Source organism: Tachypleus tridentatus, chromosome 12 (genome assembly GCF_004210375.1).
Source record: "Tachypleus tridentatus isolate NWPU-2018 chromosome 12, ASM421037v1, whole genome shotgun sequence".
Taxonomy (NCBI): domain Eukaryota; kingdom Metazoa; phylum Arthropoda; class Merostomata; order Xiphosura; family Limulidae; genus Tachypleus; species Tachypleus tridentatus.
In genome coordinates this window covers 16,993,366-17,105,557 of record NC_134836.1, presented here as the reverse complement: position 1 = coordinate 17,105,557, position 112,192 = coordinate 16,993,366, and the positions used below count along the sequence as shown (strand labels likewise).

General features: G+C 31.6%; 1 protein-coding gene across 6 annotated transcripts; it reads right to left on the bottom strand.

Annotated features, from left to right (window-relative positions):
• Positions 1–4,868: 4,868 nt before the first annotated feature.
• Positions 4,869–91,016, bottom strand: LOC143235003 (CD151 antigen-like). 6 transcript variants are annotated; one of them, XR_013018886.1, is made up of 10 exons: positions 73,475–74,309; positions 65,901–66,058; positions 30,705–30,796; positions 28,570–28,779; positions 25,808–25,882; positions 18,832–18,930; positions 14,665–14,874; positions 11,063–11,146; positions 6,480–7,030; positions 4,869–5,452 (listed from the first exon to the last, which is right to left on the bottom strand). XR_013018886.1 is itself a non-coding variant. In XM_076472708.1 (9 exons), the coding sequence occupies exons 3-9, from the start codon at positions 30,768–30,770 to the stop codon at positions 6,986–6,988; spliced, it is 789 nt and encodes a 262-aa protein (XP_076328823.1). In that variant the 5' UTR covers positions 30,771–30,796; positions 65,901–66,058; positions 90,571–91,016; the 3' UTR covers positions 4,869–6,985. The 6 variants fall into 6 exon arrangements, 5 of the variants coding, with proteins under 5 accessions (XP_076328823.1, XP_076328820.1, XP_076328822.1 ...); XM_076472708.1 differs by lacking the exon at positions 73,475–74,309 and adding an exon at positions 90,571–91,016 and having other exon boundaries at positions 4,869–7,030; XM_076472705.1 differs by having other exon boundaries at positions 4,869–7,030.
• Positions 91,017–112,192: the final 21,176 nt, after the last annotated feature.

Here is a 112,192-nt window from a genome sequence, read left to right as displayed (position 1 = left end):
TCCAACATGTATCAAGGTCACAATAAACAGATGTTTACTAAATGTACTACGTACAGGAAAGAAAAAGATCAAGCAAGCATGTCAAACAGTAAAAACGTTTATTTATTAACTAAACGATTACTGGTATGTTACTAACACTTGTCGTCTTCTTGGTTGATTTGGACGATCTGGTTGTTTGGTCAATGAAAGAGATGCGTATGTTCTACAGACAAGATACTGTTATTTTTTATTTTGTTGAACCTCGTGCAAAACTACCTACTTGACTAGGTGATAGACTCGATTTATGTGGATGAGAGTTAGTTTACAGACTTATTAGCATATAATCCAGAGTTTGATTCACTGCAGTTGAGAGAGAGCATATAGTCTGTCGTATAGCGATGTGCTGGAAGAATAAAAAATAAGAAGACGTAGTGTAAACGTTCTTGTGAAACAGTGTTTTCCAAAGAGTTGTGCCGTGGAATACTGATTAGTATATTTCAGATGAGCTGGTGGTATGACACGAAAATGTCCATTTTTCTATAGCCATTTAAGAAAAACAAATTATACATGCAACTAACTACCTTTGAAAAACAGTTTTAATGTAATCACCAAGTAAAAATACAAACGGAAGTCATTTTACATATCAACATTTGTTTTCAGGTGTTTATTTGTGTCAGTAGGGGTGTGTCACGTGTTTTTAATAATTTAGAATGTGCTTTGGCAGAGGAACGAGGGAATTATAGAAACATTGATGTAGGACACAAAACTACATACTTTGGGTTCTTCTGATGACCTATATTTATTGATGTAGGACACAAAACTACATACTTTGGGTTCTTCTGATGACCTATATCTATTGATGTAAGACACAAAACTACATACTTTGGGTTCTTCCAATGACCTGTATCTATTAATGTAGGACACAAAACTACTTACTTTGGGTTCTTCTGATGATCTGTATCTATTGATGTAGGACACAAAAACAACATACTTTGGGTTCTTCTGATGACCTGTATCTATTGATGTAGGACACAAAACTACATACTTTGGGTTCTTCTGATGACCCATATCTGTTAATGTAGGACACAAAACCACATACTTTGGGTTCTTCAGATGACCTATATCTAAATTATTCAATTCTTTTGGTTTCTAATGAAATTTTATTTTATTGCATCACACATAGTACAGCTTCAGAAACACTAAATTTAAATTATTCCTTCATCAATATTTTGTTAATAATATATTTAAAAATATCCAACTTGGATCACAAATAATGCTTAATATTTTTCAATTTCAATTTTAGTTTTGCATGGTCATAGGTTGTCACTTAACTATGTGTTTGGAACGTTCTACCACTAACAGTCGAAAAACCAAAGTAACAATAGAGCAGTGATAAAGATAATGAAGAGAAATATCTTGGGAAATATCCTAAACTATAGATCTCAATCAAACATGTTGTCGTTAGCATGGATTATCTGTGAAGAATATGAATATGCTGTGTTAGGCATTGATCTTAAAATGTTTTCCACAGTGTTTTTCTATTAAATATTCTCTTTGTGGACTTACATTTGCAAAATGACTATCTGTCAACCAATACTTTTAACACAGGTGTGTCTACAAAATTATTAATAACCTGATTCGGTTGGGAAGATGGAGTGTAAGTTAACTCTATGCTAAATTAACTTTCATAAAAGCAACAATATTTACACGACATTCTCTAAATGTCAATTTTAATGAGGTTTTAATCTTTTAAAAACAGCAAAAAACTTCAAATTATGCTATTCTTGGCACAATAATCATTCGCCTTTTACCAATAAACGTAAGAATACTAATTAGGGACCCCCCAGTGGCTCAGTGGTATGTCTGCAGGCTTACAACGCTAAAAACCGGGTTTCGATACCCGTGGTGGGCAGAGCACAGATAGTCTATTGTGTAGCTTTGTGCTTAATTCAAAACAACAAAACAACTACAAATTAGATTAATAATATTGTGAAATACAGTATGCTCTTAAGGCTCTTTGCTTTACCTGGTCTCGAACAGTGATTTTTCACGTATTTAACATATACGTGACATAACATATTAAAAAAAAATAAGTGAAACTGAAAAAAGTAGCAAGTAATGAAATTTAAGTCATATTTTAAAGGTCAAAGACAACTTTAAAACTCTCCGACTCCCCTCACCTCAAAGCATCATTTACATTACATTGTTAACTTGAACAATCAAACTTTGAAACTCCCCTAAACTTAAATCACATTATTGACTTGCTACAAAATCATACAACTTAAACTCCTTAAAAGTCAAGTTTCATGGTATAATATATAGGTTATAAAAACGTAGAGTTGAAAGTATGACTGTATTCTCAAGACGGCTGGTATGGGTATCAGTACTTTAATTAAAACAAAGTAGAGAACAACGTTTCGACCTTCTTAGGTCATCTTCAGGTTGACAAAGCAGATCAACCTGAAGATGGCCTAAGAAGGTCGAAACGCTGTTCTCTACTTTATTTTGCTTAAAGTCAGTGATGACGAGAAAACCCACTTGTAGAGAAAAAGATATATGTAAAAACGGCTGGTTTGGGTTGAGAAAATTTTTATGTAGAGGAGCGAACAACGTTTCGACCTTCTTCAGTCATCGTTAGGTTCACAAAGAAAGAAAGAAGTAACTGACCGATAGCTGACCACATGTTTGAAGGGGGTTGTGTAACTGAGTGTAGGAATATGGATTTAATCATAAAGCCTTAATGGCCAGTTTCGATGTTATATCCCTCTTTACAGTAGTCCCAACCGCTGAAGCCTGCAAGATAGCCTTAGGACTCTATATCCAAGACCATAACCCATCAATAGACATTCCCAGCAACCAATTAGCAACCCTCATAGAATTCACCACGATGAAGACAAACTTCATATTTAACAACCACAACTATATACAAACAAATGGCCTAAGCATGGGCAACCCAGTATCACCAGTTCCAGCCAATATTTTTATGACACAAGTTGAAACACAAGCAATTAACACAGCATTACATCTACCACTATACAGATATGTAGACGACACAATTGCGGGATTCATGTCTACAGAACAAACACTTAATTTTTTCAATCACATTAACGCTATACATCCCAACATCAACTTCACATGTGAACAAGAAGGAAGCGATCAAATATCATTTCTTAACCTCAAAATTACAAGAACCGAAACACAATTTAAAACAGAAATCCACCGAAAAATCACCTATACTGGACTATACATTCTTTGGGACTCAGCACATGAAACAAAACAAAAAGTCAACATACTAAGAAACCAAATAAACACAGCCATAAAACTATGCTCACCAGATAAAATTAACGATGAATTAGACAAAATAAAACAATACTTCATCAACATCAATAAGTTTCCTCCACAAACCGTAGAAAACATTATACGCACACACTTAGACAAAAAGATAAATCAACTAACAAAAGTAAATATATCCCACAAATTAAAAAATCACGAAAATATATACTGCTGCATATCACATATTCTCGAAATCAGCGGAATAATAACCAACATTTGGCAAAAACTAGCAACAAAATATGACATTCCAGTTAATACCAAGTTTATTCAAACACCAGGCACAAAACTGAGTTCTATACTATGTAAAACTATACTGACAAACATCACACCAATATTATTTCTAAGATACAATGTGATAACTGCCACGACTTCTATATTAGAGAAACGAGTAGAAAAATGGTAACCAGATTCAAAGAACACAAAAAGTCACGTTTTCGAACACTGCAAATCAGATAAACACACATAACCATAGAATACACCCAAATACTAAATAAAGAAAGAAACATAAAAAAACGCAAAATTAAAGAAACGTTACTTAAACAACAACTCAAGTCCAAAATAAACCAATACAAAGGAACACTTTTATACCTATATTAATAAATATAATCAACATTTAAGCACGCCCTCTACATTCCTACACTCAGTTACACAACCCCCTTCAAACATGTGGTCAGCTATCGGTCAGTTACCTCTTTCTTTCTTTGTGAATCTTATGATGACCGAAGAAGTTAGAAACGTTGTTCGCTCCTCTACATAAAATTTTTTCAACCCAAACCAGCTGTTTTTAAATATATATTTGATTAAAGTGTTAATATTTATACCAGCCGTCTTGAGAATACATTTTTACTTCAAGTGGGTTTCTCGTCATCATGAAACTATGACTGCTCTTTTCCTAGATCTCGACGTGTACGACGTTTCGGACTAAACAATTTCCAGCATGAAGGACGAAACTTCATCTACATCAAGAATTAATGTAACAGTAGTTCATGGATCATTTGCCAAAACTGCTGTGTGTATTGTCAGAATTCACGTAAAATAAGGTTATAAAATTATATTAATATTTAAATTAATTAAGGACATTCTGATAAAAATGTTGTTTTCTAACACTAAGAAAAATTATTAATTTTAAAATAGATATATTTTATACATAGATACTTAGTCTTCTTTTACAACTTATAAAAGGTAAATTAATATCAACTTTGGATCGAAATAGGAAATTGTAAACAACTAAACACTGAGCTAAAGTAACAGTCTGTTTCAAACAGAAATCTCAGTGATAGTGTATGACATCTCAGCTTGAGATTGAGCTGGGCAAAAATTTGAAGTTGTAGTTACTGTCATAGTTTCTACTAAAAGTGCATTTATATTACAGCTTAACTTATCAAATCTCAAAATGAAATGCTTTTTGCACTTTTGAGTGGTACGACGCTCACAGTGCTTGTATGAATATTAAACTTAGTTACTTTGTTATGCTCATAATGTGTTCCACGAACAAGTTAGAAATACATTAGATAAAAACAGATTGAAACATTGTAGTAGTGAAGAAAATTTTACAATATAATAAATATATGTTTACTTTACTCATAGCAAACTTCTACAAATTGTCCTGAAAAAAAGATCTATCAAAGTAGATTTTCAATTGCAACAGCTGACAAAGTTTAAAGTAATACAAAACTGCTATCAATAGCTGTACCTAGACTTATCATCTTTTAAAACGCAGATGAAACTAACAAGAAGTTTCAAGAAAACCCATTTATACAAATATATCATAAGTGATTCGATATGACGAAATCACAGGTAGACACATAAAACTAGAGGACTGAAACGAACAATTCCAACAGTTTTATAAACGATGGATGGCTCCGCACGATAGTTATTCTCAGTGATTTAGTGCTAGATTAGAATTTGACGAGGTTGCCACGATCTTCCTTACATCTCCTTCCCCTCCGAAAAAAACAACTAATTTTCAAACTGTTTATTTAATATAGCTACCGTGCTTATTGATTAATTAAAAGTTCAAAAATTATTGCTTGGGTTTATTATCTAAAAAACAACACCAGAAGTAATCGGTATTTGAAGATGGGAGAAGTGACGGGTCGGTGATTCCTCGTGATCCTGCAGAACTACACCTCTGGTTATACTATATAAAAGGTATTTAATAAACATATTAAAAGGCTGATAATAAGAAAATATAACTGTTACACAAAATATTTAAGGGAAGGATTAGCTCAACCACACAGAAAAATAAACAACCAATGGTTATCTAATATTAACATTTCAACGTTTTTATTGAACCGACTTTATTGCGTCAGTCTGAAAAGAGTTGGAGTATCCAATAGAAAGCTTGTTCTGAACAATAAATAATTAACGAGATGCAAAGTTATATCATAATTTGTTTTTTCAACATACGTTAATCTTTAGTGACAAACGTGTTCTTGAATCTTAACTGAACGATGACAGTTAGACGAAGAATTCGAGTACTTATATCTGAAGGAAAGAAATTATGACGTATACATTCTGTTAGCTACTTTGTGTCTATATTTTTATGGTAATGTTCTTCGCAGAAACTTTAAGGGTAATATATACATTTAGTAGTTTTCTTCAGATACTTTATCCGAACTTCTGACGTGACATATAGAAAAAATAAGTACGAGGCATGTAATTATGAAAACATGTTGTGATAGAATGCGGCAGGGTTTATGAAATCACTTTTACATACATATGAGATACTATAACTAACAGAAAAAAAAACCAAAACTACATTTTGTGTCTATAAATTGCTTGGTTAATTACATTGTTTGTATTTTTCATGTTTAGTCTTCTTTTTTGTGTATCATCTTCCAAGTTAATAAAACGACTATTCTCTAAGTTGATATCGAAAACTAAGTTAAGTTTGAAGAGCTAAAACAATTCAAAGTTTTCATTGGATCTATTAAGAGTTTTGCGAATATTCTAATGCTTACTTATTTTGGTTGAAGTTTAATGTTTGATAAAGCGACTTTCCCGTAAATCATTTCAAAAGATGATTTTTAGAGCAAATCCTTAATTACACCTATTTCACTTTGTCTCAGACAAAAGGTCATATGCTTTGTACTGACATTTTTCCTTTTTTAGTTTTCACACAGTTACTATTTAAACCTAAAATAACTATACAAAACAACACTTACGATTCTATATGTCGATAGAACATAATGAAAAACAATTAAGTTTTAAAGGTTTATCCAAAACTGCCAGACGTTCGGTTGACGTCGTCTCTGCATTCTGTATATGATACTATACCCGTGATAATTATAGCACGAATCACTGCACCCATGTTTCTTTTAAAGTACGCATCAGTAACTTGCAAAATCTTTCCGTTTACATTAACTGCGTAAAGTACGTATAGCTTCACGGACAAATGGTGTCAGATGTAGATTCAGACATCAGTAATTCACAATGGTGTCCGTTGCTTATCATAACCATGTAAAATTCTTTGTTATTTCTCACATTTTTTTTTATCTAAAGAAATAATATGAGTCAGCAGGAAGCCACGATGAGGACCATAGCTGTTTGGTCTCGTTAGTTTTATCATAGTTTGTTTAATAATGACTATAAAGGTTTTCAATTCGAACTCATTTGACTGTTCTTTTGCATACAATTTATAAAAGTACGCACTTGTGATGGATGGCATTTTTCAGATTTCTCGGCACAAGCAAATGGCGAAAATCATTCCAAACACCTAGGAAGTAGAAAAAAAACACATGCAAGTTTTTTTTTAGTATTTGGAAATAAAGTAATAAGACATTTTAAGAAAATAGTAATTTAAATCAGTATTTTAATAATATTAAGTAATAATTATTAACACTAATAACTTTCACATTAGTTTTTATCTAGTCAGGATAAAACCCTATACTCTACGTTATTTCTATTTTTTAAAAATAATATTGAAAATAGAAATATTAATTCAGTTCTGGATAAATTTATACCCTCATTCATGGGACGATTGTTTTTCAGAATGCCACCTACAACTGAATGAGAAATGTTTGTAAACTGGTCATCATTGGTTAGTAATTTGTATGATAATTATCGCGTTATTGAAAAACTGCTTCTGGACATAGTTGAAGAAGCATTTTCATGCTTTGCAAATGTTGTGTTGTACAATGTATAGAAACTGGAATGGCCGATAATTTGGTAGTAAAGTAATGTATCTACCTGATAAACAATAACTCGTGTATCACATCCTATTTGACGTCATTTCCAAAGGCAATCACAATATAATTCGCTTCAGAGACATTTATAGAGAAAAATCTTTGGTTCTCTACGGCAAAATGTTTTAAATAACTTTATGAAAAACATGTATATAAATTTAACTATAAATCATATTTATATATATATATATACCATGGTTCTCAAATTCCAGACGGTCTTAATACAGACATATGAAAGTGTCTTTTATCATACTAAGGAACTGATAAAATGTATAGGACACTTGGTCCGCACGTGAAACAGACCATTGAAGTTTGAGACATTTCTGCATTTTACTCTTTTGTTCATTCTTTTGACAAATATGCTTATACTCTAATAATTGAATCTTTTAATTCCTATATTTCAAACCATGAAAAAATTCTATTAGGTTCCATTTTGCAAAACTTACAAATGTCTCATGTAATATTTATTTTAAAGTATGAAGAGTGGAAACTGATAAAATATTTTGGTGTTAATAGACATTTCAGTAAAACAAATATTTTAAAACAATACAAGTGAAGAAAAATTCCTTCATTAAGTGTCTTAAATAAATAAACAATAAAACAACCAGATATTAGATCTTTAAAAGAAAATAAAAAAAATTAGTGACATTTTAAGATAAAAACTTCAGTTTAAAAACTTATGTTAAATCAAGAAACAATATACGCTTTATAAAACAACTAGTAGACAATACTATTTTGATCATTATAAAACATGATAAACAGTTATAAATTTAAGAACTTATAATCTCAAATTTGAAAACGTTAAAATAAATATCTTGTTTTGTCTAACTAATTAAGATAATCAATTTACATATATAGGACTTTCATAGCAACAAAATAAGTAAAATCAAGGTAAATTCAGAAAAAAGCTAACTCTTAATAATGTTTCTTTTAAACGTTAAACTTGTTTTTCGTTTGATTTACTGTGATCAAACCATTGAGCCATCTATTGAGAAAAATTAGTATTTAATAAAAAGAGCGCTATACTACATGATGATATAAAGTACAAGATCGTAAAACAGTAAGACAGTTTAGAAATATAAACAAAAAATTTTAGTCGGTTTTTAATTAATTTTATCTACTTAGGATAAATTTGATATTATAACTTCGTTTGAACTTGTTAAAATAATTTTGAAATTAAAAGTAACAATGAAATGTAGATTATTTTGAAGTTCAACTTTAGAGCCATTTATTAGACAGTATAACTTTTCAGATAAGCGATTAACAACACACCGAAAGACATTTCACTAAATTACAAAATGTTCAGCCTTCGTCTTTATTTATATACATTTTAACATCCACCAGAAACTACTCTGTTATTTTTTTCTCTATCATTTTGACTTAACAAAGTCTAAAGACCAAAATCGAACGCTGATTTTTTATATCTTTCGCGTTTCATAACAAAAAAAATCAATACTTCTGAATTCATTGATGAGGATATATACTTATATATATTCAGTGTTTGCTATTATCTAACTGATTTGTTCAGTAAATTACAGAGGTGTTTTATCTTCGGATCTAATTTAATCAATTAAATATTTAGCATATATTATCGTTACAATTATCATACTTTTTGATCACTGAATGCTATGGACAAATGACACACTGGAACACTTTTAAGGTTGTTCGAATGCAGTTGAGGAGGTATATATATAAGTATATATACGAAAGGATGTGTAATTTAGTAAAATATAGTTTCATATTTTATAATTAATACTTCCTTTGGTGTTTTTTATTGTTTAAACAATATTTTCCATAGAATACCTATAGTAATTGTATTTGTTTTTAAAACTTTATCTTTATGTGCAAACGAACATGTAAAAATGATTGTTCAGTCTGTATTTCAGATAATGCAATATTAAAAAAGCCTCAAAAAATGTTAAAAAATAAAAAATACAAACATGTGCCAGATTGTTAGAATCAGTTTCTATTTTTTTGAATTTGTTACCATGCAATAAACAAGTTTTGGGAGTAACATTTATACAAGATATTGGAAAATAAACTTTCGTACAACTATGTATTTAGATTACACAGTTCACAAAGAGGTTGCTTGAGGGATATTTATAAAAACTCCTTAACGAGTTTTTCATGTTACGTAACTGTTATTTTAAGGACTTATGTAATAGCAGCAGTAAAATAAAATTATTATTATCTATTTATTTAGAATAATGTGAGATCTCAGGGAGCTACTCTTAAATAGATCCACGAATAATTTGGCGCATAAATAGTTTAGAAAAATGTGTTCAAAATACCGATGAGGTCTATGTGGTCCTCCTAGCAATAATAAGGTAAGTACTAAATATGGACAGAGACAAATACCACTGTTATACAAACTGAAATTAAGTTAAATGTAAGAGGCCTTCTACTTTCTAAAGAGATATTTTTGATTTTGATTTTTACATTCATCGACATAAATGTGTTAACTAAAATATAGTAACTACAATAAAATATATTAATTTTTGGAGTAAGGTGACTATATTTGAATAAAATGTCTTTAGACTGTTGTATATATTTTTATGTATTTTGAAATTTTAATAAGAATTTGTTACAAGTGTTGGTTCTTCAAACTACGTTATTTACTTTGTTATTTTTCTGGTGAATAGAAATTTTATAAAAAATGTGTGTAAAGGTTTTTGTAAACTTATTGATAATTATAGACTTAAACACTTAGGCCTTATCCTTCTTATTTATCATTGTTTGTCAGTAGTGTTCTAGAGGTTACTTGGAGAGATATTGTCAGTTAACTTCTTCCAAAACTATACTTTTGTCAGCTGTTTCTTTTGCCCTGTGCAATGTAAGCTTTATTTATTTATTATTAATCATAAATAAATATATATATATATATATATATAAGTACAGAGGGTGAGTAAAAAAAAAAAGATGTTTTAAAGCCCACATAATATGCATAAACAACATGGTAACATATTTATTGTTTCTTTTCTACATTTCTTAGCCCTGGAATTTAGATACATGTTTAACACAATACACACGTTCAATTTTTGAAACTGATTATAGAACAAAGTATTCCGGTCTGGCGGTTGATACATCTCTCATAATGAGGGAGGTGTTTTTATATTCTTGGTAGTTACTATATAAATCAGATAATTCAAGGAAATATTCTACTCCTTGGCAAGATTAAGTCCCTCATTGCTTATCTTTGTTAATGGTAACATTTACTTGGTTAAACGTAAAGATTTAGTAGATTAAATGAATTTGCTTGATCAGCCATAAAATCTGTTCTGTGGTCTTCTGTATTGAATGGAATATAATTCATCTTCTATAAAAAGTTTAAATTTCCTGTTTTAAGTGAACTGTAAACCACAATTTCTTGGGTGGCAAATAGACAGATAGAACCTTTATTTTCAAAGTCTGGATGAGCTAGAGTAAGACTAACACTTACGAACTCAAAAACGTTCATTTGGTCTAAATTAGTTTTACTTTATATGACTTTTAAAAATAAATATTTGGTTGCTATATTGGAGATGGTCCACGAAAAATATATTTCTTAATACGTATCAACGTACCTGTAAGCTTGCTATACCACATCCAATACCCAACAACAACGTGCTCTCCCCACGAATAAACTCTTCCAACTTCACTAAACAGCCCTGAAACCAAACATATAGTTACCAAAACGTATACATTGATTTAAATAAGTACATTGAGGTTGGGTCTTTAAGACCACTTCAACACTTGAAAGATTTGTCTTATACATATTTGTTATATTTAATGTTATGCTATAAAAATAAAATGAAACACAATAGCTTTGGTATCAAAAACAATATTAAAAATGTTTCTGATAACTAAAATCATAATACAATATCTAATTTATTTACTAGTCGTTTTGTGAATAACTTGTTTAATTGAGCTTCATCTTTGCTTTATAAATTTGAAGGCGTTAATATGTAGATTCTTGCAATTGTTTTGGCAATCATGCAATGTATGATTTTTTACACTTGAATGTTTACTTTTAGGTTTGAATGCTAACACACACGTGCTTATAGCCATCTGGTGATTGCTCCAGGTATGTCGAATTGCATCAGAATAAATTCATATACTGCTTTCGATATTTTGTTGTTTTTTAAAGTAGGAGATATATTACCTGTATTTCGAATGTAAAACTTAAAACTACGTGTACGTAAACATTATAAATTTGTTCGTTTGGTTGTTTTTTTTTTATTTATAAAATACGTTTGCACGTATAAAGTGACTTAATGTTATCCATCGTTTGGGAACAATAAGTTTTTGTTTTTTTTTTAGCTTTATTCAAGCACTTCCGGATGATACAATTATGACATTTTGGGAAATCAATATTTACTTAGAATTTTTTTAATGTTTTGCTATCTTTATATAGACATGTGTTAGTTTATGTGAACAATTAGTCAAGATTTCAACCAAATATCTTTGAATGTCTGTTATAAAGATTTCAAAATTAGAAGACAAGATCGTAAGTTGTTTTCATGGTTTATCTTATATTCAAAATCCAAAGAATTCTTTTAATACACTTATGTTAATTCTGATGTTTCATTGTACATTTTATGCTGTTAATGTTATTGTTAAGATATTTTAAAATCGGTCTTCGTGTTGTGATTCAATAAAATTAACAAAAGCATTATCGACGTGCCTACAATAGTAAAAAGGCTAAAAATTTTCACTTTTTTATGAAAATCAACAAAAAAAAGATTGGCAGGTATTGATACCATTATAGACGTACTTACGATAGTAAAAAGGCTTCAATTTCTCGAGGGATTTTCATGAAGACCAGGGAAATGGTTGGCAAGTGTTGATACCAATTTAGATCTCATTGCTACTCTATACATTTAATCATACGTTGTGCGATTGAGCACAATGTGCGACTACTGTTAGCACTGCATAATAATATTTGGAACAAATGCTTCAAAAATGTTATACTTTATTATCTCTTTGGAAGATTGTATTTATTAATATTTGTAATATCTCCTTAAGTGGAATATTTGTTTTAACGTTATTCTAATGAAACTTTGTTGAATGGACAGCAACTGCTTGTTATAGAAGCATAAGTGGAGAGGACGAAGTGTAGAAAGTCTTTCGTCTTCTTTTAAGGAACGTTATTCTACATCAAAATTTGTAAAGAAAACTATTTGACTGGAGATATTTCATTTCAATGGTGAATAAAGAGCGTTCATTAATACTGAATTGTTATAATTATTTTATGCAAAAACCTGGTAATTAAGCATTAAATACTGCTGAAAGGAAGAGCCAGTTTGGTGTGAGGAGAATTCGAACCCGCGATACTCAGATTACGACTGGAGCATTCTAAATATGTGGTTATGAACAATTCATTTCTACATGACCAGTTGGGATCTTCTCTCAACTGTTGTTCCAGTTCCAATGAGCATTCAGAAGGTTAAAGAGTATTCGTATATCTGAATTCTTCAGGAGGTAAAAGAAATTTTAATCTACGTGCCACCATTTTAATTCACAAAATTATACGGATAGTTTTTTTATAACATCGGGTATAATATTTCTCTCAAACAATTCAAACACTGAAAACAAAGTTACATTTATGCGAGAACCTTTTATTTCTATTATATTGCATATTTTGTTAAAGTATTTTAACATTTTCGGTATTTGTATATAAAATTAGTAGTACAACAGTGCCTTTACTTACTTCATTTATATAAAACTTTTTCTCTCTTTTTTTAAAATGAATATTTGCGATTTTCTCAAAATAAGAGATTCGTCTGTTGTGTAAACGATAGCTCGATTTCTTTACGTTAAAAGAGACCAAATTTAGAAGTTTGCTGCTGTTCGACTGTTCTATCTTTTTAAGTAAACATGATTCTGAAATGTACATTTTGAGGAATCAGTGTGTGAAATTAGTATTATATATATATATATAAGTTAATGATGGAAAAACAAAGTTATTTGTGTCAAAACACTTTTTTCAGCAGCAAGCCATTTAAATTGTACACTAACTAACACAGGTATCGAGTAGGCACATGCATTTGGAAGTGTCTGCAAAACTTAAAGTGATAAGCATCTCTATTCAATAACCAGGAGAAAGACATGAGCGTTAAGCGTAGCCAACGTGTTACAACGACAGATTCAGAATAAATTATTGATCCATTTCTGAGAGGAACCCGGTGGCCTAATAACATTTCAAATTTAAATTCAGGAATATCCAGGGTAATTCTGCGAATAGCATTTTGACCTAAATAAAACTACAAGAACCGGTAAAGTTATTTGAAATTACGTCATTCAGAGAACAAAATGTTAAGGTAATTCATTTAGTCAACGTTTTTTTTTCATTTTCTCTTACATGGACAAGATTATGATTGGATAATAAAATCTGAACAAAACGATTTCTTGAAATCAACTCAATTCAGGATAAGCTTGATATCTAATTCTAATGTCTTATCGTCAAGATCCGGCAGGGCCAGGTGGTTAGGGCACTTGACTAGCAATCTTTGGGGTACGGGTTCATATCCCGGTGTCACTAAACATGTTCGTCTTTTTAGCCAAGGGCACATTATAATATTATGGTTAATTCCACTGTTCGTTAGTAAAAGAGTAACCCTTATGTTGATGATGTGTGTGATGATGACTAGCTTCCTTCTCTCTATCTTACACTGCTACATTAGGGACGACTAACGCAGACAGCCTTCCTATAGCTTTGCGCAAACTTTAAAGTCAAACATTATCGTCAAGTGTTGGAAGAGACAAATACCGTATTATAAGATCATGAACAATAAATTATAATTACTTCTATATATTAATTTGAAACTAGTAGTAATTCAACTTTGTTAAAACAACGAGGCATTAAATTTTACACAATTATAAGTTTTGAAATATAAAACATGGAACTGGCAATAAAAACTCACTCTTAAATACTATATATTTCACCTTGCTACAGATAACACTAATTTACAGTTATGTGAGTGTTTTTTTTTCTTATAGCTAAACCATATCGGGCTCTCTCCTATGTTCATCGAGGGGAATTGAACTCTTGATTTTAGCGTTGTAAATCTGTCGACTTATCGTTGTTCGATTAGTACGTATGCATAAAATGTAAATATCAACTTTTGATAATATGGTATGTTGACTAATAAAATTAGTATTTCAATAGAGTAACGAAAATCCATACCTTCTGATGACGAAATTTAACGTTTTGCTTCAAATCTTGCGACTGACACAGCGTTTCGTTTACAGGTTTTGGATTTTTGAAAGCGTCAATGTCGTCGTGGTTTTTTAGGACACAACATGTCTTACTGACGTTGTCTCCCTGGCCAAGGTTATCAAGCTTCCACTTAATTTTATCATAATCTTTTGATTCTTTTACTCCACAGCAGCCAAACTTGTAGTAAATAATAAAATTGAACATAATTTACATGCACAAGTCATAAAATTTGTCCATCAACTTTTGAAAAACAACAACATGATTGTCACACAGAAATCTAGTCAAAATACTAAAATCAAACTAAGTTATTTATTTAAACACAACTTTAAACAAATTTATAATTACAGCAAAAGAAAGTAGCAACAATTTCTTGATTCAGATGAAAACCATATTTTCTAGATTTTTTATTTATATTTGATCCTTAGCTCAACTTAATATTGTGAAATATTTGAAATTTTAGTGACCAAAACTAAGGAACTCGCGTTCGGCACTTTCAATCAAGCTGTTAAACACTAAAACCCAGTATAATCTCTTTTTTCTTAAGCTGTTATAAATGGTTGTTGACATATGTTTCCACTCATACTGATAAGTATTTAATTTTACAAACTTACATATCTCACACAATGTTTGTAATAATTTAATTTCCAGTTGTAATGCAGTATAACAATTTAATTTCCAATAGTAAAATAGTCGACTATGTCTGAGGATCAGTGTTTTGCTTTGGTCTCTCACGTCTTTTTAAAAACGTCAGTTATACCTTAGTCTAGCATCAAATTGAAAACACACCAAACGAGCTATATGAAACGAAACATCGAGATAATAAATTTGTTTAAATGGAACATAATGTTCCTTTTCGTTTATTAATTTGATGAAGTAAAAGGCAAAATAAGTATATTGTATCTATATTGGAAAGATATACATGACATTCGTCATGAAGAGCGAGTAGAATAATAAAAATGGGCAGAAAGTAAAATTTAAATAAATTAAGAATAAGTAAGAATTAAGAATGTTTGTTTGATGAAGTCTTGTTTGATAGACGGTTTGTTAACTCTACCGTAGGTAAAATAATTACAAAAAGAGACGCAATGTTATGTAAGGATTATAAATTGTAATGTTTATCTGATAACTACAGTGAAATAAATAATTATCAAATTGTTAACCAGTTGACCTTTCAAAGGAAAATTTTCTTTGCAACTTTAATAACACTATGCAACAAAATTTTTACTTTTTCTTGTTCTTTGGCAGAAAGTGCTATTTCCCGATTGCTTATGCCTATAGTAAATGAAAAAAACACACCTATTTTTCTCTTCAAACTTTGCTTTTGTGACCTGGGAGTTTATAACGAAAACATAATGGGTGACTATAGTTGGGGGCTGATACGTGAAAGTTATTAACATTACAGTCGCAAATCTCTAAAAACTACTCACTTCTAAACATTTTTGTATAACTTTAGTATAAATACATGTAAATCTTGATTGATATGTTGTTTTATTCAGACCTTATATAAATAAAAATGTGCAAATTTGCCAGTTTTTACATAGAAAATAGGTTAATTTCCAGGTCATTAAAGCAAAGTTTGAAGGGAATAATGACCATTTTCTGTGCTTTTACAACATAAGCAATTAAGAAATAACATATACTATCCAGGAACAAAATTTGTGTTACATAGTGTAATGTGTGCTTTTCGATGAAGAATGTTTTAAAAAAAGTGTTAAAACTACTGTAATATTCATACTTTTAATTTAACATGAAAACTAATTTATTTGCTCGGTACTTTTCTGAAAATTTTATGCACATAACAGGATAGCCTAAACTAAGTATTGAACAGCTGAATGTAGACGCCCAGTGAAATGCGTTGTTTAAAATATTAAGACAGATAGTAAGATATTGCAAGAATGATAATGTATGTATCAATTCCTAAGGAAATAAATATTGCTGAAAAATTAAAAAAACAAACAAATTAATTTTGTAAAAAAGTTAAAGGTTAAGTTGTAATTAGAACAGGAGAATTGTTGATCTTTCATTTTTTCATTTAATGGTTTATTTGGCTTTACGTAATTGTAACAACTGTCCAAAAATGTTTTGCTTGAGACTGTTAAATGATCTGCAACGATTTAAGACTATTTTTTATTTTTAGATATACAGAATAAAATATTTATAGTACAACGTTTCATCAGGTTAACTTGGCATCACCAAGCTTGTAGCTGTTGTAGAACTATAAATAGAATAAAATGCAAATATTTGATTTCTTTTCTTCTATAGTATCAAAGTTATTTGTGCTAGTGTACGGTAACGTGTTGATAGTTTACAGTGTGATTGGCTGTCTATGCTTATGTTGTGTAGTAACTACATTCTTGTTTCATAGGACAAAAACGTTAAATGATGAATGTAAAGTAATCAGGGTTTTAGCTTCTCCATTCAACAGATTCAGGGAAAATTTTATGTTTGAGTAGGAGTTGGATGGAAATTCTGGAAAAGAGTATGTGAATCTAGTAGTGTTGATAACAAGGTAGCATAAGTAAAGAACTCAAACGTTTCAAACATAATACTGGTAACTCAGATTACGCTTTTCACGTGGTACATGACATTCCATTAGAAATCTTGCCAATGACCTAGTTGTAAGTATATGTGTGAATGCTACTTCTAGAACACTGATGTACGAAACAATATTAGGTGACGTCAATGGATGTATATTTACTTAAAAATCGCTACTTTGGAGGAATAAGCAACCCAAAAGACTTTACTGGGATTGAAAATTTAAATAATAGGACTAGAAAATTTATAAAAGCGTGTTCTTTACAGGTGAAACAAGATTCAAGTTGTTTGACAGAAATCAATAATAGGTTGTTTAATGACTCAATCAATGAACAATATTTACAATGAAACATATTAGGGGTTTCATTCAATGGTATTTGGAAACCCATACAAAATTGATGGCATCCTGACTGATGACGAGTACAAGCAGATTTATACATTATGTAGTTCCCTCAGAAATAAGACTTGAATATTAAGGTTGAATGGTCTAACGTGGAAATTAAGAAAGTCAAAAACGAATAAAAAACTTGGAAAACTTGGAGTAATACTTATGGTAGCATCAAACAGTTTAGCTGACTTATATTTATGGTAGCATTAAAAACGTGGCTAAATAACACTTATGGTAACATAAAACAAGGTGTGCTGCTCTTTATTGGAACAGATATAAAATACTAGCGTATCATATTAAGTATTCGCTTTTCTTTAGTATTTACTGTAATAATGTAGTGTACTAATGATAAAGTAACCATTTACTTGAAAATTAACTGTGTTTAACTTCAGTGTGTGTGCGAATTGAGTTTCTTTCACAATTATTTCCTAAACGATGTATCTTAAAATATATATGATGATCAAATTTTCTGAATCATATTTTTAATATTATAGCTGATCTTACAGATGATCTTTAAAATCATAATACAAAATTTTTAGAGTTTATACTGATTTAAAAACCTAAATATATTGTTTTATATTATAATAAAGATTACAGAGGCCTGTGAATTTTAAACTTCATAAAAGTTGTTCTGGTTTTAATAATGGATTTTCCATAATTCAGCTATGCAGATTTCGAAAATAATATTCATGTTTTCTATAATGTAACGACTTTTTACATATCGAGAAGAAAACAATATGATTTCATTTACCACAATAAAGATTATTGTTATTATGTTTGTTATATGTGAGTTTTAGATAAGACTCACGCGTCGCTATTGGTCTAGAGAAGTTTATAGCCAGTGGTTGTCAACATTTTAAGCATAACAAAATGTGACCTGATTTCAGTGAAAATAATTCACTTATGTAAAAGTACGTATGATGTTTCGTGACAAATCTGTACGTAATGAAGATAATTGGATATCGTTTTCGGATTCGGAATAATTATATTACACAACTCTGCAATGTTTATTATTGTCTTTTAAAATTTGTAATTAGGAATATGCTTTCATTATTTCGAATTTTAATGGCTATTGAATGACATTTGAAAAAACAAAGAAACAATGAACTACCTCTCATTACAAGCCAGTCATACATTTTTATGATTTGTTATGTGACATTAATTTTTGTATAACTGAAATGCCACACACACACAGACAGACAAATACATACTTTCGTTTGGGCCAAATCAATGGATTCTGTTATGGTTTCATCTATTCCATACTTGTTCTTCAATTTGGAAGTCACGTTGTCCTTCATCCCTTTGATGACCTATAAAAGTATTTAAAAATTAAAGTTTTAATTGATGAAAACGATCATTTGAAAATATAACACAAACTTTGTTTGGGGAAATAAAATATTTACTCGTTTATTATATAAGAGTTAAACTTCTGATAACAGGTGCTTGTCATAGAATAACTTGAAATAGGATTAAAACAAAATATCCTAATACTGAAAAACTATCTAAAAGTTCATAATTTTACCGATACAGTACTTTTAATTGTTTTACACTTTTGACTAGAATTAACTTGTTGAAATGGTTTACAATACGAATGTGAAAAGTACCGTATTGCTTTTTTGTAAATCTCATTAATCCACCCAAGAAAGACATTCTAAGAAGTAACTGATCAACAGTCTAAATTTACTGTCTCATTTGAGATTCATAAATTCTGTAAATTTTAAATATTTCTTACGAAAAATTACATTTGTTCCAGAGAAACTTATTGTTACAAAACACGTCCATCCATACATGAATTTAAAGATATATAACTTCCAATTATTAAAAAAATATATAATTTTAATGTGCGTTTTAATTTTTATAGCAAAGTCACATCAGGCTATCAGTTTTTTTCATTGAAGGGAATCGAACAACTGATTTAAACATTGTAAAATTTTTGAAGTTTTACCTATGTTACAATGAATGACATAAAAAAGACCTTCCAAAGAGAATAACAAGAAATAAAGAACATTATAAACTATTTATTATATTAACATGCTATTTCTTAGGAATACTGATATAAAAATAAACAATATTTGTAAGTTTTTGTGAGCAACTGTTGAAGCAAGATTGGTTGGACTAATGAATGGAACTTAAAAAGTACATTTTAAGCTTTTACAATATAATGTCTACAAACAACATGCGGATGGCAGAAAATCCAACGAAAGTTCCTTTTGTATTTCACCTACGGTCTCCCCAGCCTTGCAACGTATGAAATGTTTGTGGTATATTTGTACCGTACTTCATTTTGTTTTCTGCTTATACTGCCCCCAGTGGCACAGCGAGGTGTCTGCGGACTTATAATAGTAGAAACCAGGTAGAGCACAGATAACTTTTTGTGTAGCTTTGTGTTTAATTACAGACAAATAAACAAGCAAGCAATTTCGTGATGACGAGAAGTCCACTTGAAGTAGAAATGTATCTCAGGACGGCTGGTGTGGGTATTAACTTTACTAATAAAGCAGAGAAAAACGCTTCGACCTTCTTAGATTATCTTCAGGTTAACAAAGGGAGAGTTTGCAGGGCACATGACTTAGAGACGAGAGTGTAAATGGGTACGGGACTGTAAGGGCGTTGCAGTATATGTTAGGTTATTAATTAGTATAGGTATAAAGGTGTTTCTTTATACTGGTTTAATTTTGGTTTTAGTTGTTTTATAAGTAGGGCTTCTTTGATTTTATGTTTATTTATATATTTTTCCCCACTTAGTATCTGAGTGTTTTCTATGATTCTGTTTTGTTTATTTCATTTACAGTGTTAAAAAACGTGCGAATGTTTTAAGTTTTTCTTTTTTTTTGTTCTTTGAATATGATTGTCCATTACGATCCATAACTTCGACATATGAATAATTTAACTACAACCTCGGTAAACATACAGTGTGACATTTTCTAAATATTTAACATCAGCCGACTCCTTTTTCAAAGTCTCTTTTAACTTTAAATATATTCTTAATCAACTAAATCCTAATGTCTTAATGGCCAGTTTTGATGTAATCTCCCTCTTCGTAGAAGGCCAAAAAACTGAAGTCTGTAAAATAGCTTTACAACTTTATATCTAAAACCCCAACTCATTGATACACATCCCCAGCAACCTATTAGCAACCCTTATAGAATTCATTACCACTGAAACTAACTTTATGTTCAATAAACAAAACTACCTACAAATAAATGGCCTAAGTATGGGGAATCCCGTGTCACTGGTTCTAGCCAACATTTTTATGACACAGATTGAATTTCAAGCAGTCAATTCAGCCTTATACCCACCACTATTCTGGTACAGGTATGTTGATGATACAGTTGCTGGATTTACATCTATAGAACACACACTTAGTTTTTTCAACCACGTTAACTCCATACACTCCAACATTAAGTTCACCTGTGAACAGGAAAAAAAATCAAATATCATTACTGAATCTCAAGATCACAATAATCGACACACAATTCAAGACAGAAATCCGTAGAAAAATCACTCATACTGGACTATACATTTCCTGGGACTCAACTTATGAAACAAAAACTCAACATTAAAAAACCAAATAACTGCAGACACAAAACTATGTTCACCCGATAAAATTAACAATGAAATCAACAAAATAAACAACACTTTATCAACATCAACAAATTTCCTCCAAAAATCGTTGAAAAAATTATACACACACACCTAGACCAACAACAAATAAACGATAATAAATCCCAAGATACAACAAACTACAAAACCTCACACTGCTGGATACCATATATTCTCGATTTCAGCGCAAAAATAACCAACGTTTGGAAAAAACTTATAACAAAACACAACACTCCAGCAAACACCAAATTTATTCATAAACCAGGTACAACTGGCACGACTTCTATTCTGGAGAAACAAGCAGAAAAATGAAAACCAGATAAAAAAAAACAACCAAAAAACACCACACGTTTTTGAACACTGCAAATCAAATAAATAAAACAGAACCATAGAAACTACTCAGATACTAAATAGGGAAACAAATATAAATAAACGTAAAATCAAAGAAGCCCTACATCCTTGTGCAAATTAATTGAAACAAATGGTCATTTTACAATATTTTCAGCATGGTGACCGGTGTAGACTCGCTGGACCCGCTGATTTCCATTAATAGTCATTTTTTTTCACACAGACGGCGTCATTAGCTATGTTTTGCAGTACGGTTGATCTATTTTTTGGATATATGACGAAATTCTGAGGAATATTACGTCATTCGAAATTGCATTAGAAGGGCAAGGAGACCAGTCAAAAAACAATTTCTTACCAACTCAATGACGAAAAAACGGTATCAATGGGGTCTGAAATACAAGAACTAGACGCAAGAACAATGGAGGAAGATGTTATTCAGTGACGAGACTCATTTATTCGTACGGGGTCAAAGAAGTCTGCATGTTCGCAGATCTCCAGGTGAGAAACTTCGAGAATCTCACATCAATCAGTTCGTAAAACATCCCTTGAAGAATATGTTTTGGGGCTTTTTCAGCTACTGTGGTGTCGGAGGCTTACATATCGTAGAAGGTACGATGCAAGGACCCCACAGTACATCGAAGTTTTGCAGAGAAGAGTCGTTCCAGAATTGAAAAAGAGATTTCCAAATGGATCTGGCATTTTTCAGCAAGATCTGGCTCCGTGCCACACATCGAAACTGTGAAGACTGTACTAGAAGACTGTACTACGAAAGATAAGCTAATTGAGGCCATAATTGAGGTGTGGTACCGCGATCCAAAAATTAGTAAAGATTGCAGTCAACTCGTGGACTCGATGCCAAAGCGGATTAATGATCTTCTGAAAAATAAAGGCGGTCGTATCATGTATTAATTTGCGAGTAATTTTTAGATTCTGAGAAATAAAAAGCAAAAAATTGAAAAAATCGTAATTTTCCGTCTTGTTTCAATTAATTTGCACAAGGGTGTACTTTTACAACAACTCAAACCAAAAGTAAATTAATACAAAGGAACACCTTTATAGCTATACTAATTAATAACTTAACATATATTGCAACGCTCATACAATCCCGTACCCATTTATACTCTCGTCCCTAAGACATGTGCCCTGCAACGGTCAGTTACAAACTTTATCTTTGTTAACTTGAAGATGACTTGAAAAGGTCGAAACGTTGCTCTCTGTAAAAGTGTTAGTACTCATAACAGCCGCCTTAAGATACAAACAAACTATTTATACTGAGATTGTAACAAGACCGTACGTGTATGTAGCGCACAAATATTATACTCTGTACATAACAATTACAAAATAATTGTAATTTGCAATATTGTAAGCTGTGACAAGAAACAAGCCAGTGTTATAAAATAATGCTAATTCTCTCCTCAATTTATCTCCATGCAAATCAATCTGAATTGGAAATGATTGGTCACTCAACTTTATTATATATGATAATTACAAAGTCTTCTATTACGTATCACTATGGAATAAATCACAACACTAAAAGTGTTTTAAGATGTTGACGAGCCATGACTGAACCTCACAGGAGACACTTGGATGTTGCACTCTCGTGGAAAGTAATCGGATGTTTGGAAAATGATCAGTTGCAGCAAACTATTGCGAAGTAGCTACAAGTGTTGTCAACATAATAACACAATTGCTTCTGACGCATTAGTGTAGTTGCTCGGACACCTAGACAATACGCACAAGCATATAAACACAAAATGACAACTGATTGTGTTTAGACCTAGCACGGCCAGGTGTTGAAGGCACTTGACTCGCAATCTGAGGATCGCAGGTTCGAATCCATGCCCCAATAAACATTTTCGCCCTTTCAAACGCGGGGGTGTTATAATATGATGGTCAATTCCATTATTCGTTGAAAAAAGGTTAGCCCAAGAGTTGGCGGAGAGTGATGATGACTAGCTGCCTTTCCTCAGTCTTTTTATGTGACTAGCTGTCTTTCCTCAGTCTTTTTATGTTACCTGTTCGAAAAACCGGCATGACTTCTATTAAAAGGAACGACATGTGTATGTGTGATCGATACTATTTTATAACAATAATTTTGCCTTCTCACAATTGATATATTGTAATCTCCATTTACTCGTTGTGCAGTTTATGATGCTTATTTATATTCACTTTTTTAATCTGTAAAAGCGCTTGTAATGTGTCTCATCCAAAACACTTTTTTGTTATGAAGTCGGAAGATAATTTTATACTATTTGTTATTTACAATAATACTAAGACGACACGTTATTCGTGGTCTAATCAAAGGAATTACACTTTTTTATTAGGGTTATTTTAAGTTGATTATTATAACTATAGCTCAGCTGATATTTATAAAATATAAAAAAATTGTGTATTATGGTGGGATGATTTGAACCAAAAAATACATACCATTTTCGGTAATAATAAGTCGAAGACGATGTGTTGTAGTAGCCTTCGTCGTGATATGTGTTGAAAATTAATTTCGTATAAGAGTGTTGAAAGGACATAATATAGCCAATTTGGTATCATATGTAAGCCTGATTAATTTAGATGTAGTATAATATTTTGCATAATTGTTATTTTCACAGAATTATCAGGTGAATTACGTTTTTGAAGAATACGTTCTGATTTTTGTAGGTTTAATTAAATTGCTTAGCTTCTTGTAAGTTAGAGTTACAACAGTGAGTAGGAAACTAAAATGTATGGAAAGTTATTGTCCAACCAACTAATAACATATCAAGGTGAGTGTTTTCAATTTCACGCAAGCTCATCATTGACTTGATTGTCTGTTTATAGTTAAGCGTATAGTTCCATGACAGGCTGCTTGTGCTGCGCCCACCACGAATATTGAACTCTGGTTTTTATCGTTGAATGTCCATAGATTTGCCATTGTGCCACTAGGGGGAGTGGATAGTGCTTGATCATTGCATTGCATTTCAAGAGAAAGAGACTTAATTTCATTTTTTTTCGTTTAAGATTTTTCTTTTCCCATAGATAGACAATTTTGTTGTTGAAATATTTGCTCTTCGATCCATAATGTCTTTAAATATTTATAAACAATTTAAATATTCTGTGAATTTTGAAGTTGGTTCGACGCCTGGAGTGGTAATACAGAATAGTCCAACATCTTTTATTCTGTATCATTTTAAAATATTCTAATTATGTTAAATTAGAGTTACAAGGCACGCAATCATAATTCCTAAAAACAATGTGTAAAGTATTAGTGCAAAGGTCTTCTCTTTGTTATATGCAGGTAGTACACTAAAACAAATATAATTTTTTACGAAATGAAATTGCAACGATAAAACATTAGATTTATAAGGAAAATAATATTATGAATGTATAATACGCATAACAAGCTCAGTTGCAAGTTTGATTTCTTTCTCCATACGTATATGATCTTTCGTTTACTAGCCCAATGAAAGAAGCAAAGCTGTATAGAATTTAGCACGTGGTAACAATGTGCTCATTACTAGTTATTTCTTATTTAACCAGAATATATAAACTTATTTTAATCACACATTATTGAAGCATGGCACTCACTGCATATCAAGCCTCTTATGTGACGCCACATAATTTACGTTTTCGATTAAATAATTATTAAACAATTTATTCCTGATGAAAAACAAAAACATTATAATGAGACAAAAATACAGAATTATTCTCCATTGCCTGTCCTCGTTGCCATCATTAAATCATAACGGATAATATCTGTGGCCATCGTACCTAAATGCGTTGGGGATATTCTATCTACCAGATAATACACAAATTCAGATGTCACTCTGGTCGGAAAATAAGGAGAATCGGTTAAACCTTGGAAGTCGATTGCTTGAGTCTATGACGTCTCAACTCCTACTGCCTTTCGTTGTCTGTAGCGAGTTGTGGAAAGGCAGTTACTCTTAATATTTAGCTATAACCTTAAAGTCGAATTAAACTACCCTAAAATTATACAATGTAAAATTCCCATAAAAATTGCCTATAGACAATTAATTAATTTACTTTTTACACCTATATACATACAATAATATATAATTTTTCGCTCAGAAAAGTCTGAATGCTTAGAAAGTCGTAAACGAAAGTTTTTTCTAAACTTTCCACCTTGTTCTTATGCTAATCTTGTGAAGAATACAACATATTAATCCAAATTTATGTACGTATTTCTTTATTTCCTGTTAGTTTTACAATACATATTTGATTCAGTTTTTGCAAGTATCTTACCTTGTTTTTGAATATAACTGCTAAGATTCCAACAGCAATTTCACAACCAAGGATGAGGAAGAGGAAAACGAAATACTGCAAAATAACATATTTTTCTTAAATTTAATCAGTGAGAGGAATTTTGGAATAAAATACATTAGAAATGCTCGCCATTTAGGCCAAAACGACAGATAGTTCAGAATAACCAATGGTTATATTCAAAGAATAAAGCAGATATTTTCAAATACTGTGAAAGAAGATTAAGTGTTTAGAATGTGCTTCAACAGAAAGAAAGATATAAAGTTTGTTGGTGTCAGTACTGTGATTGTACTTTTTGCAAAACAATAATATGTAATCAAATATGATTAAAATATTTCGCGTAACCTTCCACACGTTATTTTAAAAGAAACTTGATAATAAGCTCCATTGTTGAATTGCATTGTTGTAGAATTAACAACATTCTTTGAGTGATTGAGCTTGAATAAAAACCACTAACTTTTCTACACTACCAGAAAAAAACTAATGTGAATGTCTCTACAGTTAAAAAGTTCAAAAACGTAGTTAAACATTATTTTTAGCGCTATTTTTGTGGGTGAACTACGGTATGATGACTCAATTGTGTTTCTATGGGAATAATATTCATGCTGTTTTTAAAGTAGATGAGAAAGATATTAACTCCTTTCTGTCCTACAACATAAAGAGAAATATGAAAGCTGGTATATGAGAGCGTGTGTACAGAAACAAGGGCCTGACCATCCAATGTGCGGTAGATAGTACAGTGTCTGCAATAGGAAAGTTAATACTGTGAGTGAACAGTAATATCCAGTACTGTTAGATATAAAAATAAATATATGAATATCATACAGTTTTCTAATAAATCAGGGGCAAGAATATCAACAGCGTATGTGAAAGTACTATAAGTACTACAAACAAATAACCTTACGTTCTGTGTATTTATGCAAGAACAAGGAAATGAATGCTTAAGATTTAAACAGAAATGAGTTGTAGAAAAGTATGACATTCAAGTAGAGTATGTGGATAGTATGCTATAACGGTATATGTAAGAAATATCGGGTGCTGTTGAGAGAGGTAAGAAAGCGGATGGATTTTGGTCAGTCATTAATGAACTAGATGACTACAACATTCTAAGTCGTTAGGAAATGATTAGAGGAAGCGGCTGTCTTTCTTGTTCAGTGGTATAAAGAAAACAAGACTTTGTATGTGTGTGTTTGTGTGTTTTCTTATAGCAACGTCACATCAGGCTATCTGTTGAGCCCACTGAGGGGAATCGAACTCCTGATTTTAGCGTTGTAAATCCGTAGACTTATCGCTGTACTAGCAGGGAGCGACTTCGTCTGATTAAGAAACATTATAATCAAAATACATTTACAAACTCATAAAGAAACAGGCTTCTTTTGCCTGGGTTGGAGAAAGGTATATAAAAGGCAGTTGTTTGGCGAAAAAGAAAAAAAAAAAGATCGAGATATGTGAGAGAGGATGAATGTATCAGGAGAGAGGCAAAGAAAGAAGTAATATGCTGCTAGTAAGAAACAAGACCCTGTTCTAAATGTATGTGTTGTTAATTCTTGATGACGAGAAACCCACTTGAAATAAAAATGTATTTCAGAACGGCTGGTATGGGTTTTAACACTGATAAGGAGAAAACAAAGTTTTGACCTTTGCAGGTCATCTTCAGGTTTTTTTCTTAACCTCTCCTTATCAGTAAAATTGTTAATACCCATAGCAGCCGTTGAGATACATTTTTGTGTTGTTGATTATAGTAATAAACAGCAATTGTTGTGTATAATAGTATCAATGAATTCTTAATAGAAATAAATACAATCAAAATAAAGTAGATGAATAGAAGGGAAAGAGAAAGGCAAGTACAACAAGGTTGTAACAGTTGTGTCAAGGCCATCAATAGTAAAATGTATCAGGAAATTAAATCAAATTTAGTATTTTTAGAGACACAGAAGAGTTATAAACGTCTTTACAGTGATGTGTAACATCAGGGTTACGTTTGTGTGTGCGTGTGTGAAAGAAATATATGAATAAAAAAACTTTTACTCAATGTTTTTACAGAAATGGTAACGTTTATACCTGAGAAAAAGAGGATATAAATCTTCAACATGCAGAAATATAGAATGAATTTGTACATGAGCTCTCTGTAGGGTTAACATGAATCTTTGTTATCATATAGGTGTTGTAATGAAATTTACGTAATGGTGTTAAAGTGAACCCTTAATATCGCATAGACATTGTAATAAACTCTCGGTAATGGTGTTAAAATGAACCCATATTATCCTATAAATGTTGTAATGAATTCTCAGTAATGGTGTTAAGATGAATTCTTATTATCCTATAGGTGTTATAATGGCCTTAAAGAAGTATTCAGGTAGGCTTCAAAAATACACTGCTAAAAGCTTTAAGTGCAGATTTTCCAATAACATTTCACAGAGTTTTCATCACCAATACTTGTCAGTCAAACTGCAAGATATTTTAGTAAACTTTTGATAAAAAGAGTTAATAGAATCTACAAGCACAAGTACTGTAAATATATTTCATCACTACATGTCTGGTTAGGAGTAATATTTCAACCATTATAAACTTAGTAGGTGTAATATTTGATATGAACTTTGTGGATTATCTTAAGCTTTTAAACAATAGTGCTTACCTTCAAAATTACACAATTCCATTACCATTTTTACAGTAATTTTACCATGATTTAACTGTATTAATAGAATTAATTATAATAAATTCCACAAGGTGGTTCAGAACCTTACCGTGAGGAGCATACATTTGCTTTCTCTTACAGCTCCGCAGCATCCAAAGAAACCCACGACAAACACTAGCCCTCCAACTCCAATTAAACCGTAAGCCAGGTACTGGATCAAAACATAATCTCCATCCGTATAGTATAAACGGTAGAGAGTTACTTTGTCTGTATCGACAAGAAAGTATATACCAATACCAAGCATGCCAGCACCGGAAAGCTGTTCGAAAGAAATATTATTTAATAAGCTCTCACATAACATAACATAATGTTTAGGGACAACAAGGGATCTGTTGGTCCATATTGGCTGTCCCATCCTCTAAACTAAATTAAAACTATTAAATAAATTAAAGTCAGCTTTTACCATTCATACATATAGATCAAGCTTTCTTTTAAACTCAACAACCCGATTCGATAAAAAAAAAGTTTTAGCTGAAGACGGCTTCTATCTTTCCTACATCGATATTTTATTTCCCATAGTTCTATAATTGTTGCTGTTAAATATGAAAAATGTTGATGCATCAACATTATCAATTCCTTAATCAATCTTAAACTCTTCAATCAAAATCCCTCAAGCTCTTCTGTTTTTAAGAGAAAATAATTTCAAGGATCATAATCTCTCCTCATATGACAACTCCTCCATCCCAGACACTAGTTCAATGTTTTTCCTCAGTACTGAAAACAGCACTTCAAATGCTGCTTCTTTACTTTACAATATCGACTGGTAGGTATTTATCTTGTTAATGTTTTTTTTTGAAAAACAGTCGAGTCTTTGCGTAATAAATGTATTAACATATCGTTATGATGAGATAACTCGGATACACAATCATAAGAGACAAAAACTAGAAACAGCAATATCTCGAATTTTATTAGAAAATAAAAAATCTAAATATACACTCGACATTACACTGAGCTATTTCAATATTATCAATTATGTATAATGTGCCAAAAAAGATGATACCATTTGAATTCTTCTATGCTGACAAAAATAGTTTATTTTTTGCTATCTAAATTTATTTAATTCAGATTAGGATCATTAAAAATGATATACGAATGATTATTGACGTTTCAGAGAAGGAGTTGACGGATAACTTTAGTTTATTAGTACATTTGTGATTAGTTTATTTGCTTGTGACTGTTGAGGCAGGCTTATTATTGAAAAGTTACTTACAATATATAACGTAATATATTTTTCTTCAGCAGTTGTTATCAAATGCAGAACTCTTCCTCTGTAAGATCTATGGTATAACTAAATGTTTTTAAACATTTTTTATGGTGTAATAAAATGAATAAATTATGCGATCAAGCACTTTATGCATCATATCTTTTTCGTTAATTATTAAGAATTGCAACTTCAAAAACAAGCACTAACATCTGATAGGCTGCTGTTTAGGATACGTCTTTCATAATAAAATATAGTTAAAAGTCCGTTTAGGATATTCTTTTGTCGAGAATTTCAAGGGAGGTCTCTATTAAAAAGAGAGAGACTATTTCTCGATGTTCCAAATTTTCCAGATTATCCGAAAATAATAAAATCACAAACAAAGAGCGTTTGTATTCTAACGTGAATACACGTGTAAAGCAGAGAAAGTGGAACAAATGTTTAAGGCGGAAAAGAAACATTGATATAATATACATCAGAGATAACTTTTATCTGACTTAAAATCTTACAGTATTTTTTTACTACCCGTGTTTCTGAAAGTAAGGCATTTTATATTCTATATGGAAGCATCTGTATGCAAGATTATCATTTTTTTCATTCACGCTAATTTGAAAATTTGATCAGTTTCTATTAATGTCTACGAAATGGTTTGAAAGTAAACTTAATTAATTCTATAAAGTGTCTTCAAAACAAAGTTATTTAAAATATAGATTACGTGTTCTATATTAAGCTAGATAATTTCTATTTTTACCAGTAATTGAAAAAATTAATTGTTTAACTTATGTGAAAATTCATAACACATTCACGATCAGGCGATAACTGATAAATTAGAGAGAACACCATTATCCTTTAAAGTCTTAATAACTTAACTGTGTCTAAGCGAGGTTTATTTATAAAAGCAATAATTCATTATATTCTGCAAAATTTCTTAAAGAATATTAAAAACATTTAAACGTACTTATCAGGAATAAAAGACAACTTACCCAAAAAACCACGTTAAATGCAATAAGGGTGCCCTTGGCACATTTAGCTCCACAGCCCAATGCCATCTTGTACAATTTGAACGAGATCGAAACTAATAACATATACAAATAGATAGCTTTAGAATTTCACGAGCACTGAATTTTTCTATTTATCGATAAGTAAATTTTGGTACAATAAAGCATCATAGAACATAAACTTATAAATCAATCAAATATACTATAGTGCTGCGTATTATGCACCGATTTGGACATATTTATTGCGGGATTCTAGTCACCTGCAATTGACATTGTGTGAAAAATGTTTTTAGAATTCCATATTTTATCTTTTCTGTTTTTATATTGCGTTTTGATATTAAACTCTTACTATTTCACCTTTAAAATATGTATTGCGAAAAAATAGTCACTTAATAAAGTTTAAATAGAGATTTTACATGTTTTATACAGTTTTCACCATTCAACAATGGGTTTACCAAGTAAAATATAATCATTAAACTTTTACTGAAAAATTGTACGTGACTTGTATCTGTATTTTTAGACATATTTTACAGGAATTTCAATATATTTATATATCAGAGGGGAACGATGCATGTGACATAAGTCTATGAATAAATAAAGTTATCGTCGGATTAAAATATCACAAAAGTACAAGCAAATACATTTAACAGTTTTACATCTGCTAACAAAGTTGTTTAAAAGAAACAGACTAACAACATACATGTCCAGATGTGGAACTGGAGATGAAGTAATATCAAATTGCCTTGTACAGTATAGACATTAGTAAAATAAGCCGTTATAATTATATTTATGTAAAAAAATATTAGTATTAGGCCTAATACACTTTTAAATCCTACATTCTTAATCTAGTCCCTTACAGATTTTCAATAAGTAGAGGGGTGTAAAATAATAGTTTTCCAACCAGACTGTATCACATCTATTGCCGACGACGCGTTTTGCACAATCCAGAGCTCTTCAGGCTGGCTGGGATACAACAAACACAGCAATGGTCGAAATACTATTTACATAAGCCTTTTGATACAACAACAATTGTTATGAAGTTTACGCCTTTGGAACAGCGCAAACCACAGTTGGATAAATTCCAGAGGCCATTGTAAGGAACTAGAAATTACTCGAAACTAAATTTGAGTCAGATAAGTGACAAGATAGCAGTCATAGGCTGAGGAAATTCTAGCCACAAGATGAAAGAAAAACATAAACAGAGCTTCATCATACAATTAGCCACAGATTCTTATTGCCAACGAGAAAGAATTGTTTGAATAACTAATTTTAATTCAGCAAGAGACCTAGAAATAAAGATTGTTACATATTCAAATACACGGTAGCTGTAGGGCCCGGCATGGCCAAACGCGTTAGGCGTGCGACTCGTAATCTGAGGGTCGCGGGTTCGTATCCCCGTCGCGCCAAACATGCTCGCCCTTTCAGCCGTGGGGGCGTTATAATGTGACGGTCAATCCCACTATTCGTTGGTAAAAGAGTAGCCGAAGAATTGGCGGTGGGTGGTGATGACTAGCTGCCTTTCCTCTAGTCTTACACTGCTAAATTAGGGACGGCTAGCACAGATAGCCCTCGAGTAGCTTTGTGCGAAATTCAAAAACAAACAAACAAACGGTAGCTGCATTTAAAGATCAATGTAACTTCGCAAGTATAAAAGCTACTGTTTTCAAGAATTTTTATGGTTTTATTTGAATGAACTGTTTGGAAAGTGTAAATATATATTATATATATTAAAGTTAATTTCAAAGCTAAAACGTTGTAGGGTTGGAAAGCGTAAATTAATTGTAGATCAGGTTGCATTGTTTTCGTTTTACTGATATACGAGCCTTTCGATTACACATAGGGTTAACTATGATACAGTCAGTGTATAATCAATATCCTAGAACTTTGTACGCTGAAGTAAAATTGAATCTTTATGAACTATCACTAATATATTAACATAACATGATCTAAGTAAAGCTGCATCTTTATGAATTATCACTAATATATTAACACAATACGCTCTAAGTAAAGCTGTATCTTTTAAAGCTATCACTATAGTATCAACACAATATGATCTAATTAAAGCTGTATCTTTTAAAGCTATCACTGTAGTATAAACACGATATAATCTAATTAAAGCTGTATCTTTTAAAGCTATCACCAATATATCAACACAATTAGCTCCAAGTAAGGCTGTATCTTTTAATGCTATCACCAGTATATCAACGTAATACGCTTTAAGTAAGGGTGTATATTCTTAGCGAATAGCTAATCGAACTCAATGGCGACTGGCACAAAGCCAAGTTTCTTGACTGCAGTGACGAATAAAGAGACAGTATGGCAGTGTAAGAAAAGCAAAATGTAGGGAAAAGCATCTTTTTCTTTTTTTATCTTCAAGAAATACAAGACAAGGTGAAATACAGTGTTAGATGTAGAGGTAAAAACACCTGAGAAAGTGTAAACTTATGAACTCAAATCATCACTCTAGTAGATATAATAGATTATAAAAACAGGATAAAAACCATAAACTTCAGTCAAACAGAATAATTGTGCAGACGTGAACTTACAGTGGTTGTACGTATTGCTCCCCGCTAGTACAGCGGTATCTCTCCAGATTTACAACGCTAAAATCAGGGGTTCGATTCCCCTCGGTGGGCTTAGCAGATAGCCCGATGTGACTTTGCTATAAGAAAATACACACTTGTACGCATTATTATTTTAATTCTCAGTTATAACAAAATTAATAATAACAGGTATTCAGATTTGGAAAATGAATATTTATATTTACTGTTGTTTTTGTTTGTGAAAGTAATATCATTTGTTACGCATTTTATTAATTCATCAGAATGCTTTGGCCAGGATTTACGTGAATGATACATGAGTTGATGACCACCTTTGACTACTTTTGATAAAGTTCACAGAGTTCAACAACGTAAAGGAAATTCTAAAACACTTTATTTTTCCTATAATATCTATTAATAATTTTGGATATCACACGTATTGAATATTTATTCATATATATATTTACCACTGGTTATCGTTTTATGGCAGGAGTTTGAAATATAGATTAAAACAATGAGAACAGTCGAGGAATGTATTTAAGAGAAATATTTGTGTTCAGGACTCTTTCAATCACCGGTTAAGTTAAAGGTCGGACTTGACTACCACTCCATTAAACATTTTAAAATATATTGTAAACACAGACTGCGATAGCGGTTTTTTGTCTCAGTCTTTGAATGATGCACGTTTCAGAAAATCTACAAAATTACAATGAATATCCAATATGTCGTATAGGGATCGTTTCATTCAGGAACATTCAGTTAGAAACTGTGACACACATCATTTTCTGTTTCAGCATAAAAAAACATCCACAAAACTTTGAAACTTTATCAACGTTGTTAAACCATTAAGTATTTCCTTGTATGTAGTTAAGCAGTTACTACATGAAACGGAATTTCGAGTAACAAAAACAAATATCAAACACACTACATGTAAATTAAACAAAATATTTCTGCTGTGAAATGTTAACAATTGTGAATACTTTCTGTCATTAATTATTGATATAATTCAACATTAAATGTTTAGAAAATGCTATTTTGCTCTTCACTATAACCAAAACTACTGATGCACTTATTTGTAAAGTGCACTGATTGTATATATATGTGTGTGAGTGTGTGTGTGTGTGTACTAGACGAATTCTGTCATGTGTTTGACATAATAAACCTGAACTTAATTTCCAATTAAAGATGGTATGGTGCAAATGCAACATATTACTAATAATATGTTTTTCTTACAAGCATTTGTTCTTACATGTTTATAATAGACACATTAGTTCCAAATCAATAACATATTTTAGCTCTGGTTCACAACAACAAATTTTTCTCATTTATAAGCTGCTTTTACTCTAAAGCCAAAATCATAAATTATTTTGACCACGTAATGAGAAGAATCCCAATATCACATAACTGCTCAGTTTAATCCAAATATCACTTTATTCAAAGTCAACTTGTTGTATATTAGGTTATTCTGAAGTGGTATTCCAGAATAATGTTAATCCAAATATTGATTAAACTTCAGCTTTATGATCAAAGTACACTGTGAGTGAAGGGGTTGCTTATATTTGTATCTAACTGCTGTTACTTGGTAATATACGACTGATATAAATCGACAATGTAGTGAAAATGTTGATTGTGTATAAAACAATAATAAACTACAGAGAAAAGTGAAATAATTTAAATTGTTTGACTCCTAATAAACAAGTTAGTTTTAATAATATAGATATTTAACAAGAAAAAAAATGTTGAAAACTGAACGTTGAACATTTAAAAACTGCTAGATGTTTAGTTATAATTTTTACCTTTACTAAAATGATGTGCGTTAATTTTGATTTCAAATCAATGTGTGTATATTGGCTAGAATACTACTTTTTCCTGGAACAAGATGTCACCTAAGAACTGAAACCTTACTTTGAATTTACAACATATATATAAATGTTTAGGAATAATTTCTCTAAAAAACAAAGTAGAACTTTTACATAAAGGATGTTGGACAAATCTTGAAGAGTGAGCTCTTATGGGAACCTTTTTGATATCTTATAAAAATTTTCTTCTAAACTAATGCTCTTGTGACAATATTAAGAGACTAAATTCCACGAAACTGAAAACCAAAACACTTCAGAGTTGAAATAACAGAAATAAAATCACTAAAACTTTAATTTAGGCCTAAACAGCCAGAGTTTTGCTTTAATATCAAATTAGTATAAACGCTTAAAAATAGAGTGAATATACGTCCTCAAAACCTTACTCGCACCAATTACATTTGTTGAAAACTCGTTAACAAATAAAACATTTAATTCATGAAAGTAGTTGCCGGTTGAGAAATTTTACAAATCCAGTCAGTTCACTAAAATACAGTTCAGATGTTACAAATCCAGTCAGGTCACTGAAATACAGTTCAGATGTTACAAATCCAGTCAGGTCACTAAAATACAGTTCAGAAGTTACAAATCCACTCAGGTAAAAAAATAAAGTTCAGACGTTACAAATCCAGTCAGGTCACTAAAATACAATTCAGATGTTACAAATCCAGTCAGGTCACTAAAATACAGTTCAGATGTTACAAATCCAGTCACGTCACTGAAATACAGTTCAGATGTTACAAATCCAGTCAGGTTACTAAAATACAGTTCAGATGTTACAAATCCAGTCAGGTCACTAAAATAAAGTTCAGATGTTACAAATCCAGTCAGTTCAACAAAACACAGTTCAGATGTTACAAATCCAGTCAGGTCAGTCACATACAGTTCAGACGTTACAAATCCAGTCAGGTTACTAAAATACAGTTCAGATGTTACAAATTCAGTCAGGTGACTAAAATACAGTTCAGATGTTACAAATCCAGTCAGGTCACTAAAATGCAGTTTAGATGTTACAAATCTCATTAATTCAGTAAAATGAAATTCAGATGTTACAAATCCCGTCAGTTCAGTAAAATACAGTTCATATATTAGAAACCCTGCTAGTTCAGTAAAGTACAGTTCAGATGATAGAAATCTTATTTCGTAAATTCTTTTAAAAGCATCAGACCGCTCTCAAAAAGACCAAACAAGTGGCAATCACAGATGTGAAGTCAGGACTACGGATTGTATATGTGGGATGGGAAAAATACAAACTATTCGAAAATCCTAATAGAGTTAGTTACTATCGAGAAGCAGAAGAACATATTATAGTATCAGTTAGCTATGGACCTATGTTTGTAGTGTTTTACTAAGTTCAGTTTATTGGAAACGTCATTGAAAATCTTAAAGTATTGTTCTTAACATTTGGGAGGCCTGACATAGTCAAGTGGTTAAGGCACTCATAATCTGAGGGACCCGGGTTCAAATCCCCGTTCCACCTAACATGCTAGCCATTTCAACCGTGAGGGTATTATCATGTTTTAGGCAATCCCACTATTCGTTGGTAAAAAAGTAGTCCAAGAGTTGGCGTTGAGTGATGATGACTAGCTGCATTCCTACTAGTTTTGCACTGTTAAATTAGAGACGGCTAGCAGAAATAGTCCTCGTGTAGCTTCGCATGAAATTCAAACCAATGTTAATATTTTGTAACTTTCAGCGAAAGTAATAGACCTTTCTTTAATCCGCTACAATTTGAAAAGGGAACAATATATTATGTTTTGTTTTCGCTAAAAGCGAAGTATATATAAATACATAATAATTCATTAAGAAATTAAAAACAAACTATGAGTATAGGCATTAGTAGTGTTTCTGAAATAGAAATTATGTTCTTTCATTTTGTTGTTACTAAGGGCTTCTTCTTTCTGAATAGAGTACAACATAATAGTCTGTTTTTAATTAATGTACTAACAGTTAGCACTGAAAAATTATTATCATAAACAACTTTTAAATCCATGCTTAATTTGAATAGTTTCTTTCCCAATTTGTTTTCGTTTGTTTGGAGTTAAGCACAAGGCCACACAATGGGCTATCTGTGCTCTGCCCACCACGAATATCAAGACCCGGTTAGTGGCAGTTTATTTCACAGTTAATACCGCTTTGCTACTTGTGGTATTTCTGTGGTATCAACTCATACAAGTTATATTTTCAGTGGATAATGATGATGCGATGCACCCATTTTTTTGAGAGATGATTTATTTTGGAATAAATAAATTCATCGTTTCGAATGACTCGTACAGAGGATTCAGTGTTTATAAGGGTGTTGGAGTCCATAATCAACCTTTTTCTTCGTGAAAACACAAAGTTATTTGTGAAAGACTAACAATCACGTTTTATTTAATAAAATTATAAGCATATACCATTTACATGACAAAACCTTAATGATATACGTTATATATATTTTACTTGTTAATGATACATCTTCGAAAGTAGGCCAATATCTTATAACGTGTTTCTGTTTCTCACTATACTGAACTCATTGTAAACTACAACCTGTAGTGACAAGACTTTTCTGAATAAAATTCGTGCAAAAACGGACAGAAATTATATATAGATCTGCCTGTATTGTAGTCAATCCATTTCATTTTAAATGTCAATATGTTTTATTCATAATTTTCAATTTAAAATCTTATTCCAAAAAAAGGTCGAACACTGGTCGGAATTATTCCGGACTAGGAATTTGAGGTTCACACTTTTAGGGTCATGGTTGCGTAATAAGAGTGACAGTGAAATCCCATTATGTGGTCTTACAGTAGCCTAAGGGTTGGTGGAGAGTTGTGCTGACTAGCTGTTTTCTCTTTAGTCTATCACCAACGACTAGTGGGATTGACCGTCACATTATAACGCCCCCACGGATGAAAAGGCGAGATGTTTGGTGTGATGAGGATGTGAAACCGCGACCCTCAGATTACGAGTCGCACGTTTTAACCCACCTGGCAATGTTGGGCCACATTTCAAAATTAAGGATGGCTAAAGGAAATAGCTCTCAATGTAGCTTTGCGCGAAATTCTACAACCATAGACAGAAAAAATATTATGATTATTTTAAAAGTGAATAAACATAAAAGAGAAGAAGAGAAAGTATATTCTCGAGAACATAAGAAAAAAGAAACATTTCACACATGACTCATTGTTCTTAAGCCTCACTTTTATTACTGCGTCACATGAAAGTATTGATTTCCGATTTAAAAGAAACTGGTTCACTCTTGGAGAAGGTAAACATTTATGTCAGGGTGAAAGTGATTTTTATAGTTTGATATTGGCATGATAACAATGTGGATAAACAGATCGCCTATTAATTTCTGAAAATATGGAATTACATGTTTCTGTTCTCATAGACGGAAAGATGTACACACGTGTGAGTGAAGGTGTAATTGCGTTTCAGTCAAAAGAAAATGTACAGGATGAACTCGATGAAGGAGAAGAACGGAAAAAATGAGTTTTAGTCATTATCGATTGATCATGCGCAGAATATTTTATCATAGGCAACCGAATGAGAGTAAGATAATAAAGTAGAACACGTTTTCGCTTGTGTCAGTACATTTCAAAACGAAACAAAATAACAAAATATTACTTTACCGAGTAATATAATCGTTTATCATGAAAACATTAATTCCATTTTTAAGTCTAATTTCAATCATAGATTATTAAATATAACGTTAACTACCAGGTTTAATTAATTATTATGCTCGTCCTAACTGTTCAATGGTGGTTTGCTGCTATGTACTTCGACATTCGTAATGACGAGAAAACCCGCTTGTAGGGAAAATTATATATTTAAAAACGGCTGGTATGGATAGAGAAAGCACTAATAGAGGAGCGAACAACGTTTCGACCTTCGTTGTTTTCTCCTCTATTAGTACTTTCTCTACCCATATCAGCCGTTTTTAAATGAGTACTTCGACGTTACTTCAGTCCTTTTATGCCTCTGTACCAAATTATTTCTTTAGCCACTCACTTAAAAGAATTTTTGGAACGCAAGTTGTAGTCATATGACTTTGTGCGTAAACAAGAAGATATTATGTCAGTTTTCTTGCTTGTTTATATTATTTATATGTAGGTCTATTGACAATATCGCTGTATTTATGTAAACAGTTAAAATACATTAAACGTTGTTTGAAATGTTTGATAGTTTAGTATTAATTGTTTTTGCTTTCAAGTACAATTTAATGGAATGTTTTCTTTGAAACTGTTACAAAATCTAAAAAAAAATACGTGTGCATTTATTTGTGGTAACATTATTTATTATTATTTTTGTACATTATACAGTTTAGTCAAATTTATGTGCGATATTGGTTTTATCAGGCCATACGTTTACTAAGGGTTCGATGCTTGGAGCGTGAATAAGAAGGTTCACGGTTCGTTGCTCGTTGCCTCCTAAACGTGTTCTGAAATTTAAGGCTTTGAGTTCACTATCAGAATGACTGTCAGATTTCGCTGGCCGGTCAGACAAAACTAGGTCAAGAGTTGGTGAATAGTGCTTTTGACTAGCTGCCAGTCAATCACATCATGTACAATCTTTTGTAGCGCATATATTATGAAATAAACTGGTTGGTTTATTTTACCGTTAACTTACATGGACTATGTACTCCTCGAAAAATCTAAGCCAGTATTTAAGCGTTATGAGTCCTCAAACTTATCGCTGAGTTACCAAGGAAACAACAAACAGTATGTTATATTGTAAACAGTTTTAAAGTGAAGCGTTTCTTTTAGGTAATTAAAACTGCGACGTTTCAGCTCTCAGAAGCTTACAGAGGCATCTTTAGGCTATGTATGATTAACAGGAATTAGAAATTCAATATGTAACGATTATTCTCAGAAGTGTTTGTGTTGAATAGTGAGTATTCAAAGAGACAATAAACGTTTCACAAAAATAAAAACACTTATACAATAAAACATAGCGCAGAATTATACGAATTATAACGAATAAAGATAGAAAGGAGTCACTGTATATTTGTTGAAAGAAGTGACCAAATTTAATTATAAGTAAAGTTTCTTCATTTTTTAAATTTTATTTATATCATTTCCACTACGTATAATGTTAACGTCGTTTTCACTTATGGAGTAAATTGTTTTTTAAATGTCCGAAAACTTAAGGTTCTTTTTCAAGTATTCCTAGATCCTTTTTTAAACATATGTTTTAATTTCACCTAAATAAAATCGTTTACATGTGTCATATTGATTTGATATATTACTTGATTAGTTCTTTTTTGTTTGGAATTATTTATTCTAATGATAGCTTTAACTGCTAGTCCCAGATTTTGTATTGTTAACGAGTCGACGTTAATTTTGTGTTTTTTTTATTAGTCGTTTCAAATTCCGACAAGACTGTTATTGAAATATCCGATGAAAGGGATAGTGCTTGTGATAGTTGCTTGCTGTCTTGTTTCGTATTTTGAGTGATTTATTTGTTTTGATTTTGTATATTGTTTCTTAATGTTTTCCTTCCAGATAACCATTTTTATGAATGAAGATACTCTTTAATTCATTGTTTAAACTGTTGGGGGTTTACATTTTACAGTTCCAAGTTTTTGCTATAAGATTTGTAGAAATTTATATTGTTTGTATTGCTCTGTATACGTTGGTTTTCCCCAAATGTTGTATTTGTTTTATGATAGGAAACTTCAAAACATTTCTGAAGATTTTTTCATCTTTGTTGGTTAAATGGAATAGGAGTAAATGTTAGCAATATTGTTTTCAGTTATGGTTATCTTATTCTCTTTTGTTCTCATATTATAGGTTTTAAAATATCATTAACCACGAGAGTGGTTTATAATAGGAATCAGCCAAGAATTTCACAAAACTTCTAATAGAATATACAGGCAAAAACAATCTTAAAAAAAAGACTTGTTTCTAAAACATTCAAAACCTTGGATCTTAATGGCTGATGCTGCTAAAACATTGTTAACATTAAGAAAGTTGATTTTCCAACTGTTAGACAAAATTCATCTATTTTTTGTTCATATAATTATTTTTTCATAAGCGTATAGAGAAAAACAGCTATAAATATTATATTCAAATCTGGGAAAGCTTGCTAAAAAAAAACTCCTGCAGCTGTCATAGGATTATTTTTATATTGATTCTTGAAATAGGAGGAGAGCTTTTATAGCCAAGTTTCTATTCGAAGTCATTTAAGCACCACAGCTTACAACAAAAACATATAGGTAAACTGCGCCAAACTCTATGCACAACTACAAAACAAACTCCTGTGATGTTCGTAGAGCCATTTTAAAATTGATTCTTAACAGTCGAGATTTATATCCTCTAAATCTTTATGTTCTTCTTCGCTACTAACAGAAGTTCTTGGAAGACATTCAAGCGTCTTAGAAATGTATAAGCTGTTTAAACACTGTTATACTAGTTAGAAATGCTCCATTTTATACTAGTAGGAAATGTTTCGTTCTATTAGAGTAAACAGCGTCTACATTTATAACAGTGTCTGTAGTCTAAACTATAGAAAAATCGGCTGCGAATATTTTGGCTGAAACTTGGACAATACTAATGAATGCAGTATTGAGTATACCTTAGGATAGTTTTAAAATTAATTCATATGTACTCTCCCCAATGTCACAGTGGTACGTCTGCGAACTTGCAACGCTATGAACCAAGTTTCGATATTCGTGATGGGCAGAGAACAAAAGGTCCATTGTGTTGCCTTGTGCTTAACTTTAAACGATCAATAACTCAAGTGCCTTCGTTTATTCACCCTGAATAAATTTTCTGTATTGTTCACTGTCTACAATTATAAAAATCCGGTGTTTTACTAATACGCAATAATTGGAAAATAATATGTGCAACTTGTAGCGCATCAACTGGAAACTGTACGTTGATGATCAATCACTTTTCGAGTTTGCTGTTTGTCTCTACTTGGTTTTCTGGGACTATTTCAGTGAAGTTACTAACAGTAGACGATTACCATGGTAGATTTATCTCCTGTTGTGAGGGATGATTTATTTTATTAATTTTCCTACATCGTTGAATATTTTAATATTATTTTATTATTATATTATTATTATTCATATTTTTGTTTCACATGGCTATAGCAAAATCAGTTGGGTATTTTTCTTTAAATAACAGTAAATTAGAAGAATGATAGCTAATCCTGCCATTCGGTTGAAACCCTGTGGCGGTAGCGCTGCCGATTGACTCACTTTTGGTGAGTATTTAAAAATTATTGATAGCTATACTTGAACTCCAAATACCTTCAAACAGCATCAATAAAGCAATATCAAAACAACAACATACAACCACAAACAATGCATGGAAACCGCATAAACAACTAATAACACTAATGAAGCTTAGACGTCAATTAAGAAGATAATTCATGGAAACAATAGATAGAAAATTAGAAACATAAATAAATAAAATAAGAAATCAAATCAAAGGAGAAGTCAAATTATTAAAACAAGAAAAATGGGACATTTTCTGCTCTCAACTAAATGAAAAACAGATCCGCAAGAATTTTGGATACACTTAAAAAGACTCGCAAATGGAGACGCAGCAATAAGAAAATACCCACCACTAAAACACAATAATACCACAATACATACAAACAAAGAAAAAGCAGAAGTACTCAAACATCGACTTGAAAACACGTTTAAAATACACAACGACCCGTACATGAACGCATACTTTTATAACAAAATAAACAACTTTATAATGAATAACACTGACCTATTTGAACCACTCTTCCCAGTCAGTTTGAATGACTGTCAAATCAACAACACAAACACAATTCCTGTACAAGAACTCATAGAAGCAATAACAAAGACTAAAAAGAAATCTCCTGTAGAAGACGGTATAAAGCCATCCTCCTTAAAAAAAGGCACTCCAAAATTATTTGAACACCTCACAGCAAGTTTTAATTTGTCATTATACTCTGGTTATATCCCAGTTTCTGGGAAGCATGCAAATGTACTAATGTTTTATAAAGAAGGAAAGGCAGCCAATAACCCAAATAACTACCGACCGCTCAGCTTGACCAGCTGTGTAAGCAAAATTCTTGAGAGAATAATCAGTAACAAACTCTCCACATTCCCATTCACATCAAAGTTACCACAAGAACAAACTACAGACCATTTAGTTAGACTAACAGAAGCAGTTGTTGACAGTTTTAATAAACGAAAATGTACTGTCGCTTGCTTTCTCGATATTGAGAAGGCTTTTGACACTGTGTGGCATAACGGTCTCCGGTTCCGAATCCAAGAAATAGGACAACCGCGTGGAATTATTCGCTGGCTGTCAAACTTTCTGGAAAACAGATCATGTAGAGTTAATGTTGAAGGGACCTTCTTAGAATGTTTTACTCCAGATGCTGGCGTCCCTCAAGGAGGGTTGGTTAGCCCTATCCTATTCATCATGTACGTGAAAAATATGCCTCTGAAAGATCTAAATCATGAATATTTCTCACTGTTCGCTGACGATGTGGCAGTCTGGAAAAGTGCACCAACGCCAGCATTAGCTGCCACAAATATACAACCACAATTAAATAGAATAAGTGAATATTGTCAAAAATATAGAATCAAAATAAACACAACTAAAGTATAATTAGCAGTATTCACAAAGTTAATTAAACACAAAAAGCACAACGAAAGATCTATATGAATGGTTTGTTTGTTTGTTTTGGAATTTCGCACAAAGCTACTCGAGGGCTATCTTTGCTAGCCGTCCCTAATTTAGCAGTGTAAGACTGGAGGGAAGGCAGCTAGTCATCACCACCCACCGCCAACTCTTGGACTACTCTTTTATCAACGAAAAGTGGATTGACCGTTACATTATAACTCCCCCACGGCTGGGAGGGCGAGCATGTTTGGCGCGACGCGGGCGCGAACCCTATATGAATGGAGCACTCCTTCAGACTGCTATATCTGCAAAATTTTTAGGACTAACCTTTGACTCCAAATTAAAATGAATAAACCACATAAAAATATAAAACAAAAATCTGGCGAAGAACAAACTATGTTAGGAGTCTAACTGGTAAGAATAGTATAGCAGCGGCAGATAATATTATATATATTATATATATATAAATATATATAACATGCATTAAACCCGTAAATGACAATGCAGCCCCTGCATGGATAAATGCAAGAAAAACTAGAACAAGCCAAACTACAAACAATACAAAATACATTATTTGCAACAGTTTATAAAGCACCTGGAACAACATCATCTGAATTCATTCATAAATATGCACACACAGCAACAATAGCAGATAGACTACTACATAGTACAGTAAATTATTTTAACAAAATTGGAGAAAAAACGAACTAGTAAGCGAATTAGACAGATACTGCGTACATGATGAGGATAGTCCGAAAAGAAAGTTAAGAAATTAACATTTAACGATTACCACAACCATAAAGTTTGTAGGATCTCAAAGAACAACAAAATATATGAAACTTTAAGAATTTTTTCGTCAATTTACTTTCTTTAATTAACAATTTATAAAATTATGCCAGATATAAAAACGGTTGAACTATTAATTTTGAAAATATTTGTTTGTTTAAAGTTAAGTCCAAAGTTACATAGTGGGCTATCTGCACTCTGCTCATTACGGGTATCGAAATACAGTTTCTAGAGTTGTAAGTCCACAGACATACCGCTATACCATTGGAAGGTGGTCTTCTGAACAGGAGTGATAAACTCTCGTGTTCACAATAACGAAACTAGTTTTCCACAAATATGCAAGTACGATATGGTGTTTGTTTGTTTGTTTTGAATTTCGCGCAAAACTACCCGAGGGCTATCTGCGCCAGCCGTCCCTAAATTAGTAGTGTAACTCTAGAGGGAAGGTCATCACCACCCACCGCCAACTCTTGGGCTAGTCTTTTACCAACGAATAGTGGGATTGACCGTCACATTATAACGCCCCCACGGCTGAAAGGGCGAGCATGTTTGGTTCGATCGAAATTCGAACCCGTGACCCTCGGATTACGAGTCAAACGCCTTAACCCACTTGGCCATGCCGGGCCACGATATAGTGAAGTATGCTTTCTGGCGATTACGACTATTTATCATGTTAGCTATCTTAAAAATAAAAATGTTTGATAAAAAGTATTAAATACAATATACACACTTATGTCTTTCGAATATTTCTAATTAGAAACAAAACTAATAAATCATTAGTTTCGAAGTAAAATGAGTCACATATTTATCTCTATAAACGAAAAATCAGGATAAATGTGTTATATTTGACCGATGTTACTGTTAAAACTAAAAGGACAAAGATAAGCCATACCTCTTGTACGATGCTTTAAATAATCCAACATGTACAGTACATTGTGTTATTTAAAGACAACTATTGTAAAGAGTAGTTAAGGATTGAGTTAAATGTACGAAGTTAAATGTAAGAAAATTTATATTTAACAATATTTATGTAAACCTCACTTGGTTACGTTTCCCGAATAAAAATATATAAAAGACTGATTAAGATAACATCTGCGTTATGGATGGTACTACGTGGTTTAGTTTGTTTTGAATATCTCGCAAAGCTACTCAAGGGAAACTTGTGCTTGCCATCTCTAATTTAGCAGTGTAAAGGAAGGCAGTTGGTCAATACCACTTACTCACATCTTTTGGACTACTCTATTACCAACGAATAGTGAGGTTAATTGTCACGTTATAAATGTCCCACGGTTCAAAGGACAGCACGTTTGGTGACGGAGATTCGAACCTGAGACTTAAAAACTGAGTACTCTAACCACATGCAACATGTTTCATACACTCCCTCAATTAATATAATTTTTTAAATGTTCTACATATTGTGTATGTGTTCTTAATAAAGAATGTTAGTCAAGAACTTAAGCTGGTACCATTCACCCTAGTTATCTATCAAACTGGGTCATTCAACCTGAACATCATATATAACTCTTCGTGTGAAGATTTCTGTGTAATGAACATGCTAAGGAGAAATGGACAGTGATCTTTTCAATTGGTAGGTCAGGTATAACTTCCTTACTTTTGCAGTGAGAATAGCCATTAGTCATACAGTTAGTGTCTGCATTCTGAAAAATAATAACATTATTGTTTCATGTTTATAATTTAGTGTTTCTCAATCTGGAACATAGACAACAGATTTAACACCACCTCTTAACGGTTCTTTTTCTAGGAGCTCTTCATAAAATACACTTTTTTGAGTTTTATGATTGGTTTGAGCATTAAATAAATATTTTTATTTTTGTGTTTTACACCACGCTCAATCTTTTTTTTTTTTTTTATTGCACCTAGACGACAGTAGGAAATTTAGATTTACTCCGTAATACACTATCTATTGAAACATCGTTTTATTCAGCTACTATTACATAATTATCCTAAAGGTAAACAAATGAACTTAAGTATACCACATCTCTTGAATATGACATAAAGTAATATTGGTCACTACAATTTAGCCATTAATGTTTATGATTTATAAATAGTGTTATTTGAATAACAATTCCTGATTATTTCTTCTAATTTGTATAATACGTGTTATAGCAATTAAAGCCATCTGACTTTTTATTTAATCCAGTTATAATGATTGGATGAATTTAATACCAGATCGAAAATAATACCACAATATTTAGCAGTAGTTTTTATTTCTGCATATTGATTGAAAACTGTTATCTTGTTACACTTCTTTTCCTGTGGGTAAATTAGAATTTTTCTTTCCGCAAACAGATGTAACCTTTTGGATGCTGGATATGATTAACAGTCAATTAAAAAATAGTTAGCCTATGAGATTTACAAATGCACGACTTATAAGTATATATATTCATATAATTTGACAATTCATATTTCACTTCTCTTTGATGTTATATTTCATATAGCCAGCATTTTATTCATCCTTTCAACTTTCACAATTATCTAAAATTATTTGCTCTTTAAAGAACCGTTTCGAAGCTTTTACTACTTTTCAGTTTTATTTTTTGTCACGGTTCATCTTGTAATCTTGTACATTGATGTATTGTAAAGTAGGGTAAAACAAAAAAATGTACGAAATATATTTACCATATCCACGAATTTAAATTACTAGAAAGCGACAGTTATAAACTGGATATAATACGCTATACCACTTGTTCATTGGACACACATCTGATTTACATTAGTAAATTTAGCTAAGATCGTTTAGAAAAATGTTTACTGTATTTAATGATTAGAATAATATTTATGTATTATACTGGTAACCGACTCACTTTTAGGAAAACGTAACTTAATGATAGAGCAAAAACAATCACCAAAACAAATAAACAATGTTTTTAATTACAACACTAAATTACTGTTGATGAAAGTTTGATTATTCCAAAACGTTTAATAAATGCTTCCTATTATCACACGTTTTTTTTTTCTTTCTCGTTATTAGGCCCGACATGGCTAGGAGGTTAAGACTGAAGATCGCGGGTTCGAATCCCCGTCACACCATATATTCTAGTCCTTTCAGTCATGAGGGCATTGTCATGTTACGGTCAATCACATTAATCGTTGGTAAAAGAATAGCCCAAGAGTAGTCGGTGGATGGTGATAACTAGCTGCCTTCCTTATGGTCTTACATTGCTAAATTCAGGACGACTTGCGCAGATAGCCCTCGTGTAGCTTTGCCCGAAATAAAAAAAAAACAAATGAAATTTTTCATTATACTGGTAACTATTGTGCATATAAACTCCATTTAAACATGCTTTACAATAAGAAAGAACATCCCGTTTGTGTACAGACATCATAAGAGAGAAGGACCATTCAGCTGGACGAATTAGGAAAGGAGACAGAAATTATGTAGAAACTGTTGGGAAAACAAACTTAATCTAATTTTAAAAAGTGCCAAATGATTGAGATTTTGTTGTTACTTTAGAATCTGGGTTAATTAGTTGCAATAAAATTTATTTCGCTTCCGTGCCTACAAATACTAGCCACCTAGATGGCTCAACGGTTAAACTGAGGCTTTTTTATTTACAGTTCGAGGTTCGATATTCAAAATGATCACAATGCAGATAGTCTTTTGTGAACCATTATGCTTGAAATACACAAAACAAATAAGGGAATTTACTTAATAAATTATAATTTATTAAGTGCGGGAGATGTCAAAACTTTACAAGCTCTACCTAAATCATTTTAGGTTTTGATACAGGTGTTAAAGTAGACTTATGTATGTTGAACAAAATTTGGACGTGAAGCTGTTTAATTGCAGCTTTTAAGTAAATATTTAGGTGTATGGAGATATGAAGAGAAACAGCAATACATGGGAGCTTTGTTAATATGTTAATTTTGATTACTATATGCAATGAAAAGGAAATATTGCTAGAAGTCTGTGTATTAATAGAGGTATTATGTTCAGCGTATTCAGAATGGTTTCACTAACAACTACGTCAGTGGTCTACACTTTTAGTTCGAATTCCCATTTGGTTGATAACATCTTTTTATAAACTCCTATGTATTAGTCTTAGTGTTTAAATAACTTGATGCTTTCTAAACTGAATTGAAAATTAATAGATGAGAATTATTCTGAAAACAATAGAGTTATAATAAAGAAAATTACTAATATGACAAGCTGTGGTGGTTTATTGTCACTAGTGGGAATAATAATTGTTTACACACTGTTAAAAGTAGTTTGTAAGATAATTGTATATACAATATTAAAAGTATTATGTATGAGAATTGTTTACTGTGCTAAGAAGTATTCTGTACCATAATTCTGTGAGCAAAAAAAAACAAAAAACTATTTGAGCTCCTCAGATGCATTGCAAGTTAGAAATCGAAGGAATTCCTATTGGTTAAATTGAAATTACTTTTACACACCATACCGGAACCAGATAATAGTAATCCTTGAACTAATAGAAACATGTTTCGCATTGTAAACTATTGTACATGTTTTATGTTTAACACTTGATGTAATTGCAAAGATACTTACTTTTACTTACACGACATTAGAAACGTTTCTATGGAAAGAGAGCATAGAGCTTCCTTACAAAAGCGTACTTTCCAACTCGCACTCTATGAGCACATCAACGCTCAAAAAGAACATTGAATACATTTATTTTTAACTAGATGAATGAGACGAAACGATTTATATTCATAGGATTCTACCTACAGGGAGCAGAAAAGAACATTTTTACAAAATTGAAATCTACCCCTTGTGAATTTTAAGCAACACATGGGTGATATGCTCTAATAAACTTATAACTATGTGTTTAACACGCTTTATCAGTAGCGTATATCACGCGTTATCAATGGAATATATACATATTAAATGAAGGTAAAGTTCAGCATTAACCACGTTCATAAAGAATTGTGTTTGTATTTCCAGAAAAAAACAATTACTTTTCCAGCTAGTAAGTGCATTCCGTACTCAATAGTTTACTCGTGACGTTTGTAAAATTTCTTTTGTTTTGAAAAATAGTTCATCATTAGAAAAATATTCCGAAAACACGTTATAAATAAATTTATTTTGAAGCATAATAAAACTTCTGTTCTGTTATTGATAGTGATTAAAACCATTAGGTTAACAATGAAGAGAAAAGTAAAACTGACTTCGTAAACGTTTAGACAAACCACGAAAAGTGCAAAAACAAAACCAATTTGTAACATTTTACTAAATTAAATTAATGCTTTAATGGAATGTCATGTGCCACATGATATACATTAGTCCCTATACTGCTATGTTCAAACGAGACTATTTCAGGAAGACCTTTATTCATGTATAAATATTATTTTTAACACTTCCTTGTCGTTATTGTTGTTGTTTTTGAATTAAGCACAAAGCTACACAATGGACTATCTGTACTATGCCACCACGGGTATCAAAACCCGGATTTTAGCGTTATAAGTCCGCAGACATACCGCTGAGCCACTGAGGGGCCACTTCCTTGTCACTGAAGAAAACACGATTTTCAGCCAGGAATTTATTTATTGCAATAAATATAAGAGCACAACGTTGCTTAAGATGTTCTTTAAAAACAAACAAAACAATCTGCAATGAGCATAAGGTACTTCATAGTGCTGTTACTTAACACTGGCAGTGACTTTCAACATCAGATTAACACTTTTAATGATAATGAGAGAGAACACGTATCGACCTTCCTAGGTCATCTTAACCTGAAGATGATTTAGAAATGTCGAAACGTTGTTTTCTCCTTTTCAATAAAAGTGTTAATGTCCATACCAGCCGTTCTGAGATACACTTTTATTTCAAGTGGGTTTCTTGTCATCAAGAATAAGCAGTCAGAGTCTTTTTAGCAACAGTACTTCTTTAAATACAGAACTTCCCGAAAACGTGAAAGGAATTATAATCACAGACACCAAAATCTGTAACTCAACTTGTTTTAAGCTTTTATTTATTACAGGTCTATATTCGACGAAAGAGATAAATTACCAATGCAACTTATGTACGTTTTTTTCTCTAATCTGTTTAGGGCCAAACTTTTTCGCACTTAATACTATTAATAAATAAACTTATTCTAATTATTCTAATACCTAACGTTAGAACGTTTTGAAACCTTTAATAGGTTTTTGATATGCTGTTACACAAAAGGTCTACTGTGGTATATTTACATCTACCTCTTTTTTTTATATTCGTTCAAACGAAGTCTACACGCAGGCCCACATTTATATACTAAGGAGCGCACGCATTTCCAGGATAGACAGAAAATGAGTATTATTATAATATATTTGAATTACATAATTAGAGAGGGGTCCTCAACCAGGGTATCGATATCTGGTTTTTAGCGTTGTAAGTCCGCAGATATATCGTTGTGCTATTTGGAAGGCCCCAAACATTTTAAGTTAAGATTTTATAAGAACTTAGACACCCTGATTGAGGACCCCTATCTAATTATGTAATTCAAATATATTATAATAATACTCATTTTCTGTCTGTCCTGGAAATGCGTGCGCTCCTTAGTATATAAATGTGTGCCTGCGTGCACACTTCGTTTCAACGAATATAAAAAAAGAGGTAGATGTATATAACTCATTGTGCATCCCTAATGTATTCGACTACCTAATTTTAAGCTGCAATTTTACTTAATAGTTATGACTTGCAGTTCGTTGGTCAATTTTAACTCAAATGTAATCGGATTTTATATTATAACCCAATTACGAGCTTTCATTATTTATTAAAAGAGTTTTAAATCATTTTTCCATAGCTGTAAAATTGCAAAGGTGTGAGATGGTAATTGCCGGTGTGGCCATACTACTAATACTTGCCCCAGTAAGAAGACAGGAGATTTAATTGAAGCGATAATTACGGTTAGGATTTTAAGCTTATCAGTAAAAATCATAGCTTGATTTTATTAATAGTTCTAGGTTTTGATTATTGTAATACTAAACGGCTCTTCAAGTTAAGCATACGTTTAGAGTTAATGTGTATGTTTACATTCTACGTTTGAGGCATGAGAATAGAAATATACATCAAGGAACTGTTACACAAAACACTGAGGACACATAACAAGCAGATATGTGCAAGGAACTGAAACACAAGATTAAATTAGTTAGTTTACACCAATGGTAACAAATTCTTCAAATAGTGGCATCCATATTACTGTTTTTAAATTCTGTATATAAGACAAGAATACAAAGCTGAAGATGAAACTAAGAAAAAGCATAACGTTTAACTTGCAATGATAAACTGTTTTAATTACGACCCCTTTGTTTTGCTGCATTTTTTAAGCCGAAAAATAATTTGTTTTGGATATTTGCATAAACGCATGCACAAGAGTTACCAAGTTAAAAAGGACATAAAGTTTGTTTTGTTTTAAATTTCGCGCCAAGTTACTCAGTGCTATCTGCGCTAGCTGTCCCTAAGTTAGCAATGTAAGACTAGAGGGAAGGCAGCTAGTCATCGCCACCTACCACCAACTCTTGGGATATTTTTTTCCAACGAATAGTTGGATTGACCGTTACATTATAACGCCCCACGGCTGAAAGGTAGAGCATGTTTGGTGTGACGGAGATTCGAATCCGAGACTTTCAGATTACAAGTCGAGAGCCGTAACAACCTGGCCATGCCGGGCCGGTACACAAAGGCTACCAGGCTAAAAGTGGACAAGGGTTACCCAGATAAAATTCCTTACTTTTTAACTGGTAGATAAGAAAGTAGATAACCAGTGAACAGCACCCACCAAGAGCCCTTAAGACACTTTAACCAAACATTAGGGATTTTTTCCCATTACTTTTTTAACACACCAACGGTTCCGGGACTCGGCATAGTCAGGTGGTTAAGGCGCTTGACTAGTAATCTGAGGGTCGCAGGTTCGAATCTCCGTCACACCAAACCTGTTAGCCCTTTCAGCTGTGGAGACGTTATAATGTTACGGTCAATCCCACTATTCATTGGTAAAAGAGTAGCTCAAGAGTTGGCGGTGAGTGGCGATGACTAGCTTCTTCCCTCTAGTCTTACACTGCTAAATTAGGGACGGCTAACGCAGATAGCTTTCGTGTAGCTTTGCGGGAAAGTCAAAAACAAACAAATAAATCAACGGCTCCAACGTGGCTGGGATAATCCTTGGGAAATTCCATAGATTACGGACCACCCCTAATGGAGAAGATGGTATACAAGCTATTCTTTTAAAACACAGCACTCAGAGATTATATGAGCACCTTACAGCTTTATTTAACCTATCATTATCAGCTGGATATGTCCCTGTTTCTTGGAAGGGAGCAAAATATTAATGTTCCAGAAAGAAGGAAAGCCAGCAAATAAACCAAACAACTACCGTCCAATTAGCCTAACCAGTTGTATCGGCAAAATGTTAGAAAGAATAATTAGTAATCGACTATCTATATACTTAGAAGTAAATTCAAAATCACCCGAAATTCAAAACGGATTTAGAAAATACAGTCAAACTAGTGACCACTTAATTAGACTAAAAGAAACAATTACAGACAGCTTCAACAAAAACGAATGCACTGTAGCTTGCTTTCTCAACATTGAGAGAGAATTTGACCCGGGATGGCATTAAGGATTACGCCATCGGTTAACGGAAATGGCTTTACCCCAGGGAACTTTTCGCTGGCTATTAAACTTCCTGGAAAACAGAATGTGTAAAGTAAATGTGAATGGGGCCCACTCAGAGTCATTTTCACCTGAGGCAGGAGTCCCGCAGGGAGGGGTAGTTATTCCTATATTATTTATCATGTATGTGAGTAATATGCCACTGTCGGACCTAAATTTAGGTTTTGCATCATAATTTGCTGATGATGTAGCGGTATGGAAAAGTACCCTCACTCCTTCAATAGCAGCATCAAACCTCCAACCAGTTCTAAATAATATAGAATAATACTGCCAGAAATACAGAATCAAAATCAATATTCCGAAAACACAACTAATATTATTCAGCAGATTAAATAAACTGAAAAAAGATCCACCCAAGTTATACATAAATGAATCACTTTTACTGACTGCTACTTCTGCAAAATTTCTAGGATTAACTTATGATACCAAATTAACGTGGATACAGCATACAAACAATATCCTTATAAGAATCTAGAAAAGAGCAAATTAACAATTACAGAAACTAAAAAAAAATACAAAATTTAATTCTAACTTCAGCTTATAAAGTACTACGCAGCATTCCATTCACACTCATGCACAAGTATGCAAACATAGAAACAATATCTGAACGACTCTTGCATAATGCACTTAACTATTTTAATAAAAATTGGCATAAAAATGATTTAATGTGTGATCTCGACAGATACTACGTACACGATGAACTTAGTCCTAAGTACCTCTCTCCTATAAATATATATTTAAGAAATATACAACAGGCTGGCCACCACGCACTAGACGCTTAAAACTAGTTTTATTTTATTTTACCTTATTTTATTTTTATTTAGTTATTTATTTTATTATTCTTTTTCTCTTTCCTTCTTTTATTTTATTATTAGTATTTCACTTCTCCGGCAAATATATATGAAAAAAAGATTATATATATATATATACATATAAAAGTGAAGAAAAATAAAAAACAAACAAGAAAACGAATAGAAATATTTTAAAAAACCTTAAACAATGAAAAAAAAAGGACAAATCAAGATTATACATGGACATTGCCCTGAAAATGGCCTGAGTACTGTGGAATACTCTGGCCCAAAGTGTACCCAACACCACATTCCAACGAGTAGACGACATGAAAGTTAGGGATGGAGGAAGAGGTCTCGTGCACCTGACCCTCTTTGGTATTCAAAAATTAACATACTCAAATACCCACACAGAAGCGAAGCGAAAGGCTCCAATTTGCGGACCTCGATTTTCGAACAATGAGACACGCTAACCATGACCCCTGGGATTTAGAGTCGAACAAGTTAATTAATTATTAAACTGAAAAAACTGGTATAATGAATAGTGAATTATGTAAATATGGTGTACATTTTAGGATGATCGTGAGATAGGTGTTGTTGAGGAGAAGTATTAGCAATAATTGCAACGTTTTTATTTTCTGAGGACATATAAATGAAACTTTAAAATTGATTCTAAATATTTCGTTGAAATCTAGGGTAACCGCAAACGCTGATAAACTTTCCAAATAATTTCTGTAGAAGGTTACTAGCTCAGAAATTTCACATTTAGGACAAGAAAAAAAGTCTTAATTGTTTTGATTACAGAGTTGTCTCGTTTGTTTTATTTTTTCCTGAGGGTTTTTGACATATGAGTAATATATAAATACTTTAAAGAATACTTAACATACTAAATCAAACCGAATGAGGATATAAACTGTCACGAGTATGGATGGCTACTTTAACTGAATGTTATTATTATCGATGCATTAAAGCTCTGATGACATTTTATGAGTCTTCAACTTCAAGTAAAACAGACAACTTTTCTTTTTGTTTTGAATTAAGCACAGAACTACACAATAGGCTATTTGTGCTTTGATCACTACGAATATCGAAACCGGTTTCTAGCGTTGTAAATTCGCAGACATTCCGCTGTGCCACTGGGAGCAAATAGACAAACTTTCTTATAAACATTCCATATGTCTAATTAGGTTTGATTTGTTTTGAATTTCACGCAAAGCTACACGAGGGCTATCTGCATTCGTCGTCCCTAATTTAACAATGAAAAACTATAGGGCTACTCTTTTACCAACGAGCCGTCACATTATAACACCCTCACGGCTGAAAGGGCGGGTATGTGTGGTCTAACTAAGGAGAATACCTGATTTCTGAATGCTTTTTAACAATAAGCAAATTCATTTATCGAGGCAACCAACCCTAACATTAATCAAGATTTAAGTTGCAGGGCAAAAATTAATTTATCACCAGATATTACATAACACAGTTAATAAAAATTTCAGTGTTTCACAAACACGATCAAAGCCATTATGGCATTATAATGGAAGCATTTATTTTATTGCTTAACCATGATAGGATACGAGCACTTCATAGGACCGGAAGGAAGCAAGATTAATTTAACATACGGAAAGGTAGGACCTTTCACTAAGTCTCATAGAGTTAAACAGATAAAAAATATATCTAAACATGAAACAGAAAAAACAACCTCGAGTGTAATTACTCAATGGTGACGCAAAATGAGATAAAACTATCTTAAACATTAAAAAACAAACAAAAACGTTGCAGTAGAAAGATTTTTCTTTAGCTAATTTTGTGATGAAGATAAACCAGTTAGCCACGTCATTCAGCATGACTGTGTCAAAACTGTAATGAAGATTACTAAATGTATTACATAAGCTTTCTAAAATATGTTGTGTGACTTCTGAATGTGAATTAAAAAACATAGTAAAATATAAGAAAGTGAAGGAATTTTTATTAATAGTAAAAAATGATAACGTATCAAATACAAAAATGAAACAGTGGTTTGTCTGGGTATATTCTTATGGGTAGTTTAAAAATTTAAATATAATCTTGTATTGTACAAAGAAATCTCTCTCTCTCTCTCGGTGTTCGGGTAGAAATGTTCATATCCTGGAGGGTCAGGTTCTCTATGACCTCTTCCTCCTCCCCGTACTTATGGTCTTGCCGGGTTATTGGAATTTGTAATTATTGAACTGAATATTATTCTGATCCTTTTCAGGGCAATGTCCATGTATTGCGGCACATATATAGTTGTTATTTTGCTCTATCAGCAGAATGTCAAGTTTGTTGGTGGCACTTTTTTTAAATTAATATTCATTATTTTTATTTATGTATGTATTTATTTTTATGTTTAAAATATAAATTGACTGGGGAGAGATATTTAGGACTAACTTCATCATGTATGAGGTACCTATCCAGCTCCCATAGTAATTTGTTTTTCATCCAATTCTTATCGAAGTACATTATTGTACTATGTAGGAGTCTATCTGGTACAGTTGGTATGTTTGAATATTTGTGAATGAATTGAGATGATATAGTTCTTGGAACTATGTATGCTGTTGTGAGGAGTGTGTTTTGGATTGTCTGTAGTTTGGTTTTATTATTTTATTGCTTACAGTTATCCATGCTGGAGCTGGATAATCTATTACTGGTCTAATATATGTTTTATAGATTTTTAGTATGTTGTTTGTAAATGCTCCACTGTTTTTGCCAGTTAGATTCCTAGCATAGTTAGTTCTTCGCCAGACTTTATTTTTAATTTCGTTGACATGGTTAATCGATGTTAGTTTGGAATCATAAGTTAGACCTGAAGATTTTGCTGATGGGGCAGTCTGAAGTAGTGTGCCATTCATATATAATTCTGGCTGTTGTTTTTTGTGTTTTGTCAATTTCGTAAAGACTACGAGTTGTATTTTTGCTGTGTTTATTTTCATTCTATATTTTTTACAGTATTCACTTATTCTATTTAGTTGCGGTTGTTTGTTGGTGGCTGCTATCGTGGGTGTTGTGACACGTACAAAGAAATAGTCTAGTCTAGTCTCTCTGGTGTTTGGTTATATTTATGTGTATACCCGGGAGGGTCAGCCAGATTAATATATATTTCGATTTAAATACAGAATGGCTGGAGTGATATCATAACTTTAGTCTGGTCCTTTTCAGGACAATATCCATTTATATTCTTCTTGATTTTTTTATTATTATTACTATTATTATTATTTAATAAGTCTAGAACGTAGGTGGCCTATTTTATTTTATCTGTATTCTAATACTACTATTATTATTTTAAATGATTTTGTCTTAATGATCTAATGTATAGATATAACGGGGAAAGGTGTTTAGGTCTCTCTTCATCATATATGCAATATCTGTCTAGTTTGCATAACAACTCATTTTTTCACCAATTTTTATCAAAATATTTTATTGTACTCTGTAGGAGTCTATCTGGTATTGTTTGTGTATTTGAGTAATTATGCATGAACTTTGATGAAGTGGTTTTAGGTACTTTGTATGCTGATGTAATAAGTGTATTCTGTCTGTAATGTTTGGAGTTTGGTTTGAATTTTATTTACACTTACATTGATCCATGCAGGAGCTGCATAGTCAATTACAGGTCTAATGTATGACTTGTATATTTTAATGATGTTTTCTGGTGTTGTTCCGTAGTTTATACCAGTTAGACTCCTAGCATAGCTTATTCTTCGCCAAACATTACTTTTAATGTTATATATATGTTTTATCGGTGTAAGTTTCGAATCATTTGTTAATCCTAAAAATTTTGCAGATGTAGCAGTCTGGAGGCGTTCTCCATTCATATAGATTTGGGGTTGAACTTTTTGATATTTCGTAGATTTTGAAAATATTACTAGTTGCGTCTTCGCTGTATTCTATATTTTTCACAATATTCACATAATTTATTTAGTTGTGGTTGTAAGTTGGCGGCTGCTATTTCTGGTGTAGGGGCACTTTTCCAAATTGCTTCATCATCAGCGAACTGAGACGCGTATCCATGGTTTGGATCTTTTAGTGGCATATTACTTACATACATGATAAAGAGAATAGGGCTAACCACCCCTCCTTCAGGGACTCCAGCTTCTGGAGTGAAGAACTCCGAAAAAGTTCCCTCTACGTTTACTCTACATTTTTATTTTCCCAAAAAGTTTGATAACCGGCGAATAATTCCACGCGGTAGTCCAATTTTATACATACGGAACCGAAGACCATTGTGCCATACAGTTTCGAATACTTTCTCGATATCGAGGAAGCAAGCAACAGTGCATTCTTTATTATTAAAGCTGTTTATTATTGTTTCAGTTAACCTAATTAAGTGATCTGTTGTTTGCCTATATTTTCTAAGTCCATTTTATTCTTCTGGTAATTTTGCATTATTCTCCAAAAATGTGGAGAGTCTATTGCTTTTTATTCTTTCAAGAATTTTGCCCACACAGCTGGTCAGGCTGATCGGTCGATAATAGTTTGGTTTATTGGCTGGTTTTCCTTCTTTGTGGAACATTAAGATATTTGCTTGCTTCCAAAAACTGGGATGTATCCAGAGTATAGAGATAAATTAAATATTGCTAATAGGTGGTAAAATAATTTTGGAGTGCCTTTTTTGAGAAGTATTGCTTGTATTCCATCATTTCCTGGTGCTTTGTTTTTTGTATTGTTGATTGCTTGTTCAAGTTCATTTAGTTTGATTGTTTTGGTGAGTAGTTGGGTATTGTAGTCATATGTTTTGTTTGTGTTGCTGTTTTTGATGTTCACTGGAATGTGTGGTTTGTATAATTCTATGTTATTTGTTACGTGATTGTTTATTTTATTGTAGTAGTAGTTCTTCATGTCGGTATCATTGTGTGTTTTAAATGTGTTTTGTAAATGATGTTTGAAGGTTTCTGAGAAATAAAATTGTTTGGTTTTGTTTTTTGAATTTCGCACGGAGTTACACGAGGGTCTGCGCTAGACGTATCTAATTTAGAACTGTAATTCTAGAGGGAAGGCAGGTAGTCGCTACCACCCACCGTCAACTCTTCAGCTACTCTTTTTACCAACGAATAGTTATAGCGCCCCAAGGATGAAAGAGCGAGTATGTTTGTTTGCAAAAATAAGAACTAATGATTATAATTTGGAAACAAAAGCTGAAATACATGTGGACTTAAGCAATGATAATGAACAGAGTGTACTTTTATAGCGGGAAGTGAGTGTCTGTCGTCAGTTTTATTCCTAGTTCAATGGATTTCTGTAACAATGTTATACAAGGATTTTGTCATCCGATATATAGCTGTTGTTGTTTTTGTAATTTCGCACAAAGCTACTCGAAGGCTATCTGTGCTAGCCGTCCCTAATTTAGCAGTGTAAGACTAGAGGGAAGGCAGCTAGTCATCACCACCCACCGCCAACTCTTGGGCTACTCTTTTACCAACGAATAGTGGGATTGACCGTCACATTATAACGCCCCCACGGCTGGGAGGGCGAGCATGTTTGGCACGACTCGGGCGCGAACCGATATATAGTTAAAAAAACAATAACCAATTATTAGAGCAGAATTAATGATCTGATAAAGGTAATGATGGGGACAACGAGAGAGAAACTTAATGAAATGTTTCCTCTCTCGCTATAACATAAAATTACATAAAACACACAAGCTTAAGGCCTATATTATAAGAAACTAAAATCACTCCCAGACCAAACTTCTGGAAATGACGGTATCTGTTGTACTTACTAAACATAAAGTAACTACACCACTTTAACACATAATACTATATATTCTAAACACATGACAAAAACAAACAAAATTCGGATCAGGTAAGTGATTTTGTAGACTGAAGAACTTAATCACTGGAAACGACAATGTGAAACACAAATCCTGAAGATAAAATATGTTTATGGTAGGAATTGTTTGTTCCTTGATTGAAATCGGAAGCTTTAGAAAGCTAGACGACTGCAGTGAGTGAAATGTCTTCTAAACTAACTTTTCATTTGTGTTGTGATACCATTGTGGGCATAACGCAGATAGCCTACTGGATATTTTTGTACTTAACAAGAGAAAGAGAAATTTTAGTCAACAATAATAATATTAAAGAAGTGAAAATATTAAATCCTTTAGTGATCTTTTCCATGTCTGTGAGTACACTAAATCACTTATTAGTTTTAATGTTTTTGTTCTTATGAAACTACTGTTCTGTTTTTGGAAAAAAACAACTGATTAGATTTCATCAAGCTGTGATGAACTCTTTGTGAATTGTGAAAAACTTTAATTCATTTTTGCGTAATAAAATATTTACATATGAAAATATGCAATGGTTCCAACCTATTTAGTAACTTAAGTATATTTTATCAATAATTCATTCTTTCGTATTTCTTTCCAAGAACTAGAAGCAATCAGTTTGGTAAGAAGTAAAAATTAATCTGTTTTTCCTGGTAAATTCTTTGTAAATATTTTGTTTGCAGGATCTGGAGTTCATCTGGAGATCATGGAGTTAACGTAGTAAACGTTTGTTTTAGTATGTCGTACCTGAAAATGTTTAGTACTATCAAAAATTATTTATAGAGAACGAAGAAGATTTTTGATTATTCATATCGCTCATGATAACCTTACAGTTAACACTTCAAATTGTGTTGCTAATACACTGGCGTAACCAGTTATAAAGTTTTTAATCAACGATTTTTATTACAGTGTTTATTGATACTCAGAAAAGTTACAATAAAACTTTAGTGTACACTTTTGTTTTCAGTTGTGAATTTTGTTTGAAAAATATTTGAGAATCCTTCCTACAATTAAATACTTACATAGCCAAGGATACAGATATACGACACTGTGAATATAAATGAGGATTTTTAAATATTTTTTCGAACAAATGAAATGAATTGTGTTTGTCTTTTAATTCTCTGTGGATGAACCAGTAAATTGCAGCTGAACTAGTATTACTAATAAAGGATTAAAAACTTACTGAATTGGAAGGATCAAATACAGAAAAGAAACCACATACAACACAACACTCAAGATGACTGTATGTGTATTACTCCTTTGGGTATAAAGTAATAGAAAAGAGGTAAATCAATATTTTAAAACTGCAGAAAAACCAAAACTTCAACGTCACGTGACCTTATAATATGGATCCTTTGTAAATCGTAGATAGTTTCTTAGCAATCCAGTTCCTTTTTTACAGCATTTCTTCATTTGGATACCGAAATAGTTCAGATAGGAATATGCATCTACTCCTGTCTTGAGCCAAGCTGTGTACAGTATAGAGAAATGGAAACTGTTCTAGTGAAATGAGCTATTGAGGGTTATGAAATAAACAAAAGACTTACATATGACTGACACGATTGAATGTCTAAATGCAGATTCAATTTGTAGGTATTTAAGCATTGAACATTACAATTAGTATGTCATTTCAAGAATTGATTTCTAATTTTCGCAATATATATAACAACAAAGTATGCAAAATACGCTTGATATTGATTATTATTATTTTGTATAGTTTCTTATTCTTGTGAAGATTATATGTTTTATTGTTTAAAACAATTATTGTTGTATTTTAGTGTTTGTTCCTTATGTACTTCAGAAAAGGTATAAATAAGCATGAGTTATTTACCTAATAACAAAGCAAAAACTATTCAACTATATCTTAACTAAATATCAAAATATTTGTCTCAGACCAGCAGTGCGACTAGTCAACATTGTAAATACAGGTCGTACTAAAGATGCAATATTGACCAGACTACAACAAATCACCCTGTCTCCGCAATATGGCTAGGCAATCATTTCAGTAGAAATCTAGGTGTACAGAATTACTGATTCACCCATTGAAACGCAAATATCGGAGAGCAGAAACAGTAACCGAAACGCCATTTACCATTGAGGAACGTTGTATAGGGAGGTTCTTCAACCGCTGCAGTGGAAATAGAACATAACACAACGAGCTTTACACACACAAGAACATCTAAAACTTTAAAAATTGACAATGTTTGATCTCGTTTTTTACCACTTTATTACGATATCGTTATTCTTATCATATGATAGGATAAAACACTTTAGCAGAACATTAGTACTTTGTTTTTCAAGGATTTCTGTATGGATTACTTCTCGATATTTCCCATCAATTGCATAAATAAGTTTATGAAACAAATAGGGAAAAGGGACGAAAATTCATTCTAGAGGTGATTAAGGTACAAGACTGAACAGAAAATAATTTTATTAATTGACATAATCTTTTTAACACTAGTCAAGATAGTATTTTAAGCCACTAGTTTAAAATGAATCCCCAAATACGTGTGAATACATGTGAAAAGTTTGAAATAACAATGTGTATTAATTCAGTGTGTTTCCACTTAACTATCACAGCTACGTTTACATTGTTGTATATTATTATTAATGTAAAAAAAGGAGTTAGAGATTGTTTTGCAATTCATTGAAAAAAATATGTCCATTTTAAGTTACTGATGTTTTTATATCATGACTATTTTCTAGAATCATTAATTAATCTAATCGGATATCTCTGTTTCTTTGACTGAAATTAAAAAGCTACATGTATTTTAAGTAATTCCAAGCAATAGCTACAAAAATTGCAAAAGGACATATAAATAATATTAGTTATATTAAAAAATAAAAAGAGAGAAGGACTTACATCGCTCAGTTTGGGTTCGATATTTGCGGTGGACACAGCTCATTTATCATTTTGTTTAAAAACATTCAAGAGAGAACAGTTATTAATATGTAAAGTGAACTGACGAAAAGAGAAACATTGTTACTACGTGAACTAAACTCACAATGTTGAGGTGCCATGTCTGTTTTATATACATACCTATAGCTGTAGACAATCCTTTCTTTTATGAATAAATTGATTACAATTTCAGTACAGAAAAAAAGGCTTTTACAAGCTGAAAAGGCTTAGAGTAGTAATTTATGCAAAAAATAGTATAGTTAGAAATCTTGCTAGTCTCAATTTACTTGAAATTTAGCTTTCAAACACGTAGAAACGACAATGAAACGTGAGTTAAAATTTTCTTAACTAGTTAAAGAGATACAACAAAGAGTTATTTTGATACAATAACAAAAAAAAAATATTATTGTGTGACAAAACAGTGTAAGTTTACGGACTGAAAGTACTAAAATCAGTTCTAAGTTGTTGGCAAAGCGCAGATAGTCCATTACGTATCTTTGTGCACACAGAGATAAAATAATACACGTTAAGTAACCGTATAGCCGACGAAATGAATATCACTATGAAATCATCGATTGACTCAAAATTGAATCTTAACAAGTAAACAAAAATGATGTGTACTCTCTGTATGTAAGATATTTTTCTTTCTTAAACCTCCTATCAAAAGTATATTAGTACTGCTTAGAAAATCATTCTATACTCTCAGTAGAAAGAACACAGCAATCGATTCCAGATTTTATATCACAGAAAATCTTTTTGAAACGTCGTATGTCAAGTCAAAAGCCTCTTATGAGAAAAATAAATTAGCATAGTAAGGTTATTAAGTGTGTGATTAAAGTTCAAAAACTTAAGCTATCTCTTGAATGTTTTTAAAACTCAGTTTAAGTTTAAACTAATTAAACTGTATTTTGAGTTAAATCAATTTAACTGAAGTCTAGCGTAACTAAACTATATTTTAACCTTTATAGATCACGTTTACACTGTGTTTTGAATTGTATAGATCACAGTGAAGTGTAGCATGGATTAGCTTTGTTTTATAATTGTATCTACAGCTGTATTCAGTTTAAATTGAAAATAACTAAACTATATTTTGCGTCCTGTAGACCAGGGTTATTTCTAGCATAGCTGAATTGTATTTGAGTTATATAAATCAAGTTTTGGTCTAAAATGGATTAGTTTTAAACGTGGCAATATTAATCATCCCTATTCAAGTCTAGCATAATTAAACTGTACCTTAAATGACATTAGCCTAGTTTAAATCTAATATAAATGTATTTTGAAAGTAGCAACTTACTTTATATCAATCCAATTCAAGTATAGCATAGCTAAGCAATATCGTAATTGATATGAAATATAATTTAAGCTAACATAAGTGAGTGTGGAAAGTAGCAACATACGTAATATCAGTCCATTTAAAGTTTTAAATGGGTAAGTCTGACATAGTTAAGCCGTGTTTGATTAATGTTGGCAATCATGTTTACGTCTAGCATGTCTTAATTAATATAAATCAAATTTAAGTCTCTTAAAGCTAAGTTGATTGGGTCTTGAGCTATATCAACTCAGTTGTGATTAAAACAGAACAGATGAAGAATAAAATGTGTATATATATATTTACACTCCAGTTATTTACAAACACGTTTTTACATGATGTGTAAATAAGTCCCAGTGGCACAGCGGCATGTACGCGAACTTACAACGTTAAAAAAAACAACAGGTTTCGTTACTTTTACGATACCTTCGTGTAGCTTTGCGCTTTACTTCAAAAAAATATATATACAAACAATTCTTTGTATGTAAGCAGAAAATGTTTTGAAGATAAGATTAGACGTGTTCTCTTAAGAAAGTAATGAAGCAGAAATGAAAAGTAGAGTTTTATGTTCATCTAATGATTTATCAAATCACGTTCTCTAAGCCTTTATTTTTTATATGTTAAGGTATCTGCTTTCCTCTCTTTTACAATTCAAGTTTATTACACACAATGTACAGTTAACTTCTTAATTACGTCTGTTCTCTTGTAGATCTGCGGTAAGTTCACGGACTTACATTCCTAAAATTCGAGGTTCTATAATCCGCAGTGGATACAGGGCTGATATCCAAATGTATGTTATTTGTTTACGTGCAGTCACACGACACAATGATGGGCCATCTGTACCTTGTTCACCGCGGAGAATCAAACCATAGTTTCTTTTGTTTTCCATTAAGTTAGTGTTGATCCACCTAGTTGTACCAGGTGTAACTTTGTGTCAAAAACAAACTCTCCTCATGATATTGCTATAGTGCCCTCTTCAAATGAATCAGTCATCGTCTGAAAGAAAATGTAGTTCAGACTTTTTGTTTATTAAGTCCAAAATCAGCAAAAAATGAATATATGATAATTTCTTATAACAAGTTAGTTTTGCAATAGTCCTTGATTGTAATTTACAGGCAAAGACTTCGTACCTTTTAACTAGATAGCAGCTGTGCGTTTCCCAATGTCAGTTATGTAGTTGTAAAATTGTTGTTTGATGTTTCGGACAAAATGCGTTATAAAAGGTATTTATTTTATTAATGAAAATGTTTTACTTTTAAGAAATTACAGAAATCATCTATAAACAAATTCCATCTTATCTTAAATACAATAATGGCAGCAAACAGATAAAAACTACGACTCAAAGTTAAAAATCTAAAATTTAAATATAAGTTTAAATAACACTTAGAAAATACGGTAAAAACTTTTATTGACTAAATATTAAATGTTTAATAATTTATTAATAATAAATAAATAAATATAAATAATTTATATGACTAGGTGTTTTTTATTTTTTCATTAATTATAAGTAAGCGAAATGATAGGTATTTTAGGGAACGTGTAGACATAAAGATTTTTGGAATGGAATTAAAACATAAATGGAGTATTTGTAAAATAAATTGAGATTTTAGGGAACGTAAAGAATGCATAATTAGTGTAAGAAGTTTCCCAAACAATTAGCTGATTTCATATTATCTTCGATATCCAGAAATGTCTAAAAAAACAAGTATTGTTTTTCTGTATCCTAGACTCTTACGTTTTAATTTTTCTTTTTATTTCAGATAACCCCCTCTAAAAATATAACATATCGAAAACGAATCTGGTTTTGTAATGATACAAATTTCTACCTCCGTCGACTTTTTAATCCTGTATATGTGTTTGTCATCCAGACTGCTCAAAAACGACTGAATGGATTTAAATCAAAGCTAATGTACATTTGGACAATAACCCAACTTAGAAGTTATTAGTTTTTGGAGTTCATGGTCACAAGAAAGTAAAGAAATTCAAAAAAATCCCTACCTATTAATATGAAGATCGATTTTTCACAATATCTTTTGCTTAGTCAAAAGTGAAAGAATTTTGATGAAACTTGATGGACACATGTAGAATACCATTCAACACTGTCTCGCCAAAATTGGTCTGTTATCGTTGTGGATTGATAGAGTGAACCTGTCATTCTAGAGAAAAATTGATAAAATGAGTCTGTTACTTTAGAGAAAGATTGATAGACTGAAGCAGTCACGCTATAGAAGAACTGATAGACTGAAATAGTCACGCTAAAGATGAACTAATAGACTGAAGTAGTCACGCTATAAAAGAATTGATGGATTGAAGCAGTCACAGTGGAGAAAGATTGGTAGATTGAATATGTTTTGCTACAGAAATATTGACAAACTGAAGCGGTCATGTTACAGAAGAAATGACAGACTGAAACGGTCATGTTACAGAAGAAATTACAAACTGAAGCAGCCATGCTACAGAAGAAATGACAGACTGAAGCAATCATGTTACAGAAGAAATGGCAAACTGAAGCAATCATGTTACAGAAGAACTGATAGACTGAAGAAGTCATGTTACAGAAGAAATGATAAATGAAGAAGTTATGGTATGGAAGGGTTGGTAGACTGAAGGAGTCATGCTATAGAATGACTGGTAGACTGAATTTGTTTTGCTACAGAAATATTGACAGACTGAAAAGTCAAGTTACAGAAGAAATGTTACATTAAATAAGTCATACTACAGAAGGTAACAATAAATTGTGGAGGATAAAAAATTCGTACTTCTAGGACGATATCATTTAACACATTAAAGTGATTAGTAACTCTTCAATTTCAAGTGTTTCGTAGTGATTTTTTAATGTCTGCGATCAATAGTAACACAAGTTGTAGTGTGGGTCTGACGGAGGCCGAGTAAACTGTAACATAAACTGTTTGTATAATCAACATTATACTAAACTTTTTAGCTGAAGCGTTTTGTTTGGCGATTTCCTTTACATTTAAAGAGATTTATATAATTAAACTGAAATAAATCTCCCAATAACTGTGTCATTTTATGTAGAATATGTAGCGGCGTAATGTTTTAAAGTTATTAATTTGAACTGTAAAGATGTATGCAAAATGTATTTTATGGTAAAATAACATTACATTATAACCAGCTTATTTGTAAATATATATATGCTTCTTGAGATCATCGCTCGTTAAAGTCTATGTCATATTATCCTCAATTTCTTTTAACCTAACTCATATTAAAAGCAAAACCTAAAGCCTAAATATTTCAAACTACTACTATAATTAAGAAATCCTGTTGATGATCTTGAAATAAAACAATAACTTTTTCTTAAATAAGACTTAAAACGAACAACATTAGAAATGACTGACTAGAAGCCATCTATCTTCAATGGTTATCCAATTGATAGGGCAAGTGGTAGAAAATTTAATAACAGAACAAAGCTACACAATAGGCGATCTGGATATCGAAACCCTTTTTCTAGCGTTACAAGTCCGAAGACATTCCGCCGTGCCACTGGGAGAGGGTTATAGATTCATCTGATAATAGCAGTCTCTAACTTATTTATGATGTTATATATTTATGCATTGAAGAAAATAAAATTTAAGAACAGTAACATTAGTTTCAGATGATCTTTAAAAAATATATTGTGACGTATTATTGTAAGTAGAGACGAGAATATCTAGGGTATCTAACCGATAAAACCAGGCATTATCGTTTTTATCAGTAAAAACGTACAAACAAAGCAATAAATGAACTATAGTTATCATTATATTTAATTTTGATAAAGATAAATATTAATCACGTTGAGATGACAAGAGAAAACATTTAAGGGCTTAGGTGTGGTTCGAAGCGAGTTGTAATATCAACTTATCAACAAAGATAATCCTCTGAAGAAATTGCTAGGGATAAGCACTCACACCTTTTATTATTCAATGTGCAATTTAATTTACATGTTTCAATAATTTCAATCAAAATTAGCATTAAACCAGACTATGATGACAGGTTTATTTCAGTAGATTTCAGGTCTTGTCACAAAATGAAGCTGTAGGAATATTTCTAAAACTCATTGAAAATCAAAAAATAATTATTTCGTCACAATAATTTAAACTTTCTTGTAGTGAACACATAGACAAAAAATTTTAAATTGGAGTATATATAAGGATCTTATAAGCGAAACTGATCTGGTTACTGTTATTATAAAGAAAACAAGACAAATGTAAAAATGTTGATAAATCACACCTGAGAAACCATGTTAGCCCTTTTGGAAAGAAGTTCTTACTTTCTGTAGAACTGTTTTGGAAGGTAATTATTTCTTGCTTTATTACTTTTGAAAGGTAGACTTTCCTTGTTATACTGATTTGAAACATATGGCTTTCCTTGCCTCTTATATTTGGAAGGTAAACCTTTCTTGCTCTACTGCACTTGGAAAGCAGACAGACCTTCATTTCCCTTGCTTTATTTCATTATTCTGAACATATTTAAAACTACACCTATGCAGCAGAAATATCCTGCTTAACAGCTTTTGTAAGCTACTGATCTAGTACTAATTAACTGTCTGCATTTACTACAAGGCGAAGTTACTCTGAGTTTTTTTCCTGAAGAGGAAGATCGTTCTTTCGATAAGAGAACATGCAACTTTCAAGTATTCAACATTCTTCTCACGAACTATGAGTGGAAGGAATTTAACAGAGAGATTTAATTTTCTAATCGTGACAGGAAATGGTCAATCGTTACCAGTCGGTTTTTGGAAAATTCCTGTTTTTTATGTGAAATAGTCCTAGTCACATGACTTTTGAGGCTCCTCCTCGGTAGAAGGACAAGCAAAGAAACACGAAACGAAGCGAGAAAAATCTTCACCACATAGGAACGTATTCCATAAATAATAGCACTCACGTTAATAATATTTTAAGTGAATTAATACAGTGTAATGTTGATGAGATATTTTTATGAAGCATCTATACAAACATTACTGGTATATTTTACAACTTTTAATTTTATTTATTGTTTACATGAATATTCATGTCATGAAACCATTTACAAGAAATCAAAGAAATGTATTGAAGTGTTATAAAATATTATTGAGCGCGAAAGTAATCACTGAATAATAATGAATAAAAACAGTATTAAATAAAATAGTTTCTGAATTATAGAGATGAACACATACTTACTGAAAATATATTTTAGACAAAGTTTGAAAGTTAACTCCAAAATTTATTCTACAGTAACAGACATGTTAACTACTACTATTACTGCGAGACCCCTACAAAAGTATTTCCATTAACCTTTCTTGAAAAGTGTGGATTTTTATTGCCGTATATAGAAAATAAATTAAAAAAATAGTTTAATGTACATAGAAATTAAGTAAATTTAGTGACACCTAAATACTTTCAACAAACTCTTGGAAACAAACAATGAAACAAGATGTAGTACACAAAGCTAAGATTACTCATTCAGTAAATATGTGACACTCAACAACTTGGATTATTCATTCAGTAAATATGTGATACTCAACAACTTGGATTATTCATTCAGTAAATATGTGACACTCAACAACTTGGATTATTCATTTAGTAAATATGTGACACACAACAACTTGGATTATTCATTCAGTAAATATGTGACACTCAACAACTTGGATTATTCATTCAGTAAATATGTGACACTCAACAACTTGGATTATTCATTCAGTAAATACGTGACACCCAACAACTTGGATTATTCATTCAGTAAATACGTGACACCCAACAACTTGGATTATTCATTCAGTAAATATGTGACACTCAACAACTTGGATTATTCATTTAGTAAATATGTGACACTCAACAACTTGGATTATTCATTCAGTAAATACGAGGGCTCTTCAAAAAATACGCGGACTGTTTGAATTGCGCGGCTCCAGTTGGTTTCAGGGGAATCCGCTTGGTGTCGCTACGTTTGCACAGATCAGCCGATTACGACGCCATTTTCCGATTGCAGATATCTTCATTTGTGTATTAGCTACGCGGTTTTAAGTGAAGTGCGATTTTTTCGTTTGGCGGATTTCAGAATGAATGACCTGAATGAATGCTGTGAAATTTTGTGTTAAACTTGGAAAATCTGCGACTGAAACTTTTGATATGCTTAACACGGCTTACGGTGATGTTGCTATGAAGCGTACGGCATGTTTCAAGTGGCATGAACGTTTTAAGGATGGTCGACAGTCCATTGAAGATGATGAGCGTCCTGGACGTCCTTCCACGCAACTGACGACCAACACGTCGACAAAATCAACACCCTGGTGCGGGCAAATCGACGTCTGACTGTCAGTGAGCTTGCTGAAGAGTGTAGGATATCAGTTGGATCTTGTTACGAACTTTTGACCGAAAAATTGAAGATGCACCGCGTTGCTGCGAAATTCAGCCCTCAGAACTCGTGAGTTTTTGGCCAAACACTCGATCACTGTTCTTCCCCACCCCCCTACTCACCTGACCTTGCTCCTTGCGATTTTTTCTTGTTCCCCAAACTCAAAAGACCCTTGAAAGGAAGAAGTTTTGAGACGATTCCCGAGATTAAGGCAAATGCAACGAAGGAGCTGGATGACATTACAAAAGAAGCGTACCAGGACTGTTTCAACAAGTGGAAACACCGTTGGGATAAGTGTGTGCGTTGGGGAGGAGAGTACTTTGAAGGGGTCCCAGATATGTAACTTCTAAATAAAGTACATTTTGTTTTATGACGTCAGTCCGCGTATTTTCTGAACAGACCTCGTATGTGACACTCAACAACTTGGATTATTCATTTAGTAAATATATGACACTCAACAACTTGGATTATTCATTCAGTAAATATGTGACACTCAACAACTTGGATTATTCATTCAGTAAATATGTGACACTCAACAACTTGGATTATTATAGCCACTCTGGTACAAGAAGCGAGCTGTCCACTTGATAGATAGAGAATGTAAAACAATTTCTATAAATATAAATATTCATAGATACTGGATGCGCTCTTATTATTGTTGTGTTTAGCAGCTTGCACCCAAAATGATAGTTAGATGGTACATTTTATCTCAATTTATTCAGAGTCCCCAGTAAAATAAAAACTAAAAACCTGCCCCTAATGTGTTTTTGTTACGAAATTTGTCTGAGCGCCTATTTCTAGGCATGCTAAAGGGCCATGGGAGAAGTCATTCTGGGATGTTGGTATTCATAGGTGTGCACACAACATTTATATGAATGCTTACCTGAAATATTACTTTCAGTTTTGTAGCTTCATTTGGCAGAGATACAGTTTTGCAAATGACTATCTAGTGGTTATACTAAGCAGATATTTAGACACCCATGCAAGTGGGTTTCGGTACAGAAATGAGCGCCCAATTACTCCGTTGAAGAACGCCGTGATCGCTTCTATGATTTTTGGATTTATTGGACTTCGGTTTACTGTAAATTTTAACTTGTTTGGAATTAAAACAATTTTATATGTTTTATAGATGTTTTCTAAGATGCTTGAAATGTTCAATTTATTATTTCCTAAAAAAAAGGTTTAAGTAATCTTGTTTTTATGGTAAAATTTGTACTACTTCCATTTTCCCTTGATTCTGTTACACAATGTAAATATTCTGTTGTATTTTAATTATTCCTGTTTCCTGGCAATATTTTTTGTAATGTTCTAACTATCCCATATTCTCAATTTCTGCTATAGTATTTTAATTGATCCTCCTTCTTTTTAGTATTTCTGTAATGTTCTAAATACTCCATCTCGTCAGTTTCTGACATAGTGTTTTAACTATTTCTCTTTCTTCTCAGTAGTTTTTGTAATGTTCTAATTAATCCATCTTGCCAGCTTCTGCTGTAGTGTTTTAATTGCTCCTCCTTCTTTCTAGTATTTCTGTAATGTTCTAATTTATCCATCTTGTCAGTTTCTCCCATAGTGTTTTAATCATCCCTCCTTTTTGTTAGTATTTTTGTGTAGTTTTCTATATACTCTTCCCGCTACCACATTTTTGATGCAGTGCTTTAATTACTCCTTTCTTGATAGAAACGAAGATTAGAATTTTATCAAAATAGAATGCAATTTCAGTAAAAGAACCTGATAAGTATATTGGGAAACATGTTTATTAATCACATTCATATTTGAAATTGTCTCAAAGAGGTGTTCCACAAAAAGGCCTTTTAAGTTGTTTTCTTGTAAGTTTATACAGAATAAAATAGTTTTCAATACGTTTTGAATATATGAAATATTTATCTGGATTTGATTCTTATACACAGGCATAATAAATCGTAAATATTTCTAGTACGTTTACTGCACTAGATTGTCTTCATTGATTTGTTCGTTATTCTGAATTACTATTGTTAGGACCTAATCCGTACTATGTGGTAATTTTAAGTTTATAGAGAAGGCTTACTGTTAATAAGAAGTTTCGTTGATAATTACAAGTAAATTATACCTCATGTTAATCCTGGAATTCAAAATAAAAACAAAGATACAAATTTACATTATAGTCTATAAACGTAATTTTGATTTAACACATTGAGACCTGAATCAACAATCATTCACTGTGAAGAACAAATTTGTTACAATCTATCCTATAATTTCACTGTTAAGTACTTTAACATAGAAAACCGTAATGGATATGATATTACTTAAATCAGATTTAGCTGAAAGGTATTCTGGAAAAACTACACTTGAAAATGTTGCATTTCTGTTTAGAGTAAATAGAAGGGTTTAGACATTTTCAGTAAGCAAGTTTTTTAGTATCGCACCTGTTTGATAGACACCCATGGTCAAAGATGCCCAAGAGATATCATGTTCCGTAAACAGAGTGTGTAGATTGTTATTCTGTAATCCTCACCAGCGAATAATGTCTTTCCTTAATAAATTGAAAAGTATATTACGCTTATGCCTGTTAGTTACATGAAGACTAATAAGGGTGTTTATAGATTCAAAATGTAAAAGTTTTAATGTTGTTTGAAGTCCTAAAAAACTAGTTTTTTGCGCTAAAGTCGTAAACAGGACATGAATAGAAATTAATAAATCAATATTTTTTATAAATGCTAAGAAACGTATAATTATTTTGACATCATTCTGACTTAGCGTCAATTTAGAAGCGAGAACAACTACTTTACTAATTAAAGAGTTCCATTGAGCGATTTTCTGAGAAAAAACTTTAAGAATTACTTGGTAAACAATAAAACTTCCATCAAGAACAAGTCCTGAGAAAAAGTCAATCAAAGAGGTCATTCACAATTTTTGCCATTTTAATATCACGCATGTTTTGGTGACTCCCTTTAAAGCGTCCACAAAAAAAAATATTAGACAAATCACCATTACAGATAGATTACAAAGATAAGTTTATGTTCACATAAATTTCAAAGTTGTTGTTTGATATATTTTTATTTTTAATGCATTGATACCGAATGATGTCTCGCTACTTTTTAAAAGTGTACACGAGCGACTAACTTACTTAACGTACGATTTGTACGCTCGTAAAATTTGGAAAATTGTTAACAGTTCACTATGAGCTTAACTATTACACCATTAATTTGACCATACAGTGTTTAGTTAGCCAAAAGAGAACATATATTATCAGGACCAATACTTACTTTTGATACAGAATATATGCTGGAGAAAGATGTCCAAACAAAGTATCAGGTGAACCTGCTGAAAGCTTTACCTAAATGTAGAGTGGGCACTGTACATGAAGTTATAAGTCAGATACTGAGCACAGTTTGCACTAATTAAACACTAACTATTGTATACAAAATCACGCTACAGATACGCAATCTGAGAAGGACAGTTTATGAGCAACCCACGCTGAACCATGAGGAAGTGGAAAGTATTTGTTTTAAAGCTATAATTACTGCAGAAGAGAATACTAGTTTAAATAGTTTTCGAGGTCTAGGAAATACAACTTTTAGAAGCAAAAATTGAAGAACGCTGTTGCTACATTAGGAGAATAAAGAGAAATTAACTGCTTAAAACTTTAACACTACATAAAGAATCAAAATATACAGCAACACTGTTTTAAATAATGTTGTCAGTGCATAATATAACGTAGAGGCAAACGGTGGATGTGTTTAACTTTCTCAGAAAAGGTGGAGTCTCGAAACGCACTCGACTTTAACGAAATTCTTCTGGTTCCTTAGAAATGTAACATGGATAATTGAAAAAAATTAGAGAGGCAAGTACGAGAAGCGGTCTTGTACCCCCGTTTCTATGTGGACACCAACTCCAAACACTCCTATCTCTACACTGTATTACACGCTCAATTACTTGTTCTCAATTCCGTGTTTGCTGTTGCGATTATTTCTACAACTCTATCCACTAAGCCTGCATCCCTTTGAACATTTACACTTGATGACTTTGCGCATGCGTAACTCGTTGTGGCTCTAGTTTCCGTCTCGAACAGCATCCGCAACATCCAACTCATCGATCTAGATGTGCACTTACTGTGTTGCTAAGCGATCCACTTCGCCTCCTTTATCCCATTCGTCGGAACGTTTACGTATCGAGCGAAGAAGGAAGATCTCTCTTTCTATACTTCTCAATCCTCAATCTCATCGGAACGCCTCCTATCCTTAAAGTTATAGACGCCAGTCAAACAAGAAAAGAGTACATTATAAGGAAAAAATTAGGCTGAAATTGAAATACGAAACCATAAATTTCAGCACCCATTAACACGTTTCTTAGAAAGTGCAGTTTGTCTAGAAATTAGAGAATTTGAGTTTATTGATTCAGATACTATTCCGTCATTTTTAGCCTAAACTGGATAAACTAAACTACATGTTTAAATACAACAAAATGAAATTAAAATCTTTATGAATACTATTTAGATTTTTTAAAAAGTGTAAAGAGAAAGAAATATGATAAGTAAAACTATGAAAAATTCAAACCAATAATGTTTTTTCTTTTACTGTGTATGAATAATTATATTATCAAACAGTTATAAGAAACCTGCATGTCTGCTCGATGCTAAAGAAAACAAATAGCCTGCATTATTTAAACTTTATGTCTCGAATAAAACAGGTTGATTTCACTTAGAATGTAAATATTTATGTTTTACATATTTGAATCTAAATAATGGTTATATTTTATATGATTTTTTAAATTTTATTTTAGTTACATAAGTTGTGTTGTTAATCCTTAGATAATAATAATAGAAATTATATGGTAAAAATTGGATCTTTATATTATGTCAATCTGTGGATTTTAATAGCATATGCTAAAATGTCATTATTTGGATCGTAACAATTTATAAATCATTCTGTAAATTTTAATATCGTAATAGAATATGTTATATTGCCAGTCTTTGGACTGTAAAAATGTATTTCACACTTAGAATTTAAATTCCTATAGTGTATCTCACATTGTTTGGGTTTAAATTCTCATAGCGTTTCTTAGACTGAAATAGTGTAGATTCCCAAAGCACATCTTTAGCCTTAAATCTTTATGAGTTACAGTTCACTTTAGACACAAACCTTCAGCTTTCTGTAGTGTACCTGGTGCATCTTACATTTTAAAGTGCTTCGAATGTCTCTGACGATCTGTAGTTTTGGCGACTTGCTTAGAAACAGATATGTTTATATTGAAATTATCAAGAAGTATGAATAGCTGTTATAGCAGAAATGTTGTCTATAAGTGAAATCCCTCACAGTGGCACAGTGGAATGTCTATGGATTTTGAACTCTAGAAATCGGGTTTGATAACAGTCAGGGGAAGGACACATATAGCCCATTGGATAGCTTTATGCTCAACTTAAAATAAACAAATACACTTTACAAAGTTGCTGGGGATATTAAAATCAGTTCTAAGGTATAATAAGAGCTCTTCAACTAAGACGAACTAACATTATCCATTTCAACAATTTATTTTACTTAGCAAACCAAACGGTGTCATTGAAGATATATATATCTTTATATAGCCCACCAGTGGTACGGCGGTACATCTCAATATCCGTGGTGGACAGATAACAGATAGCCTATTGTGTAGCTTTGTGCTTAATTACAAGCAAACAAATAACATATATATGTATTATATTAAAATCTTGTGTTGACCAAATTTTGAATGAAGAAGTAAACCAAATATAGGTATAAAATACGTGTAAGAATTACACTTTACTTAAAATAGCGGTCATACTATGTATAGTTTATTTATTGAAATTATCGAAAATATGCATTGACTGATGACGTCATAAATGAATTATTTTGAATGGTAACTGTGAACCAATAATATATGGATTAAAATTCTTATTTTTTTTTATAGATGAAACGTGCAACCATATTTATTTTGAGAGAAGAGAACGTGAAGCTAGTTACATTCTGATTTTTATAAAGGAATATGAAGTATGCAGTAGTGGTAAGAACATGATGTGGGCAGGAATAAGTAATTGCGAACGCGCTGGCTGCTAAATCCGACAGAATGTTTGTTATTAGGTATAAATCTACACCATGGACTACCTGTGCTGTACCAACCGCGAGAACCGAAACCCAATTTTTAGCAATATGATCTCTCAGACTTTCCGTTGAGCCACTGGGATTGGGACAAAAATTGCATAATTAATTCCACACAAGATAAAAACTGCATTGTACAACTGATTGTGCTGTCATATGGTGGTATAATTTTAGCGATACGTGTAGCATAATGAAAGATAATGCCGCGTGGCTAATTGCACACACAACGCACAATGCTTAATGCACACTCACTAAACTATTTATCAGGTATATATTGCTTTTGAGAGACCAATCGTAAGCAATCAAGTGATTGGATTCCCTACAAGATAGGATTCCACCAAAACTCTTGGGTTGATACCAGGCTGCTATTATTATTCATAGTCATTACATGGACTTTGGCAAAGGGCACCTCACCCCCTCAGAAATGTCACAAAAGAAACGTTTCCCAACTTTACTTTCTTGCTGTTTCTTAGTGGGAAAGTGGTAAGCTTATAGTCTTACAACTCTTGTTTTCCCGTGGTGAAAACAACAGGTAGCCTGCCCATTGTGACTTTGTTCTTAAAACAAAGAAACAAAGCTCTCTTTATTTTTGTCGGATCACAAAGTTTTTCCTAGCTATGGTAATGATAAACTATACTTGGTATTAAAGTGAAATGTTAAGAATTGTAAGAATGTTAAACTATCTTTACCAAATACTACTTTTTTGTTTTCGTATCACATGAATGATTATCAAAATGATAACAGTGAATTGAGAAGAGGAACTGAAATTGATTAATAATAGTAGTTTTACCTTGTCATACCTAAAAACTTAAAAATTCCATATATACATGCAGCGCGAATAATTTTAGTTATATATAAGTTTGAGAATATATTATGTTTTATTCACCTGTTTGCATGAACTTGAGATGTTGAATAATGCTATGACAACTAGTCTGGGCTACATATAGTCAGTTTATAATTTTTCATACTGGTGTGTTTCTTACTAGTCGATCATTAGTTTCATGATGACGAGTAACCCACTTGAAGTAAAAATTCATTCTAAAGACGGTCGGTATGGGTATTAAAACTTTAATTAAAATATAGTACAGAACAGCGTTTCGATTTTCTTAGATCATCTTTAGATCTTTATATCACATAGTTCAACTTTAGTTTAACCAAAGGTCCATCACTTAACAGTTTCTCTCTTCACATCAACAACAAGTTTAGAGTGATAGTATTTCCGAAAAATAAATAAAAAGAAAACATAATCTTTATAAAAAACTTATTATGATGATTTAAGTATTTTCCTTGTAAAAGCAACATAGATATAATGTTGAAAGTAAAATAAAATTCATAAATAATCCAAAAGCAAGAGTGTTTTATGCTTAATTGTCAATAACGTTATTTATTCTATAGCATACATTCTATTATGTGCAATAATTACTACATTTATAATGGTTTAGAAAAAAAACTAGAGTGACAAGTTTCAGCTTTATTCAATATTTTTGACAGTACGTGTGTCAACACTCGTTTGTTTGTCTTATGAATTTTCATTTTTATCTTTATAATATTTTCACGTGCATCATTTAAATTGTCTACACTTATTGCACAAAAGAAATAACATCCTATACATTATCAGATAAAATCTATTCGCTACTACTCAGTAACTAAAGCAGGGAATTTTATAATAATTTATAACAAAAAAATCTTTGATGTGCATTTAAACTGATCTGGAATTTTACCTACAATTACAGAGCAGTTCTTTACTGTTTAAAAAAGTTAAATGATAATAAGGCTTATCATATAGGAGAAGACTAATACAGAGGGACAGATACGTTACATTAAAACAATTTTGAATATGCAACTCAGCACGTCATGCGACAAATACAGCATATATAAAGTCACTGTGGCACTGATGTGCTAAAAATACATTTTTACGTTGTTTGGTGTTTCATTCTTCGTGTGATGGTACCGAAAATACATTGCCTTCACTAAGCCTATGTTACAGACGTTTCCGACACAAAATATTTATACACTCAGATCATATCACATATACCTAATGTCTATTTATCAATTTGTGAAATTTGGACCATCCAGGAAGAGATTTGGAAAATAAATCTTGTAAAACAATTATTTCTATAGGTGTGGGAGACAAGTTAGTAAACTAGATAAAAAAGAAGCTGAATAGAAGAAAACAGATGGTTGCTGTAAATGGAGTTCAGTCAAACTGGATTAATGTTTGTAGGTCTACGAGACACAAATATAAATTTTGGTAAGGTAGAAGCCTTCTTCAGCCAAGACAGTTTTATTTTTTTAATAGGGTGGTAATTTTTTCGAATGGGTTGCCTTCAGATGTTGTGGAGGAAGTACGTTTAAGTGAGTTTAAGAGAGAGTTTGATGAGCATAAGAATTATAATAGTTGGATTTAGGATTTTTTCTAATAGTTTTTGTTTAGTTTAGAGGATGAAACAGCCGAGATGAATCAGTAGGGCCCTTGTTATGCTAAACGATTATGTTATGTTAAGTCATATCCCAGCCGTGATACATGAAATGTGGCGTCTTGAAACAGATGAGAATTCACCAATAAAAATATTAGTGACTAAAGCAGACCACATGTTTAAGAAAAGTTGTTTCCACAAGGTATAATTGAACCATCACATACTTCAAGGAGATGGAGAATGAAATGTTTATTCATGCTATTAAGTACGAAGACATACTGGTGAATTCACCAAGTTCAGCGCCTACTGGTTTCTTCTAATAGAACTATTTAAATGAGTGTTGGGAAACTATTGTTCTCGTATATTAGATGAATTATATAACGGATGAAAACACTAGCTGCACACTTTGAACAAGACAACTTTATGTGGGAGTCTTTTGCTATTTAAATTACGTTGCAGCTCTGAGGTGCACAAGTGTCAGACAGAAGAATCGTGTTAATGTAACGTATTAAATCTCGTTAGTTATTACCAAAGTAACATACATTCATGGTCTTTCTAAATTCAAAGTAAGAAAAACTCTTGATAAATAAAAAAGTCTTCTAGCGATAACCATTCAACAAAGTTTTTTTATATGTTTGCGATGAACTATTTTTCCATAAAAATAACCGTGTTCACATCTCAACATTATAGTCGTACTACGTGTAAAAACTTTACAATGTTATTTGCGCAGTACTAGCACTTATTAAAATTTAAGTTACAAAAATATATATTTATATTAAGATATCTGAATAATAGTCCACTTGCTCACATAATCAGCCATCCCCAAAAAATAATTCTTATTACTTCTGGCTCATTTCTTCGAGTTTTTCTGTTTTTTTTTTTATAAAATGGTGAATCGATATTCACATTATTTATTAGACGGCAAAACCACGTTGACTTACGTTAAATAGAGCTTTCATAATCAATATTTAACAACGAGAAGCTATTGGACCACGTTTACCAGCTTTCAAAATGGCTGGTAAAACCATTGTTATAGAGCAAGGAAACACTGGTTGTTTTCCATAAATGATATAGTAACCGAAGGCTTCCCATAAAACAAGTCAGAGCTGCACCAAAACGTAATTTCTAACTGAATGTAGTTGGTTTGAAAGTTGATAGATAAATCATGCCGTGTACAACGCTACAAAATCACAATAGTATAAAACCAACCAGTTGTTGGTAGCTTCGTAGATGTAATATAAATTCAACTTGTCATCGAAATAATGCTCGGAATTGTAATATGTTGAAATATATTATTCAGTTGTCCTTTACTAAACCTGTTTTACGGTTTTGTTTGTGTATACACGTTTCCGGTAATGTCACGTGATCACTATGTATTACAATTTTATTGACACATGCGAGTTTAAAATTCAGTTTTTAAGGAAACAAAAATAAATTTAAACAAACTGCTTGAGAGATTTCTCTGAGAATAGTGAAATATAAAAATGCGATAAATATCCATTAAGTAAAAAGAAACATACTGAATGACAGACACTGACATTGAAAGACATACAATTAAAACATGGTTTGAGATTAACAACGCTCAGCAATACTAATAGTCTGTCGTTAAAGGACAACAATTACCTAAGAGAAAATGATCCGGCATGGCCAGGTGGTTAAGGCACTTGACTCGTAATATGAGGGTCACGGGTTTGAATCATTGTCACACCAAATATGTTCGCTCTTTCAGCCGTGAGGGCATTATTATGTTATGATTAATCCCACTAGTTGTTGGTAAAAGAGTAGTCCAAGAGTTGATGGTGGGTGGTGATTACTAGCTGCCTTCCCTCTAGTCCTACACTGCAAAATTAAGGATGGCTAGCGCAGATAGCTCTGTGTAGGTTAGGGTGAAATTAAAAACAAACAAACAAACTGAGGGAAATTTTCAGTTTGGGTTTAGATGAAGTATAAATATAAAGGATACGATACACAAGATGATTAATGATTTTTTGAATGGCATGTTTCAACACATGATTTTTATTGTTTGTTTGTTTGAAATTCAGCACAAAGCCACACAGAGGACTATTTGTGCTCTGTCCATTAAGGGTATCAAAACCCGGTTTCTAGCGGCGTGAGTCCACAGGCATGCCGCTATACTACTGGGGGGGGCTGCTTTTTATAGCTATATAAAAACTTTTTGATGTAATTTCCCAATACCTTATTTAAAATCTATGTGAAAATGAAATAAAAGTAATTGTTTGAAGTTGGTTCAAATCACATGTATTAAATGTAAAACAAGAAGTTAAAATTAATACAATCATAAGTAAAGTACTAGAAATTATTTCAGGAGTATTCCATGGAATATTTTTGGGTTCATCATTATTTTTTATTTTATTTAAATAATTTTTTGTAAGTTACATTTAATGCGAAAGTAACAAGTTATAGAAATTGATTCAGTATTAATTTATAATGGAAGTACAATAATGACTATCAAAATAATGATAACGATTTAAAACATAAAATGGTCTATAAACAAATAACTGAAAATATTTTAATGCTACAACTGTAGATGTAAATTTTTAGATTGTAAAATACTATTAGAATTAAATATGTTTTACAAAATTCAGAATATGTTAGCTATTTTGGAATAATAATAGCTTAATGAATTTTAATTGAAATTAAATCAACAGAAAAAATAAAATGTTACACTAAGAGCTTCATATTAGATAAATTTTATTTTTAATGAAATTAAAGTATTCATATTTGTTTAGTTTAATTCTATCCTCTCAGAGTGGTTTAGTTCAGTTAAAAATTATATTATGACAGTATTATGACATAAAATTACATAAAAAAGGTAAATATATGATTACTACGTAAATAGACTTAGTAAAGATGTATGAAATTGGAAAATAATAAAATCAATATGTGAAAGAAATATGAAAAGTTTGGAAATTTGCGAATTCTTAAAGTTAAAAAGAAATTCTCTCGAGAAAGTTATTTATAACTTATTTTTAATAACATTCAAAATGAAATATGATCAGCAGTTAATTGTAATAATACATATATAATAAATCAGCATTGAGAAAAAAAATATAATTAATATTGATCCACCCGGAAATTTATTTAAAGTATATATATGAACTTAAAATTGAAACAATATAAATATTTAATGTAAAATCGCACAATAATCTAAAACATAGGTTATTATATAGGGAATATTGTCAATGAGTACTTCAAATATTGTATACTTGATATTTATATATAATTATTCATTACAGTTAATTTCATAAAGCAAACATAATCAACACCCTAGTGTTGTAAAAGTGTTTGTAAGATTTCTATAAGATGTTCAATGAAAAAAGAAACAAAAATGATTCAGAAAGTTTCTGTATAAGGCTGTAATACTGAGGAACTTGCTAGAAGTTTGAGTTTAAACTTGGATACCTCAGCGTTACTCTATGCTTTCAGAATCCTGCATTGTTGATTTGAATCACATAAATATTCAAATTAAACGTCAAAAACTTTCTAGAACAGTATGAATGTTGGCTCTATAATATATGCCAATCAATTAATCTAAGATTGTGGGAATATTGCTCTTATAACACATGCTATTCAATTAGTCTAGAACTGTATGAATATTGCTTCTAAAACATGTCAAACAGCTATTACAGGATTGCAGGAATAGATGCCACTCAATTAATTTAGGACTTTAAAAGTGTTACTTCTCAGATATATGTCATACAGCAGTTCTATAACCGCATGAATATTATTCCTAATATGACTTTCAAACAAACACTTAGGAATATAGGTGTTGTCTCTAAAATAGATTGCACTTAGTTATGGATATTTCAATTTTTTATGGATAATGAACTAAATATTAAAAAGCATCTAATTTTTCAGGCGTTTATACAGTTTATTAGGTAATAATCTAGACTAAAATGTATAGGTACTTTTCTCATCGTGGTGGATGTTTGTCTCTTCACTTGAATTGAACTGAATGACTAGATCAAGTAATACTATGGTTCAATAAAAGCTGTTACTAATATTGAATTGCGAACCAAAGGGAAGGCAACAACTTGGCAGTAAATGCCACCTGAAGTGGTTAATTGGATTTACCGACATTATCATAATATAACCACAGCGAAGTGTGTTTGGTAAATATCGCGTCTCGAATCAAATAGTCTTGGATCTCGACTCCAATATGCTAATCATTGAAGCCGGACTCATGTGGTCAGTAGCGAAGTAAGAAAAACATTTTCTACAAAATAGTTGAGTAAATGAAGCGTAGCAAGTAGTGGTATTGATTTTTTTTCCATAGAATTAGTCTTATAGTGAGTTATACGATTTATATCCCAATTTCTGAGCAATGACAAATATATGACTTGTTCGAAGGACTGAAGGGCTGACAAGTTATGAAATGTTTGCTGTTTCAAATTGGAAAATACAATTTGATACTTTAATAATTTTAATCAATCAAATAAACGTATAAGACCAGCCTAGAAATAAGTGTCTTTCGGCCAAGGTAGTTTATTTGCTTTGATGTTTCAATTCAGATAATTTGATTTGGTAGACGGTTTACAAATGTATTTATTTCTTCGCTTCTTCTTTTACTTCGGCTTTTTTTTTGTTAATATCAACAGCAGGTTAGTTTCTGTGTCTGGTACTTAACATTTAATAATATATGTATTAATAAGGGAACTTTGTACATGTGTCTAAACGAGAAATCATGGAAAATGAAGGCCCCTCCAGTAAAATTTAAAAATGTTCTAGAAGCTAAATTTCTAAGAATTTAAGCTTTACACAGGATATTTATTTATTTTTGTTACTATTTCATATTTTTATTATTTGGAGGTGTTCAAAACAGCTGATTAATATGTGATGCTCACTTAACAACACTCACCATCTCTGATAAAACAAAAAAAAAGAAGCGCATGCACATTCTCATTCGAATCACAATCATTGATCGCATACGTACAGTGTATGAACAGCATCGAGAATGGTTGTATTTTGTTGTGTTTTTTACTAGTGCTTAATCTTGATTTGTAACATAAAACTTTTTCCCGCCTGAAATGCTTATTTGTGAGACAAAGAGCTTTATAAGTAAAACATAGTCAAGATCCTTCTCCTTCAAGAATAATCATACTAGGCTCACAGTTCCCCCATATCAGCAAGTAATTTTAAAATATTAGTAATTAACGTACAATCATACTAGGTTCACAATGCTATATTTTGATATGTAACTATAATACTTAACCTATACAAAAAGAGTATTTATACCAGAGTAATAATTTTCCATATTAGTATGTAATTAATATTCATTATTCCACACAAAAAGAACACTTAAAATACAATCATACCAAAACTCACGATTTCCTATGAAAGTACAATTATGTAATACTTTTTTTCTGTGCAATAATAGGTCATACACTCATACTAGGCTTACAATCTCCCATGTACAATATTCAACCTGTTACAAAACTTGCATCAATGAAGTGTGTAGAAACAATAAAATGAAAAATTGGGAATCTTAACTTCATGAAGTGGTTTTTCAGTCAAGTAATTTGTTAAAAATGAAGAAATCAACATATATCTATATAACTGTAATTGTACTGTCTACTAACTACTTCGCAGGGGGTATGGATGTATCTTAACCAAAATTGGTACAGAGGTTCATTACGTCCGTTCAGAAGTGCATATAAATTTTCAGTTTTGCGTTTTACGGGTTTTATGGGCATTTTGGTATCACTACTTCGCCCTCTGTTGATGGATATGCATCAAATTTAGCATGAATGTTTGTATCTCTGCATCTATGAGATACGTACAAATTTTCAGTTTTGCAGTTTTTATAAGTGTTTGTTATTTTTTACAATCACATATAAGAGAAGCAAACTATTATTAATCATTAACATACATAATACTTCTCTAGTGTACGAGTACTCCAGCTCAGTAATTCGACGTTCATTGACCATCGAATTCAATTTAGTTGTTGTTTGTTATTAAGCACAAAGCTAAAAAAAAAGGCTATCTGTGCTCCGCTCACCACGGGTATTAAAACCCGGTTTCTAGCAGTATAAGTCCACAGACATACTACTGTTCCACTGGGAAGCTTCACTTTAGTAATGAAAAACTGAGATAATATTAAAAAAGCTTACTAACCAAGCAACGGGATTGTTAAAAGTACCTAATATTTTTCTCTATGTGAGTGTACATTATACGAACTGGTGTTTTATTTTCTTAAAGGCTGAATTATTTATGAAAATAAAACAACAGTTCGTATAATGTACACTCACATAGAGAAACGTTACTATTTCTTTTAGTTGTTGCTAACATTTAGTAAAAGTACTTAAGAAAACATTAATGATTTGAAATCAGGTTTGATATACTGAGGGAGAAACACGAAATAATCTCGTGTAACAATACGTTGACTGATTAACCAACTCAAAATCCATAAATTTTAAAACAACCTCAATGAGCTCTTCAAACTCTAATTGCTACTGACTCGCTGTGACCTTCTTATATGATTTACACTCCCTACAACAGCTTATAATTTTCAAGCATTTTATGTTGAAAAATAAAATCATTGGTGATTTTCTTAGCCAAACTTGCAAAACGATGACTTTTAACTTAATAAATACCAAAAAGATATTTTTATTTATCAGTGAACAAGTTTGCAAATCGTATTTTAGTGCATAAATTCATTACGCCTGTTGAAGATTATAATGATTTTATGTCCTATTACGTGCGAAAAAGCTATTATTGATGTATAAAATAAACTAAAGGAATTACAGTGGCAAGTGTAATTTCGAAATGGTTTCATTTCCAAAGTAAACAAGAGATTATATTTTGTAAATGGTTTTTCAAAATAATTCTAATGTTGTTCAATAATTCTGCTAGGAGTAAAGTCATTCAGTATCAACAATGTAGTTAGTACTAAACCCGTTTAGTATCAACAGTATAACTAGTACTAAAGCCGTTCAGTACCAAATAGCTAAGAAACTAAAGTCGCTTATTATCAACAGTGTAGATAGGACTGAACTCGTTAAGCATCACCAATGTACCACTAAAACCGTTCAACATCAAGTAGCTAAGACATAAAGCCATTTGTACCGGATTAATGTAAGTCTTTGACATCCTTTGCAATAATTTACTTTCTTCCTCTCGTCACCATCACATGAGAGTCAGCAAGTGAAATAGAAATATTCTACAAAGAACTTCGTGGGACAAATTATCTTGCAAATGGTAAAATACTTGAATATTTTTTTTAAATTTATAGAACAGACATTGAGAATGCATTAATATTACTGCTATATTTGTCCAGAGCTGAGATTCCACATCGATGTCATTTGTATCGGGTTGAGGAAGGTTTTTCAGTATCAGCAATGTAACTAGGACTGAAGCCATTCAGTATACAAATTGTAGCCAGGTGTAACCCAGCGCAGTTTTCGTTGTCGTTGTTCTTTCGTTTCATCAAAGTCGCATTGGGTTATCTGCTGTGTTCATTGTGTTATGTTCATCGGGTTCATTGGGTTATGTTCATCGGGTTCATTGTGTTATGTTCATCGGGTTCATTGTGTTATGTTCATCGTAATAAAACGAACCCTGTGTTGCAAATTTGTAACTTACCTTCAATCAACAATTTAGCTAAAACTGAAGCAGAAAATTCAGATTTATTTTCTAAAACAAACGTTTAAGTTTTTTAAATCTTAATTAAAATTGCTAAATTCTGATGGTGTTTTTACGTCCTATGTAAATTTTAGAGATTAATTACAAACCTGTGTTTTATATAGGATAATGGTTTTAGACTGCAAATAGTTCTTTGTACAAATACATTCGTTAAAATATATTATGTCATTTTTTTATTATCCAAAACAGCAAATAACATAACACATTTTTCGTCCACAGTTATCTTCAAATACCTACATAAGCTACTTTAAACGTTTTCAATGAGTAATCAAAAAGGGATTAATTCACCACTCTCCAGAAACTTAATTAATTTCGCTGGCTAAACTTTTGGCGATTCCGTTGCTTTCCACAAGCAAAATATTTATATGTGTTCGTTATGTATTAACTCTAAGCTTCGTACAAACAGAATAAACGTTCACTAAAATTCTTCAGTACTACACACAGAAGTGACATTGAGCTTATTTCATGTATTAGTTTTAGGTTCTTCCACCTTCCCAAATTGTGCGGATAATTTTCGGTTCAAAGCTTTAGTAATTGTATAATTTTATAAATGAATTAAGAAACCAGTAAACTAGTTTTGTAATTTTACTTAAAAATAATTTATTAGAGTACTTTTAAAGAGATTGTTAATATGAGTTGTAAAGTAATCATGTTTGTTCTGAAACACTTAGCACAAACTGAAGGGCTAGAAAAAGTAACAACTGAAATGTTATATTCTAATAATCTTCTGTTACACATTTTAAGGCAATTCTGCAATAAAAATTTCCTTCAAGTGTGTTGTCTGTACATTTACGGATGTTGTTTGTACAGTGTTGTTAGTATTGGAATCCACGATTCGATGCGTCTTCACAAAGTAATGAGAATGATTGACCTATTTCGAAATAAAACAACTTAAAAACGTACAATACAATTCTTATACATACAATAGCGATTCATTTAAAGAACTGAATTTAATACACAAGTATACTGTTTGAAAAATTATGGTAGTTTTTGTGAATAGTTGCAATTAACATAGAGATCTCATTAGCCTTAAAAGATGCAAAAATTGTTATTATTAACAAATAAATTTTTGTTGTAAATTATATTATTTATTGTTCAGCCACAGTCTTATTGATATAGGTATTAATAACGATTTGAATAAGTAACAAATCACATCACACTAAAAAGAACGTACAAAAGCTGATGCAAAATAAATAACGTAGCTTTTGAATGGAAATAAAAGATATGATTGATATTATTAAAGTACTAGTTGTATATAGTTTCATACATAGCGCTTTAAGAGAATTAAACTATAACACAGTAAATTAGATTGGCTGGTTATGAATTTCGCGCAAAGCTATATGAGGGTTATTTAAGTTAGCCGTCACTAATTTAACAGTGAAATACTACTCTTCGCCACCAATCCACAAATACTGGGCTACTGTTTTACTAACGGATCGGGGAATTGACCGAAACATTACAATGCCTTCATGGTTGAAAGTGCATGTTTTGTGGAAGGGGGATTCAAACTTGAGACTCACCATATCATATTATTAATACTATCATGAAGCATTGAATAAAAATTCAGTGACGAACGATATTAATTTAGGGGAAACTCTAGATTTAATTGGTAACATTAGGTAAAAGTTAAGTGTAAATAAAGTTCAGAAAGAAAAGGCTGGGTTAGAGATTAATAATCTGGGTTGCAGATCAAAAGATCCAAGATTCTAGCTGCGATATGCTGCTGAACATGTTCGTCGCTTTCACCTCAGAAAATCTTGTAACCGCACGTGATAGTTAATTAGGCTATTCACTTAAATGTTGCAATATTTATGTCCAGCTCACCTAAATTAGGGATGGCTATGACTGAAACTAATAATATACAGCTGGGTCTTAATATGCTTGTGCAACTGAAGAAAATGCGGTGAATGCATTAAACAAAAATCTCCAAAGTCGTTTCTCTGAAACACTATAGTTTTCAATCTTTTTTCCATAAATTACATTTTTATGAATCTTCGAAGTATCTTCATGTTTCACTTATACAATATATACAATATCAATGGGTAAAGGAATATCTATTTTATAAGAGTGATACTTTTGTTGTAGGAAGATATAACAAAAACAATACTAATAACAGATATTACATAAACTTAGACAAAGATATTAGACTATACTGAAGCACAGTCCTCAGTAGTTCATTGCATAGTAGAAAGAGTCATTCATCATCTATCGAAACCACAGCCAAAGGATGGGCTTGGAGAAATATGGAAAAAAATAATAACAAATCGAGCTGAAAAGTTTAAATTAATTGTAGAAAAAGTGCTTTTTAAAGAAGATTATTATAATGATGTACTTTCGATTACCATATAGTATTTGATTGTTTATGCAACCGACGTCGGTACGTTTTTAGATTTATTACCAAAACTCGGGAATTCGATATCTGTGTTGGACACAGCGAGATAGTTCATTGTACAATTTTCTTTTAAAGACAAACAATCTAGCTTTAATTTAACTTTAAAAAATCAATATCCATTCCTACTGTAAAGCAGCTTCTGAGATTCATCTTTGTTTATCTAACGTAGATCTTTATTGGTTAGCTATGCCACTCCAAGAAAAGGTTGAGACGGTAGAAGAAGAAAAGTAGAATATATAATGAGGAACAAGACATCTGTTTTCATTTTGTCGGTGTTTTTTGATAAGCGATTAATAATAAACAGTAATTGAAAGAAAACTACGAATGCAATGCAAAAGAGAAAAATCAAGCTATAAATTATTATTTATACCAACAGTGCAGGTTTAGTCGGTATATGTGGTCAATTTTATATTTTGTATAAAGCTCAAATAGCACTAATTTCTAGAGCAGTATATGAATATGGTTATGTAATTCAATTAATAGTCTAAGGATTTGAGGACAGTTTTATTCTAGAAAACTGATTAAATTAATGGAAACATTTAAATATAAATGAAAAATAAGGGTTCTTAATGTATTAATGAAACGTTGAATAATGAGCTAATGTCAGCTTAGTCCAAAGTTAATTTGATATTAGGTTAAACAATGGGCATCAGGTTCACTTCTTTTGATTATATGTATTACTCTTTGGTTATAAATGACTATACAGATTTATATAGAGTTTAAAATAATCAACCACAAAAAAGTTTTGAATTTTGTTATGGTTCACTAGAAATAGTATCTACAAGATTAGGTCTTTATATTGGAATTATAATTCTTATGTGTAAGATAAATTTTGTTGGGGAAAGTAAAGGTAATAATAGGAAAATCTATGTTTAGATTAAAAAAGAAATCAGAGCATTAGTGACGTTTAAAATCCATATACAAAACCAGAATCTTGGAGCTGGCCTGTAATTTGAGTAAAATAAAATAAAAAGTACTTGGTAAAAATGGAGTTTGAGAATAAATTAAGGCTAGACATTTAACTTATCTGTCATGCAAACTAGTAGCGACAATTATCTTTCATTTCACTAGTTCGAATATCTATAAACAAACATTAAAATAATCTTATCTTCCGATAAATTTCAATGTATTTTTTTTTCTGAACATAAGATATATTTTTAGATATTAGTTTAGGTGAATACAGAAATGTTAAGAAATACCAAGTTTGATTTCATTTTATTTTTTTCGTGTACTATGACTAATAATAATTTTCTAGTAAGTTGATTTCTGAGTGGTGCTAGACAATAATATTAAAAACAAAATAAAATATTATCTATATACTGTAATAGCTTAAGGTCAATAAGAACATTTCGTTTATTCAATCTTTTAATGGTTACATACAATAAACCAGGAGATATTTAGTTCTGCTGATTGTGCTTTCTTTCATGAAAGGTTCATAATAAAACACAAAATCACTAAAATACTAGTTAATGTATATTTTATACCAAATATATGTATACCAAATAATATGAAAACCTCATTCTAATAACTTTAAATCAACCAATCAAAGCACAAATTAATTTATTGATAAACATATAGAACTAAACAACAAATAAAGTTTACTTCAGTGTCATTTGTTGAAAAAGGACGACAGCATGTCACTGTAAAGGCTAAGGTTTGCTTAGGATATCGTGTGGTTTGTGACACTTTAACAAAAGTTTTCATACCTATGTTGTATGTAGATATACCAGTCTGTAACCTTAGAAGTTATAGGTAGATTATACAATTCAAAAACTCACCTTGACTTTCTCTAACTGAATCTCTTCTTTACTGCAAACTTCAAAAGTTCTTCAGTATGTTGTTATAGTCATGTATTCGGTCAACCACGTTTTTACAAAGGAACTATTGTTAGGACAGTTGTTTGTCTTTTGATGAAAAGATTTTTCAAAGAAAACTACTATGTGTTCGGATTGCTTCTAAATGTTTCCATCATTTTTATTTCGATACACAACACAGTACTGTTTATAAATTTAGATGACCACTTTTAACGTTACCATCGAAAGGAAGAGAAGACAACTCACAATATATTTATTTTAATTATCAAAATTATTTAAACACGTGGTAAGTCCTAAATCCATTTACTAAAAAGTTGAAGGCATGACCATTCAAATGCTGACACAGAACCGCTTTTCGCGTTAGTGTCGTAACAATATTGTGTCAAAACCAAACAAGTTTCGTTTACCTGTGCATAACGAAAATATCCACTGACGGGAAATTTTCACGTGTGACACGGTGGTAGCGGATATTTTGTTTCCTGCCGCATTTGTCTCGACTAACCAGTACCCTCTATAGTATCTTCGTCTGCCGGTTATTTAAGCAAAGTAATAGTTAACAAAGAACAGTGTAACTGAACTACCACATTACAAAGTTATTCCTTTCACATCTGCTACACTCTGTGAGCATTTGAAAAATAGTTTGATCTTCATCAGAGAAACTCTTATACATGTTAATACAGTTGGCATGCATTAAAATTTTATTTTTGAAAAGTTTATCATATCTCTGCTTCCAAGAGGAAGAGCAGTATGTCTGCGAACTTAAAATACTAGAATCGTAGTTTCTGTAACCGGAGTGGGCAAAACACAGATCCAATTGTGTAACTTTGTGCCTAATTACAAAAAAGCAAACTAAAATTTTTAGTAGTTATACTATGGTACCTCAAAAATTAAAGATTTTTTTTATAAAGTCTCAATAGATACTTCTTTACGGTTTAAATTTAAATTTCGAACGATTGGTGCAGTAACACTTTATTACAATAGGTTTGTGTGGTAATGTAAACAGAAACGTTTGACAGTAAGATTTAAAATTTCGTTTTCATAGTTTTTACGGTAGCGGCATAAGTTTCAAAAGAAATGCCATGGTTAACATCACAAGTCGGTCAACAAACAAGACTACGAGTAAATGCTCACCAGGCGGTTTTAGATTCAAATTAGTATTTCAGCCACTAAAGTTCGCTGCTCTTTCGGATCAACCACCTGGTACTAGGTTTACGGCACAGGTTGATTACAAAGAAAAAAACGCATCTGAAAAAACGACTTAACTTTAACTTTGACTTAAAAACGACTCGTCCTTGTAGAATCGAATTATACCAGAGGCACAAAATGGAAAGTTTGTTTGTTTTTGGAATTTCGCACAAAGCTACTCGAGGGCTATCTGTGCTAGCCGTCCCTAATTTAGCAGTGTAAGACTAGAGGTAAGGCAGCTAGTCATCACCACCCACCGCTAACTCTTGGGCTACTCTTTTACCAACGAAAAGTGGGATTGACAGTCACATTATAACGCCCCCACGGCTGGGAGGGCGAGCAAGTTTGGCACGACTCGGGCGCGAACCCGCGACCCTCAGATTACGAAGCGCACGCCTTAACGCGCTAGGCTATGCCAGGCCCCAAAATGGAAAAAACAAGTCACACCCTCCTTTACAGTATTTCTTCTTTAAGCCTAACTTTGCAAGGAACTTTGCTAGTTTAGTTATCTTTTGTAGTTATTCGACATTAATTGAAAAATCAAAATTAAATCAGTACAATTTACTTTTAGATAGCGTGCATTGTTTCAAATATATATATAAAACAAAAACAAAAGCATTTAGAGCATGTTTTCCTATATTCTGTGCTGTAATCGATTTTATTGAAGTTAAAATGCAAAGTTTAGTTGGACTAAATTCAAAAATAATTAAATGTAGCACTCAGTTTGAGAATACAGTTAGGTTGATCTAACCTAAATTTCCTAGTAGTAGAATAAACACTTTTGTTTAGAACATATTCGCTCAATTTTCTTTATTAATGAGACAAAATAATGCAATTTTTTCGAATTTATAAATTAACTACAATTTTTTAAAGCTTATATACACGCGTTATCTCAGATACATATGTGTCGTTCTTTGTATAAGTTCTCTGAGAAAAAAAAAAGCACACACAAAAAAAACTGTTAACTTGCAATATTCACTACTTTTAATGTAGCAAGACTGGAAAATCTTGCAAGTACAGGGTGAGCCAAAAGTGTTCGTATAAAGAGATTCGTATTAAGAAAATTTATTAACAGTGGTATATTTACAAGTCTTAAAATAACTATAAATGTGTTTGAGATCTGAACTTTGAATTTTCTATAAGTGAATTAATTAATAAAGCTGATTTTGGTAGGGATTTATTGGAAAGAAGAAAGAGCATGGCTGGGGTTCTGCCTTTCTGAGAAACTAATAAAAACTAAATGTTACACGTGGTGTGGACCTCTGCTGAGTTTTAGAAAATAACTTATATCATAGAATGTTAAATATTGAAATTCTAGTGTTTGAGTATATTTTACGATTTGTAAATATACGCATAATAGTTTTTGAAATAATCAGTTTATCTGGAATAGGTTAATATCATGTTTCTGTTTTGTCTGTAGGTGTTGATAGTGAAGTGTATTTATAACTTATGATTTTTTATATATAAACAAAACAATTTACTTCCAATAATCAGTTCTTAATCTGAAGTATTTTAGCTACTAGTCTTTATTATTTGTTCACATTGCTAGTTGGTTTCTTTAGAACTTTGGGATTTCCTAGTGGTTAACATTTATACTACGGCTCAAAAAGTCCACTAATTCTACAGCCTGCGATACACTGCTGAACACTCCTGCTCTTTCAGATGTGAGCACTGCTACGTATTACCATTTATCTCGGACGAATTTCCGATTTATTATTACATATGTTACGAATTACGATTTTAAATAACCGGAAATTTGAATTCAGAAGTTATTTCAGTTTCGATATGCATGAAATTTATGACATTTGCTAACACGATTGATAAACACAATTTTCTTTCTGAACACAAATATATTTCAATATAAAAAGAACACTAAAATTTATAATAATTGTTATTACAAATAGTTAATACGAATAATTATTATATACAAAATATTACAAACTCACAAACAATATTTAGTCTTCTATCGATGGTCCACAAGGTGCAAATTACTTTTATGTTGATATACAGATATACTCCACTTGACAGAAACAGTAACTAGCTCTATTCTTATTTGCCCAAACGTGCTTTACAAGCTTACTTTTCACATAAAAAATAAATGTCTAATTTCACCGTATAAATACTGACGTTCGAAGCTAATTTGCTGAAGTTGAATTTTTCGTGGTGTTCGAAACCTATAAACGTTCCCGGTCTAATTCTGTATTTTTCGATTAATAAGCGTTAATCACAATTATAGCTTCCAAGGCTTATAGTATACTGACTGTAGCTGACAAAACAATATAAAACTGTATATTGGTGCGTTGGTTAATATATTTTAAGGCGAGATCCTTGAATGTTCAACAATGTTCGAAGACATGGCAGCAATTTCGAAAACAAATTTGGTTGATTCTTGCTATCTAGAATCTTTTACAAATTTAGAAAACAAGCAGAACTTGCGTAATACACATTTGTAGAGTCACTATGCTTTGTCCAGCGAACTATGTAAATAGAGAAGGTGTTGAGTCTAAAGAATGACAAAAATACTAGAACTGTATGTATTATCTCACTTTATTTCTAATTAAGACAGACAGATAATACATATTCGAGCATCTTAGTAGCTATTTGTTGCTCTATCTCATAACACGAAAGAGTTAATATTGTGTTAGTTAATAAGGTATTGAGTACACTGTTAACACTTATAGGACTACTTATATCTAAGTGTACTAAGAAGAAAAAAATAATTAAATAAAAAATAAAGCCGAAGTAGATAGACAGCCAAAACGTGTCATAAATGTTAAAAGCCAAATAACAAGATACATACATCTTTCGCTTACGTACTAGTTCTAGTTTTTTTTTTACTTTTGACACAACTCGAGCTACTTTGTTTTACGAAGCACGTTAATATATATTTATATAGATTAGATATCGTTCAGAAAGAAATGGCTCTATTTTCATCATTCCAATCTAATAAATCGCACCATTTTCTTTAAGAAATATTATTTTTAAAAGATATATAATTATAAATTTCAGAGAAAGTAATAAATTAGGACAAAACTAATTATGAAACTTGTTTGTTTGAAGTGAAGTAGCTGAGGTAGCAGAGTTCTGCCCATCACAAATACCTAAATCTGGCTTCATACTGCTGACAGACATACTACTGTGGAGATCAAGTTTGAAGCATTATAATTTGAAGTGCTTTAGATAAACAGTAATTCAAACGATTTCTTCTTACGTCATAATTTTCAGTCATGTCATACATTTTGCAAAAATATTTCATCATAAAATTCTGTGTCCCGTAGTTATCATCATTAATTGAATACCTTTATTATATATTCTCTGTTCTAAGAAAATTTTCATTATCGTTTGTCACGAAACCTAAGGATTGTTGAATAGGAAATTTTACATGAAGAAACAAAAGCCCTATTACTGTATGTAGTTGAGCAAACAGCAACATATTAGCATTTAAATTTTACAATTATCAAATTGGACAACAGATAGCAGCACCAAACAGTGGATCATTATTTACCGTTTTAAGTTTTCTGTGATAATGTAGTCAATAAGAAAAGATGATTCGTGATGGTAAATAGTGTTTGAATTGAACATATTTATTGTTACTCTTAAGGATATTAAGTATATTATGAAGAAATCACAGCTTGATTCAAAACATTTGAATCTTTTTGACTTAATATTTCACTTTTTCATTGTTCTAGGTGTATTTAAAACTCCAATTACAGCACTTACACTTTTATGACTGTATTTAAACTCTAGAAATGTTCTTGCTTTTTTATTTATTAAAGTACCCTGGAATAAAAATGCCAATCAAATTTAAACATACGATTTTAGTGTTCTGGAAAATATTCAATATATAAAGCATAGGGTAAACTGAATAAAACTGACTTAGAATGCATTTTATGGTTTCATTATATTTTTCTGCTTTTAGATGTTAAATCAGTTTTCAGAAAACAATTAAAATTGTTTTACTCATTCGCTATAATTGAGCTTCTTATAACAAAACTCGTATTAAAAATTATTTTAGAAAATATTATTTCAGTTATATATTGCATAAACTATCACTTAAATTTCGTATTTTATAAAACAATCATTTTTAATAACACATCTCAATAGATGGCGTTCACTGACTTAATTTAGGTAAAAACAAAGCCTACCGCAACAGCTTAAGCTGTTAGTGATAAATCAAACGTTTATCAATAAAGAAGTAACAAAGTAAAAAACTAATGTATTTTAAATGGTATATTTCCCATTTTGTATAGAATTTAGTCTGTAAAAGTTGTTTTATTTATTTCAATATAATATGCACAAATGTTATTCCAGGGCTGTAGACAGGGGGCTGTGGATAAGCACCCGAAATTTCTTTCGTCACGAGAAAAAAGGAAAGAAAGTGAGAGGGAAGAAAAGAGAACGAATAACTTTTAGTTCTAAAGCGTGTCGTATTTGTATTAGATACACATTTAGTTCTTATTACTCTCATGCATTTCTCAAGTATTATATTTTTGTAATGGGACTTTCCCCCTTTAAAATTGTTTTTAAGAAAATCAATAATGACTTTCTCAGAAAGTGAACATATTTAACATTTTAAATATAAACCAAACTGGGTTTCTGGAGGGGTAACTATATTATTTTGGGAGGACCGTAAGTTTTTAGGCATATCCCCATGCGGAATTGAAATTGGTCCGGCATGACCAGGTGGATTAAGGCATTCGACTCGTAATCTGAGGGTCGCCACTTCGAATTCCTGTCGCACCAAACATGTTCGCCCTTTAAGCCATGGGGGCGTTGTAATGTTACGGTCAATTCCACTATTCGTTGGTAAAAGAATAAATGGATTTCTTATTACGGGTAGAGCTATATATTATATAATCGAATATAGAATAACGAATCAGACAAGTTAATGTAAAGCAGAATCCTTATATGTGAAAATGTTCTTGTTTGAGCCAAGAATAAAAAAAACTATTTAGAACTATATATATATGTCTGAGTTCAAATCAACTGTTACCAAACCAACGTTCTATCACCATGCAAGTTTAACTAGTCTGAAAATTGTTTTACTTCTATACAATAAAAACTGTAAATCATATCTCTTTACGTTAAAACAACAAATAAATTTAAGCCTATCTCTATAATCTTAAGCTATTTTGTGTTATGCACTATTTAGTCTTTGACTATACCTTTGTTTGACTAGAAGTGACTTTAATGTTTCAAACTCTACATACTTTTGGAATCATCACAGATATTTTGACTGATTTACTATTATATATTTATTTTAATATCAGTGTTTATGTAAGTTAAATTTATATTTAGAAATGTACATAATTTATACTGATAAATGTGCGTTGTGAAATTCCTGTCTATGCACTAAAGTTGTAGAATACACTCGAGTGTAAAATTCAACAGTATATTTGTGTGTGTAAACGCTAATATTGTTGTGCAAACTGAAATTTCTATAATCTCGTCTCACGCTTATAAAATGTAACCAATGGGAGGCGCCAAGAGACACCATATATTTGCTGTATTTGGTATACTAAAAACCTTGAAAGTTACAACTGTGATTAACGCTTATTAATCGGAAAACTACAAGACATCTGACGAAGAACGCTTATAGATTTTGAACATTAAAATCCACTTAATGTCGGTGGATTAATGTCGGACACTAGTATTTTTGCAAAGCATTATATAACTTCAGCTATAAAAAACTCACATGTTATCAACGAAGTGCTAGCTAGCTCCCTGTTAAGTAAATAGTATCTACATCAAATCGAAATTAATTCCCTCATCATGAACCCTCGGCAAGATAACCAGTTTTAGACCAGACAGAAGACTCGATATTGTTTGTAAGTTTGTAAAACCTCTGTATATAAATCTTTATTTACATTAACTATTTGTAATAAGCTCTATTATAAATTGTACTATTATTAGTATATTTACAGATAAACTTGTTTGATCATTTTGTAGGCTAATTGGAATAAAATGGTCTAAAAAACTACAGCAGATGCATAACACTGTTTATTAGAATATGTAACCAAAATCATGAAAAATTCAGGTATATACGAAAGCTAATGTTAAAATTGGGATTTGAGGTCATACTTGAACAGATCTCGTCGAGTGCGTTCTAATAAAAGATATAACAAATGAAGAAAATTTTAAGAAGGACATTTTATTCTTGATGACGATAAACTTACTCAAAATAAAAATGTATTTTAGAGCGACTGTTATGGGTATGAACACTGTTATTGATAAGGAGAGAACAACGTTTCGACTTTCCTAGGTCATCTTCAGGTTAAGTAAGATGACCTAGGATGGTCGATACGTTGTTCTCTCCTTATCAATAACAGCGTTAATACCCATAACAGCCGTTCTGGGGGTATCTTATGTTTTGTACACACTTTGTATATACTTACTAAAACTAATATTTTTCATATAAAACATATTTGGGGCATTTAATAAATTATAAACCAACGTCTTTTACTGTTGTTTATATGAAAACATAATGTTAACCATAAATGTTTTTGTCTAATAATTTTTGAAATATCGATTTATTAAATCCACACAGAATAACGTTATATTTTTGTTACGTTTTCATAAAAGACGTTCTATTAACTTTAGTTATTTGTATTTTTGATAACTAATGTTTCATTCACAAAAGTACCATTCTACTAGTTATTCATTTTTACAGTTTTCACGTGATAAAACATTTTTCGAAAAACACCCTAAAAACTCAGAGCTATGTCATAAGAAATGAAGAAAAATTAAACCTTTAAAATTTCTATATCTACAAAAGTGGTATTACATGATATTAGAAAGAGTTTGGACGAAATATTTTTATTTAAGTAAAACTATTGAACTTTCAGATTATCCAATTAGATTACATAATTGCATCAGAATTTGGGTTTATGAATTTAACTGAATAATTATCCGTTTTATTTTCCTTCGTGATTACAATATGAATAAAACACAGAATTTTGTGTTTTAAAATAAATTTCTATCGAATATTTCATATAGATATGGAGTTTGTTTTTAATTTCGCACAAAGCTACTCGAGGGCTATCTGTGCTAGCCGTCTGTAATTTAGCAGTATAAGACTGGAGGGAAGGCAACTAGTCATCACCACCTACTCCCAACTCTTGGGCTATTCTTTTATCAACGAATAGTGAGATTGACTGTCACATTATAACGTCCCAACGGCTGAAAGGACGAGCATATTTGGTTTGATTCGAACCCGCGACCCACAGATTGCGAGTCGAGTGCCTTAACTACTTGTCCATACCAGGCTATAAATATGGAATCTCTGCTTATAAGCAGAGTTGTACTAAATCTTAGTTTGGTGATCTTAAACATGTTAAGTTAATATGTTTTTATGTTTCCTCAGAGCCAGCATGAATCAACGTTTCAGATTAACAGTTTATCAACTGTTCTGTGCTCCATAATTTGTTAATCGTGTGGGAGATGGCTCTAATTAAATGAAAAGACTTAGCTGTAACGTGATCAGTCCTCATTATACAATGATAACATTTTAGTTTACTTTAATATGTAAATGTCTTAGAAAATCTTTTATTGTTATTTGTATAATACAGAAAGCAGTTAAAGACGTTTCATAACTGAGTTTAATTTGAATACATTTGACTACTGTGGCCTTCTTAATTTCTGGAGATAATTCATTCTTAGCTCCAGTCAGGATGTATCAGTAATATCGCAACTGTTTTCACATAGATATGTGAAATGAAAAATTCTTTAACTACAACAGATACATTGACAAATATGACGATATAATAAATCGGTGTAGTGTGAGAAAGTAACTGATCCATGACACAAGAGCAAAAACATTATTCTCTTTCATCAACAATTCTTGAACCTACTTCCTATTATTGTTAAAACAATATATGTGATTTTTTTAGTGTCAGTATGATTCACTTATATGAGAAGAAAATAAAGAAGAAACTAATTTAACTTATGAGATCAAATAAATATTTGTTACTGCTATGTTAGAATTAATTTTTAAAAATTTTCAATTTCCTGGTAACTTCCATGAGTGAATGGTCACGAACATTGCAGGTCACGTACCTGTGATAATGATGTTTGTGTAGTTTCACCTTTATTTGTAGAACACTTTTAGTTGGGTGTATTGACACATGAAGTGTTCTACAATGTTTGTCGAACTTGGTTAAATATTCGCATAAGATGTTCGTAGAAAGTTTTAATGGAGCTGGTTCAATTCACAAAAACTCAAATTATTTACTAGCATAACGTAAAGCATTGTGAAACGTGGGTGTAAAAGATGGACGAAAATTAAGCATCGTTCATTTCTTCTGGTTATTTAAATTCAAAATAACTAAACCGTTCATTTCTGGAAAAACGTTTTCGCTAGTATTTTATGTAGCAACTTTACTACCCTGTATTCTCATTGCTGAGGGTATTAAATCAGATTACATTTATTTTAACTCGGGTATATCAACGTAAATTTATCTTTTAGTTACTTAAAACTCGAATCGCATACTAGATGTTTAGTAGCAATAAATATTTACCTGAATATCTAATATCTACTTTTTTTTTTCCTCAAATATCACATATCTTTTCAAGTTTTCACTTGTAACCAATAATCCCCGTATTTTGAGACCCAACGAAAACCATCTTTTCCTTCATACCCATCCTTTAACACCTGGGCACAAGAAATAAGGATTTTGACATTTTAATGCTATTCTTTTTAAAAATTAAAAAATCATAAAATGCGCACAGTGATAACTTTTGGAAAGTTTTCATTCCCATTCTATTTAATTGCAAATCAGCAGTACAACTCTCCCTTTTTTTTGCATCAGACATGATGCTTAATATTTTATTAAACACTCATAATAAAGTTAAACACACAAGTGTGTTTATTAAACTATTACTTTGCAATAAGATCTCGTTCATTTCGAGTCCTTACTTCCAGTTTAAATACTTGAAAATTGACACATAACAGCTTTAATGTAACATTCTATTAATGTGAATAACAGCTTAGTGTACCAAGTAATTATTTATTTACAAGTTGATTTTGACGCAACACGTCAGTGAAAACGCTGCAATTAAATACCATATTGGTAAGCGTGTTGATAGACTGTTATAAGAAGATAATGTGTTAAACGTTGACTCTAACTCAATTAAGCTAAGCGTATATGAAAAATTCTGTTCAAATGGCAATAAATGATTATGAATTTTGGATGATATATACAGTAAGCCATCAAGAATGTTGAAAGGAAATATGTATCGGAATTGTTTATTTATTTATTTCAAATATTCGCTCAGAGAAATACAAGGTATGTTTGTACCAGTTGCCTCTAATGACCATAACTCATCATCAACATTTGAATCTCTCTAATGGTTTGTTTTAGAATTTCGCGCAAAGCTATACGAGGGCCATCTACGCTAGTCGTCCCTAATTTAGCAGTATAAGACTAGAGGGAAGGCAACTAGTCATCACCACCCACCACCAACTCTTGGGCCACTCTTTAATCAACGAATAGTATAAGTCCTAAGTGTGTAAGCACTTTGATTTCTATTTTTTTATCCTTCAAGATGCCTTACTACATTAATGTTATATGAAAAAAATTATATAAGTTTATAAGTGTGCATAAGCATAGCTAGGGTTTTCAGCGCCCGGGGACAAAGTCATTTTTCGCATCCCATCGTGACAAAATATAAGCCATAAGGGGGTCCGTCATGCTTTCCCGGAAATTTATGTTTTAGAACATGAAAATCTGCATTTCGTGGCGTATTTTTAGGGTATGAAGGAGATGAATTATATGAAACAATTGAGGCAACAATGGTACTTTGAAGATATAATTGAATAACAGAGAAGGACAGAATCAGAAACAAGAATGCATATAAAAAATTAATGCAGAATTATTTTATACTAAAATACTAGTCAAATGTAACATTGCGAAACCTTAAAACATTACTTTGGATATAGTAACCTGAAAAGTTAACATAAAGTAAAAGAAATAGTTTGATATAATGCTTTGGATGTAATTATGTAACTTCAAAGAGAAATTCTTCTTGCCTTTGCTGCTTAGACAACTTAATACAAAAATGTGACCAATTACGACGTTATGGCAACGTTACATAGCAACCTTCATTATTCGTCAGGAAGTGACGTTGCAATCTGACGTTTTCGCAATGTTTAGACAGCGTTATGATATAACGTGACCAAATCACAACCAAGTGGCGACAGCACATGACGTTGCAATTCCCATATATGGGACACTGGGCATTAATTGGTCAAGAGGGGAAAAAATTTCTTTCTGAAAGTCATTCCTAATTATGTAACATCAATTTGGCGCCTCCCACCCCCGATGCTGCGCCCGGGGACAGATGTACCCCCTTGCCCCCCCTAGCTACGCCACTGTGTGTGTGGAGACATAACTTAAAAGCTCTTATTCCACGTTTCTAATTTGTGTGGAAGCTTTGACAGTTTGCGGCTTGTCATGGATACAATTAATTATATTTCTTTAAGAATAAAAATGTGTGAGGTAGCTATAATAATGAACATTTGGTTCCCACAGCTGTCTTGAAAAATAAAAATAAATCTTTCTACAACAGCAGTCACGATTTTACGTTGGAAATTAATGTTGTTCAGAATAAATAAAGATGTATATTTCAATTCACATCCTCTTCAAGGTGTCATAATTAATTGTACCTCAAGCAAGTGTGACATTGAAAAAAAAAGGCGAATTAACAAAACTTCTCTAATATTAAAAGATGTTTTATAGAACTGAGTCGAGCGTAAATTTTGGAGCGGCATGAAAAGAATAAAATACACGAATGAAAAGGAAATGAACTCATTATTTTTAAAAAAAGAAAATTAGAATTCATGGCATACGTTGATAAAGACATTAGTTTTTTTTGTTACATGTTGAACAAACAATCATAAATTTAAATGAGTTGTCACACGTCCACAGCAAATTACAAGTTGGGGAGATTATAACCCTAAAAATAGTTGGGCATTTAATCAAATAACTGCTATTTTTTTAAAGAAATGTATCCTAGGTTTTTCTTAGAATATCTAACTATTACAATGGTTAATTATGCTGTAGCATTTTGTCAAGTAATTAAAAAAAGCCATAACAAAAATACGAGGAACCAACATATAATTATCATAACCACAGATACAGTCTTTTAAATGAAAGAGGAAATATGCAATCAAACAATTCATTATTTGAGAAAAAAATAAATGAAAAAATAAAAACACAAACAACAAAACTGAGTTATTAGTATCATAAAAGCTAATGCTAATGCTACACTATAATATATATTTTAAAATCTTAGTAATAAGTTGGTAAAAAACAAAGAAAATGAAACAAGGTGTCAAAAGTCTCGTTGCGTCCTGAAACCGTGTCTTCATATTGACTTGTTGGGAGTTATGGTTGTACTACGACTACCGAAAGTAACTGTTGTTGTTTTGAATTAAGCACAAAGCTACATAATGGGCTATCGGTGCTCTGCTCACCACGGGTATCGAAACCCGGTGTTTAGCGTTGTAAGTCCGCAGACATACCGCTGAGCTACTGGGGGGGCCCGAAAATAGCACTCAATGTTTTAATGTTAACGGTATTTTATGACCAAACAAACGGTCCTTGTAGAGGCCCATCTTTAGCTTATTAATTTTAATTTTTCATCGTACAAAATTATATTATGCTTAAAATTGTCGAAAGGGTTAACTAATGAATTAGGTAGGTTTTAGTAAATATGTTTTAAAGATAACGCTAGTAAGCATGAAGTGCAGCCATTTCTCTGTTATCACACAAACGTCAGTTCTAATTTAATCTCGCCTTTAAACTACCTGATAATTTGTTAATTACACACAGCCATTTCTCTATTCTCACATAAATATCAGCCTATTATCTTTGAATTGTTTGATCAGTTAAAATTTAATTTTTCCTCCTGATGATGTTTTAGTAAGGCCTGAAGTTCTGAGGCCTTCAACAGTTTTTAAAGTATTGTGCTATTTTAAATGTTGTTTTAGCTTAGTGTTTTAATAAAAAAAATATTATTAGTTATTAATTACGCAGTAGCCGTATAAGGTTAATACAATAACAGGGAAGGAAAGGTTTTATTACATTTCTAAAATATGAAAATAATTATTAATATTAAACTTAATATACGTTCTCTAACGTCTCTTTGTTTATTAAATTTTATGTTGCTAGGGACTTTGAAACGATGAGAGGACAAAGTATAGAAAGTCTTAAAATTATTCTAGTAGATATCTATAATTAGTTCCTTGAAAATACTTAAATCTTCAAATAGACAAATACATAATGAATATTATCCCTTAACAACCTTTATCAAAGTTCTAGGGGTCATATACCTTTTTAATGTCTAGAACGTTATTAGGGATTAAGTTTCCATTCACATCCACCAGGGGCTCCAATGTGAAGGTTGCTTCCTCATTTATCATTGCAAATCAATCAAGTTCTAGTCGGCTTTAGTTTTAACATATTTCCTGTAGAGCTAGCTGAACTAATAAGAATAATAACTGGGAGGTTTCTCTCAATTACCCTTCACAGTTCATTTCTTTCCTTTAACGGCAGTTTACTGATATAATTATTTATATCTGTCTCAGTATCGTTAAGATCACGAACTCATGGCGTTTTTGTTTGTTTTTTTAGATTTTCAGGAGTAAATTGTCGAAGTTATTATTTCAACTGAAATCCAATACGAAAGCAAATAATTTTGAGCTATTATAGAACTATTATAAAACTGTCAGTTTTTCGTTGCCGTTTTTTATTTGTGGAAGAATAAATTTTTATTTTTGAAAAAAAAAGATAAAATCTAATATTTCTAAGCGATATTTGTAAATTTTATTAGAAAAATACTATACATAATCTGGAGACTGGTGAATAGGTATATTAATAATCTATTAATACGTTTTATTAGGTAATAGAACAGGTTAATAAAATATTTTTACAAATTTTATTCAACAAATACAATACCTAACCTTGTGAATGGTGAAAATATATATTAATCAATTTCTAACGCATTTTACTACGTAAAAAAAAAACTGTTTGATAAAATATCTTTATCAATTTTATTCAACAAATACAATACCTAACTTTGTGACTGGTGAAAATATATATTAATTAAATTTTAACACATTTTACTAGGTAAAAAAACTGTTTACTAAAATATCCTTACAAATTTTATCAAACAAATATAGTAACCATCCTTGAGACTGGTAAAGAGTTGTATTCTATACGACAAAATGCTTTATAGAGCAAATTATAAGAATGAACCGTTGAGAACAATTTCTAGAGTTCTGAAACTTAAGGAAATGTTATGTTTATTTAAGGACTCTTAATATGTTTATCAGTGTGAGACGCTTTGTGAAGCTGTAAAAAAATACCTAACAAATAAACAAACTAAAACACCCTCCCACACATATGTATATAAGGGGACAAAATAAAACATTAAATTACTATTGTTCATTTTAGTGACACAATAGCAAGTTGAGCCACCTACCAGCTTTCATCGACTTTTAAGAACTTACTAGACTGGTTGGTGTGAAAGACGACTTTTTCTTAATAAACAAATTGCTAGCGACATCTAGATAAATCAGCTGGCCAAAAAGACTTGAAAGTCCTTAAATTGGAGAAATGTGCAAAATTTTCATAAACTGTTAGACTTTTTAAAAACACACGTTCGAGGTTCGACTGATACAAATTTTAGTTGGAGATCAACAGTAAAAGTTTTTTTTATATTTAAGACATCAAAATGTTTGTGCTTCAAAGCTTTGAAACATAAGATGTTACTAAAGTTGTACATTTGAACTGTAATAAGATACAGAACATATGCTTCCTAACTACAAGAATGTATTAGCATGTTTTTTTCGGATATTCACGCAAAGTTATCTCCGCTTGCTGTCATTAATTCTGAACTGATAGGAAATTAACCATTAGTGCCTTTTGTTAACCACTGAGCTATTCTAAACGTATAGTAGGATTTAACTTAATCTTATAATACACCATTGGTTACAAAGTAAGGGAATGATTCTGTGGTAATGGGACATAAATAATTGTGGATCCCTGGATTCACAGCTTCCAACATGCTACTCACTGGGGCACACTCATTTCCAGAATGATGCTTATCTGTACACAAGCATTTTAATACAATAAAATAAAATACGTAAAAACAGACAGATAGATAGCGATACAACTAAAACTATAATGACATGTTTTTAAGGAGTTTGTATTTTTCGTGTGCTCGAATGAAGGAAGTCACTTTATTCTATTATGTTAGGGTTCTATTACAACTGAAAACCAGGTTTTGATACTCGTAGCTAGAACAACTCAGATAGTCTATCGTGTATTTTTGTGTTTAACAACAAACAACCAATCAAATTTATCACAGCCATTCCTTTAAACTTCAAAGTTAAGGATACTGTAAATCTTAGGAAATAATCTGAATAGATGTGTTCGCTTATAGTTATATTTTACACTCCAGTAAAACATTATAGTGAATGTCGACATACAGTTGCCCCAGCAAATGGCGAATTGTTTTTGAAGCACGATTATGAAGTGTAAATACACGTAAGGAAGAGAAACAAACACAATAGGGTATTCCATGCCAACTCACCCAGGGCTTCCCAGTTCATGTCCTAGATTTTCTTGAAAATATTTAAGCAAAAACTTAATTTTGATTTATTCAGCTATGCAGTAAAGATTTAGAATAATGCATGGCTGAATAAATCAAAATGAAGTTTTTGCTTGAATTTGTCCAAGAAAAATCTATGACATGAACTGGGAAAGTGTTTTTTTTCTGGGTGAGTTTGTACAGAATGACCCAATAGTTAAACTTAATCTACACTGTTCGTAAATTCTGTGTTGGGGCTGAGCGTGGCACAGTAGCTAGAGTGCTAGGTTGGTAGTGTTGAAAATTTGAGTTCTCGATTGTTTATTACTTCTAAATTAGGAACAGTTAGCGCAGACAGTCTTCAAGTATCTTCATACGAAATATAAAAATAAACAAAAACTAATTAAAACATAGCAACAAGATTCACATAAAAATTATAAAATATTTTACACCTACGACTATGGCGCTATGTCTATGGTTTCACATCACTAGAAACTTAGTTGCAATATTCGTGTTGGGCACAGTACAGATAGCACATTGAGTAGTTTTGTGCTTGACAATAAACAAACAGATCTATGATTGTGAATCACAGGCTATTAAAAACAACAAATTCTTCAGTGTTAAATACGTCAAAATAATCTAATTATGAGATATAAATTGGAAGATAATACCAAGAAAGTCTTAAGTCTTTAGAAACCAGTAAGTGTTTTAACAAATACTTTAATTCTCTGAGAGTATGTAAGCATTTTATCAAAAACAATTGACTAAATTTTAAATAACTTAAAATTAGACTCAAATTTTACTGAAAAGCAAGTAAAATTCTAGAAATTTATAATAACGATAGGTTTTTAATTAATTATACTGTTCAAGACTGTAAATTTTGTATTTTGAACAGTTGTAAAATGTTCCTGATGTAGGAAAATGAAAAAACACTAATGATGTGAACGTTGGAGCAATACGTTTTACGACTGAAACACTGCACAGCTCACAATAACACATTTTTCGTCAGTAAGGCTTATCTACCTGTTGTTAGGCGTCACCAGAGCAATTAGGTAAACTTTCACGTCTTGGTGGCAGGTTTCGCAGTGTCAGTTAAAGAAGGATCATGCAGAAGTACGCGATTAATATAATTTTTAGTTGTTTGAAGCCTCGAATTGCATAATAATTAACTGCTCGTTGCTAGATCCTCGTTTACTAAAATTTATATACATTCTTATTATTTGTGGTGTGTCAGGTACACCAGAAAGAGGAATAGCTCTGTTGGAGCGTCGTGTTTGTTAGCTCAAGTTAGAAAAACTTGTTAGGTAACCTGGTAAGGTCAGGGGCATCATCACGAGAAGAAGAACAGCTTTACAACTTCCTGGTGTGGCCGCTTCATTCGAGAATGACCCTTAGATGAATGATATGACTACCAAAGTGTTCACGTCGCTTACAGTACCCGATAAAGTACATACCATTAAGATGATGATGTATATGTTTAATGGTATCCGGGATATCATTTACCTTAGTGAAGACACTCATAGGGTTGAGACTCCATCTATTTTTGGATCACAAAATGAAAATACAGCTGTTAATGTCTTGACTTTGAAAAATATCTGAAGTTATTATGCGTTATCGTTATTACAGTAAAATGATAATTCTAGTTAATAATGAAACATACACTGTTTTTAAATTTATGTAAAAATAAAAAAGTCTTAAAAAGAGGCGATTTTTTACTTACGGAATTTTTTAATCACTTTAGACACAAAACACTAACTTGAATAAATACATGAAGTCCTTACATTACATAAATGGAAATTAGTTTTTGTAGCGACATCTTACTTTTACTTTTTTTTTAACGAACGAGTCAACAAAAAGTAGCGATAAAAGTGACATGAGAACAACACAATAAACATTGTCCTTTCATCGATTTTCCATTACGTTGTCGTAATTTACAAGTTGTAGAAGTTTCAGCAGCTGTATACTATGAAACTTATCGGTTTTTGGTCAGAACCACCTGTTTGTTTTGTGTAGTGGTTTTTTAGTGTTTGGTGTATCTTTTTTCTACATAAATAATGATTTTGAAAACAAAGTATTTATCTTGCACGGCGAACACTGCCAAGCTAAAAACTATTTATCATCACTTTACCAAAAATAATAACAAATGCAGCAAGTAAATACCTGCATAATAATTTTGCTATAATCCAGAGGTACATTTTTTTTTTGTATTTATGGCACAGTTACTAATTTTGAACACCCTACGATAACACACTCAGGAAATATCTTGTATATATTTATCCGAAATCCAGAACTCCGTCATAAGTCAGCTGTTAGATTTCGGTTTTATAATGCTAAAATCCGGAATTCGATTCCACATTAGTGGAAGGAGCGCAGGTAGCATAACGTGTAACCTTCCACAAAAACAAACATAAGCAAACCACCACAAGGTTAACTCACGCTCTTCACTCCACAGGTTAACTATATTTTCAAGGGTCTGTGCTTGTTTATTTTGTAGTTAAATGCGAAGTTACACAAAGTACTATTTGTTCTCTGTACATTGCGTGTTTCGAACGCTAAATTTAACCCTTATAATACCTCTAACTTACTGCTGGGCCGAAGGTCCACTTATTTAATTTTATCGTGCAATCATATCAAATCTTAAGTACTTATGGTAAGGTTGTAGAGATCAGATATCAGTTGTTGTAATGGTTAGCAGCTTCTATGATTACGGAGGTTTACTTATTATTAATTAGTAATTGTATTTATGATTATAACTAGACTCGGATGAGTAGATAAAGCACCAGACATGAAATCAATCAAGCAGACCCAGGATCGAATCCTGTCCATTATCGCTTTACCGTAAAGTTCTATCCGACATTAAGCTCTGAGTTTTAGAATATTGTTTTAAAACTCTTATCATTACGTCAGCTACCAATTTGCAGATAAGATACAAATAAAGTAACACCTTTAAAGTTCGAACATTACAGTGAATAGGAACGTACTTTTAACTCTAATACAGAGCACCGTAGTTTTAATGTGATGGTTTTAAGAGTTCGTGTACCCCAGTGGCATAGCGGCATGTCAACGAATTTACAAAGCTAGAAACCAGATTTTGATACCTGTGGTGAGCAGATTACAACTAACCTATTGTGTAGCTCTGTGCTTAACTTCAAACAAAAACTCAAAAAGGAGTTCGTATTCTATTGAATAGTGTAGTAATATTAGAAATACTGACAAATCCTCTCTCACGAAAAGCTAGTTCTTGCTTATTACTTATAAGGAGTTCTAAAAGCGTGTAATAACCAAATGTTTACGCTTTCTTTATTTTTGTATAAGCTTTATATTTATAAATTTGTTACTTAATTAATCAGGTATGAGTAGGCGAGTTTTCTTGTTTGTTTCAGGACTACATACAACACTCATAATTTTTACATTTTACGTTATACATGTATTCATACACGCGCAATCGACCTTCTTGACATCTTATTTCTATTTTTTGAAGAAATTTCTTATTTTATGATCGTTTTGGTCATGCCATAACACGGAATAAAAGTGACAAAACGTAAATATTTATGATTTAACTTATTATAATAAATTGTTGCCTGTGAAATCTACTAATGGAACCAGAAACAAAAAAATTAATGTATTAAGATTACTGTCTTTCGTTGTTAGTGAAAGCCATTAAGCTAAAATATCTAATTTGAAGTTCCATCTTCGTGTCAAATGAGTTCGTGGTGCGAGACGCTCTGTAATTTTGGTCTCATATCTGCTTCACGTGACCAACGGGTGTTTCTTAATCACTTATTTTTCCGGCAGTGCTCGTGAGCTTGCCTACTTTATAATGACTGTATTTATAGATATAGTTTTATTGACGTCCTAATCAACTGGCGTCCTCTAGCGGGTTAATCAAATGATCAAATACCTGTTATCTGGCCCTAAAATGTATATTTGCTTTGTTCCAGTTATCTCACATTCATCATAGTCAACACGATCAATTTTGGACTATTACAATATGAAAACTCCCAACAAAGTGTTTGATTCCATTTAAAGTGATTCAGATTTTTCTCATATAAAATTAAGTTTATTACCAATCTCTTTTTTGTCGCAAAAAAGAAGAAATGGATGAATCCATAAAAAAAGGCAATTTCTGTATTGCTGATAGTAATTATTTCTAGTGTAGCTAAAGGTTTCGGATCTCTTGTTTCACAAAACTGTTTTAAAACTTGAAGATATTGTGTGCATTGTAACGCCTGAATCTCTAATGGAGAACCGCCTTTAATATATAACATATAAAGGTACATATTGTATCTTTTCAGGGCGAACAGAATCTGTTAATAACGTGACCCAACAACAATTATTGTTTGAATATATTTCATGCCAATATTATTGACGTCAGGAAATTGTAGGAACTAAAGCTCGTAAAGTAATGTAATATGTAAGCTTTCTTTCTTCAAACGGAATTCTCGTGTTTCATGTGAAAATTCACGCTTCGGAAATATCGCTTGTCAAGGTAGAGAAAAAGAAATAGGACTTATTCATCACGCTAGGACTACCAACAACAATGGTTAGGTGTATCAGAGTAAAAAAGCTGATTACTGGGATGATTATAGCACCAACTTGAAGTATGTTATTATGAAGACATCTTGTCGATATTTTCTCATGCTCCCACAGTTTCACTTCCGTATGTGTGTTTTCCAGGATTAAGTACCCAAATCACATTGAATATAAACTTGGCGTAACATGTACAAATCATTTAATATCCGTGATATGATTTACTTTTTAAAAAATAGTAATAGCTATTGATTAATCGTCTATCTCCTCCTTCAAGAGCGAATTTACTCTCATCGAGGACTTCATAGATAAAGACAGAAGCAGATTAAACCATTATGATTCATTTTATCAAAGTAAACGTAAACGTTTCTAAATATACATTTAATTATAAATTCATTTCGTATATAAAAAGCAACGTAAAACGTGCAGGTAAGGCACTCTAAGCAATGAAACGTGTTAAAAGTTATATTTTACATATTTATATAATGATGTTTTGGCAGTGTCCTTGAATACATCATAAAACATGTTGATGTTACAAATCATTAATATTCTCTTCCTTGCTTTGTAGTGACCTAAGATTTCTATCGAAGGCTGATATTATTTGAAATCTATTAATCACAACAGCATTAAGCAAGATGAAAACACACGTCATCTTTCTGAAGTGACTAATTGGAGGATGGATAGTCAAGAAATATCATTTGGAGTGAGTAAAACAAATGAAATGTAAACTTATTACATCAACGTTTATCTCGAATCTTTGAAAAATCACGTATTGATGAACCAAAGCGATAGTTACAACATATAGTTTTACAACGAGACGTAAAACCTATAGACGGTGCTTAACATTAATTATAACTTATACATTGAATAACGAGTAATGACATTTAATCCGTATATGAAAAACAAATTACATGAGGACTTCTCTACATCGCGGACAAAGTTCATCATATCATTATAGATAAAATTATCATATGATAACAATGAAAGAACGTTATCTCATTAAACATTTTTCAGTTGTAATTTTCAACAGTCAAGGTTGTACCAGTATCGAGAAAAAACGTAAGATTTTTAACCATATAAAGGTTATTTAGATATTGATTATTTCGGTTGAATTTCGCATGAAGCTACCTGAGAGCTATCTACGCCGCTAGCTCTAATTCTGAAGTGATAAACTAGAGTACATTAGTCAATACCATTCATAACCAACCCATAGGCTACTTATTTACTAAATAAAAATGGGATTGATAGTCACATTATTATGCCGTCGCTGCTGAAAGAA

Coding starts and splice junctions, on each gene's coding strand:
- LOC143235003 (XM_076472708.1), bottom strand. CDS start 30,770: ATGGCATTGGGCTGTGGAGCTAAATGTGCCAAGGGCACCCTTATTGCA. Junction 28,780..30,704: donor CATTTAACGTGGTTTTTTGG/GTAAGTTGTCTT, acceptor TCTTTCGAACAG/CTTTCCGGTGCTGGCATGCT. Junction 25,883..28,569: donor GCAAATGTATGCTCCTCACG/GTAAGGTTCTGA, acceptor GTTATTTTGCAG/TATTTCGTTTTCCTCTTCCT.